The sequence below is a fragment of the Danio rerio genome, chromosome 15, assembly GCF_052040795.2.
Source record: "Danio rerio strain M-AB ecotype USA chromosome 15, GRCz13ab, whole genome shotgun sequence".
Lineage (NCBI taxonomy): Eukaryota > Metazoa > Chordata > Actinopteri > Cypriniformes > Danionidae > Danio > Danio rerio.
In genome coordinates this window covers 15,273,060-15,417,238 of record NC_141035.1, presented here as the reverse complement: position 1 = coordinate 15,417,238, position 144,179 = coordinate 15,273,060, and the positions used below count along the sequence as shown (strand labels likewise).

General features: G+C 36.6%; 2 protein-coding genes and 1 long non-coding RNA gene across 4 annotated transcripts in view; 1 reads left to right on the top strand and 2 right to left on the bottom strand.

The window, feature by feature from the left end:
• zgc:172282 overlaps positions 1-12,081 on the top strand; it is a 269,591-nt gene extending 257,510 nt beyond the window's left edge. For both annotated transcript variants that reach the window (XM_087282218.1, NM_001113649.1), the window contains 1 exon segment: positions 11,697-12,081. The gene's annotated coding sequence lies outside the window, so the exon portion shown is untranslated.
• A 15,967-nt stretch (positions 12,082-28,048) lies between these two features.
• On the bottom strand, positions 28,049-131,531 carry LOC147833615 (uncharacterized). Its single transcript, XM_087283761.1, has 4 exons — positions 131,419-131,531; positions 131,252-131,325; positions 69,246-69,328; positions 28,049-28,709 (listed from the first exon to the last, which is right to left on the bottom strand). The coding sequence occupies exons 1-4, from the start codon at positions 131,419-131,421 to the stop codon at positions 28,549-28,551; spliced, it is 321 nt and encodes a 106-aa protein (XP_087139887.1). The 5' UTR covers positions 131,422-131,531; the 3' UTR covers positions 28,049-28,548.
• Positions 78,845-80,273, bottom strand: LOC147840538 (uncharacterized). Its single transcript, XR_015509116.1, has 4 exons — positions 80,221-80,273; positions 79,393-79,509; positions 79,259-79,300; positions 78,845-78,939 (listed from the first exon to the last, which is right to left on the bottom strand). It is a non-coding gene; the product is annotated as an uncharacterized LOC147840538 (long non-coding RNA).
• Positions 131,532-144,179: the final 12,648 nt, after the last annotated feature.

Here is a 144,179-nt window from a genome sequence, read left to right as displayed (position 1 = left end):
AATGATTCATTACAAGAGGTTGATGGATGGAATAATCTCACAGTTGATTTAGACTGATTAGCTCAAGGGAAAAACCTTGAAATGTCCTTTACCCTTTTTTATTGGAGAATGTGTCTGTTTATAAATTATTACTTAAAACCAGAGGCATGCAATGTTTTGTAATTATTTCCTTTTCTTCCAGTCTGTAATGTATCTGTTTGTGAATGCACAAAATCTTCAAAGTTGCAACAAAATGAATTTATCCAATAGAAAACAGATCTGCTGAATACACATTCACATTCAGATATTACTTTCTTAAAAGTCTGTCGCAGTTTGAAATAATAGCATAACGCAGTATGAAGGGACTCACAAAGAAATAACACCAGGCTTCAGTAAATTGCAGTATTGCTATATGTTGTCAACAATAATTGTTACATGTTGTCAACAATAATGTCATATGTTTAGACAATGAGTAAGAGTGAGTTACAAAAAACTTACCGCTATGAAACATTGTGAAAAGTGTGGCAGGGCTGAGGGAGCAGACCAAGGCAAGAAACCGAATCATAACGGGGGAAATGTTGACAATGGAGTATGCTGGAGGACCAGACCTCGCACATTTTATGTTGCTGTTGTGTTTATGTTTATCAGCAGAAGTGTGTGTCACATTGTTTTGTTTGTTTTATTTTGCATGTTCATGCTTTGCCTCTTCCTGCTTTTTCATTCCAAATACATTGAAATTTGTGACAGTGGTGCAGTAATTTGAGACAAAGAAGAGACACGCCATTGAAGTACCTCACTGTTAAGGGGGGCTGTGGTGCTGAGGAGGATGTGTAGCACATAGGATAGTACAGAATCTGCTGCTGTGGCTGCTTGTGGTGATGGAGCAATTTATCAAGTGGAATGGAAAGCTTGCAGGTTTCCTTCTTGGTACAGGTTCATGAGGAATGGAGTTGCCTCCACCATTCACTGAAGGCTTGGACCTTCTGATATCTGGCATGATTAAGAGAACCAAGCAGAGCGAATAAATGTCCACCAAAATTTATTTGTGGCACTGTTGCAGTAAATTGAGGCAAAGAAGAGGCACGCCATAAAAGAACCTCACTGTTGAGGCAGCCTGTGGTGCTGAGGAGGATGGGCAGCACATATGATAGTACAGAATATGCTGCTGTGGCTTCCTGTGGTGATGGAGTAATTGATCAAGTGGAATGGAAAGCTTGCAGGCTTCTTTCTTGGTATAGGTAAATATTCATAAAGGATGCAGTTCCCTCCACCGTTCACTAGAGGCTTGGACCTTTTGCTATCCAGCATGATTGGGAGAATCAAGCAGAGCAGATAAATGTCCACCAAAATGTTAAGTATCATCATACCCCCATGTTGTGTGGGGCAAAATGAGGGTGAATGTGATGGATAGGGGCAGAACTGAAAGCTATGGGACTTTGAATGCAAGGATTGACGTGAATCACACAAAAGAGCCCCAGATGACAAAACTGGCAAGAGAGAAAGAATCAGGCCTGAGACATTTTATGTTGCTCTTGCCTTACTTTAGTTCTTTCATTTATTTATTAATTTTATCTTGGCATTCCCTATAATTTTGAGATGTGTTACAATGGTGCCAAAACCAGGATGAACAAGAAACACACTGTTAGAGAACTTTCACTGCTGAGGCTGATTGCGGTGCTGAGGAGTATGAGCAGCAGATTGGATTTAACAAAATCTGTTGCAGAGAATCAGGCAGAGTAGGTAAATAGGAGACTTATAAACTTATAAATCCACTAAATGAAAGAAAGATGTCCACTTAAAAGTGTCCAGGATCATTGTATGGCAGTGAGGATGTATGTAATGGACAGGGGTTGTGCCTGACAGAGGACTAGGCCTGTGATAGTGTTGTTCAGTGTATTTATTTTATAATTGATACTTCATCATTTGCTAGTTTCTCCCTTCTTTTTTCTTTGAAATGTATAACAAGTATGCCAAAACCAAGAGGAACAAGGCTGCTGAGAGAAGCTCTGGAGCTGAGAAGAATGGAAAGGAGGATTGTGCCAAGTCTGAGCAGTACCATTCAGTAGAGTAGGCAATTATTTCTGTTTCCAGTTGAATAGTTCCAAAATAGAAAACTGTATTGTAAAAAAGGGTCACTTTTGTCAGGGTACCTAGCAAAATAGTATGTTACCTTAATGTTGAAACTAGACAGCCTACAGAATGCATATTGGTTTACATAGAATTGTCACTCGCACATGCTACTAGGGCAACTATAACATAGGACACACCATTTTGAAATACAAAGGCGAAACAACAGCGTAATTTGCCTAACTTAAAAGTAACTATTTTTCTGTCATTGCCTTTGAACAGTGGTGCCCAATCCTTTTCTTGGAGATCTACGTTGCTGCAGAGTTCAGCTCCAACCATGTTCAAAAACAACTAAACAAGCCACTTAGGATCTGAAGGAGCACTTTTTAATTAAAGACAGGTGCAACTGATCAAGGTTGCAGCTGAACTCTGCAGGTAGGTACATCTCCAGGAACAGGATTGGGCAGGATTAGGATCCTGCCTTAGGACTTCTGTTACAATTCTTTGGATGGGGATGATTGGGAGGCCATGATGGGTGAGGGCCGATGGAGGGAATTTGGCCACAACATCGGGGTTACACCCCTCTTCTTTACAAAAAGTGCCATGGGATTTTTAATGACCAAACAAGTCAGGACCTCAGTTTAACATCTCATCGAAACACAGGGGCCACTGACAGTATAGTGACCCCTTCACTTTATGGGACATTAGGACTGGTGCAGACCACAGGTTGAGCACCCCCTGCTGGCCTCACTAACACCACACAGCAATTAACCATAGTTCACTTAAGCTCGAACAAAGCTTGTCATCATCTTCTGACAAACAACCACATGCCAAGAAACAAAAGCAGGATCGGCTCTTTGTCTTCTATTGTTTATGATGCCGTTCAAACTGAACTTACTGCTGTTTGACAGAGGCTGGGAGCCACTGCATTCTGCCATGATAAAGAAGAGATAGCAAAGTGGGAGAGCTTGTGAGGGGCCAACTGGAGCCACTATTCCCATACAAAGTGTAAAATTAGGAATGCTTCAACCAAAGTGTGTCCAATACCATCTAATGGTACCACAAGAGAGGGCTAAGCTGCAGAGTGTTCAGGGAGCCACACCATTATTTATTTTCTCCCTGCATCTCTCTATCTTCATTCTTTCATGTACTCTCTCACGCTTTGCCTCTCTATACCCCATGGATCTGTGGGTTGACAAGGGAGTAGAGTGCAGTCACTGAGGTACAGTATATCCAGTCTTTGTGGGGTGATGGGAGTATTGTTGATGAATAGGGCAGAGCTAGAAGCCATGGTAGAGAGTGCTGCCAGTGGATCAAGTATTAATAAAGGAATCCTGCATGACATACATACACAGAGTAGCTCCAGTAGGATAATAGAAGGAGGCATAACCAGATCTAGGACATTTTATGTTGTTGTTTTGAATAAAATTGCTCTAGTCTTGGTCATCCATCCAACCTATATGGTGCAACTGTTTTATTACTGTAACTGTTTGTGTTTACAATCACTTTAGAAGCCTTCAAAGATGATACTGCCAATTATGGAATAGCATAATAAGGTGTTTGGCTAATGTTTTGGGTCAGCTACCAATCAGAGCACACGGGGCCTTTCAAAGGGTGACCCTTTTGAATTTGCAGCATTTTTAGCACATCTATTAATCAAAATATTAACCTTTCAAAATAGCATTATAATACAAATGCATAGACATTCACATGTATTTCTACTAATTTAATTAGATGTTCATGCAGTTGTTGTCATTTTGTCTGTAAACATGTTGTTCAAGGAGCCTGTGATGATGTTATCTGGCCTTTGTCTGTTCACCCAGAGGGAATGTTTGTTGATACCTTAATTCTTTGTTCCACCTTCCACCTCTTTGAGATAAGTACTCCCTAATTAGTAATTACCGCAGCTTGTTAATCACATAGTAGAGCCCTGCTTCTCTAAATCCATGCTTTGTTGCTGGTTTTGCTGCTAATGTTTGGTTTCTTGGAGACTCTTTAGCGTGTGTTTTCAACAAACTGAAATTAGGAATGAAACATTAAATGACTCACGAATCTGCCCTTTCATGAGACCAAATGATCCCCTCACAGGGTCAGAGAAAATGCAAATTTACTTGCAGCCAAGATTAACCAGATGGATTTAAATGGTCGCCCCCGCATTGACTTCTCCAAATGCATCTTGTTTCCTTGAGGGTGGAATCACACTGGATTTTAAAGTTGTAAAATTGTAAACAAAAACATTGGAGTGTGGGCTTAATTAAATTAAATTAAATTAAATTAAATTAAATTAAATTAAATTAAATTAAATTAAATTAAATTAAATTAAATTAAATTAAATTAAAATTAATTTAATTTAATTTAATTTAATCTTACTTGGGACAGATTTTGTAAAATGGAATGATTATTCGGAATGTTACTTACCTCATAATATTTAAATTAATATTCCCCTGACATTGAAATTGTCCTTTTTTTTCATTTAAGTGCTGATTTCAATTGTATTGAAACAAAATTATATAAATTGAAACAAACTATATTTGGCAATACCAATGATAAAAATAAAAAAAAAATCATAATTGATAACTGTGATAATATGACAGTAAAATAATGCATAATCACTCAAAAAATGTTGTAAATAAAAAAAATAATAATAAGTAATATTAATAAATGCACAAATCTAATTTGTAAATTCAAAATAGAATTCATGAACGCACAAATATAATTTGTAAATTTAAAATTCAATTCATAAAAGTACTTAATTTGGGGAAATAGTTTAGCTTTTTATTTGTGTTTTGAAGTTAAGAACTGGATTTTGTAAATGTGAATTGTGTTGTGCATGTATGAATTTTATTTTATAGGTGCATTATTTCTGAGACCTATTCTAAATAGTCTTAATTCAAATCCAAAACAATATTATTTCACTCATCCCATTGTCAGATTATATTGCTTGTTTTAAGGAAAACATTTTTTCTAAAAATAAAACAGTATTTTTACTCATCTAGAAACTGCTTCTTAATACTTTAGATATTTGGACTTGAAACAAGCATAACCTCCAAATAAGAACGCATTTTTGCAGTGCAGAAACAATACTAATTGCTCTTTGAGAAGAGGAATGTGTTTTTGAGACTCACCCGTCATAAGGGATCCCATCATTGTCATCATCATGGTCACAAGCATCTCTAATCAAGTCTTTGTCAGAGTTTCTTGTCCAGAGTTGGGAAGGTCAGGGCAGTTATCCTGAAAGAGAACATGTTTTTAAATATGATATATTTAATATATATATAACAAAAAACAAAATACTATATATAGTGAATATGCACTCTTATTTGCATATGTGTATGTGTCAAAATTATTTGGCAGTAAAATAACTCTACTGTTCAAATTGAGCATATCTTTGTCTTCTATAGAGTATTATAGTCGACATTCCCCAGTGTGTCATTTGCATGAAAGACTGCTGCTTTATAAAAGAGCTTCTGTGATTTATGCCCAACTGTCATTCACCATTTGCCCCTGGGTTTTCACAATATCCATTGAAAGACTCCTTTATTTGATATCTAATGGTCAGGCTGGATTTAATTGCATAATCAATAGTGCTGACGAGAAACAAGGTGTGGCGATATAACTCATAATGAAAGCTATAATGGCAACCAAACCAAGTAATAAGATTCTTGCAATGCTGGATTGGATGTTTATACTGAAATGTTCATCTAATAGTTTAGCATAGTTTAGCTTCATTTATAGCAAGAAACGTTTAGCACAGAAAAAAAAAAAAAAGATTGCTTGATTGGCTAATTAATCTTTCTGCAAAAAAAAACAAAAAACAAAAAAAAACAATGACTCACTATCCTTCAGATCAGTGCCTGATTTATTAGGGGTAACCACAGGGTAATGAACCACCAATTACTTTAGCATTTGTTTTATGTCACAACCCAGCACTGGAAACCACCTATACACTCTCTCATTTGCACAAATATACAATCAGTCACTACAACCAATTTTTGCTTATCCAATTTTTCTATACCAAATGTCTTTGGACTGTGGGGGGAAACCAGGGCATGTGGAGAAAGCTCACAGTGGCCGCATTTTTTTTTTCTGCTGGTTGACACATTTCACAAATTATCATTGCCAATCTTAAGCCAATTGTAAACATTTCTTTTGGTTCAGTTTGTAATTTTCCCAACTCCTGAAGAGCCCAGGGGATCAGAGATGGTCTCCAGCTCGGCCCCACCCTGATCCACCCATGTTGCACACATGCAAATTCTACAAAGAAATGCCCTTTAGCCCCAACTGGGATTCGAAACATCAATGATAAATATATGATTTGAATAATAATAATAATAATAATAATAGTAATAATAATAATAATAATAATAATAATAATAATAATGCTTTTATTATAAATAAAATGTAGTAATACAATAAACACATTATATATGTGTTTTGGGGGAAGCATTTTTATGAATAAGAGATATTGGGCAAGGGAAAATAGGATTGCAGCTTGAAGTTTATCCTCTTTCTTTACTCAAAATATCCCCTTCATCAGAACAATTGTCATTTATTTTCTCTTTTTACATATTCCTATATATCTTAAATAAGCTGTTTTCTTAGTAACACTCAAAACTGGAAACAATATATTTTTTTTTCACCTAACAGGATTAAACACTGGAACCAAGATTATGGCTTTTTTGTCTGTAAGGGAAAAATAGGCTAAGATTAAAAAGAAGTAGGAACAGAAACGTCACTTAATATGCAAATGCCTGGAGCTGTTGATCTTAGCTGTGTTTGGATGATGGTGGTTATGTGTTCAGTCTACTGTCATGTCAACGCTGTCTTTTAGAGCCGCAAGGCTCCTGACTGATCCATCTTGGAGGCCACATGTGGTCTGAAACTTACAGTATCTGTCTAAGCACTCGGCTGAAACATATGGCCACTCTAGAAGCCATATAAATGCCGATAAATTTATTATTTGGGGATGAGCTAAAAATAAATCACTTGTGACATATTTAGATCTATATTGAAAGACATTCATTTAGCAGTCAAGACCGCCTGAACTGAAATAAAAACAAGAAAAAAAAATTGAGAGCTTCAGATAAGAACAGAATGTTTCAGAAAAAAACAACAAGACCAAGACTTTAAGGCATTAGGGCCAAAGCAAGACCAAAGTGTATTGAGACAAAACAAGTATTTGAGACTGAGACCAATACACTAGTAAGTCTGTTTTGAGAGCATGACAAAACTAAGCCTTTGAAGCACTGATAGCATGATAAGGCCAGAAATTTTAGAGGTTTAGACCAAGACCAAAGCAAGTCAAAAAATTATTAAAGTGTGTTGTTAAAATATGATTTAAACGATTTAGATCAAAATGAAATCAATGGCAGACAATGCAAAAATGTGACAAGACCTTTAAGAGTTTGAGCAGATTGTGTCAATATGCAATAACAAAGTTGAGACCAAGACAAAAACAAGACTGTTCAGCGACCATGACAGGACATAGACTTTGATGCATCGAAACCATGACTGGATCAAGACTTTGGGAAGTTGAGACTAATACAAAGTGTGAACCCTTGAGAAGAACAGGACTTCGAAGGACTAAGATGAAGATGGGACTAAGATGGGACCAGAGTTTGTAAAAAATGTGACAAAAACAAGATTGAGGGATTGAGTCGAATACAAATTTAAGAACAGTGTTTCAAGATCATTCCAAGTATTTTAAGCGTTGGGACCAATGAGGCTTCAAAAGATTGAGACCTAAACCAGAGATTGTTAAGTCAAGAAAGTATTAAGATATTAGGGGATTAAGATCAAGACAACAGTTTGTCAACACCACAAAGACACGATTTTGAGAGATTGAGAGCAAGGTAATGGCAAGACCAGAATTTTAATGGAATGAGATGAAAGCCCTATTTGGTTTGCAATTGTTTCTCATGCGGACATTTGTAAAATAAAACACCACATAGCTTCCATCCATTCGTTTTTTTTTTTTAAATGCTTATTCGAGTCTGGGTTAAAACGGCAGCAGTCTTATCCGGGAACCCCAGACCCCTCTTTTTACATAGACTTCCTTCAGTTCCTCAGGGGGAATCCCAAGGCATTCCCAGGCAAGCTGAGAGACCTGTTTCCTCCAGTTTGTTGTGGATTTAAACTGAGTGCCTACTTATTGTAGCCACTTGATTGATAGCTCTAGACCACAGGTGAGCATAAGAATGCAGACTCACTGGTAAATCTCACATTCCATCCTTCCCTGACTTGTGAATGGAACCCCAAGATACTCCTTCACCTGGAGTAACGACTTTCCTCCAACCTGAATATTGCAAGCCTCCTTTTTTCCAGTCAAGCACCTTGGCCTGGGAGGTGCTGATTTTTATGTCAGCTATGTCACACTTGACCGCAAACCATGCCACTGCACATTGAGGGTTCAGGCCCAATGAAATCATAAGAACAACATACTTTGCAAAAAGCTTCCCCCATCTTCATAGCTCTTCTTTAATTAGGATAAATCTTCATTGAATAGGAAATTAATAACATCTTTCTGATTAAGATAAATGTGTGGTCAACATCTGAGTTTTTATTCCTATGAACCTGGAACTACACATCTAGCTTGATCATTCATGTTGCTTGTATTTAAATGTAGGGCCCTCAAATATGGCTTGAGGGATTCATTTTTTCTGCAGAGTTTAGCTCTAACCCTAATCAAACTCAGGCTAGATTTCCACAAGGCATCAGTATTTGCTTAATGGCGAAACAGAACACACAATAGTCAGATGCTGCTTTTTATGATGCAAATGTCTACAAAGTGCCAATAGTTGCATTTCAGGGACCAAAAGGGATTTGCAAATTGAGCACCTTTATAAACTTAGAGATGTGGTTTCAGGCAGCTTTTGAGACATCAAACAACCTAGGTCTTGAACATAAAACACCTACATTCTGGTACCAGCAATAAACCCACCAACTACCCCTTTAAATATTATGAAACCCCATTTGCCTCACTGAGAAACAATTAGCATCAGAATAGAGCTCAAGTAAAACAAGAAAAAAAAAAAGAAAAAAAAAGAAACCAAGATTAGAGCATCAAGACAAAGACAACACCAAGACTTGGAGCAAGTTGTGGAATTTAACTTCATAATTTAAATAGCTCATTCAGTCAAGTTCCTAAATTCAAGTCCAAGTTGCTTGGAAACATACAACAGTTCTATTATTGATTAATTCAAAACTATTTGTTGTTTGTAATTTATTTGTAATTTACTATTAATTAGGAATAAGGGGTGTTATTGCATTTAAAGCGGGAAAACTTGCCTATAAATCACAGTGATGATGGGAACAAATAAATGAGACAAAAGACTAGGCAATTTGGCAATTTCTTGAATACTAGGGCATTAGTTTTGTGGTGTTTGCCTAAACAGGACAGCGATAGAAGCCCTTAACCCGGTGATGAGCTATTGAAGGTGGTCTAAATGAACACATTATTCGACATAAGCTAAAAACGGGATGAGGCCGAGTCACTGACAGAGATGCTGTCTAATCCCGGCTGCTTTCATGCTCTCCCAAGCTTTCCAGAGCTTGGCGGGACCAATTGCTGTTCCTGCCAACAAATTAACATTTATATCAGCTGTTCTCTCATCTAAAGGGTCCAGAAGCCCAAAGAGGAGACCACCATCATAGATTTGAGAGGATGCCAGCACTGCTGTTGATTCCTTTTGTTCCTTTATGCATATAAGATCAATGCAATGTTAGATGTCACAATCACCACTTATGAAAGCCAATTTCTCTCACTCCCTCAGGTCTTTGAAGACTTTAGGCTATAAAGGAATACTCTGAGTTTAGTAAAAGTTAAACAGTCCTCAGTATTCGTGCCATATTGTCGATCATCATATAAAGGTTTCTTTTTTTGGACTATGCCATTTAGTTTAGTTACAACTGTGTAATTCGGTTACAACACCTGTCTGAAAATGCAAACTTGAAAAGTGATTTTCAGTGTGCAAGTTTTTGAAAACAAAACTTTTGTTGTATTCATGTAAACTACAAGAACAAAAGCGCTTAGTGAGGAAGCATATTGCACATTCAAAGAACATTCCACATGGGAAATATTGCACCCCGGGATGGCACTTTGTGAAACATGTGATTAGGGATGTCAATGGGATGTCAATGGTGAAACATTTTTGAATGTAAACAAATTTTAAATGCACAGGGAAATTTACCTACATTGTCAGGTGAGCATGGCCCTTTGAGATCATTGTCTTGCCAACTTTAAAGGCATTTCTCACCCAAAACTTAAAATTATGTCATTGTTCACTTAGTCTTATTCCAAACCTGTTTGACTTTCTTTAATAGGTTGAACAGAAAAAAAAAATGTTTTGAAGAAAGCTGGAAACTATTGACTTCCATAGTATTTGTCTTCCTTACTTTGGAAATTAAAGTTACAGGTTTTCAACATTCTTTAAAACATTTACTTTTGTGTTTACCAGAAGAAAGAAACTCATAAAGGTTTGGAACCACTTGAGGGTAAGTAAATAGTGAGAAATATGCCTTTATATCAGAGATGCAAAAAGTAGGTCCTATGGGCCAAAGTTGGCCCATTGTAACCTTTGATTTGCCCACCATTGTATCTGAGAAGAGAGTATGATAGAGGGTTGGGTGACCATCAAATCAAAAACTAGTGTAACTTCATTTTTTTTAATAAATAAGACTATAATAAGTTCATAAAAATAAAAATGTATTAAAAATTAATTAAAAATTAAAATTAATAAAGTTTACTGGAATAAGTTCATTAAAAAAAGATATATATATATATATATATATATATATATATATATATATATATATATATATATATATATATATGTATATATATATATATATATATATATATATATATATGTATATATATATATATGTATATATATATATATATATATATATATATATGTATATATATATATATATATATATATATATATATATATATATATATATATATATATATATATATATATATATATATATATATATATATGCTGCATTAGCTAATATAAAGCAATGTTTAATACTATTAAATAAATTAGGAAATTACCCATGGCAACTGTATTTACCTTCGACCCCCTACCCTCAATCAAGTTTGGGCACCCCTGCTTTATATAAATGATCCAGAGCCTTGGAACTGCCACTTCATATAATATGCCCATATACATATATGCCCATATTTCCGCTTCACCCATGGCACAAACTAAAATCAAGTAGCCAGTTCACTTCAGTGCTCTTAGTTTAACCTACTTGTCTGTCATTCACATGTAATTATGAATCTTGATCAGTATTATTGAGTGTTTTTTGGTTTTGGTCAAAGCTAAATTAGAGACATTGATCGCATAAAACTGGAACTAAATAGTCTTGCTAAATTCAATTCAGTACAATTCACCTTATTTCTATAGCGCTTATACAATGCAGTTTGTGTCAAAGCAGCTCCACATAGAAGACTATAGTAAATTGAAGCAGTGTCAGTCCAGATAAATCCACACTACTAATTATGCCACAAACACTCTCAATAGTGGACCAGATCATTTTTCTAAATTGTGTATTAGCTGACATGCTGGATGACTAGGCAAAGAAGCTTCCCTCTTTCTGCCAAGGGCTCTAATCCTGTCTCTTTCTCTTGTTTCCTCCAGATATTCATCACCCTTCATCCATCCAATCATGCAAACTGCACCAGTGAGACTGAAACTCGGATGGGACAAAGTGAACAGCATGTCTGTGCTTTCTGCACTTTCATCAATCTGCCCTCCTCCTCTTCCTCATCCTCCGTCTCTTCTGGCTTTACAGTGTCAGTTGTGACCCGTCCTGTCCAGAGAGAACTGAAACTCAAAGCAACAAAACTAATGGCAGCAACTGTCCCAACGGGAGCACACGTATACCTGTTAATTTGAGTCTTTCGGTCACTTTTTATTTTGCCATTTTCTTTTGTAACTGTACATAAATCAATTTAAGATCTTATAGTTTTGTACATGTAATTTTTATGTTGTGTGACTTTTTTTAATAAAATAAAAGACTGGATAAACTCGGGTGTGTTTATTGTACCGCATGACATTCCCTTTTGATTGATTGAATTTTTTTTAATTGAAATTATTTATCATGATAGTAGTGACCTTATTCCAAAATGCGGAAGTGCGCCGGTTTTCCCGATTGTTTTAGAACTTCCGATTCAGTCGCCTATGGGAGAAATTACTAGGAATAATAAACAGCAAGAAAACGGTCAAACTACTTGCTCTACAAATGTTTGCATGACTATATATATATATATAATGTGTTATGTTTCGAGCACACCGGCTTTTCATCAGACGATCTGCAACAGTTCAAACTGAGCATCAAAATGTGGAAGGTGATTTAAGTGACTTTGAACGTGGCATGGTTGCTGGAGCCAGATGGCCTGGCCTGAGTATTTCAGAAACTGCTGATCTACTGAGATTTTCATGCACAAACATCTCTAGGGATTTGCAGAGAATGGTCAGAAAAAGAGAAAATATCCAGTAAGTGGCAGTTCTGTGGGCGCAAATGCCTTGTTGATGCCAGAGGTCATAGGAGAACGACCAGACTAGTTCGAGATAATAGAAAGGCAACACTAACACAACTAACCACTCGTTACAACCGATGTATGCAGAAGAGCATCTCTGAATGCACATGTCAAACCTTGAGACAAATGGGCAACAGCAACAGAAGAAAACTGCTAATAACAGGAAATGGAGGCTACAGTTCGTACAGGCTCACCAAAATTGGACAAGAAGATTGGAAAAACGTTGCCTGGTCTGATGAGTCTCGATTTCTGCTGCAACAATTGGATGACAGGATCAGAATTTGGCGTCAACAACATGGAAGCATGTATCCATCCTGCTTTGTATTAACAGTTCTGGCTGGTGGTAGAGGTTTAGTGATGTGGGGGATATTTTCTTGGTACAGTTTGGGCCCATTAGTAACAATTGAGCATTGGCATTGACCTCCACATTCACCAAAACTCAATCCAATAGAGCACCTTTGTGATGTAGCAGAACGGGAGATTCACATCATGGATGTGCGGCCGACCAATCTGCAGCAACTGCATGATACTATCATGTCAATATGGACTAAAAGAGAATCTAGTTCTGAAGGCAAAAGGAGGTCCAACCCGGTACTAGTAAGGTGTGCCTAATAAAGTGGTCAGTGAGTGTATATAACTGTACATGCAAAACTTTCATATTGGCTTAATTTGAAATACATTTTTGTCCCTTTTATTGGAATCAGCAAACTTGGATTCAAACCCAGGTTGCTGTGAACACAAGAGTGCTTTGTGTCAACACCTTAACCACAAGGCCATAGGCACAGCCATTTGAAATGCTTTTAAAATTAATCAGAATTTTGTCAGGCTGAGTAAACAGACAGCCACAGTTCATGAACTCTGAAGTGTTGTATTGAATATTACCTAAAAAAAAAAAAAAAAAAAAAGTCCTATAATTCACATTCGGTTTTTAGCATGACCCCCACCAGAGGTACAGTAAGTGAAATGCTACAGTGCTGTATGCACTCATCTGAGACAGTTTTTATTTTATTTATTTTTTGGAGTCATAAAATGTTGAAATCCATTACTACATTACATCAATACACTGTTATAATAGTCTCCTCTGCTCAACAAGGCATTTAATTGATCAATAAAAATGGTAACATTGTGAATTATTTATATTTACAATAACCTTTTGGTAGACTGAAAAAAGTGTTGCATGGAGAACTGTTGCAAACAATGTAATTGTGTTGAATTTAAACAATCGAATTAAATTGAATAATGTTCAACTTAATCTGTTTGTTTAAATTCAACACAATTAAATTGTTTATAACCACTTAACGTGAAAAAAGTAAATCCAAGGAATCATCTTTGAATTATTTTTTTCATATGTGAACTTTTTTTTTTACATTAAAAATGTATGGTCCCACTTTATATTAGGTTTATATTAGGTCCCACTTTATATTACCTTAACTAATTTGTACTTACACAAAAAATATATCCTGTTACAATGTACTGTTGGTATAAATACATGCTTTTACATTTTACCTATGATTGATTAGATACATGCCTGTGATTACGTCTGTAATTAATTTATGTAACTACATGGATGATCATCCCTTATATCTTAATCCACCTTCCCCTAGCACTACCCATATCCCACCTCAAGATCACCAGAAGTGTTCTGCAATACTAGTAGATGTATTGTTCATTGTTTGTTAATGTTAGTAAATGCATTAATTAACAATAACTAATGAACCTTATTGTAAAGTGTGACCAATACATTATGAACACAGTATGTACATTGTATTTATTTCATAATGTAAGTACACAGTAGTTAAGGACACTTAATATAAAGTGGGTCCAAGCCTATTCTTGCGATTCCAACTGAAATTTCAGCATCTTTACTGCAGTCGTTAGACTGAAGTCATCATTTTTTCTTATCATTATGATATACTAGTTTGTTGAAAAGCACTGTGTGGTTTGTTTAATGCATTCATCAAAGTATCAGGGAAAAAAAAAAAAAAAAAAAATATATATATATATATATATATATATATATATATATATATATATATATATATATATATATATATATATATATATATATATATATATATATTTCACACAAGTAAAAACAGGATGTTTACATGATTGATAATGACAAGAACCCTTTTTAATGACTGAACACCAGTCTTACCTGCTCATAATAAGCAGCAAATCAGCATGTTAAAATGATTTTTAAAAGACAATATGACACTAAAGATGGAAGAGAAATGATGCTGAATATTTAGCCTAAACCATATATTTTGTATGCTGGAAGTCAACAGTCTACAGATCTAAAAACCAGCACTGTTTTTAGATCTTTAAACAGTTGTCGTCAAAAGCTTTATTATGCTTTATTCTACAACAGAAACATCATCTAGTTTGTCTTAAAAAAAGGAAGTTGCCTAATAGGACTACAAAAATCCTTTCTTGAACAGGTTAACTAATTGGAGAATTACCAACCCACGTAACAATGGTTCAACCGCGCATAGCAGTTGCAAAAAAAAGACTGTTTGCAACTGCAGACATGTCATGTTGTGCGGTAGGATGCCAAAATGAAAAGTCAAAAAATAGAAAACTTAACCGTACACCACACCGCTTTTAATGCCAACTGCAGAAGTATTTTGGCTAACAGCCACTAGAAGAGCTGAATGGAGTGAGGACCCAATTAAATATGCTCGACTCTGCAGTTCTCATTTTATATCACGTTAGTTCACACTATGCTGAATCATACACATTACTTACATTAACATTACAAAAACACTTAAATATGGTTAATTAAACTGAATGCTTAGAATGAAATGTAAAAATATACGTATCCATACCCTGCTATACAGGTGCAGTTCGCTTTCAGAATGTAGTTGTTTTGCTTGTTGAGGATTACCCAGGCCTTGTACAGTTCTGTCTTCTTTCCTTGTTTTTGGCTAGGCAGATGACCACTTAGAACAAAATTGTAGGCATACAAAGACTTGTAGGCCTTTAATTGACCTCTCGTAAAATAATGTTTCAATGAGATAGTTGTATATTTCAGGTTGGATACTTGGTCATTTTGTCTTATCCAATATCGATGGAAGGGTGCTATCGCAAATGGACCTGTCAGATGAACGCCGCTAACTTTAACCTTCATTTTGCAAAATAAATCTGCTTATCAATAGGTGACAAGCAGTTATACTACACTGAAAGCCTTATGTAAATAAAAAATATATAAAGTGTAATCAACAAAACTTCTCTAATACAACAACAAACTCTGTACCATATTGTATGTCATTCCCTCACTATAAAAGCTAGTGCTTTTTTTTTTCTGCAACCTAGATGCGCACGCATCCTGAACGTTCACAAACCAGTAATTCACCTATATACTAATTACAGTCTCGTATACTATTCCAACGCAAACTTACATTGAAAATGTTTTATCAATAGTCATTTAGTGGTGTTTATTGGCTCCAAAATACATACATGTTTTCATGTACAGTACATATCCATGACTAATTTTAAGTCAGCATCATTGGAAAAACAAAACATACATTGACATGACATCATTTACAACAGCAACAACAAAAAAAACTATGGCTACTAACTGCATTTTTGGGGCCTGCAAATGCACCCGTTTAAAAGCAAGAATCAAAAAGAGATATTCTTTCTTCAGTAAAAGATGCTGTTGTATAATATCTTTTTTTTAGATGTAGGACACCCACCTTTAACAAAGGTGCTGCATTCATTACATCCAATTTCCTTTAACTCAGACATAGACATTTTAGTCTTAAAAGTCAATTCTTTTCTTCGACAAAACTTGCACCTCAGAGTTCAGTCTCATCTTGTTTAAGTCTAGCTGACATAAATGTCCATTAGCGGCTGAGTGGCTGAATATGGTCAACCCTATGCACCTCCATCTCCGTGTGTCTGGAAATCTCACTCCATTTGTATTTTTCAGCAGAATCTTTGAGACGTGTAATGTCACAACCTACTCAGAGGTGTTTCTGGAAAACATCCTCACACTCCTACACCACACATTCACTCAGGGGAAACCTCACTTTGTCAAAGCATATGACAAATTTCTAGGGTGGTGTTTTCAGTCACGAATTAAACTACATGACCGATGAGTATTCTACTGTCAAAATCATTATTCAACAACTGCCTTTAATACATGTCTGGGAGAAAATTGTTAAAGGAATTGCTTTTTTTTTTCCTGACACAAAATGACTGATGAACATTCTGTAATAAGAAAAAATACATATGACAGAAACTCATGACAACAAATGTTTTATGTAAATTTTACTTATTTAAATAAGTTAATCAGGTTTCAACAAATTTTTTATTTTTTTTTTTGGATAATGAAAAAAATGCACTAAAGCTGGCACAATGAGGTGCAGTGATCTGGATCCGGCATGTTCCGTCACAAATTAAGCCCTGTGATAGACCAATGAGAGGCAAGCGGCTAGACTTTTTTTTGGGGGGGGGGGGGGGGGTGGGGGGGGTATATTTGGGGGGGGGGTATATTGAAGGGTTGTTACTGTCCAGCTGAGGTTTGGTTCCCCTCTTCCTGGCATTTCCATCCCAATTGCATGCTCCCTTTTGCTTACCCGTTTGTGCTTGAGTAAGGTAAGATGATTTTAATTTGTGTTATTGCGAATGGGTAGAAAATTATTTGTGCAAATCTAATCCGATTAAAGTGGTGCTGTTGGCACCTTGCACATTGTATGGCAAGTTTGTGGCGAAATTGGCCTTACAGTAATGAATATGAGTGAGTGAGCGATATTTGGCACATTTGATCCATGATCTTTGTGGGAGTGACCATATAGTATTTAATTCAATTCACCGTTATTTCTATAGTGCTTTTACAATGTAGATTGCGTCAAAGCAGCTTAACATAGAAGTTCTAGTCAATTAAAAAAAATACAACTCTGAAAAATAAAGTCCAGTTTTCAGAGTTGAACGCTGGAGAACGCTGGACGTCAATCGTGCGAGCAGGTCACCAGTGGGTGTTCAGGCTGGCCCACGTGATTAATACGGAGACTCGTCTGACACTAAGGGTTTATCAGGAATCAGTCTCATGCTCTCCGCTCCTCCATGACCACCATAGCATCAGCTAAGGATACAGCCTGGTCCAGGATTATGTTCTATGGGCTCCAGTCTACTGGACACATATGTGTCTAACTTCCTCTATAAATGGGGTTTGACAGTTTTAATTTAACGAAGTTTGATTTCTTAACCTATCAATGGGGGAGTGGAATATGAAGATTGTACGGCAAGCGTGGGGAAGATTTTATCTGTGAAACCGCTGCTGTTTTGCTTATCAGATACTGTATATGTGTCACTGTTATGCTTACCGGATACTATTTGTTTAGTGATGAAAAACCAACATTGTGCGAGGACCCTAAGTGTCCAGAACCCTTGAGGCCTGGATGTGGAGCATGAAGGACCAGCCGCTCTCTCTGTGGTGTTTCACAGGGGGCTGTATGGAGTAATGCGATTTTCATTCCAACGTGTGTGTGCAGTGGTTGATTTGGTGTGCATTTCAGGTGGGCTAGCTGACCAATTCGAGTTGCAGCTGGACTACCCTGCTGCCTCTATGTATTGGTGGAAGATAAATGGTTTTTTTATTGATTGTGCTCTTTTTATCTGTGCTCTTAAAATAAAGAATATTTTTGTATTATTCCTCCTGTCTCACTCAGTCTTATTCCTTGTCTTCAAAGTGGTAAAACTTACCTGTGAGACTTTACCTGGTCCCAGACCAGGGTGTGATAGTCGAATTAACTAATTCCTGAGACCTTGGATTTTAAAAGGGAGTGTCAAACTTAAAATGTAACATTTTGTTTTTGCATTTTAATGAATTATAATGGTATTTTTTGGAGCTTCAGTGTTGCCGCATTTTTTAAATTTGTTGAACTTGTTGAAGTATGTAAATTACTCACCCTTCACTTGCTCCAAACCAAAATGTTTTTTTTTTTTTTTTTTTCCTGTTGGACAAAATAAAGTTTAAAAAAATTTAAACCTTTAACCATTGACTTACTATCTAAGTAATTGGCTGCATCTAATATTTTTTTTCAAAACTGCTTATTTTGTGTCAACGGGATAAAGAAACACTTGGTTGGGAACCACTTGAGTAAATAGTATTTAGAGTAAATAGTGAGTCAAGTTTTTAGGTGAACTATCCCTTCAATGCAGTTTGAAGTTTACATCTCATAATTCTTCTTGCTCTTTTTTTTTTTATTATACAACTTTTTTTATTATTTTTTATTTTATTTTAAGATTTTACATCTGGACATTCCAGTGTATTTGTTTGTTCCTGTAACAATGAAATTTAATCTTGCAATTTATTTCCTCGTAGTTATATTTTTCTAAGTTCATAACAATTTTCACTTATTTATTTATTTATTTATTTATTTATTTATTTATTTATTTATATAATTATATTCTAATTCTACATATTCATCCCACAATTGTGGCATTTTTATTTTCCTCAAGATTACATTGCATAATTGCATTACATAAAATTGATGTTTAGAAGCAGCTGTTGGATAACATAATGCACTTTTGAGGCTTTTTTTAGGCAAGAATGTAGTTGCTTAGCTTGCAGATTTATGATTAGATTTTGAATTTTTTGAGATACAGAGGGTCGGCATCCTGTCATACTGAGCAGATCAAAGACGGTTGATGCTCCGCCACAAGATGGCATTTTCCCAGTGTAAGTTTCTAACTACAGCTGATCAAATCATTATAAAACAGGTACAGTAAGTGACCTTCTAAATTTATCTCTTTCTTTTGTATGTTGTAGTGCTGTATTTATACCATAGTATCTGGTAGTGTTTGCGTTGGCTTTAATAATTGTGATATCTCGATTGTAACAAAATTGCTTAAAATGTCAGCGAAATCACTCGTTTTGTCATCACGTTAGACATTTTGCTAAAGAGTCATTGAGAATGAAGTGACATTTGTGAAGTAGCAATGGTCTCTGCTGTTCTGAGGTCAGCTACAGATGTGAAGGAATGGCGTAAGAAAGTAGTTCTTTATACAAAAGTATTTTTAGACTTTCTTTGTTAGATTTTCTTTTTTATATACACACTTATGGCGTCAAACTGTTGTATAAACGGAGTATCACACTCGTAGCAGTGCAATATGGCTGTATATAGTCAAAGATAGTATGGTATATAGTGCCGATATGCAGTCAGATCACACTTCTACTTGTGTGATATCGCTCACATGTAACAAGACCAATAAAACTGACTTGTAGGGAGGAACTAATAAAACATCCACATGTTTCAACTTAAGTGACTGATTAATAAAACATGCTTTTGAGTTGATTTGCTTTAAATCAACATGTCTCAAGTGGGGCTCCATGAATTGGCCTGGCTTTTCATTGAAGATTTACAAAGGTAAACTTAATTATTGCAAATTTACATATGTTTGCATTCTCTTTATGACTTTACAAATAAATGCACAATCTTTTCTGAAGCCATGTGTGATTAATGCAAGTTTTACAGAATTGTTTTTTTGGTGTGGGAGCTGCTGGGGAAACACACAATAAGCTAATATTCATTGCTATTCAGTCATGTTCTTTTTATACATGTCAGCCCTTTGTGATTTGTAACTATTTAAACACTGGCAGAAATGTGAACTAATTAATTTGAAAACTCCATCCCAAAAACAAACTGTAATTGGGGGATGAGCAAATCATACTAAAAATGTACAAACGAGTTGGTATCAATTCATACAAATTCCCCCTAAAAGTTCTACAAAAAGCTACAAAAATCGGCAGCAGATTGTGTTGGAAGAACCCCTAATTCATAACGTTTGCTTCCAAAAACAGAAACGAGGTGGTGTGGTGTCCAAAACTGATGGTTTAAATTCACAATGAGCTAGAGAATATGTGGGAAGTCAATGGCTTCATTCTAAAACCTACTGAGCTGCCTTGCATGCTGTCTGATACAATATATACTGCTATTAACTATAAATGTGCATCAGACAATAATCACTCCTGTCATTAACCACACAAGAGTCAATTTAATTAGAGTATTAGCATACCACTCTTATGGTTTCTGCCATGTATGGGATGAATAATTAGAGTGCTATGCCAATATGCGGTGATTAATTTAGTCTGAGTCTACAAACAATATATGTGTTAGCATTTGTTGCTAAGCTAACAACTTTACACAAAGCAACCATCGTTTTAATACAGATAAAAATAATAATAATAAAAAAAGCATTACCCGAACTGTAACCACAAATTAATAACAGCTTTGCAACATTATCTACCAAAGTAATGGCATTTAATACAGTGTTAAATGATAATCAATATGTTAATCAGTTACTCTTTTTCTGCTATGAAAACATGGTTCATTTTCAAACAAGCAGCTAAGACTTTAACAATGATAGAACAGAAATAACCATTTAAATAATATTGAAATGCAAAAAGAAATACAAATAAATGTTTAATTAACTTGCTTAAATATATACATTTGAATTTGCTTGTTTGTTTCCCAAATGGATTTAATGTAGCATAATTCATTCTGTTTGTTTGCCCAATAAGAAGTGGAATAAAAATAACAAAGCAAATCTGAGTGAAGGAAAATTCAGGGCAAAGGAAATCCATAATTTACAAAGCTGAGAAGCATCCATAAACAGCCCTTCCATCCCAGTTTTTTTTTTTTTTTTTTTTTTTTTTTTTTCATGAACAATTGCTGGAATAATCACGGATCACAGAGGAGGCTGATGCAAACCAGACAAATGTATATCAATAATTAGTGTTGGTCGGGGAGTCCAGCCGAGACGGAGCAGGACAGCGCTTTTATCTAAGAACAGAAGGAGGGCCACTTAAATGATAGTCATGGGTTTTGTGACAAGCACAGAATACTTAATCAAATGCAGTATGGGAGGGGAAAAGCGAGAAAAGCTTTTAAAGCATGCCAGTCTATTGAAAAGTGATGACGGAATTTTGACATATATATATATATATATATATATATATATATATATATATATATATATATATATATATATATATATATATTCATAAAGCCCATCAACCTTGTGTATTACTCCACCCACATAGAGTGGCAGCAGATCAATAAACTCACTACAGTTTGATAAATATTGCATCTGTTGGACAGAATAAAGTGCTTTTGAGGCTTTTTAACACAAGAGTATAGTTGTTTAAATTGCAATTATGCAGTTTATCTATAAGGGCAGTGTCTATTTAAAATATTTATCATTTCAGAGATACAGTGTGTAGGCATCCATCAGCCTGTCATACTGAGCAGAGCAAAGACCATTGACGTTCCTCCTCAAGATGGCGACAAAGACTGCATAATAAACCCTTAGAGGAAAAAAAAAAAACTCTTTGAAATTTTAAACTAAAGCTGATCAAATACTGTAATTGACTTTCTAATCACTCTCTCTTTTGCATGTTGTAGTGCTGTATTTATACCATAGTCTGTTAGTTTTTCTGGTAAGGTTTGGTTTGCTCTGGCTTTTTCGGGGTTAATTACAGTGACATCTCAATTGCAACAGAGAAATAATGGGAAATGTCTGTAAACTGAATTCATGCCGTTCAGCCTTATGATCTTAAAATGTGAGCAAAATCACCCGTTTTGTCATCACTTTAGACATTATGCTAGAGAATCCTTCAAATACTAGCTCTAGGACTAACAGTATTTCTTGTAAATTTTCTTGAATTTGGATGGTTTGATCGAGCATTTCTTTCAACTCAGCAACATTTTCCTCCAATTCTCCAACTTGCTGCTCTGTTTCGTTGACCTTTTCTGTCGTTTTGTTTAGGTCTGTAATGAGACCATCCAGTTTTTCAAGGACTTTTTGTTTAAAGAGCCCATATTATGGGTTTTTGAAAATGCCCTTCCATGTAGTTTGTAACACAGCTCTAAGTGAAGTGAAGTATAGTAAGGCTTAAATCTTTTAGTGTACAGTGTTTAAAACTGTTGATTCATCTATAAAAGAGTCAACTCATAGTGCTTCAAATGAATCGCCTTGATAACGAGTCATTAGGTGTTTCGCCATGATGTAATACGAAACCAAGTTATTCACGTGCATGCGCAAACCCGGGAGATTTGAAACCTGCGGCCCCGCCCTCTAACACAGAAACCCAGACACACAGACACACACCCACAAACACACACACACAAACATGCCGGTCGATTGAAGTCACACTGCAGATGGATATTATCGAGTCTCTACCCAAAGAGCATTATAGCCAAGCAGTTGGAAACTACTGGAAACTTTTGGAAACTACATGCTACAAAGAATACTTCATTGGCATTTGTTAAAGGAAGGATCATTGAAGAGTAACTTACTGCTGAACATGTCAGGATGGGTATTTTCCTCCATTTCTCAAGTGTAAGTATGTGCGAATAAAGTTGCCTCATTTACTCTAGCTTGCAAATGTATTTAGTTGTGATTTGTCACTTGTAACCACATGTACTGTATGAGGTTAACTCGCTTAATTCTCATATCGGGTGCAAAGCTATGTTAAAAACGCGACGCGTGCTGCTTTGTTTACGGAGCTCCGTGGAGGAGAGTAGTATTTGTGTGTGTGTGTGCGTGTGCGTGTGTGCGTGTGCGTGCGCTCGCGCGTTGTCGTCCGGAGCAGGGTTAAGTGTTTGTGTGTGTGTTTGTGTGTGTGTGTGTGTTAGGACGAGGGCAATATGTGTTTGTGTGTGTGTCTGTGAAAAGAGCAGAGTGAGACAAGCTAGGAGATCTTCTCAACTGTCTTTGGAGTTTTTGCTCAATAAAATAGTCAGTCGTCGGTATTTTCAAGTCCATCGTCTGTATTTACATTGACCTACTGGCAGCTAAAATCCACGCCTACACTATCGAGCGTGTATGAACTGTGATTATTTTTTATATTGCTGATTAGCTGTTGGGCATTTCACTCTCTCACTGAAGGCAGTCGACCAATCGCAACAGACTGTCATCGGTCCAATCAGCGCAGATTAGCTTCATGCTAAGGAGGGGTTTGGGAACAAATGAATCACTGGACGATTCATACAGGAGTCGCTGGGATTATTAGGTAAAAATAAATGCAGATTATAAGACCATGAAAGTGTTTTTTGACCTTGCATGCATATTAGACTGTTGTTGGAGACCCTTACAACCAAGATATGACCCTATTTCATGTATAATATGGGCTCTTTAAAGTTTCATAGTTCCATTTTTACATCTTTTGCATGTGTATAGAAGCGCTCTTTTTATGCTGTTACACGTGTCAATGCCATATCGGAAACCCAAATACTAGTTTTAAAGTGATGTTGGTGAAGTAGCAATGGTTTCTGACGGATGTGAATGAATGGCGGAAGAAAGTGGTTCCTCATAGAAAGGGATTTTTAGACTGAGTTTCATTGTCTTTTTTTATATACACCACTATGTCAACGAACTGTTGTATGAACGCAATATTAAATGTGTAGCAGTGTATAGAGCTGTATAGCAAATCGTAGAGCTGTATAGCATCACTGGTGGGACACCAAGTACGCCTCGATGTACGCCTCCCACTAGTGCCGATGTGTAGCCCTACCGGAAAAAAAGGAAACTATCTGCATTTTTCCATTTAAGATATTTTGCAGAATAAATTATAGCAGTTGTTTTTACTGCCCTCTAAAAAAATACCTAAAGCTATTGTTGTCAAATATCTGGCAAAAACACAAATAAACCTATGTGATTGCAGCACTTTATCTTGTAACCACAAAAAGGGACATCCCATTTATCATGTTTATGTTTTTGTCTGCTTGACAAGACCATGGAAAGTAGTGTATCTTTTACTAGAGATGTTAAAATGTAATGCTTTAAATACAATTCTCTCGCACTGAACACTTGATGTTCAACTCAATTTAATTCAATTCAATTCAATTCAATTCAATTATTTCATACTGTTCTTTCATGCAGACTGCAGGATGCTCAATAATAATAATAATAATAATAATAATAATAATGAATAAGAATTGTTGTTCTCCATAAACATAGGCTACAAGAATTACAGTACAGTAGATAGGATCATACAGAGGTTTTTACTTCAAGATAGGATCCACTCAGAACAGGCCTTGCAAGGGTCATTCAAAATAAGTTAAGTCCTCATGCTGGGTATCAGGTGTAGAAGCTAACTCCAAAAAATGCATGACGCATGAGTGCTGCCAGTACTGCTTTAGAGGTTGCAGAAAAGCTAGGTCAGCTTGTCAGACCAAACACACAAGCAGGTTTGTCGGTTTGCATGGCCATCATCCCAGAAAAACCCTCTTCTGAAGCTAGCTCACAAGAAAGCCTGCAGAAAGTTTGCTGAAGACAAACTGTCCAAGAGCACAAATTAAAGCCAGTGGTGGAAAGAGTACTGCAGAATGACTCAAGTATTATTACTTGCCAAAAAATAAAGTAGTGCAAGTAGAATAAATAATAAATAATTCATTAAAATAATTAAAGTTTGAACTTACGGTAAAATACACGCTGTCACGATCACCAGCGATCTAACCTTTATAGATCACTGGTAAACTCCTTAATCGCATAGAACTACAAATCTGTCGGTTTATGGACTACAACATCCAGTCATGCAACACACACACACACACCTGCTCCAAGTCTCCATTGATTAGACACAGCTGATGCTGCTCATGGACTGATTACACTACACTTATATACAGCTTACTTTGAGACTTGACTGAGTCTTGTTACACTGCTTGTGAACATGATTTGTTTATCTTGCCTTGCTTTCTGTGTTTGAACCTTGCTTTTTTTACATTTGTTTACATTGTCTGATGCCTGCCTTTTGACCATCTGCCTGTTATATGACTACAACTCTGGAATTGCCCGCATACATCTGTTTGCTCCTGTGTTGACTGTTGCTTGCCTGACCATTCTGTTTAATAAAGCTGCGTTTGGATCCAAACTCCATTGTCCAGCATCACTTCACATTACACATGTAGTTTATACTATGTAAAGAAAGCCAATTAAATGTCCCTATGAATTTTTGAAAATTACCTTTCTTGCAATGAGTAACACAGCTCTAAGTAAATAGAAACGCTCAGCTGAGTTTTAAATCTAAAAAGCACACCATGTGTAAAGTTGTTAATGCACTAATACAGGGTTCTCAAACTCAATTTGGTGGGGGGCCATTTCAGTGACTGACAATTCATACATCTGATGTTTATTATTCAAGCATTATCCGTTACAAATCAACAACTAAGCACAATTTTTTGCTTCACACAACTGCTGACATATATCTGTGGCTGTTTAATAGTATTAATGGATTAGTATCAGACATTTAATTTGTCATATTAATGATAATAATAATAATTACTATTATTCTGTCCCAACCAATTGTTGCTTTACCAAAGGTTTAACAGGTAGCGTAACTACAGCAAAAACAGCTTGGTTAGCTTTACTGACTTTACTTGCTGTTCTTCTTAGTATCTTTCTAGAATTGCTGTCTATTTGAAACTTTAGCGGTTTCATTGTGACAACCCATTTGTCTTTTATTCAGACCAAGGAAAACTTAAACACCACTCCCTCAAACACTGTAGTGAATCGCAGGGGACGGGATTTCATTATGGTGCGAAGATGATTGCTCTGTGAGCAAAAACCTGTGAGGACTCAATTGTTAAAGTTCATTTTCAAACCAATACAACCTTACAGCATCAACTTTGTGCCATGATTGCTACAACAACCCACAATGTGAGACTCGCCAGCCATTTGTTATTAAAGGAAGGATCAATACCAAAGACTAGATGTACTTGGGACTTTGTCAGAACCCTGTTTATTAGGACCAGCTGCTTCTTCATCAGTATCACAACCAGTAAGAGTGAGTAAAATGGTTCCCTTGCAAAATATGGAATTGGTTGTATGGGTTGGGTTCACTCTGCACAGCTTATAGGACTCTAGGTAATCAGCTAACGGAGGTTTCACACTGGACACGAAAAGCACTGCACAACAAAAGCATTAATTTCATTGGCTTGAGCATGCCAACCGAGGCTCTCATACAGCCTCCGATGAGCTTTAGCACTGCGGTCAATGTTTTTTTTTTTTGTCTTTGTTATTAGTTGGAGTTGTACTGAAAATTAAAGCAATATAGTGGCATACAATGCAAACTTCAGTGCTTTATCATTGCATTTCTACATTGGACATTTTTACATAATCCTCGAGCAACATGTGTCATTATTCTGTGCTGCAAAAATCAGCTACACCTTAGCAGCATAGTAGAACAGCACACAGGGCGATTACCACAGAAAGTTGGTTGTCCATGTTGAAAAAAATTTAGAAGGCAAAACTGGTGCTTGATAACTAATCTGGTTAACGACAGAGACATGGGTTGATCGCAAAGCTGAAGAGCATTGAAAGTGTTGCGGATAGGGGATCCATGTGCAAAGGAGTGGAAACTTTCTATCCGAGAGAAAAAAAGGGCGGTGCTTGAGCACCCAAACCCTACCTTCTGCTTGTGTCTGCTGTTTATAATAAAGTAAAATTAAATACAAGTCACACTTGACTTTTCCTCCCAAAGACATCCAATTATATGCACGCGAATGCATCAGACCGGAAACACAGGGTAATGTGTCAAGTTTTGCAGGTTACTGCAGAGCAAAGTTCAAGCTCGGTGAACTCTGACCTGCGAAATTGCATCACTTGACTGCGTGAGAACAATCAAGGATTAATACATGACATCTCTGGACAGAAATTTAAAACATTGAGCAATCTCTCGCTTTTAAAAATGTCTAATAAGCTTGTTTAATCCCGCCCCTTTTCACAGCGCCCCACGACAGAATATCGCATGCTCAAACACTAATGTGACTGCAGCTTAACTCTGCAAACTGAAATAAACCAACTCCACCTTCACAGTTCAGTCTGTGGCAGACTTGATGAAACCCTTGATGAGTTTTCTACACAGCGGTGGTCAGAGCGCCACGCACCGCGGTTGTCATTAATCAAAGTTTTCAATCACATAGACTTATTTTAGGTCTCAAATGCTGAAATACACATTGGCAGTAGCAGAACAACCCTTTACAGTTCATGAAATACACCACGGTTGTCTGCGAATAGGGTAATAATCATATTAAGCATGATCTGACAACATGCTTCATACAGTATACACATTGTATGCATGATTAGACATTTTGTGCTGTCTGCAAATGTACTTTTGCACATGGGGGTCATTTTAGGAACAGGATCTGTTCACACTGCAAATTTAATATTGGCCACATTTATAAGAGCAGTGTGAACAGCCATGCAAAAAAAAATCTAATCTGAGAAAAAAATCTGATTTGAGCACTAAGCCTCGCAATATGAACGTAGCCTTATTAGCTATGATGGGTGTTTTGTTTCAAAACATATTGCACACAGTACACCAATCACAACAGACTAGGTCATCAGACCAATCACCACATATCAGTATCATGCAAAAAGGGTTTCGAAAAATGCATTGTACCAGTTTCATTGGAGCAATAAAGTAAAAATAAACGCATATTGTATGACAATGAAAGTATGTTTTTATATACATATCAGCCTATGTTATGAACACTGCAAACTAAAGTATGAACCTTTTATATTTCATAATAAGGGCACTTTAATTGATTAATAACAAAAAATCTAATAATTTAATAATTGATTGATTATTCTATGATTAGTCAATTTAACAATCAATATTAATGTTCAATTTATGTCCTATATTTGTCTATACATCAAATAAGTTGACAACAGAATATAACACTAAAAAACATAAGCAATTTGGTCACAGTTTGACACTTGAGATAGAAAACCTTTTTTTTTCCGCAGCTCAATTCCCACAGCAATTACAAACAACCCGAAAACATGCTAACTCAATCCTGCAAATCGTGGATGCCGCTGACAAAACAGATCTCTGGCAAGCAAAACTCGTCTCTTTTTCCGGCCTCCGTTTCATCTTCTTTTCCCATGTTCAGTCCTTCTAAGCCTACCCTTGGGTCTAAGTCACAGCAAACTGACCATCAAAGCCCAGTGTCCGCACTCGGGGAAACAATCCAAGCCGTGATGTGTGAAGGAGAAGCCTGTCTCCGGAGCCCCAGGACTGATGGAGAGAAGCTGGACCAGCACAGAGACAGCGAGAGGCTTTGATCTGTCGTCCAGACGCTTCCAGGAGACTCAGCCACTGTAAAGAACATGGATAATGTGGTTATGGAAACACCTCTCCCTTGTGAGCCCAAACCTGGATCAGGGACCAAATGTGTTGGGAGGCGAACAGATGAGGGGATTTTCTTTACTCAATGTGTCAGCAGCAGCAGAGGTGGCCAGAGATGGGAGGGATTTAGAAACATATTCTTAGATTAAATTAGAAATTAATTACAAAAATTGTAATGAGCAGGCTCCTCCAAATAACACAATAAAGCTCATTTCACACTCAGCGCATGCATAGGCAGCACATACGGTAATGGCCTTTTGTTGTGCTTTCATATTGCACATTCTGTGCACAGGATTTTAGTTCTATTATGGTAATTAAGCTTTTAGATTATTGTTTATTATTGTCATTGTTTTCAAGAGTCAGTGTTTTTAAGGCGAAAATTTACCTGTTAATACTTCACAGTTCAGCTGAAATGAACACTTAAGGCAGTAAAACACAATCGATTTGTATACAAATTGTAATTACAGGGCAGATTATCAATCAACACAAACAATACTACTTTATCACCAAAAAACATTTACTTCAATGGTTGATTTGAAATGTATTCAATTTTAACATCTTCATATTTTATATTTTACATCTAATATATATTTATATATTTTTGATGAATTCTGACATGCAATATACACTCACCAGGAACTTTATTAGATATATCAGTCTAATTGCTTGTTAACGCAAATTTCTAATCAGCCAATCACATGGCAGCAACGCAATGCATTTAGGCATGTAGACATGGTCAAGACCTGCTGAGAAAGAGGATTTAGATGACTTTGAACGTGGTTTCAACACACAACCATCTCTAGGGTTTACAGAGCATGGTCTGAAAAAGAGAAACTATCGAGTGGGGGGCAGTTCTGTGGGTGCAAGTGCCTTGTTGATGACAGGGGTCAGAGAAGAAAGGCCACACTGGTTTGAGTTTATAGAAAGCCAACAGTAACTCAAATAACCACTCATTACATTTGAGGTATCCAGACGAGCATTATTATAATTTTTAGAACCGTGAGGCAGATGGCTGCAGCAGCAGAACCGGGCACACACCGGGTGCCACTTCTGTCAGCTAAGAACAGGAAATGGAGGCTAGTTTGCACAGGCTCACCAAAATTATTAGACAATAGAAGATTGGAAAAACATTGCCTGGTCTGATGAGTCTCGATTTTTGCTGCAACATTCAGATGGTGGGGTCAGAATTTGTCATAAACAGCATGAAAGCATGGATTCATCCTGCCTTGTATCAACTGTTCAGGCTGCTGGTGGTGGTGTAATGGTGTGTGGGATATATTCTTGTCAGCCAATTAGAACCAACTGAGCATCATGTCAATGCCACAGCCTACCTGATTGTTGCCGACCATGTCCGTCCCTTTATGATCAGTCTATCCATCTTATGATGGCTACTTCCAGCAGGAAGACTATAAGGAACACTATAATGAGTTCACTGTACTCAAATGGCCTCCACAGTCACCAGACCTCAATCCAATAGAGCACGTTTAGGATGTGGTGAAATGAGAGATTCACATATCTAACATATCTATATATATATATATGTGTGTGTGTGTGTGTGTGTGTGTGTATATATATTTTTTTTATTTTCTATTTTTTTTCTATCCTGCCCTATCTTATTCAGTGCTATGTAAGCTATAAATAAAATAAAACAATTAATTAATTTTCTTTTCTGCTTAGTCCCTATATTAAGCTAGGGTCACCGCAGCGGAATCAAACGCCAACTTGTCCAGCATATATTTTACACAGCCGATGCCCTTCCAGCTGCAACCAATCACTGTTAAAACATCCATACACACTCATTAACACTCATACACTACAGACAATTTAGCTAACCCAATTCACCTATCCCGCATGTCTTTGGACTTGTGGGGAAACTGGAGCACCCAGAGGAAACCCATGCCATCACAGGGAGAACATGCAAACTCCACACAGCAATGCCAACTGAACCAGCCAAGGCTGGAACCAGCAACCTTCTTGCTGTGAGGCGATTGTGCTACCCACTGCACCAATGTGACGCCCTAAAATAAAATTATAAAATAAATTAACTATTTAAAACACAATTAATGTTTTTTTTTTAAGCCGAGGGTAAATTATATAAACTGTTCTTATTACAATTCCTACTGTCAAACTATGCTTACTTGAACTGTAGGATTTTAAATTGTACTAATGTCTACTATTCTGGGTCCAAATAGATAGGCAAGGCAAACAGAAGATAGTTTTTCTTTTCTCAGTGTGTCAGCAGAACCATTTGCCAGAGATGGGAGGAATTAATGTTTATTTATGGGAAACATATTCCTGGATAAAATGACTAATTCATTACAGAAATTTAATCACTAGGCTTGTCCAAAGAACAAAATAAAGCTAATTTCACACCCAGTGTGAAGCAACACAGTCAGCAGGAAACAGCAGTTCTATGATACCATTTTTACACAGTGATAATTAACTTTTAATAAATTTCAGGCAAATTATGATTAAGGATCAACCAATCAATCAATGTTTTCATTAAAGATGCAGTAGGTGATTATCTTCAGTAACATTTCTTTTTAAACATTAATTAAAAGTCTCGTCACATCCTAATAGCAATCATTAAATTAAGTGGTCCAAATGTTTTTATATGTATTTTAATATTCTGTATAAGCTTCAGCAATCTTCTTGGGGAAAGGTAATTAAGATTGTGTTCACACTTGACAGATCTGGTTACATTAACAATTAACTCTAGTGCAATTCCTTTACTATTTTGATGACTTTGCTGCTATCTGAACCTAGGTGCTCACCAAACAAGCTGTGACAATGCAGACGGGAACAACACAGAAACAATTAGATCCAAAAGTTTATCATATCTCAGCAACCAAACCACTACACAGTATTCTAGTGGGTAGAGCAGACAGGTTTTATATAAACAAATGGCCAAACTAGGCAAAGACGCCAGTCCAAAAGTCAGTGGTGAGAATAAGCAGACATAGCAGTCATAACAATAAAGCAGCAACAGTAAAGAAAAATGCTCAGTAACTGTGGTGTTGGCAATTATGGCAACACCATAAGAGCAAGCATAGCTGTGTCTGAAATCTTCTAATCTGAATGTGCAGTGGAGTAAATTCAAATGTAATACTATTTAGTATGAATGCAACCCTTCCTCTAAAACATGAGTCTTCTGTGCTTTCACTTTGTTTAGGAATCAAAACACTAATAAATAAATAAATATTAAAAACGGCGCGATTCCATTTCCCTTCGATTACAGGTGCCGTCACCCATCCTATACAATCGTCAAAACAGTCATATAATGGTGCACTGTCAGCTGACGTGCTCCATAGTAATAAACAGATGCTGTTTCCCAAACGGATTCTGTACACGATTTGAAGCGGAGAGAAAGTCTGGCTTTTGGGTGTGTGTGAACAGACATACACACATAATTAATAATAATAACATATAAGGATGTCGATCTTGGTGTTTTTTTTTTCCCAAACACAACAAATTTGGTCTTAAAAGTGACACTCTTATTCAATGTAATAAAAAAAATCTTAATAAATGAGAGATTCATTCGTTGTTCTTTAAACCAGAATGTGTAAGTTATACAGTGGAGAAACGGCTAATGAGATTGATAGCTTGATTCTATTTTATTATAATAGTCATAAATTTTAATAAGCTGAAGTATTTGCTGCTAATGTATATATTTATTATTTCTGTGGTTATTAATAATAATAATGAAACAGATTACTGACCATTGAACTGTTTATGTACGATGAAACTGTTTTTTTTTTTTTTTTGGGGGGGGGGGATGTTGGGGGATCGGGGGGAATCCCTTATTATGGTGGGCATATCCCTTATTTTTACATCCCAATGTTGACAGGTATGAGACATACTACTCGGCTCGCATACTGTTTTTAAAAGGCCATGATACCCCCCACTTTTGGTTTAGGTCTACCTCAGAATTTCTTTAAAAGATGCATCATAATGGGGGTGGAGCTCCGCGAGCAAAGGACAGTTATCTAATTTTGCATGCTATCTTCATCAAAATATAAACATATGAAATACTTGGCTTTCAAGTCATATTTTTTCTAGGACATTACGTTAATGTTTTTCTGTGTTTCTATATGGAAAACTAAATGAAAAACAATACAATTTTTTTTTCCTCATGACTTCATTATTCATAACTTTTTATATTTTTTAACATACAACTTTTCCTTTTACCACAATAAAGCTCAAAGTGTGTTCTTTCCAATGATATATAATTTGTATCAAATTTGTAAAATGTTTGTAGCTTACTGGAGTCAGGAACTGTTACTATTTAAAGTTAGGTAGGTGTAAATCCCCAAAATTGAGTGCTGGCTAACAGGTTAACACACTATTAGGGATGGCTAATGTGAAACTGGCGCTTCGACACAGTGTCGAAAAGTGTTTTGAAACACTGCACCAAAGCATGATCTGAAACACCCAGGTCAGGTGATTAAAATGATTCAAAGCACCCAGATCACATGACCAAAGCGATTCAAAGTATCTGGCAATTCAGAAGCGTTTTGAGGCCTGGCAAATCTGCATTTGATTGACAGGGTCAAGAAAACCTGCAGTCTCATGTAGCCTATAGACCTAGACGAATCCCGAAATGCACAAAGGCTCAGAAATTAACTCGATGTATTTTAATAATGTTTTTTTTTTTTTTTTTATGACCAAAACAAGACATTCACAAAGTGTTTACTTGGATGTGAAACCAATGTTAACAGAAAACATGTTACAAGAACAGAGCATTTAACAACGAATGTCTATAGCCACATCACCCTGGATTTAAACGCATTATATCTGCATGCTTGTCAGGAACTCAATGCTACACTAAATCACTTGAAATATCAATTCTACAACGTGGGGTATAATTCCTAAAAGTTTCTTTGCTGAAACTGTTCCTGAGCAATACATAAAAAAAAGCCACTAGGTGTTGTTGTAAAGATGGGTTTTGAAACGTTTGGAAACTTCGACACAGTTGCTTGAACTGGTTCAGTGTTTCATGAAGCCTCGCCTACATACTATTTGGTATAGAAGTATACTGTACAACAGCTAGGGCAGTAGCGTCTCTACATGTAGTGAAGCTACTAGCATAACTACATTTCTCAGTAGCATGGTGGCAGCGTCGCTACTTTCTAAATCAAATAGCTTTTCATTAGCGAAGCTATTTTAATAGTAAAATAGAGCATGTAGCATTCACACAAGCTACATTTTGCGATCACGGTTCAATAAGTGATGGCACCAACATTCACGGAGCTGAGGCTGGTGTCTAGCCGATGAAATGAAATCCATATGATGGCGCAAATGACGATTTCTTCTTCTTCTTCCTGTTTTACGGTGTTCGACAACAAAGTTTTTGGTGCGTTACTGCCACCTATGGTGAAACTTGCTTGATGCAAAGATGACTAAGGGAGGGGATATATTTCTGAAGAAGGATTGAATGAATGACCACCAGCCCTAATAATTACACAAGTGCAGAGGCCATTGATTATGGTTGACAATGTAAATGAACCAGATTAAATGTATCATTATATTATAGACAAAGAATGTATGTGAAATATGTATGAACACACCCTTACTAAACTGGATCCAAAGGCACACTTCAAAAATAGCTCTGAATGAATGGACAAACAAATATATTGGGTTCATGTTTGTTGGGGCGCTGTTTTCTTCAACACATGCTCATTGTGGATATGTACCCCTGTCCACATGTCTGGAGAGCATGAATTATGTAGCCAGAGGTTTTAATGGCTGCTATTATTCTTTAAAATGAACGCTACGGGTGATATGACGGCGCCGATAGCTTCTGTTCCTTTTAGCACTACCAACTTAACTCCATATAGTTGGCTTTACCAGTGCTACGAGTTTGCCCAGTAGCTAGCCGTGTACATCGACAGACGTGGTTAGAATCCAGTGAACAACGGTTTCAGAAACCAGGTAAAACAAAAGCAAAAAATAAACAAACAACAGGCTTAAAAGTTGGTAAAATCACGTGGTCGTGACCGATTTTTTCTAGATTGCTTTTGAAAACACTATGGGTTGGGTTTAGGGAACGGGGTGGGCGGGTCAGTCATTCAGTCAAAAGTAAGCTGGTCAGGTCGGCTGAAGTGAATATAGAGTCCTTTGGTGAATTTAAGCATGAAGAAGACGTGCGAAAATAATTTAAGATCATCAAAAAGCAAACACAGCCAGCACTGGTGGATTTACAAAAACAAAAACAGCAAGCAGATGTGAGTAAAGGTAAGTAAGTAAAGGTTTATTTATATAACATCTTTCCCAGATATTAGCCGCATTTCCTCTGTCGGGCCAATGCGATCCAGGGCTTTTATCGGGCTGGGCGGGGCTGGGCCAATCGCCCGGGAGGTTGAGCAGTGAGGCCAAAATCATGTCGTGTTTCCACTGTCAGGCTAGTAGCTCGCAGCCGCCACGCAAACCCCAACCCCAGAACGTCCCCTAAATCAAACATCACACAACCCACCCACTTCAGCGGGAATCAGACAGATAAAGCACACCATCGCATCCTCACATAATGATTAAAATGAAGACGACCGAAATAAACAAATGACCCGTTACTGTACAACATTATAGGTCTACACGCATGCCTACTGTATGTATTTCCATTTATTAAATTTGTTCACTCACAGACCGACTGTTGGCATCGTACATCAAGTGGTCTTGCCCCTAAAGGAGGGACCCAGCGCAGTGAGCGCACCCATCCATAATATAAAACCACAGAAATTCTCAGGTAGTAACTCGGTAGAAAATGCATTTTATAACATCCTCATTTAAATAGACGCTTTCAAACATTCAGCCCAAATGCTCCAGAGAGCCCTGAAACATAAAGATTTTTCCTTATATATGACATTTAATAGGTGATTCCCCTTTATTTAAGGATGTTGCATATTAATCGGTGATCTTTGGGAAAGTGCTAAGTATTTCAGCACAAGTAATAAAATATAGCCTATATTTCGTTGCGCTCAGCAGCTTTTCACTAATAAAGCTCTTCATGTATTTAAAATTTCATTTTTTAATTTTACCACGTCATATAAAAAGTTTTTGCTTTCACTCACCCAAAAATGCTCTGTTTGCACAATTTGATTAATACTGTATCATCATATAAAAATAATTTATAATTAATATTATAAACCTTCTCCGATGTTTGTTTAAAATTTATTTTATTTTTGTTCAGATTGGCCTTTTGTAAAATAAAAGTATATTGCTTTAAAACAGTTTGATTTATGTATTGTATAAACCTACATTGTTATAGCTAACTTTTGTTTGTTTTATATTGGTTTATTTATTTAATGCAATGTTATTAAATCTGATATTTGTAATTCTTTAAATTATTTCAATATAGCTTAGGCTATTTTATCAAGACATGACACTATTGTTTTGAGCCTACAAAAGTGGACACGTCATTTGTAAAGTTTTTTTTTTGTCTTTTTGTTGTATTCATAGTGTATTATCTCAAAAATAAAAGAAAAAAAGAAAGAAGCTGCTCGCAGCATCAACAGAGCTGTGAAGGGAGCACTCTTTTGCTCTGTCTCACACACAACACACATACAGGCATCTAAACGTGCACAAACACATCTTTTAAACTTGACAAAAACTCTCGAAAACCTTTACTGGCTGCTGTGTCTTTAATAAGGTGTAAAAATTATTATGAATTATTGAAACATCAAGGAGGATGCAGCAAAGAAAAGTCTCTTATAAATTAAAACTTTAGTATTTTATGCAACAGCCTTACATTTAAAATGAAAACAAAAGGGCGATCATACGCAAAAAGTCCCCAGCAAGTCTAGATGTTTTCTTTCCCTTTTTTATTTATTTGTTTGGCGCATATGCTCTTGTGCTCTCCTTTCACTCCCCCCTGAAGCCCCAGCTGGCGCTCTTTGGCCCAAGGTATTTGAAGGGCTGGAAAAGGCCAGCCGCTGTCCCAGAGAAAGCCCCGCTTTGGCCCGATCATGCCCCGGAAGTGACTGTGGAAATCTGACTGGCCTTGGCTCGCTCGCTTCAGGCGCGATAGTGGAAACGCAGCTATTAAGTCACAAAGTGCTTTACAATATGAGAAAACAAGTAAAAGAACACATATCAATAAAAGAAAACATGTTAAAACGTATTAAAACAAGGTAAAAATCCAAATACAGAAACACTAATGCTGCTAATTAAAAGCTTGACCAAAATGATGGGTCTTTAAATGCTTTTTCAAAAGAACAACTGAACCCAGAGTTCTCAGTGCTATTGGGAGAGAGTTCCAGAGCAGTGGGGCCCCCACACAGAAGGCATGGTCACCTTTATACGAGCTCTCGAAATGGCTAAAAGGTATTTTGGAACCACCACGATTAAGCCCTGATGGCAATCGATTTACCTCCATTTTGCTGTAGATCTGGGTATGTATCAGCAATGAGCCTGGGTTGGTTTTCTTTCTTTACACGTTCGAACATACATATAATCCATTCTCATTTTGTGGTGATTTTGTTACTGTATGCAACATATCTCTATGTCCGGATTACACAACAATGTTACAAATCAAAATCAGCGGTAGCATATTACCTAAACACCTGATACCTGCTGTTTTGATAGTGTCTTCTTTATATAAAAGCAATCACTTCCTTTCTTACTTCCCTGATAAAAGCTTTATTAAGTAATCTCATTTTAATGTTGCCATGAACATACAGTATCTGTTTTGAAACACCGTATCCTCCTCCCTCAGCCCGCATCCCACTGTGGCTCTTTCACTTCTCGGTTTCACAGGATGCATTATCAGTGAAACGCTGGACCGCACAGATGTCTGCTGATGGAGAGTGATTCATTCATACTTGAACTGAAACATAATGCAAAGAGCGCTTCCTTGATTATACGGCCATCAGGGAACACATCCCGGCACAGGCTGGTGGCTAATGCAGCCCAGCTGTATTATTGAATCAATTGCACACGCTGGTTCAAGAGAATCTAATGGTGTCATCTTGGAAATGCGGGTAGCAAGCCACTTTTACACAAACAGATATGTCATGTGAACTTGTATATGCTCGTGAACAAGTGCTTGCTTTATTTGTAATCTAAATGAGATAGAAAGTGTCCTCATGTTTTTCAAAAGCCAGATCATTGTTCATTGAAAAGAATAGGCTTTTCAATGAACAAGGACTATATATTTCAGTGAATGACTCAATTATGAGTGTCCATAGGGAAAGAAAAAACAATAATATATATATATATATATATATATATATATATATATATATATATATATATATATATATACATATATATATATATATATATATATATATATATATATATATATATATATATATATATATATATATATATATATATATATATATACATATATATATATATATATATATATATATATTTTTTTTTTTTTAGGTTTTGTTTGATCTCTACTCCTCATGATCTCTGTCATACAGAAAGGACTAATCAAAATACAAGCGGTCAAACTGATGTCATTAGTGAAGGGACACCATTCCAGAGTAGAAGCAAATTCTCAGATTTTAATTAAAAAATGACTAAGGAACAATTCCAGTTCCGTTTTTCAATGCGATCTACTGTATGCAGATAGATAATGAATCTACACAGACCGGCCACTTTATTAGGTACACCTTATTAGTACTGGGTTGTACCCAGTTATGCCTTCAGAACTGCCTTAATCGTTTGTGGCATAAATTCAACAAGGTACTGGAAATATTCCTCAGAGATATTGGTCCATGTTGACAAGATACCATAACATCCATGATACAAATCTCCCACCACGTCCCAAAGGTACTCTATGAGATTGAGGTTCTGGTAACTGTGGAGGCCATTTGAGTACTCATTGTCGTGTTCAAGAAACCAGCCTGAGATGATTTGTGCTTTATTATCCTGTTATCCTGTTAGAAGTAGCATCAGAAGATCTCCTGTTCACCGTTTATATGCTCCCACTAAGCCAAATAATGAGAAGAAACCAAATCTCCAACCAAAGCTATGCTGATGACACTCAGATCTACATAGGCTTATTCCCTGATGACAACAGCCCCACTGACAACCTCTGCCAATGCATTGAGGAAATAAAAAAATTGTATGTGAAAACTTTCTTCAGTTAAAGAAAAAACTAAAGTCATTGTATTTGGGAACAGAGATGAGGGGCCCTATCATACACCCGGCGCAATGTGGCGCAAGGTGCAGCGCAATAGTCTTTTGGTACTTTTAGCTCGGCGCAAGGGTCATTTTGAGGTGTTGCGCCACACTGTTTAAATAGCAAATGCATTTGCGCTCAAATAGGCGTTCTGGTCTGAAAATTGCTATTTTGAGAAACTGTAAATAGTCTGATCTTTAGACCAGAACAAAGTCGGTCTATTGTCTGGCGCAAAGTGCGCCTGGCTTACACACTACAAACTAGATGCAGAGCAATACGCAAAGATCTTTACATATGAAAAATATATAATATCTTAAGGATATATATATATATATATATATATATATATATATATATATATATATATATATATATATATATATATATATATATATATAAGGATATATACAGGATTAAATATAAATTATTAAAATATTACAAAACATATTAATTTCTAGCCTACATGAAGATTTAAAATCACTGCCTTACTTTCTCGGGAGGCTTTTTCAGTTCATTCAGTTTGCTTTTGTATAATGTTATATTTATTAGCAGTATTATTTATTATATCCATATTTATATTGTATGTTTTATATATGTTTTATTATGTTTAATTAAAAACAAGCTTAGATTTGTCCACCTGTCAAGTTTTAGACCATATGGGGCATGGCAGGTGTATTTGGAAATAACTCAGTATTTTGACCACACTTGGTTATTATTGTTTATTTATTTGTTTGCTAGAGATTAGAACTGAATTTAGAAATAGGTTTGAAACAAATCTTTGCGCTTAATAAACGAAATTAATTATTTATAGGCTAATTGATGTCTGTGCATAAAGGTTTCCCTATCCACGAGAGCAAAAGCGAAAGTAAACTTACTTTACGTCAAAATGAGCTTATGGCGCGACGCAGCTGGCTCTTGAAGGGAATGGGAGATGAGATTCTAATTGGTTTATTCTCAAAACACACCTATAACTCGTTAATAAAATAAACTCAACCCTTTTAGACCATGCGCCATGGCGCAAAGCGGATTTTCCCGTTCTTAAATTAGCAAAAATGCGTTCTGACACGCCCTGAAAGCGTTTGCGCCCTGCGTTTTGCGCTCTGCGCATGGACCGTCAAAATAGAGCCCGAGGTTTTCAAGGTGAATGCGTACCTGAGCTCTAAGGGTCAAAAAGCAAAAAATAAGGTCAAGAATCTTGGTATTATTCTGGATTCAGATATAACCAGACATCCCAAGTTGGGGAAAAGTAATTTCCTATTTTTTAATTTTTTTTTATTTTAGGGGGAAGGTTGCAGGAGAGTGGTTGAGTGAAGAAGCGGGAGGGGGGGTGGCGATGGTGCGGCGCGTATATAAATAGGGGTATGTGCGCTCGATGTATCTGATGACCGTGGGGGTGTGTGCGCGTGACTTATCTAAAAAGCGTTGGGGGCCTGTGTGCGCAACGTACCTGAAGAGCGTTTGGGGTGATCTGCGCGTGAAGTTCCTGAAGCGTGAGGGGGGTGAGCTGCGCGTGATATACCTGAAGAGAGATGGAGGTGAACTGCACGCGATGTACCTGAAGATCGATGAGCATGAGCTTTGTACCTGAAGAGCGGGGGGAGGGGGGTTGGGGAGAGCTGTGTGCATCATACCTGAAGAGCGATGGTGGTGAGCTGCGCGCGACGTACCTGAACAGCGATGGTGGTGAGCTGCGCGCGACGTACCTGAACAGCGATGGTGGTGAGCTGCGCGCAACGTACCTGAACAGCGATTCGGGTTAGCTGCGCTCGACGTACCTGAACAGCGATGGGGGTGAGCTGCGCGTGACGTATCCGATCAGCGATGGGGGTGAGCTGCGCGCAACATATCTGAACAGCGATGGGGGTGAGCTGCGCACAACGTACCTGAGGAGCGGTGGGGTCTGTGCGCGCGACGTACCTGAAGAGTGGTCGGGGTGAGCTGCACGCGATGTATCTGAAGTGCTAGGAGGAATGCGGTGGAAGGGTGTGCAACGTATTTAAGGACAGGGAGGGAGACGCACAATATCGGGAGATCATTATTCATTTGCGGGCATCCAGGTGTCTATGCATTTGCGGCATACTCCCGGAACTTCCGGGACACTTGGGATGTCTGTTTAAGTTGCAGTAGTCATGTCAAAGCAGTAACTAAATCAGCATACTATCATCTCAAAATCATTGCAAAAATTTGATTCTTTGTTTCCAGTGAGCATAATATCATTTCAAAACAGTGAGGACTTGTTTATGCTTTTATCAGCACCAGGGTGGATTACTGTAATGGACTGCTCACCGGCCTTCCCAAAAAGATGCAGCTCATCAGGATTCTGACCAGAACTAGAAAATCTGAGAACATCACACCTGTCCTCAGGTCCTAAAATCATTCAGAATAGATTTTAAAGTACTATTGTCTAAAAATCACTAAATGGCCTGGGACTATTGAAGCCATTAAAATTGAAACTGTCTGTTTAGTTTTCAGAGTTGAAGTTTAGTTGAGTTCAGTTCGGTGTGGTTTAAAATACACAGCTGAAAGTCCAAGGCAAGGCAAGGCAAGGCCAGGCAAGGCTGAAGAGCAAGTCCTCAGTACAATATATGGTACTAATTAAAATGCAGGTGTATATTTGTTAATGTACCCAAGTAGGTTACATTTTTAATAGGTTTATCCTTTTGTTGTCATAATTTTGCTTATTTTAGCTTATGCAGCATGAAATAACAAATCGCTAACATTTAGCATACAGTTAAAAATGTTTGGTTTGCAGATGAGGGATTTTCATCCATCAACATGCAAACTAATAAAAAATTATCTATTCACATCATGCCTGCTGTAATTGGGTGCTCTAATCACAGAATGTTTTAGATCATTGAGGTGAGGTAAAATATTAAATGGTTTAGCATGTTGTTGTCATGATTTAGAGTTTTCTAAAATTAATTAACACATTACTGTTCTCTTTGCATGTTGCTAGCATTAATTAACACATTATTAGCATGTTTTTAGTACGGGGTAAACCTTTGCTAACATTTTTCTTACTGCTACTAGAATGGTTTTACACTGCTAAAATGTTTCAACACAAATTAGCATGCACAGATGAACAGTTTGCAAGCATGAATTAGCACAATGTTTACACATTTTAGCTTATTCAGCATGAATTAGTAAATCGCTAACATTTTAGCACGCTGTTAAAATGTTTAGTTAGCAGATGAGGAATTTTCATCCACACAACATGAAAATTAAAATGGAACAATCTATTCACATCATGATTGCTGTACATTTGGTCGCTCTAATCATTCTAAATGATTTAGATTCTTTGAAAAATGGGGTGAGGTAAAATGTATAAGAAAAAGAAAGCATTCAACCTTGAATGGATCTAAACCTATAATAGGAGACCTTCACAACAAACCAAGGAATCTTGAAAAAACATACTTGATGGAGTTTAAAGTAAATATTTTATGCTTAATTGCAACTGAAGAATTGAACCTATGTTGCGTGACCTACTTTTACAGTGCTTTTAGCCTTGGTTCATGACTGTTGCTTAAAAACAAATGAGATTATTACATTGAAAAAAAGCTAATAAACAGAGCTGAGTAAGAAAAGAGTACATCAAATAACACACTAAATAAAGTGTTCGTTGACTGATCCTTAGAGAGCAATAGAAGGAGGACCTCAGGGTAAGTACTGACACATGCACAGGGTTTTATAGCATATCTTATAATGCTACACAATCCAGCAGCAGCCAGGACCAAATCAATAAAACAATAAATAAAGAAAGTATTGCGTTCTCGGCCGCTTTACGATGCCTGACACATTTTTTTCATCCATTGATTGACTTGGCTGGCCTCTGTGTTTAAACACGGCGTGACCAACGCCACGACCTCTATCATTTGTCTACCTGCTGACCCACGACAGCAGACACCGACGCAGATGTCTGCACTCGTAGGCAGAATTCCTCCATCTTTATTCACAGTCATGGAGCAAGGTTGACTGTAGGCAAGAATGAGACGTTTTAACCTTCACGGCTGGGTGAGCAGGGAGGCTATCACCGCGAGACTCCGTTTATTTCCAGCCACATGTCCCCGTCCTGTTGCTGCGCCCTCCAAACATGCCCCAGATAAGCCAGGAAGAGCTTGGCGGAGACGTAGAGAGACCTAATCCGATTCAACAACAGGGTGGTGAGCAGGTCACTCTGGGAGTTAATTGTGGTGCTGGCAACTTATATGAACATCCTCAAGTGGACAAGAGGGAGAGCGAGAGCGAAAGATGTTTGTATATGCAGAGAGCCAGCACACGAATGTTTGATTTACAAAGAAAGTTCTATCATATAATGACTCCTACAAAAATAGGTTCTGTTAATTGACAAATATGCTCAAGCATGAATTGGAACATTGATAACATGTTAGCATGATTTCAAGTGTTATTAATGTTCCATCAATGTTGTTGTCTTTGTGTAGCATGCTTTTCTAGCATGCTTAAACATTTTGCTGACAAGTGTTGTTAAGACGTTAGAAAATGGAAAGAGGCTGTCACACAGAGGCCGCCCTTACTTCTTAACACCAAAAGGCATCCAGTGCATAAATACACAGACTTTGTTTTTGTTTACTCCATGTAGTTCAGCGAGCTGAGGTGCATATTTTGATTTTCTCAAATGCATCAAAGTAACATGGCATTCACGGCAACTAGTGTTTTGATGTTGAAGCATATAGCGGACTTAAACACTTCACCCACTTCAGGTTATTTCTTATTCTTTATTCCTTTAAATAATGTAGCCTAGTTGTATTTTTATTGATTAATGAATGACTTATAATGATTTGTTTCATTGTTTATCTTTGATTACAAGTAGCAGATTATTTACAACTAATATATAGTCTATTTTTGTCCGTTCGCATTACGTCTCCTTGTGCCACCTGGTGGTATAGTCGAAGACTACGGTCATACCTAAAAAACACATTCTTTTTCCTTTAAAGCGGCGGCGGTAGATTGTGAAGCGGTAATTGTCACATTGAGCTCTCACCTACTGTAAGTGCCCAAAGGTCATTGTCACACTCTCATACCCTCACAGACACACACACACACTTTTTTCCCAATTATTCTCCATATAACTCCATATAAAACAAAAAAAAAAACTAAAGCTTTTCTTTTGTTTTTCACCAATTCAGCAACACAATTTATGAATTTCGTAAATAAAGTGTTAATTTCTCCAATTTTCTTAGCAATTTAGTAGTTTTGATCAGGATTGGGGTTGATTAACAGATTTTCGCAAAAAAAAAAAAAAAAAAAACTGATGCCGTTTTACAGCAGTTTAATTTAGTGGATGTTTTCATCCCCAACTTAACAAAAGGATAATAAATTTGCCCAGAATGTATCATTGACTTTTAAAAAAGTTCCAAAGTATTTTCCTAAAACATCCCCAACAGCACATGAGGGTTAAAGTATTAAGCCTACCTCAAATTGCCAAATACTTTATGACTTATATAGAATGGAATATAGCAAGAACTACAGAAATTGTTGATTAGTAAATGGGTTACGATAAATATTTAAATACATTAAAATTGTTGTTTTTGTTGTTGCTGTTGTTAAAATTCTAAATCCCAGCAAATATCTTTCACACTTTAACAAATATTCTGCCTTAATGTAAATGAATCTAGATACAGCCAAGACTGGGCGAAATTATTATTTTATTATAGTCTGTATCAGTGCACATGCCCTTTTTAGTCTTGAATAGAAAGTGGTCTTCCAAAATGATCTGAAATGCCCCAGCAACCCCATCACCCATTCATATATATATATATATATATATATATATATATATATATATATATATATATATATATATATATATATATATATATATATATATGAATATATGAATAAATTAATATTTATTTATTTATTTTAATTTCATTTAAGCATTTAAATAAATCCATTCATTGTATTTGGTCATATAAAATCCATTCAGCCATTTATACTGTGCAGTATAAATTAATTTTGCAGGAGAGCGTAACTCAGTCATCCCAACTCAGCTCCTTCTTTACAACACACAAGCTTCTACTGAAAATAGCTTGGGAGTTCATATAAAGCATTTAATTGCAAATGTACTGCAAAACTTACCAAGAAGAGTTAAAATGCCAGTAAACTGATATTAGGTAAATATTTTCAGAGCTGTGTTCATCCAAAATGCTTTTAAATGTTTGTATGCTTTCGAGTTTGTAACATTTGTTTTTTTTTTTTTTTGATGTTTTGCTCATGTTGAGCATCAATCAAATGCAACAAAATGGAGTGGACATGTCATGTTTGATTGCAGTAAGGAAGGATGGGAGGGGGTAATCAAGAACGCTACAGTGAAGTAATTATTGTGACTCAAAAACACATTCATTTCTGTTTTGGAAATGACTGAGAGAGCAGCAGTCACAACATGAAGATTGCAATGCTAAAATAAGGTAGGTAGTTCGGTCAGTCAGTAGATGATGATAGATAGATAGATAGATAGATAGATAGATAGATAGATAGATAGATAGATAGATAGATAGATAGATAGATAGACAGACAGACAGACAGACAGACAGACAGACAGACAGACAGACTTTGGATTACCAGAGTTATGGATTAGGGCAGGTGTTCTCAATCTCGGTCCTGGAGGGCCGGTGTCCAGCAAAGTTTAGTTCCAACCACAAGGAGAAGCACCTGGGCTGGCTAATCAAGCTCTTATTAGGCTTTCTGTACAAACCCATGCAGGTGTGTTGAGGCAAGTCAGAGCTAAAATCTGCAAGACACCAGACTTCTGGGGCGAGTTTAAGAACCCCTGAAGTAGGGTAATAATGACAGGGGATGTCCAGGAGCTGGATACCAATGGAGAAATAGAAGAACAAAACACAGAATGGGACACAGGGAGTAGATGAAGGAGATTGGGATCACTGGAGCAAAGGTCAGGTAAAGGAACTGAGTCCTATCTGTTGTTGAGAACAGAACATGACTGAGTGTTAATTGGGGGCTTTTATCCAGGGGGTGCCCGTGACAATAAGACAAGTATTGCTCATTTTATCAACAGATTTTGATTTGCTGAGAGACATTTTGAGTCTATTAGAGGCAAGGTTATTATAGTTAACAAAAATGAACAAAAAACTAAAATGTTAAATAATTGTTATTAACTGAAATAAAAATAAAAATGAGTTTAAAAAAAATAATAATTAAACTAACAGAAACTGTATTGTGTACTTGCAAAACTAACTGAAACTAACTAAAATGATAGCAAAAGCGTCCTTCGTTTTCATATTTGTGAACGTATTTAATACATAATGTTACTGTAAGCCTTTTAGAAGTAAATATACTTTGTGCTGCATGTGTTTGACCCTTTCCCAGCTCAGAGTCTGTAGTCCTGCTGCCATTGGCCAGATCGAGATGGTTCTCCTCCAGTCATTCTCGCTGTTGCTCCCACAACAAAGACAGCGAGTGGACATGACAGCAGCACGGTGGTAGCATTAAATACAGGCACTTTAAACTATTACTTTAACACATTTGTGCCCAATAATGGGGTTTATTTCTATTTTGTGATCGTGAAGGAAGTTTTTTTTAACTGGATTTTCTAAGTGAACCAGTTGAGCTAGTTCACCAAATCGAACTGAATCATTTTAAACGATTTGTGTCTCCAGTTAGCACTTATTCACAAACTACTTACTTTTTAACGAGCCTAATACCCCCCTCTGACTCTAAATAATTCAATATATTCTCTTATTCAGTTATTAGAACAGTGACGTTACATTCAGAAGCGGTGAACCGATAATACTGCACTTGCGTGATTCAGTGAACCAGACACAAACAGTACAGCCTACTGTGTGACTGAACTAAACTTGAGCAACTGTAGCGTGAGTGAACCTAGGGCTTAAATGAGAGGATCTGATGAAGTTATTTCATAACAGCAAAACTTTACTGTAAGACATTTTTCAGATCAAGGTGACGTTTTAACAGACTAAAATTACTATTGCTGACTACATAATGTTGAGTCCTAACATCCGCCTATTATTTTTATTCCAGTAAAAATAATGAAATACAAAACTAGTATTACCTTGATTAGTTGTATTCTGGTTAAACAATACATTGTTATGTATGTAGTATATTCAAAAATAAAAAGAAATCCAGCAATTTGTATAATAAATAAATAAAATGATCAAATTTGTACTAAAAAGATTATATTTTGGACAATGAAACTCGTATTGGTAATCCATAGTAATGTCAGCATAGAATGTCACCTAGAAAAACAAACCACATCCAACATGTAAAACAGTGGTTCCAAGAGGAAGCTGTCTGAAAGGGATGACATCAAAATAATCCAGATTGTATTAAAAAAAAACATTAAACCACAGCTGCCTAACTGACTGCAAAATTAAATGTGCAACTCAACTCTTATGTTTTCACCAAAACTGTTAGTTTGGAGCTCCACAGGATCAATATACATGGCTGCGCTGCAACAGCCAAATCTTTGGTCACTCTTGCCAATGCCAAACGTCAGTTTCAATGGTGCCAGCAGCAAACATCTTTAACTGTCTGCAACGTGAAATATGTATTGTTCTCTGATTAGTCCACCTTCACTGCCTTTCCATATACAGGAGAGTTATGGCATGGAGAAGCCCCAAAAAAGCATATGACCAAGGACTATTAAACCATTTCTAGAGTCACAGCAAGACTGGTGACAGAGCAGTTTGATGGACATGAAAGTGAAGGTAAACATCTCCCATGGCCTGGACAGTCACCAGATCTAAATATTGTTGAGGAACTTTGGGGTATTTTTGAGGAGCGAGTCAGGAAACATTTTCCTTCACCAAGAATAATGCAAGAAGAATGACTCAAAGCCCCTCTGCCCACTGAGTTATGTGTAATACCAATGGAATGGCATAAGGAGAAAGTACTGAACTACTGAGATGTGTTTAATATACTTTGTATAAAAAAGCTTTTTTTGGTGATGGCAGCTTAAAGACGCCTCTCTTGTGTGTAGAGTGAAGTCACTTGCATTGCTCGGCTGTGATTTTTTTACAGACTTCAACATTGTAAAATAAAAAAATTCTCAATGGTTCTGTGGCTCTATCAAATCTGACCTTTACTTAGTATTCATTCATTATTATTTATTTTTTAGTCCTTTTATTAATCTGGGGTCGCCACAGCGAAATGAACCGCCAAATCATCTAGCATATTGTCACCGACTCTGTCCCAGTAATTCCCCTCGCTGGCCAGCAGAGGCCGCCATCCCCGGACTTCTAAGCATTACATCATCCACCTAAGCTGATTGTGCACACACCTGAACTGAATCCCGTTAACAACCCACGCTCCCTATATAAGCCACACCCTAACACCAGTTCATTGCGAAGTCTTGTTCAGCCACAGCCAACATTTCTGAGCGTTATTCCCTGCCTGATCTCCTGTGCATTACCCTGGACCGTTTCTGACTCTGAGTTGCCTTCTGCCTACCCTCGACCCACGCTTGTTATACGGACTCTGAACCACGCCGCCTGCCACTGATCCAGGCCTAATATATCACCCTGTGTCTGTCAGCCGCCAGCCCCACGACCAATATTGGATGTTGTTGATGCGAGTTCGCACTTTTAATGCGTGTTGTATGTTTGTGATTGAACTGTGTCTATTAAATACTGCAAAATGGATCCCTCCGTGTCAGTCTCCTCGTTACACATATGTTTTATGCAGCGGATGCCCTTCCAGCTGCAACCCTCTTAATTTAGTATTTTCTATTGAATTCAAGTCAGGTGATTTGGCAGGGCCATTCTACGGCTTGATTTTCTTTCTCTGAAAGCATTTGAGTTTCCTCGGCTATGTTTTGAATCTTGACTTGTATAAATGATTTAGCTTTAAAAGATCAATACTGTTATTCATAGGGTGACGCAGTAGGTAGTGCTGTCGCCACACAGCAAGAAGGTGGCTGGTTGAGCCTAGGCTGGGTCAGTTGGTATTTCTATGAGGAGTTGGCATGTTCTCCCCACATTCGCGTGGGTTTCCTCTGGGTGCTCTGGTTTTCCCCACAAGTCCAAAGACATGTGGTACAGGTGAATTGAGTAAGCTAACATTGTCCTTAGTGGATGTGTGTGCATGACAGTGTATGTGTGTTCCCCAGAGATGGGTTGCGGCCAGAAAGGCATCCACTGTGTAAAACATATGCTGGATAAGTTGGCGGTTCATTCTGCTGTGGCGACCCTGGATTAATAAAGGTACTAAGCTGAAAAGAAAATGAATGAATGAATGAATGTCATTCATACTGATCAATTATTGTTTGCATGTTGATCACCAGTGATCTAACATCCAGAGATTGCTAGTAAACACTCATTCACATGAACTACAAATCCGCCATGCTATGGACTACATATTCAGTCATGCAACACACACACAAACCAGCAATCTCTGGATGTTAGATCACTGGTGATTTGACTCTCACAGCTAATGCAGCTTTTGGGACTGATTTACTGCACTACATGAGCAGCACAATCACACTTAATGTTGCTGAGTCTTGTGAGCTGTATAGTGACATTACAACGAGTTTCCTTTGCCTTGTTTTGATCCTCACCTAGTTTATCTGTTTATCCCTGTCTGCCACCGACCATCTGCCTGTTATTTTGAGGACAACTCTGAATTACCCTTGTACATCAGTTTGCTCCTGTGTTGACCATTGCTTGCCAGACCATCTCTGCCTCAATAAAACCCTGCTTTTGGATCCTCACCTCAGTTGTCAGTGTAATTTCCCCATCACAGAATAAGTTTCAGGTCTATGCTACAAAGCTTTTTCTTTGTTTATTTGACTATTATTATTATTATTCTTATTACTGCTGTTGGTGTTGTTGTTGGTTTTGTTGGTATTGTTGTTGTAAAACTGTACATGTGTGTCCCTCCATTTACAGTCCATTCTCGATAAAAAAAAATAAAATAAAAAAAAATGAGTAGTCTATTTTAAAGCCAATCTTCTAAAGAGACACAATGGCTTTATACGAGGACAGATTTTCATCAACATACTGTAGTAAACACAGATGTTCAAATGTATGCATGACTGTAAATGCAGACGGATTTTCAGTTTTTGAATGAACCAACACAAACATTTGGGAATAGTCATTTTGAAATGTTTTTTGATTGAAGTTGATCATCTGAAGTGCATACACACTGAAATGACTAAATGTGAAAAGACTAACATTTAAGTCTTCCAAACACATTTGGGGATATTTAAAATGCTTTAGATGGTTTATTTGTATAACGTAAGAACACTATTAGGAGTGAAATGGGCCATAATTAAACAGAAAACAGAAACAACCATTCAAGTCTTAAACCAATTCAACAGCAAATTTACCATTTTATTTTTATTTTTCTTAAAATGATATTAAAAACCCTGTCCTTTATACACCTTTGCACTATGTAGGTTTACACAAATTATGGAATTAACTTTTGTTAAACTGTAAAAAAAACATTAAAAAATATTGCAGAATGATATGGCATTATTCTCCTCACAGTTCATCCTTAAAATATTAAAAGGCAACTCAATGGATCAACAAATTATTTAAAATTGTGCAACTTTGTGCTAATAATCACAGCAGTGCTGATATACAGCCATAATTGCAGTGCTACAAGTGTGATTTGCACAGCATACGTTTGTAAGTAAAATAAAAAACAAGAATGAAGCATCTCAAAAACCCTTTTAGATTTAAGAAGTTGAGGAACTACATCTGGTCAACACATTCACATCAGCAACTGGCCTAATAATTAAGCATATGCAATTGTCTTGATACATGACAAATGTTCTTAAGTTAAAAAAAAATAATAAATAAAAATATTCTGCTAAATATACATATTACTCACATATTATTCTAATGTACAGTTTTTAGGGCAATTTATAAGTTGATATTTATTGTAAATATTTATTCATTAAGATTTATTCAAGTAACTGCAATTAAATCAAAATTTCTGCAATTTTATTAAAAAGAAAAAAACCTGTAAAATCACATGTACATGAGTATTCACACCCTTTGCTGTGAAGCTCTAAATAACAGGATTGTCTCGAAGCACAAAGCTGGGGAAGGTTACAGAAAATTTTCTGCTGCTCTGAAAGTTCCAATGAGCACATCGGCCTTTATCATCCATAAGTGGAAAATGTTTGGAACCACCAGGACTCTTCCTAGAGCTGGCCGGCTATCTGAGTGATCGAGGGAGAATGGCCTTAGTCAGGGAGTCTATCAATAACCCGTTGGTCACTATGTCTGAGCCCCATGGCTCTTCTGTGGATAGAGGAGAACCTTACAGAAGGACAAGCATCTGTGCAGCAATCCACCAATCAGGCCTGTATGGTAGAGTGGCCGGACGGAAGCCACTCCCTGCCTGGAACTTGCCAAAAGGCATCAGAAGGACTTTCAGACCATAAGAAACAAAATTATCTGGTCTTATGAGATTAAAGTTAACTCTTTGGAGTAAGAGACGTAACGTTTGGAGAAAACCAGGCACCGCTCATCATCAGGCTAACGCCTTTCCTACAGCGAAGCATGCTGTGGGGATGTTTTTCAGCAGAAGGAACTGGAAGACTAGTCAGGATAGAGGGAAAGATGAATGCAGCAATGTACAGAGACATCCTGAATAAAACCTGCTTCAAAGTGCTCCTGACCTTAGACTTGGGCGACGATTATTCTTCCAGCAGGACAACAACCCAAAGGACACCGCCAAAATATTAATGGAAAAGCTTCACAACAACTCAGTGAATGTCCTTGAGTGGCCCAGCCAAAGCCCAGAGCTAAATCCCATTGAACATCTCAGGTGAGATTTGAAAATGGATATACAGCGTCACTTCCAATTTAACCTGATAGAGCTTGAGAGGTACTGCAAAGAGAAATAGGCAAAAATTCCCAAAGACAGGTGTGCCAAGCTTTGTGGCATCACATTCAAAAACACCTAAGGCTGTAAATGCTGCCAAAGTTGCATCAACAAAGTATTGAGCAAAGTCTGTGGATACCCGTGTACATGTGTTTTTTCCTGTTTTTTTTTTTTTTTTTTAAATTGGAACAATTTCAAAATATATATATTTTTTGACATTGTCATTATGGGATATTGTGTGTAGAATTTTGAGGAAATAAATAAATTTAATCTATTTTGGAATAAGGCTGTAACATAAAAAAAAAATTTGGAAAAAGTCAAGCGCTATGAATACTTTCTGGATGCACTGTACTGTATAGTATTTCTGCAGAAAAATTAATGACATTAATTGAATACCTCAATGTATGGAAAATGATGAGAAGACAATCTGGAGGAATAGACCCTTTTCAAATTTCCAAGTTTTTCAGTAGCAGAAGTCGACATAGTTGGAAAAACTTAGAGCACATTGAATGTGAGAATACAACAATATATATATATATATATATATATATATATATATATATATATATATATATATATATATATATATATATATATATATATATACACACACACACATACATATATATATATATATATATATATACAGTATATATTCTCCTCTGGCCACCGTCTCACACAATTTCTTTTTTTTCTTTTTTCTGAAAGTCTTTATAACATCATCATGGAGTTTTTGCTTGAATATTTGAACAAATGAAAAAAAAAAATATATATATATATACATTTAAAAAATAAATAAATAAATAAACACTTTCAAGGATTTAAGATGCTGATGCTAGTTAAACACATCATAACAGACTTGCAAAAGGGGTCCATAAATAAAAGTGAACTCAAAAGAGCTTTGGCAACAAATATGGCAGTTACACTAATGTTACATTGACTTTCCAAGTGCAACATTTCTTACATAAAAATATAATGCCATTATTTGAAGCCTTATAGTTTGTAGTGACTTGTTTAATGTCTTCTCTAAGTGAAAGTTACCATAAAACCAAGTGCAAGCCGTAATTTGAAATACATTAGTCACATGTGGAAAAGATCATAGCCTATTGTCAGGTCAGTACAGGGTATATGCCGAAGCATGCTAATAGGACTTTTAATTTGACAGTAACCTGGGTTAAGCGCTTCCGGCGAACTGTATGCCAAAGCAAAACTGGCACGTTTAAAGTCTGTTTTCTTTAAAAATCAGCGATCTCCACTAGCTGAGTGATATCCGATATAAAGTGGGTCCCAGATTGAACAAGAAGCTCTGCATTTAATTAAATTTTCCCCTGCCATGTCTTTATAATATGAGCATTTATTTTACCCCAGTATATACAATGCAGCTTCTGAGCTAGCGTGCCAATTCTGACGGCACGTGCGAGTAAACGACTTTTTGTCTCGTTTTTCGCTTGAGCAACTAAATGAATGCCAAAGTTTATTTAACTGAATGTATTTTAATGACATTAGAACATTGATGCTGTAAAAGAAACCATATATAAAATGGAAAAAAATCACATAACAGGTCACCAGAAGTTTATCAGTATGGGAAAAACACTAACTTGGCATATACCCTATTGGGATTTTTATCAAATCAAAATACTGTGTGTTGTTACACCCCTATTTAAAATAAGTATGTTACTAATAATTAATGTAGTTCTCATATACTTCCATCAGGAAACAGGAAATGCAGACTGTTTAGGATAAGGAGGAAAAGCATCATGTTACTGATTGAGGAAATCTTGACAACATGCCAATGGTAAACACACACACAACCTGGAGGAGGTAAAGTCAACAGCAGCAGATGTGTGGGCGACGGATGGAAGGCCTCCTGATGAACACAAATAAAACAAACATATTTTTCTTGTGTGAGGATCATTTCGGAGATGCCGTAAATGTACTTTCGGGGATGAAACTACGCTGCGGTTGCCATGCCAACAGGTTAAGAGAAGCACCTGCTACCTGCGGCTGCCGTCAAAAATCCCTGCAGACCCAGGCTATCATTTTCAGCATGCCTTTCCCATTTGATTAAAGGCTGTTACAGGCCTAACACCGCACGCCTTGCATCTCCCTCTTGTTGTGGTTGCGAAATTACCCTGGACTTCATTAAGTGGCTCATTACCTGCTGTCAAAGCTATCAGAGAGCCAGATTCTGTTCCAGTCCCTGTTTCTCTCTCTTTCCAGGCTAATCAGATGGTTCGCGTGACAGAAACATGAGCTGCTGCTCGGGCTAGCTTTGTGGTTGTTGTGTAGGACAGCTGGATGACTGGAGCCATGCTGAAACCACAGGCAATAAATATACAAATGAAAAACACTGCATGCGAAGGGGATTTGAAGATGTAGGAAAACAAACGCAGTCTGAAAGAGACAAAACATGAAATGGTATTGACTAGTTAAGTTGAATCTGTAATCTCTTATTGAGACTCCTGCATTGGAGTATTTTCAACATGGGCTCATTCTGAAAAAGTAGCCCTATATACATTTCTAGAGATTGTGATTTATGTAGCCAGAGCTATGCATAGCTGCATTTCATCTTTAAAGTGAACGCTATGGGGCATTATGACACAGTTCCTTTCCTCGCTTACTAGCTCGACATGTACGTCGGTGGACTTGAGATGCAGAGTGGAGTTGACCGCAACAACAGTTTCGGTATGAAGAATAGTTCTTAAATAGTAATTTCTGTGTGTTTTTTTTTTTTTTTTGGCTTTTTTTTTATGAAATCTGATCCTTTAAGTCAAGTCTATTTAGCCAAAACGGAACATTTTGGGTGATAAGACCTTAAACAGACAGACAGAAATAACTCAGAATTCATTAAGCATATCTTAAAAAAGATACAATCTACTAAAGGCTTGGAATAACATGGTATTTTATTATTTTTTTTATTTTGAGGAAACTAAACTATGTAGTATTGGTAAAATTAATTACACTAAAGGTTTAAATCTTTAGGGTCAACCAGATTTTGACAAGTACATGGCTGTTTCTCAATATGCATTCTTCAGAGATCATCATCAACCGCCAAAGCTCAGTTCCACTACTCAAGACTGTAATATTTGAGGATGCATGAAAGTTTCTGGATGTGTTCTTGATATTGACAATGCATCAAAGCAGAATTGAGTGCAAAACTCAATTGAGAAGTCGCAGAAATTATTGCAGCTGAATAAAGGAGGTGGGAAAAAAAATAAACTTATTATTAAGGTTAAGGGATGTAACATTATAACTCTCAGGAGGTTAACTTTCCCGAAATAAGATGGTGAAAATAAACAACATAAAAATCTTGATGAAGGTTTGAACAAATTAAGGATGTTTATTTTCTGAAATTCGTATTAAAATCAGTTTTATTTGTATGTGGAAAGTATATTTGTATGTTTTTAATTTATGTTATATAAAAATAAAAAAAGAAGAAAAACAATACATCTTTGTATGAATGCTGTAATGTTTAAAGAAAAAAAATAATTTCCATAAACAAAATGTGTGAAGGTTACGTTAACATCAGGAAGAAAACAATCTGCATTTCATTTCTCACAGAACACGTTATGTGTTCTCTCGGCCTCCTGAGTTCATTCTTCCAAGGTAACTTGACAAGAACAGTCTCTATGAGAAGTCCATTCTCTGAATTCTTGGAATTAAGAAACAGCCCATGTTTCTGGATTATATTATTTTGTTTTGGGAAACAGTGTCCAATTATGGCTGTGAACTTCTAATTTTGGATTCAACCAAAAGAACTGAAGTCATGCTCTATACTTTGTAATGTATATGATCTGAGTAAATACATCCACAGATCAGAATGGATAGAGCAGCAATCTATCTTCTACTGTTCTTGCATCAAAAATCAAGACTTGCTTTAGCATACACACTACCTTGCCACTTCATTATGTACAACTGCTTTTTGATGCAAATATATAATCAGACAATCACAAGGCTCTGAAGCATCAGAATGAGAGAAAAGGTGATGTAAGCGACTTTGAATGTACTGTAGCATGGTTGCTTGTACCAGATAGTCTGGTCTGCATATTTTAGAAAATGCTGATCGACTGGGGTTTTTTTACGCGCAACAACCATCTGGTTTACAGAAGATGGTCAGAAAAGTGGGTGACAGTTCTGTGTGATAAAATGCCTTGTTGATGCAAGAGGCCAGAGGTGAATGTCCAGACTGATGCAGTACCTTAAAAAATAAACATTAGAATTGACCGAAGTCTAAAGAAGAGCATCTCTGAACACACAACACATCAAACCTTAAGCGGATAAGCTACATCAGAAGAAGAAGAGCACACGGGTGACACTCCTGTCAGATAAAATCAGCAAACTGAGACTACAATCCACCTGTGCTTAACCAATCTGGACAATAGAAGATTGGAGAAAGGTCTCGATTTCCATCCTGCCTTGTATCAACAGCCTGCTGGTGGTGTAACGGTATGGGGGATATTTCCTTGGCTCACTCTATGCCACTTAGAACAGCTGAACATTGTTTAAAAGTCACCGTCTACCTGGACTTAATTGAAGACCATGACCATGCTTTTAAGATCATGGTGTGCTCATCTTGTGAATGTTACTTTCAGCAGATTGAAGTCACCATGAAATGGAGGTTATGATTGACCTTTTGTTCCATATCTTGACATGCACCTGATTGAAAGAGTCATAAAATGAGGGAGGAAAAGAAGGGTGGTGCATGATTTTGTCCTTTGAGAACTAATTGAATCACTGGAAGATGCTAGCAAAAAGAAAGAAGATTGACAAATGGACAACAGCAGATCCCTCCCTACCGTTTCATCCCAGAAAAAGAAAACCAGAATAGTCATTTTCAGGGGTCATGGAAGGTTATGATATTTGAAAAAAAATATATATAAATATCATGAGGGCAAATTGAGTTTTACAAAATAATTAAGTGCACAGATGCAGTGTTTATAACATGCCATAATATATACAGTACAATAAATATAAAAATAAGATGAGTGAAGGTTAATTTCATTCTGACTTTATATCAATTTCACAAAACTCACATCCTCTTAAATTGGTTTCTTGACAATTGAAATTAGTTCACTAAATGTACAATCACCAGATTTCAATTCAGAAGAGCACATTTGGGAAGTGTCGGAACAGGAGATTCGCATCACTGATGTGTAGCCGAAAAATCTGATGCAGTGACTGTATTGGATGCTTTCATGTCAATGTGAACCAAAATTTCTGAGGAATGTGTCCAGCATTTTGCTAAATCCATGCTACTAAGAAGTAAACCTCACTCACACTGTGGGATTTCAACAGTTATTTATTTTTGAAAGTCTAAAATATTCCTATAATGCCAGGCTAACATTTGCAGTCTTTGATTGTTGGTTTGACAAGTTCACAGAGAGCAATTGTGATCAGATATTCCCTCATTTACCAAGTAAAAATGTGGAACAAAAATATGTTCCTTGTTTAATATTAGGTTTTATAGTATGTTGGTATGAGTAAAATTAATGCTACAGATTTTTAATGTTTGCTGTGAGGTACAGTACCATGTCAGAAGATTTGTTACTGGACAAGGTATACATTGCTATACTATTTTAACAATGTAAGCGCTAAAGTGTATGGTGCAGGACAGCTAAGAGGGTGTCTGAATTCACATTTGCTATTGAAACATGAGATCGGAGATTTAAAGGTTCAAGAAACCCTGGAGAGAAACTTTTTATTTATTTATTTATTTTTATTTTTTTTTTTTTTAACAGATTTGTTTGTGTTGAGCAGCATTTAAGAAAACATTAACACTTGTTAACTTTAATTGTAAGTGGAAAACTGGATAATTTTGAGCTTTTGTCAGCTCATTTCAAATTGGGTCTAAAATCATTATTGGGGAGGGGTCAAAATCAGTGACTTGGCCATATCTGCCTGTCCAGAGATGATCGTCAGTATATATTATTCATAAATATTATTCATAAACTGATTTTTCTTATCCTATGAAAAGACGCTACGCTTAATTATTCAGGACTGCATGTGTTTTCAGATGGCAAACTAATATGGACAGACCCGCCAAGCTGTGAGCCATTCCATGCTTTATTTAGCCATTCATAAAGGGTCATATGTGTTTGTTTCCATAATCCATGGAGCAGTACAAGAATTGGAGAATGGCAGATCTTGGGCCTGTTTCAGTAAGGAGGTTCAAGCAACTCAGAGTTTAAACTTGAACTCTGAGTTGATTTACAGAGAGATTAAAAACTGGTGATGTGTTGGTTATTCATGTCACACATTAAAGTTAATTTTATATAAAGTCATAGTCAAAAACAAAAAATACTAAATTTTAACAATTAAAAATAAAATTGCGATCATGATTTTCGAAAGTATTAAATCACTTTGTAAACGTTTATCATTACCATTTCATGAGTCTCCCCATACAGTTGAATAGAGCGATTGGACCCAGAAGCCGCTTTGCGTGACGACACACTTAACATTTCTTTCTCTAGCTAAACTTGATGTGCTCATGCAAAGTTACCAGTGCATCAGTAAAACAGAGACAGTTAGCGTGGGAAAACAGCTCAAGTTAATGCATAATTTTACATTTAAAAATATAATAAGTAATGTTATGTGTGAAGTTTATAACATTTTACACACGCTCCCACTTTTATACAGTTTGATCATTTTTAATTTTTTAATTTTAATTTTAATTCCATTAATCTAGTAACAGTACATGTCAAAGGTCATTATTTATTAAAAAAGGACAAGCCATTCTCGTATGTGACTTTTTTTTGTGTGACTGAAATGTAGGCAATACCCATGTTTCCATCCAAAATTATTAATTGTATGTGCAAAACTGGAATATTGCATAAAAGGTGTGCGAATAAAGCAGCATTTCCATCCAATGAGTTAAAGAGAACAAAATCGTCACTTGCTGATTAAACGGGCGCCAAATATCAACAGTAAAAACAGAATTTACTGCAGTACAAGAAGCTGCGTCAATCCTTTCTTTACTTAATACATGGACTTGCTCCTCAGAAGACAATGCTGACACACAATGAACGCATGGGGGCGTTGGAAGGCATGGGACACAGAGAACAAACGCTCTTAACACGCTCTGGAGGTCATTAATAATATACATTAATACAGAAATGGTAAAGGCATTTTAGAATGACCAAAACAACATTTAAGATGTGTTACAGTGTGCTCAGCCTGCTTGTTTGTCCATTCACACACCTTTTTACCATACTCTCTAATAACAAACCTTTTTTTAATGCACATACTGTAATTTGTTCAGTAAAAGTGTTTCCATCGTAGTTTAGGCACATCTTTTCTATCAAATAAAAGTTTATATAATCAGTTATACGTGTGTTTTTTTATGAGTATTTTCAAAAGTTATGTGCATCATGACGTTTTGTTTTTATGCGCATCTCCAAAATGAGCATTAAAATAGGTGGGCGGAAACATGGCGAGAAAATACCGCTTTGTCTTTTAAAAAGGGGAGGAGACCGACAGAAACTCTGTTTGGAGGGTAAAACCTGCTCCTGACCAGGTTAGTTTCAGTAACTGACTCAGAGTTAAAGTTACTTCTCTTTCAGAAACAGGATTGACTTACCCTGCTTTCTAGAGTTTAACAAACCTGCCGTTATGAAATGGAAAACCCAGAGTTACTCACATTTCATGGTTAAAATACTCTGAGTTTTCACTTAACCTCCTTTCTGAAATGGGCCCCTTGACTTTACTCAGTTGAGTTTGTTACCATTCAGACATATCACCTATATCCCTGCTGCTGTGTTCGCCCATTCTTAAAGTCTTCCAGATTACGGCAGGGCTATTGGTTGGATTAGATAGGGAAAGTAACCTGCTACACTGCTATCCACTATGTCTGCATTCAGACTCGAGGATTCAGGAGAGAAGTCCTCCTGATTTATAGTGTTAATATAATTGTGATTGTCTTTATAATGATAAAACAAATTGTGGTTATATATGATATGAAATTATGAATAACATTGTATATGTAACAGGGCATTACATAACTTTGTTTATTTCTTTGCATTTTAACTTTGGAAACTATAAAAGCATGCATCTACTTACGTTTTATTTCAGATTTTTTTTTTTTTCTTGAGCTGGTGATCAAATTGACAAAAGACATAATTTTTTTACCTTGCTCTGTCGGCCACGCCCACTCCTCTCTCTTGTCACAGCGCTCCACGGCCATCATGTACCATTTTTTGAAAACATTCTGAGGTAGACTTGAACTGAAATAGGGGGGTTGCATGACTCTTTAACACTACATGGATGGCTATAATACACTATTATAGTCAGTTGTAGAAGTCAGTTGTAGTTTTGTGTTTCTCTTCTGTGTTTGTTTATTAACAGCAGGTGTTTATTATCAGTGCTCGATCATCACTTAATCCATTTATAGTCTCATTAACTTGAGTATTTAACTCAATACAGAGAGTGACCAAATACTATCTAAACTGAATCAATTTTGCCAAGAGGATTTTGCTGTGTAGCTTTTAGAAAAGCTGCATTGTATCATAAGTAGCTGCACTTTAAAAAATGTCTGTTTGTTAGCATTTTTCTGTATTTGGCAATTATTCATTTTATTTATTTATTTTTTTTTCCTAATTATTTATGCTTTTGAATTGTATTATGGGATCTTGATTTTTCTTCTGATGGATTAGGATTTTGTCCTTCCAATCCATCCCAGCATGGATCAACATTTTCTCATTACTCTATTAATATGGTTATTTGAATAATGAATAAAGTTAACACATTGCTTAATGTAAGAATGTTCAGTGCATTTGCCTTTCTCTTTGTAACTCTATTTTTAGGAGCCACTTAATTAGGACAAAGGTCATGGAGACCTCGAGTGAAACTGAAGGGCTTGATGGTTGAAAACAACTGCACAACTGTTTTCCTAACTGTATTGCTATGTGCTAATACTGTCTAAAGTGATTTTGATATTATTATTATTATTATTATTATTATTATTATTATGTGTTTATTCTGTATAAAGTGATTTTACCTTTTATTCAAGACAGACTTTGTGTAGTAAAGATATAAATGTCTAAAGGGACATTATACCAGTTTTGGCAGAGAGACGTCACGTTGTGTTGGCAAAACAAGCGTGCAGTGTTGCTTTTATAATTTGTTGCAGTGAAGGTTTTGTATTCATTTTCACTTTATGAAAGCGCAGCTGGACTCACGTGTGGATTAAAGTGCACTCGATGCTAGACAACCATACGTGTCTAAGGAACATTGTTTACCCGAGAGCTTTTCTCATCTAGAAATGGTAAGATCCGTATTTGCTGCTCGTCTTCTCTTAATAACACAGCTCTAGTTGCTGTTGATTGTCCTGTCTCTACAGATTTGGTAAAGAAGCGACCAGTGGTCTTTGTTTATTCAGATGGCAAAGTTAGTTCGTAACTAACTATTACACAGAGTGTAAACATGTTAGCACCACAATTAAACTTACCATTGCGTAGGATTTCCGCCGCATTTTGTAACAGGAATAACACACACGGCTTTCTGACGCTACCTACCGAGTGCATCTAAGTTACAGAGTGATGCGGAGGTTTTTTTTCTCTCATTCATTGTGCGGTATTAAACATTGCATGAAAAATACATGCTTAGAGCAGTTCCTCGAATCAAATATCTCGATTGTCATGAGGGGCATGAATGAATTCCCTGAATGAAAGAGCTTAACTGCAGTTAAAGTCCACCATTTAGTAATTTTTCAAATAATTCGATTACTAATGTCCATGTAAACACAGTCCAATTGCCCAATTTGACACTCCCATTTCTATGCAAATTTTTTACAGACCATCCCTCTTTTGCTCCTCCGACACTCCACCCTAAACAGAGCTGGACACGCCCACTTTCCTGACTTTTTTTCAAAGTAGAGGTGTGAAAACACCCCACTGAAACAAGGGGGTTTCATGGCCCTTTAACCAGTTTTGATAAAGACAGCTGAGTAAACTCAGCTCTGGGTAAGAAACAGATTGTACTTTAAGTGTGTGTGTTCTATTTGATTGTGGATCCTTTTCACAGGTCTGGGGCCAGCTTTAAACAGTCTAGTGGATGTCTGACATTTATATGCTTGAGAGATTGTACCAATCAGGTTAAAACACCTATATGTATGACGCAGTTAATGACGTTATGTGAGAGCATGATTGATGTTGATTTATGGTTGTAAGCAGAGCTACCTAAGAACTCATTGGGAGTGTTGAAGCTGGCTTTTGCTGATGGAACTGCATACTATCTTCAGTAAACTTCTCACTCTGGCTCTTTTTCGTCTGGGAGACTGGTCATAAATTGAGTTGTAAACTGTAAATATCCCTACACTTTAAACAACTTTTAACCTTGAAACGTTTGTGAAAGTGACTTTTATTAACATTAATTTAATAGTTTAAAGTGAAAAATTGTCTCGGTTGGTGTAATATATTATGCTACAGAAACCTTGCAATAAACTACCAGTACATTTTCTATTATTTTACAGATTTCTTATTATATTACATTATTAAAAACTACTAAAATGTCAATAAAAGTCACTTAGTTACACTATAGAGTTGAATTTTTAACATTAGAAGTTGACAGAGCAATGAACAAGGTGATATAATGGAATTCACAACTGTAAATAAACAGAAAACCCTGTTAATTAACATTTGACAAGCCACTGAAAAACGTAAGCTACTTGTAGCCAGCTACACTCCAACACTGGTGCCCATTCAGCATAATGACAAGCTGTGAAAAGTGACTTCTAAAATAAAGTTTCATCAAAAACAATACACACCAGGGAAAAGAGTCTCTAAAATGAGTGCAACTAGCATGACATTCTCTGGGACATCCTCAACGCTGCTCAAAACACACAGTTATCATGAGAGAGCATAAGGAGGCAACTTTCCTTGCCTGCAGCTATTTTCAAATCTTGCATTCAAGCAGAGCTTTCTGTGCAAATCCACATCTTTCACTGTTGCTTGGAAAGAGTTTAAAGTCAGTACACAAGCTTCCTGCAGAGACAACAGTCAAACATTACAAAAATAAATCAATGTTAAGCTTATCAGGGTTGTAGTGCACCTGAAGATAAGGCAGTGCTTCGTTTGTGAAATTGATTGGTTAGACGGCAGAATCTGAATGACTCTGCCCACAAATCACATTACATGCGCTATGCAACACAGCAGTTTTTGGAGGGTGGTTAAACAGCCTGACGTCATGCCTGTTGGTTCTATCGAAAACTTTACCTTGAATATTTACACTTGTATAAATAAAGCTAGAAAAAGGGATGCAGAAAATGCCCTCCTTTTGTGAGGACTCATGTTTTTGTGGAAATGTAGGCTACATGTGCCTTTGATCTAGTGGCTGGATTAGAGCTAAAATAATCACCTCAGCTGGTGCACTGATGAATTCTTGGTACCAAATGTAACAACTGACATACTGCATACCTCCACCTCCTAAAAACTATATTTAATATTATTATTGTTCTTACAAATATGATTATATTATAGTTATCACCAAGTTAGAATGATTCTAAGGGCCCACACCCTTTTGGGGCCCCCAGAGTTACTATTAAGGGGCCCAATCAAACCCAAACCCAAATCCCCCACCAAACCACCACCTATTTCTTTTCTTCTTTCTATTTGTAAGTCTTTCAATGTAATGTGTGTAATAAAAAAAAAGTTTTATGGTTGTTGATGTGAGACACGTCAAAAATGAATATAATTAGCATTTTGATTTTAAAAACATAAATAATTAAACATTACTGGAAAAACTGAGGTGTTATATTTATTTATTTATTTTTTTTACATTTTTTAGCCAAACATCAAAGCTCTTCTATGGTGTGACTGTCTCAAGCATATTTCAATAAATCACAACTAATAACCTTTAAAAGAAAATATTTTAGTAAATGGCAACCATTTTTTACATCCATTCAATTATTAATTCATTTTTGTTTCAGCTTAGTTTTACGCAGCGGATGCACTTCCAGCTGCAATATGGGAAACACCCATACACTCATTCATATATATATATATATATATATATATATATATATATATATATATATATATATATATATATATATATATATATATATATATATATATATACACACATATATATATATATATATATATATATATATATATATATATATATATATATATATATATATATATATATATATATATATATACATATATATATACATATACATATATATATACATATATATATATATATATATATATATACATATATATATATATATATATATATACATATATATATATACATACACATATATAACGCAATATCACACTCGTAGCAGTGCAATATGGCTGTATATCGGCACTTGTGGAAGGCGTGCATTGGCACGAGGCCGCAGGCCAAGTGCCTTAGTGCCCCCACCAGAACGGAGTAGCAGATTTTTTTCAACACATTTATAAACACATTATTAAAGTCAAGTTTGTATATATATATATATATATATATATATATATATATATATATATATATATATATATATATATATATATATATATATATATATGAGCAATATCACACAAGTAGCAGTACGGGTGTGATATCGCGTTTATACAACAGTTTAATGACATAATTGTGTATATAAAAACAAAATCAAACATGGAGAGTCTCAAAAACCCTTTTGTATGAGGAACTACTTTCTTTCGGATTCAAATCATAAGCTGACAGTTAAACAGTTGAGTGTGCATCTTTTAAACTTTATATCTGTCTGCTTTTTGCTGGTTGTATTTTGGCGGAGTAATACGGGTAAAGAGGCTGTAGGAGTTCTGATATTGCAGAATATCACACGGCTATCAGCCAATCAGATTTGAGAACCAGACAGAACTGTTGTGTATATATATATATATATATATATATATATATATTTATATATATATATATATATATATATTTCAATAATATTGTCTTTAATCAATTATTTATCATCTATGAATTAAGCTAAAGCCATTTTGAGCTTGAAAAGAAAAAGAAAAGAAAAGGATACATTTTAATTAAATAAAAAAAAAATGCAGGATGGCAGACTCTGTGTTTTCCACATTTTCATTTCCCATTTGAGCAGAATGACATTCAAGTGGAGAGACAGAAAAGACAAGCACTAAAGATGAAACTAAAAAAGCAACATCTATTTCCATGCACTAATGATCATTGCATGGATCACGTCACAAACCTGCACACTGAACATGCTTTTTCTACAATGAATGGGAGAAGATGTCAATACATTTGATGCTACAGTGTTTATCATCATTTCTACAATGAGCCAAACAAACCATAACCTGCAACCTACAGTTTTAATGTAATGTAATTTAATTTAATTTAATGATTTATTTTTTTAGTTTGTTTGTTTTATTTATCCTTGTTTTACAACTGCATTACAAGCAAACTTAGAAAAGGTTTGTAACACTTAGATTCTGGAAACAAACATTTAATATTAATATGAAAGATAACCTAAATAAAAAAAATAATTAAAAATCTACAGTGAACTTTGGATGTTAACTAATGGTTACTGCTTTTGTTTAACAAAGTTTTTTGTTTTTTAACATTAATGTGTTTTTTGTACATAGAAAACACATGGCCTATAATGCTTTAAACGATGTCCCACTAATAAGAATTTTAAATACATTTTACCCTTTAAAAAATAGCATTTTCCTTGTTTTTGTCTGAGGTAACCAAAATGTGTATAGGCTATTCCATAGAAAATATAAAGCTGATCGGTCAGTTCTTGTTTTGTGACTTGTGGTGAGGCGTTCTGAACAGTTAAATTAAATGTTTGTCTGAAAAGAGATGCTGGGTGCACCTGGCATACGCAAGCATCCCACTCTTAATATGCATACTCGATCACCACGCCTTCTTACTGGAAGTAATGGACTTGTGTGTGCAAAAGGCTCAATATGTAAAGAGCATTTTTCACAGCAGCGCCACAATGAGGTCTATGATCAACCCATGACAAAACAAATCTGTGACTACACACGCAACTACTTCTGCTATTTGGTCAAGCAGAACATCGAAGCCTTACTTGAGTTTGACGGTACGCATGCTCACACACGCGCTCTAGGTGATTTTTATTTTATTTTATGTCTGTTTTAAGACATGTTACAGGTCTTTGATAAAGATCAAATTGTTTTTCTTTTGAAATATGTTTCAGTGTCACACTGTAAACACAGATTTATTCTGTATGTGACAAAATCGTGATTAAAATCGAAATCACAATATTGTTCAAGAAAATCATGATGGTTTCTTTAGCCCATATTGCACAGCCCTATGCTACTGTATTGTGGCTTAAAGTATATCACGTCACAAAGTGTTCAATCTTGCTAAATGAATGATTTTGTATGAATATGATTTGTATGTTCTGCACAGCATTATGGGAAATGTAGTTATTATAAGGCACGGTTCAAGTGGCCGGCCCTGTCCTAGTTGGAAGAGATGTGCCCGAGAGTCGTTCACTTGGGCTCAGGTACGCTTGTAGTGTGAGTGCAAAGTGCGCCTGAGCCCAAAACTGAAGGCGAGACGTGACTTTTAAGGGACTTCATTAATTTTAAGGGACTACATTCATTCTTACTGTTCAATGAACGCAAACTGTCATAGATTATTAAAGACACAACTTCCTCACTGCGTGACAGCTGCACCTTTAGAAAACCTCATAAATCCTGCAGCATGAGGACTTTATGAGCGTCAAAAGTGGCTGATCTGTTCGGCGAAATATTTGACAGTGTCACAATGTAACTAAAAAAAAAAATCTCCACTGTGCTGAGCGAAAGCACTTACTGAACAGCGCATCATCGATGACGCAAGTGTGCCCAGCCCCGAATGTAATGTGAGTGCGGACCATTGGGGGAGACGGGAGGTGGGACAATCGTGCTACGGCCCGGTTCAAGGCGCCTGTACAAAGTATGATTATATGCCCTTAAAGGCTTAACTATGGTTATTAGGTTAACTAGGCAGGTTAGGATAATTAGACTTATTAGGTTATTGTATAATGATAGTTTGTTCGGTAGACTATCGGAAAAAAAATAGCTTAAAGGGGCTAATAATATTAACCCTAAAATGGCTCTTAAAAAATTAAAAACTGCTTTTATTCTAACCTAAATGAAACAAATAAGACTTTCTCCAGAAGAAAAAAAAAAAATTATATTAGACATACTGTGAAAACGTCCTTGCACTGTTAAACATAATTTGGGAAATATTAACAAAAGACAAAAAAATTAAAAGGGAGGCTAATAAATCTGACTTCAACTGTGTATATAGCAAAATCTATTTGTTAAGATTACTGCAGGCACAGAGAGTGGCTCACGGCACATCACTATCGCACAGTCAGCTAGTATCAAATTAAAGCAAAACCCACACGAGATATTTGCATTGCAGTATCTGACAGATGAACAATAGTGTATTTGATGAGCGGATGCTGTCCATTGGAAAACAAATTATGGTCTTTAAGTGCCTTTAAAATCCAGCCCCCTGACAGAGTCTGTGTGTTATTAGAATATGTCAGAAAATATTGTGCCATTTATATGATTGCAGCAAAACAAACATTTAAATGATGCACCTCAAAATACAGTAATTTGTTTACATTATCCAAAGCTGAATCACAGTTACTTACACCAAATACTTACACCAAATACTGAAACTCAGTCTTCTTGTATTATGTTACTCATAATCAACCTGCAGATCTGCATCATAGGGACAATTATTACATGATTCTGTGAATACTATTTTACATAATCCACATGAGCAGTGAACTGTTAAAGCTCACAACTTGCACAGAGGTGAAATATTATCCACCAGGTTTGAATATTTTGCTTTCACTTAACACTAGTGTTGTCAAAAAGATAAAAACAATATGATCTTGCTTTTTCTGTTCCATGCATATTATTGCATTTTAAATTTTAAAAATCCCAAATGTTCTTTTTTTAAACAAGTGCAATATACCACAAAATGTAGTGCATGTAGGGCTGCACAATATATCATTTTAGCATTGATATTGCAATGTGCACGTTCACAATAATCACATCACAAAGATATGCAATGTCCAGTCTGAATTATAGTTGACCAGGAGTCGAATTGTACTAATTGTATTTAATCACTGTATTTATATGGAATGTATATGATTTATGCAAAAAACACTTGTTACTTTACAATTTTTGTCTTGTTTTTATTCCAAATATATACAAAGCGAAAACAAGATTTCACCCACCACAATTTCCTTAAAACAAGCAAAAAAAAAAAAAAAAAAAACTCTGAAAAAAAAAAAAACTGACAGTGAAAAACTAAACAATACTTTTAGTTGGTCTGTTTTTTTTTTTTTTTTTTTTTTTTGGACTAGAAACAATACAAAAAATAATAAAAGCTTTTTTTTTGCATTGTGGATTATTAAATTTGTGTACCTGAATACTGTTAGACTCCCCAGAAAACAATCAAATAGTGCTAGTTAAATTTTCTGAAACTATTCATATTGTCAATGTCAATGTCAATGACAGACAGAGGTGAAACAGATCTGATACAGATTTCCACCTCGACTTAGGGATGCATAACAGTCTCTGGTTAGATGACCGAAGAGAACGACCAGGCTAATGCTCAATTAACATGTCTGACAGATAAGAAGTTGCCAGGCCATTTAGAGATTTAAAAACCAAGTAAAGCATTTTAAAAGTGATTCGATGCACAGTGCACGGGCAGCTAGTGCAAAGAGCGTAAAACTGGTGTAATGTGGTCATGTTTCTTGGTACCTGTTATAAGCCTTGCATCAGCATTTTGAACTAATTGTACCCAGGATAAGGTTTTCTGACTTATCCCAAAGTATAGTGAGTTACAATAGTCTAATCTAGTGATAATAAAATCATTATTTTATCAAAATTTTTTTAGTAGATTTGACAGTTTTTAAAAGTCGAAGCTAAAAGCAGAACTTGATCAATGCATTTATGTTTGTCAAAGCTCAAGCCATTATCCAGAAAAACACCCAGATTTTTTCACCCAGGGCTACATCTTAATTTTTCTAGATAACCATTGGAGGTCTGGAAGAGTTTGACGGGCCGAACAAAATCATTTCACATTGCAATATTTATTGCAGAAAAAAATATATCACAATATCAGATTTTTTCAATATTGTGCAGCCCTTATTGCATGCCTACTTTTAAAAATCATATATGTTTTCATAAGAATGAGGTCGTAATAAATTGTACAAATTCTGACAATAAGTAAAATAACTTCCTTGTAAGATCCTGGTGAGTTGTCACAATGTTTGCTTTTGTTTCTCTTTGGTTAGCTTGACAATTGTGCTACATTGCAAAAATGCTCTCTAATTCTTATATCCCGGGCTCATTTATCTTTTAAAGGTGCTTTATGTATGTTTTTGACTCGTATAAAGCCTAAAAATACCATAATATGTATAATATATGTAAATAAAATAGATATTTAAGAAACATGCTAAACAAACTTTCTTGTTTATCTGTAAAACAATGCTGAATTCAGATATTCTCTACTGTCCTACTGTCAGTTTACCCAATTATCTTTCACCGCTCCGGGTCAACTTGGTGGAAAAAATATACCTTGTTTAATTTCAGTCTTGAAGGCTGCATCAATGTATGTGACTGTGGGCGAAAATGCGACCTCCAGAAAACTGCAGCGACCTCTGAAATGAGACACAGATTCAGAGTTATAAAAATTCACATTAGGTTGTTTTTAATTAGCAAATGATCAACATATTACAAAAATTAAACTTTGGCTGAGCAGGTTACATTCTAACACAGTGTCTTAACAACACATGGCACAACAAGATTCCAGCGACAGAAATCTTGGTTGTCTGCACCAGACGAAACTAGGGTTGGGTATCGTTTGCACATTTGCATGTTATTTAAAATAAAACTCTTCAGATGGCGCTCTGTGGCATGGCAGAAATATGAACAGTCATGACGGCGAACAGCCGCTTACTTGCAAATTCTTAAATGCATGGCGCTGCACGTCGCCGAACGGCTTCCAATGCAAGACCTGCTTTACGTTCTTGTTACAGCACCGAAATTAGGCACCAAAATTCATGTGCTGATTTGATCCGATGCATACCGGTTCCGTACCCAACCCTAGACGAAACATGACAGAAATATTTAAATACAGCAATTCAGAAGCACAGAATAGTGCACTCACTGCACTCTATGAAATGGCAAACTTTACAATCAAAATTATCCATATTAAACCCATTTCTCATTATTAAAAGTACACACAGTGACTAACATTTGCTAATTTACACACTGATTCACAGTTCTAGCATTCATTTTCAAATATGTTTCTCTTATTGTTAACGTGATTATTTCAAGATCTGGGGTAAATCTGCTGCTGCTTTCTAAATTGCAATCAAAAGTCTCAAAATGGCATTCAAACTCACATTTGTACCACTTAGAATAAAAGCACATAATCAGTACCTGAGGTACAGTGTTGAGGAGTAACTAGTTACGTGTAACTTTTAATTACAAAATAAATGTAACAGTAATGTGTTACAGTTACTGAGATAAAAATGTGTAACTAATGTGTATGTGTAAATAACAGTTAATTATGAAAATGGTTTTGGTTTTGCACAATGCCTTGCTAAGGCCATTTATTAAAGCAGTGCTATTCTGATGCTTTTTATAGGTTTTCTGGTTTGAATTTGCAGCGCACCTTCACTTTGCTGCTGAAAGCATTAGGCTACTATAACCAGTCTGAGAGCTGCCACCACGGCAGAAAAAAAATATATATATATATATTTCACCCTGAAATCTGAAAAGGGCACATATATAACATTACAACACTTCAGTGCAAAATTTATATGCCATGCTGTTAAAATACATTTTAGATCGAAGGCTTCAATGTCGAACCTAAGGAAGCATCTGTGGATATGTAACCTAGCCTTTATTTTATAAAAGCAAATGGTTTTTGTTGTTATTGAGTGTACAGAAACAAAAACAGACCCTTTCATTTTGAATTATATATATTATGACTCACAAAGATATTGATTTGTGAAATTCAGGGTACTAACAGACTCCTCTGGCCAAAGCGATTTTATCACATTTACAGTGTTGGGCAGTAGCGCTGCTACAAGTAGTGACGCTACTAGCTACATTTCTCAGTAGCGTGGCTACTTTATAAAGCAATATTTCAATAGTTTCTTAAAAGTAGCGCAGCATCGTCCACACAAGCTACATTTGGCAATCGTGGATCCATAAGTGACGGCACCAACATTTGCAGAGCTGTAAAGTCGGTGTCTAGCCAATGAAAGTAAATCCATATGATGGCGAAAATGACGATGTCTTTCTCTTTCTGTTTTACGATGGTCACAACAAACATTTTGGTGCGTTACTGCCACCTCTCACTCTGGTGGGTGATGTTGCCAACCAATTACACTAACACGAGAAATTTGCTTGATGGAAAGATGAATATTCTAGAAAAAAAAAAAGTCTGTACTAAAAATGACTATGGTATCTTTAAATGTGAAACCTGTAAATATATATATATATATATATATATATATATATATATATATATATATATATATATATATATATTGCTGTTATATTCTATAATTTGTTTCTGTTTATAGCATATTATTTACAGTAAATAATTAAACTGAACATTTTTTTTTGTTATAAGGTCTGGTTTTGTGGTGTCTGTACTTTGAAATTAAATTAATATAATCTTAATCCAAGTGATAAAAAATTTTAAAGTAATCAAAAAGTAATCAGATGTAATCAGTTGCTTTATTTTTATAAAGTAATTGTATAGGTACACTACTTAAATTTTAAATAGGTCAATCTGTAATCTATTACATTTTCCAAAGTAACCTCCCTAACACTGCTGAGGTAATCGTTGTCATAGTAGTTTATGTTTGCTGTTGTACAGGCAAAGAAATTAGAATATGTTACTAAAGTAGAAATTTAAGGTGATGGTTTGGACATAAACTCCTTGGAAATGAAAATATTCCTTATATCATGTGTCTTTGCGTATGTGGTGTAGTCTTGATAGTCGAGCACGGTCACTCCTGTTGGTGTTGTCAATCTGGCAACCTACATCCATACATACATACAACCTACTTCACAGAGAAGGAGTCAGGTGAAAAGGTGTTTTGATTTTGGACTGCAAATGTTACCTTATTCAACCACTCAGTTGTTTAGTCTTACAAACTACACCTTTAATTAAAAAAAAAAATAATAATAACCATACATTTTAGTAAAATAGCATTGAGTGTGGATATTTTTCAAAATATCGAATTGAATTTAGAATTTCAGTACCGTGACAATACTACTTAACACAAGCTTTAAGTCATCTTGATTACTGTGTGACGTATTAGAAAATGTGCACCACTACAAGAACACGCCAATTGCAACAAATCCATTCAGTCCAATCCCTTTATTACAGCTTTTGCATATCTCTTAATGCCATGAAATAAATGGACTAGAAAATGCTGTTGTAAACCTCCAATATGTTAACTGTTAATTGGCTCCAATAACATTAGCAAGGCAGCCTTGGCACAGATGTATTGCTTTGGGCTAATGCTAGTTTTGCTATGCTAGCAGCATGCAGACTTTAAATAGCTTAACTACATCTCACAAAAATCACCCAGTAGGAATTTACCTCGACTTTTCAGCTGACTTTTGTGTGGATTAAGGCGGATTTTAGTCATAGGCTCGCTGCGTCTGTGCTACTATCTGATTAGGTTAATAGCTTTTACTGATTATATTGACTGTGTCTGGGTATTACTCATTCATTCCCCACAGTCACTGGTGGGTGTTTTCAAAATGCTAAAATATGTTTTTTCTGCCTCTTTATTTGGAGTCCCAAAAGAATCCTGAGAGAATTCTGTAGATATTTTGTGTCTCAGCTCTGAAGTAATGGATTATAAATGTATAATTCCGAGTAAGACTATAAATGAACCTCTCAGTCTGATAAAAATGTTACATAAATCCAGAAAATGTCTGTGGAAATGGAGTGTACTTAGGTTAAAACGCTGCTACTGTCAGAAAACTGTCCATTTAATTTGATTTAGAACACATTAAGCTGCACGAAATGCCAGCAAAGATAAATCTTCAAATTATGATTACAGAGCCATTAAAATCTATAAGCAACAAACTTGTTCCAGTGCAGTTTGTACCAGAATCAAACGGTAAGTTCAGAGATTTCTGATTCTGGTAGCACAGCTATTATCGTAGATCAAGTAGATCTTTACACGCATGTGTAATATAAAAGATATATCGCCACCTTTTGGCCAATTCTGTTACAATGTGTTAGTTTCTTTAGAATGTCATGATGCACGCATTCATTTAATTCCATAAAGCTCAGACTTCGTTTATACAGTCTATGCAATTTGGTTAACATATACAATTAAAATGTTGTTCGCTAAGAAAAAATTGCGTGAGGTGTAAAATGAAACAGTGCCATCTGATGGTTGATGTCCTCCAAATTTCTCATGGACCTCCTATTACTTAATGGCATAGTTCACCTAAAATAAAGATGTTTAATCACCCATCACTTGTTCTATACCCATTTGAGTTTCTTACTTCAGTTGAACACAAAATAAAGATCCTATTTTGTTTTCAAAAAAAAAAAAAAAAAAAAAAAAAAGAAAGAAACTCCACAGCAACTTACAAATCAGGAAAAAAAGAAGCACTTAACATCACCAGAAAGGCAGCAATACGTGGATGCAGTGAAAAGTTAGATTAGCATTCACTTGGTAATCACAGTAAAAAACAAACACACCGACCAACAAATAAAACAACTCAAAACTCACATAGCTCTCCCCTTTTGATGCTTCAAATTTGCTACTCCTAATGAAAGCGTTCCTGCTCTGTATAAAAGACGTTTACCTGTGATTGGACATCTCTTGCTATTACACTTAAAAAACAGCAAGAACACCCCTGATTATGAAAGAGATTGGCATGCCTCAATGCTTTTCCTGACACGAACATCGATATGTACATAAAGGAGTTGAAAACCAAATCTTAAAACACTGGGCAATTTAGTTTTGGAGGTTTAATTTGACCAGCCTGGTGGCCAGTCTTAATTGATTGCACATCCCTCCTGTAAAAACAGGGTGTGAAGGTTTAATTAGCCGAGTAATAGCACAGTTTTGCCTAAAATATTGCATGTATACACGCAATATTTGGTAAAGTTGGTGAAGGTGAAGACCCAGTGAGGCCAAAGGGGAATATGTTGGTGAAGGTAAAGAACCAGTGGGGGAAGGTGGTGTATATTGGTTGAAGTGGGGATGGGGGGCATTTGCTGGTGAAGGACAATGAAACTGAAACGCCTGGTTTTAGACCACAACAATTGATTAGTAGGGTGTAGGGACTCCGTTTGCGGCCATACAGCATCAATTGATTTTGGAAATGACAGATACAAATCCCGCACACACACCAAAGATGGGTTTTCTTGCAAAATGGTGGCCAGATCACTACATGTTGCTGGTGGAGCAAAAGACATTAAAGTGGCTCAATGATATTTAGGTCTGGTGACTGTGCAAGCCCTGGGAGATATTTAACTTCACTTTCGTGTTCATCATACCACTCGGTCACCAGTCTTGCTGTGTGTATTGGAGCATTATCATCCTGATACATGGCATCAACTTCAGGATACAATGTTTGAACTTTTGGGTGGACATTGTCCTCTAAAACAGGGATTCTAGTGGGCTCTGGCGATACTGCACGTGGGCTGAGAGATCCCTTAAAATTTACTCTTAATTTTAAGGGTGTCACGAGATCTCGCGAGATTAAATCGCAACGAAATTTCTCATCGAGGTAAAAAGTTGTCTTGTAAGTTGAGATGCTAGCATGATGGAGCATGATGAGGGTGAAATTAGCATTGAAGATTGGAAGCAGGATTGAATTTGAACCGCAAATCAAGTGCTTTGCCTACACCTGGTAAGGCTGGCCTCTGTGATGCACATGTCACTCGGTTGGGCGGGTGGGTGTGATGTAACCGATTTTTTTCTCAGTAAACGCCGCATTCAAACTATTATCATTGTGTAGGACGTCTAGCCGCATTTTGCGACAGGATAGTCCACACAGCTGTTTGACACTATATTCCCGGCACCTACACACATATTTAAGCACCCGCACACATACTGAACTGCTGGAGACTCAGCACACCCGCCTTCATAATTACCAAACACGTTTATATGTTTCTTTTCATGGTTCAAGTGGCACAATTCTACACAAGGACTAAAAAACGCTTTTATATTGTAATGTACAGCAAGTATTTTTCGTATGTTCAGAAGAGAGAAAGAGAGCGCAACATCCACCACGTAACCAATATAAAATAATACTGTTGCATATATCACGTGCACAAATCAAGCCATGGACATTACATTACGATGCCTACTGGTTTAAAAGGGCCTAGATAAAAAGAATATGGCCAAATGAGAGTGTTTCTGTCATAAACTATAGGAAAACAACTTGTAAAAAATAAAATAAAAAAATAAAACCATGCGAACAGAATAAACACAGGAATAGAGAAAAGAGCGCTCTTTTATTATCAGCTGTTAGTCAGGGCCTGTTCTTTTTCTTTCCTGGCCATTGCACCTTTTGCCATGTGTTGTGTAAATGCAGACAATCGGATAAGATTCACTTTTAAAATATGATAAATGTGAGCAGGTCATCAAAAAAAAAAAAAACTACATACTGTCACAAAATCCGAATTGACTAGGGATGTAACGGTATTGTAAATACCGTCATACCGCAATATTAATTTTTTTCGATATTACCGAAGTCGCATGACTCGGTAAAACTATAGGTCTTCTGAGAAAATTTGCTTAGGCGAATGAAGCGAACGGGAGGTAGCGAAAACTACAATACCCATCAGCCCATGCTTGACCATCATCCCTTGCGGTCTGTTGTCGCTACAGATCCAGTAATGCGGAAATGGAGTGTGCTGCTAGAAGCGGGGATGAAAAGAGCTGGAAAACTCTAAGGCCCCGTTTACACTAATGCGTTTTAGTTTGAAAACGCATAAGTTTTGCTACGGTTACGCCAACCGTCCACACTACGCCGGAGTTCTCGAGCGCCAAAAACGGAGCGTTTCGAAATGTGTGGATAATGTCTCAGTGTGGATAATGGAAAACGGAGACATCTGAAAACGGAGGCGGGGCTGCAGACGTTCGCCTCTCTGATTGGGGCTTTTCCTGAATATTAAGTAGCCTAACACGCACAGTTCAGTCCTGCATCCTCTCCTTGTAAGTTCAGACTTCGCAAGTTTGATCAAGGCTGAAGTCTCTTCTCAGTTTGATATGGAAAAGCAGACTATACCGAGGACACGGGTAAATCTTCAAAGGGAACAGTGTACTTTATAACTTCATTCACATCACCCTGGCTTCGTTGTTTCACTTTATCAACAATAAAATGTAAACATGATTTAAGGAACTGCCTATTTTCATTTTAATATTAGCAACTTAGACAGCAGAAATGTTGAGGCGTCGTGCTGCATAAGATGAGCGTCATCTTCACTGTGTGGATATTTATAACAAAACAGAGCCGATAACAACTGCCTCCTTTCAATTTCAGTGAAAATACGAAACACAGCCTCTCTTTTGCTGAGTATCAGTTTTAATAATCGATAATGGCCATTTTAAAAGTATAACATACAATAAGTTTATACATTATAGGAAATAAAGGCAAGCGATCAGTCAATATACAGAATGTACGTGGTTACATTAACCATTAACTTATCTTTGCGCTCAGCCAAAACACGTTACCTGAGAACAAGTAATAGATTCCAATGACCAAAGTCAGGGAATATGTCGTTAGATAAAAACAACAAGATAAATGAAATATCCCATTTAATAAATATAGTGAGATTAGATCCAGCGGGAGATGCTTGATGAGAAGTCCGACTAGCAGAGCTCTCATCTGGGTAGATGGGCTGAGTGTGATTAAATGTTGAATGTGATGAGTTTTCAACAATACTAAATTGAAACTTTATTTTTTACATGGTTTAATATTTTTTTTGTTATTAAAATTGAAGTTCCTGTTTCAAAGCTTACAGATAGATGGCTAATTTGTATGTCATTGACACTTTTGGCACTTTTTTGGAGTATTTTCATAAGTTTTGTTTTTTCCTGTAAATGATTCAATAAATACCGTACCGTGACATTCATACCGAGGTATTACCGTACCGTGAAATTCTGATACCGTTACATCCCTAGAATTGACCATCAAGATCTGCAATGTAAATACTCTGAAATTCTATTCACTTAAATTGTTTTGCATTATGTGATTTAAAAATATCTAAATCTATTTTCCATTCATGTATTAGCAAAATATTTGAAGACTATTCCATTCATATCTTTCATCATTAAGGATTTCTTTTAAATTGTGTAAAAATCTCATCTCATTCTCATGAACCCAATCTCGTGTCTGGTCTCGTCTCGTGAGGTAGGCGTCTCGTCACACTCCTACCTAATATTATACTATGATTGTTGGATTTCATTTATAACCCTGCTCTAAAAGGTTTCCGTAGTCCTTGGTAGTGATGCACCCATCTAGCACAAGTATTGGCTTTTCCAGATGTGGGAAAGACAGTGAAGGGGGACTCAGAGAATAATAATTACACTGTTAGACATTTCAAAGGGTTTTTACAGTAACTTACTGGCAACACTGTTGCCAGTAAGTTACTGTATTTTAGATTTACAGTATACAACTGTAAATCCGTTTACAGCATGTTACCGTAGTGTCTGAAAATGGTTAACTACTGTAAAAACCTAAGTTAACAGTTAGCTACTGTAAACCTTTTAATTTTGTCCTAAATATTTTATAATATAATTTTATTAATATTATTTTAATACTATAGACCTAAAAAAGACACAATTACAAAATATTAACAAAATAAACACTCTTTATTTAAAACATTGGAGATGCTTAAAACAAGCTTAAAAATGTGTAAAAACATTACATTTCAATCATTCAAAATATTTTAAGAAAAAAAACATTGAAAATGACAAAGCACATTAACATACATGTACAAAACTAATTTAAGTGTCTGACCTGCATGTTGTTGAGAAAAAAAACCCCAATTGTACTAAGTACTACTGACATTAAACCAGACACAATTACAAAATATTCCATTCTTTAAAACATTAATAATGCTTAAAGCATTTAAGGAAAATGTGTAAAAATTACATTAAGCAATAAAATCAACAAATTAAAAATAAATAAATCACAAAAAGCACTAGAACATACATGTACAATAAAAATTTAAACTTCTGAATTGCATATTGTTGGAAAAATAAATATTTGTAACTATAAGCCCACTCAGAAACAACCCAACTTTAAAATATTACAAATTCTGGTGTCAAATGCTCAACAAGGTCTGAATTCACATGTTCAAATGCAATTCATCTTTATTTCTATTGCACTTTTACAATGTAGATCAATGATGTCAAAGCAGCTTAACATAGAAGTTCTTGTAAATTGAAGCTGCTTCAGTCCAGTTTTCAGAATTGAAGCAGTAAATGTCACTGCTGAAAGTCCAAACACTGAAGAGCAAATCCACCGATCCACCAATCGTAGCCAAGCGATCCAGTGGCGACAGTGGCATGGAAGAAACTTCACCAACTGACGAAAGTGTAGAATAAAAGCCCTTGAGTGAAACCAGGCTCAGTTGGGCAAGACCAGTTCTCCTCTAGCCAAACTTGTGCAAGGCCACAGTCTAGGCACCGGAGGCTTGAAAGTTCACCAGCGGGTGGTCAGGCTGGCCCATTGGATCAATGCGGAAACTCACGTGTGTCTTTCAGGAATCACTCCTCCATGACCACCACAGCATCTGGTCAGGATTTGGCCCAGTCCAGGATTATGAAGAACTCTGGATAAGGACTCTGGATTACTGGTTAATTATTTTGAAGCATGGCAGCTGGGTTGGGCTAGTTTTCAGCTGGTACTGAGCAACTGGCTCCTGCTCATAACCTGCTCACTACCATGTTTAAAAGATAACTAACCAGAATGTCCTGTTTATTTTTTCCCCTAACAAGGTTTTACAAAAACATTGTAGCATTTGTGATGGGTTGATTTACTGCAGGACAGATTAGACTATTTGTTTTATGTATTCCTAATAAACTAAAACTGACTGAATACTGATACAATTATTGAGAGTGTCTCACCTAATCCAAGTTCTCAGTTAGCTGGTGAAAGAAGGATAACTCTCTGTTGTTCATGGTTGTCATTCTCTTCACTACTTCTCCTGCCTTCTTCTGGCTCACTCTGGTTGTTGCTGTGCATTTTGTTTCATCCTCTGGAATTATTTATACAAAAAATTGTATTATTTTATTTATTACAAAATATTTAGGCAACATGAAATGGGGAAAAAGACATTTAATACATAGACAAATGCATGTATCCCAATACTAATTATTGTATTTTGAAATGTCTGACCCATGACAGACCTCAATCTGCTCAAAAATATTATAAACAAAGATGAAAAAAACCCTACTAAATGGTTTAATAAAAAAGGGAAAAAGATTTTTTATTTAGCTAGCAACTAAACATGTGACACATTTTATATTAAAAGTAACGTTACTATATTGAGAAACAAATAGATGTACAGTACTTACTGTTGTATGAGGTCCAGTTTGCACAGGCAGGCTCCCAGTATTCTATATTGAGACCATAAAAAAGCCAAAAATACAGATAAGAATACCTTGCTACAATCCACAACCTCCACACAACTTTTTTTTTATTTGTTTACCTTGGTTGCTTACTGGTCTTGCTTATTTTTTAAGCATAAGGCTGTGCTGATCAAGATGTTCCTCAGAAATGCTGTTTGTTTCTTCAGACAAAAACTGCTGCTGTGCCAGTGCCATATCTAAACAGAAAAAAATATAATGGTAACAATTATGTTAAACCAAATGTCAAGAGTTGTGATAAAAAAATAATTAGCAAACAATAAATAGCAAAAAGGTGGTTATTAGCATAATGCATAGAGGTAAAGTTGGTTTTATATTAGCAGATTCAGACTTCCCCCTTAATATTTTAATTTCATAAAAGTATTATTTGCAAACTCTAAATAGCGAAATCATTTTAGCAGCTAACGACTATCAAAGTACAACATGCTCACGGTCAAATAAACAGTGTTAATGTTGATTTCAAGTCATACTGGCATGCTAATTCTGATCGAATATTTAAAGTAACATGGTAAACAGTATAGAGTCTTCTAAATGAACGAATGTGCGAATATAAAACCAACTTTACCTCTATGCATATTGTATAGATTTACGTTAACGTTCTTATAGGTTACGTCGCAATGTTATTTTCTCAAGCTAACGTTATAAGTTACTCTAAACCAGAGAAAAATAAGTTCACAACATCAAATACATATAGTATAAATCAATATAAGTTAAACGTTGCACGTTAAAATGAGTTTGAGTCCAATTCAGTATAAACTTAGCTCAGTTTAGCTAACAGTTAACATTACCATTTTAAGATCGCTTCAGCCAATGTTGCCGAGCAAACAAATGCTAATAGAGGTGCTCAAATCAATGTCGAGTGTTGTCAGCACAGACAGACGCGCTTTTACCTGGATTATTTGATGGTCTTTCATTCATATTCTTCTGGGGGAAAATACTCTCTGCCGGACCGTTGTCTCGTGCTAAGTGTCCTCCAAAACTGTCTGCATACCTCTGGTTCCCTCCTAAACCAAAACCCGCTGCAACACCGGTTCCTATGTAAATAAATATAAAGATATGACGAGAACAATGGCTAATAGTCATAAACAGTCTTATTTAAAGTAATAGCAGTGTTAATGTAATGAATTAAATAAAGGTAACATCTTAATAGATGATATATTTCTCAAATGGGCGAAATAACGCCAAGCCAGAGAAAATAATAATAGCCAACTTTATACTTTACTTTGTTCTATTCTCGTCCACAAAACATTCTGTAAAATGAAACAATGCCTCAGCTTACCAGAGTAAAGTTTGTTAAATCCAGTATGTTCTTCAGGCACACTAATAAATTGTCCTCCAGAATTGCTCCAGGGTCCTCAGGCAAAATGTGGTGCAGAGTAGTCGAATCGCCGCAAGGTGGCGTTGAAGCAGTTGTGGAAAATACAGTATAATACACGAATTTTTACAAATACAGTACATCGCTGTATATGTTGTTCGACGTCACACTAAATTCCCATAATGCAACGGTAAATACAGTTATTTACCGTAAAAGGAATTTGCAGTATTACACTGGGTGAAATACAGTAAATAACTGTGTAATTTACAGAAATGTCTAACAGTGTATATAATATATAATAATATAATTATAATTATAAATATAATTATATAATAATTTTACATTGTCCACAGCTCAAGATTTTCACTGCTGGCACTTGAAATTGATGTTTTGCATTGGCATGAGAGACCTAAAATTTGGCTACAGCATCCCAGCCATGTATATTGACCCTGTGCATCTCCTATCTAACAAATGTGGTGGAAACAGGAGAGTTGAGCTGCACGTGTAGCTTCCGCTAGGACAAAGGGGGGCATCTCCCAGCAAAAAGTTCCTGTATAAATGTGTTTTATTAAATAATGTGTCTTTTAGAGCAATAATTATAATAATAACAACAACAAAAATAAATGGTAATAACATAATGAGAAATACATGTTTCCAGAAGTTTAAAAAGAGGGATGTTTCTTATACTGTAAGTCATGTACAGTATCCATTTTAATGGTCATAGTGAAGTTTTTTTTTCCAAGGTCAGACATACTGCCATTTCCTTCTACTTAAAATTTTATCTTAACCTGTCATACAAGGTCGTGTTTTACTGAAGTCATTTCTTGCAGCTTACTCTTTCTTACAGTAATGTGTATATCAGAACACTCAAAAAAAAAAAAAAAAAGTACACCACATTTCTTAACACTCCTAGAGCACGGGTGTCAAACTCTGTTCCTAGCGGGTCGCTGCCTTGCACAAGTTATCTATCTATCTATCTATCTCGAAAAAGGGTCCGTTAAAGACAAGCTAACAGTTAATAACAAATATCGCTAATTGTGTGCTATTGTGCAACAAAGCACAGGTTAGCAACATACCAGTTAATGCTAGAGAGGAGTTAAACATAGTTGTGCAATTAATGCTAACATGTCGTAACCAAATGCTACCAAAATGCTAGTTAGTCCAGATGTGGCCTGATTTATATTAGATATGTGGCAAGATAATATATGCTGGGTAGTGCTAGAATGTAAACATATGATAGTAACAAAACAGGTTACGTATGTGCTAATACAAGGTGTTAAAACAGGTTAATTCATGCGGTCAATGTGCTAACCATTCTAGCATTAGAGCAAGTTAAAACATGCTTACAACATTCTAATATACATTATGACTGCGTGACATCTGGGATGCTAGAAATGCATTTACAACACCATGCTTCATGCTAGTAGGATATTAAACATGCAAATAGATGCTGAAAACATCCAAGTGACGTGATAATTCATGTTAGCAACATCGTAAATATGGCCATAAGATAAAACATGTTTGACAATTCATGCTAGTGTTAAAATGTAATATGTAACAATGCTAAAACATTTGAAACTAGAAGAATTTAACTATTTATTATAGGAACATAAAGGTTACGTTTTTAAAAATTATATATATTTTTTTCTTTAAATAGGTAACAATTGTAAAAAGTATGTGCTTTAAAATCCCAAAGGCAAGCTGCCGTTAAGTTGCTATATTAAAGATGTCTTTTTTTTTTTTTTCTTGGAGTTTGCAACAGTTCATTTGACCTTGTCAATAAAACACTCGAGTTTGATAGTCAGACCTGCAATTCCTATCTCTCTTAATTTCGTTCTCAAGCTAAATTGGCTCCTTTTTTCACGTGTGACCAGCCCAGCAAGAGCACTGGCATTCATTACAGACTCAGCTGCGCTCTGAATAACAAACTAATATTGTCGAATTCACACAGGCAATCAGAAGTGATAGACATGCGGTAACTGAGGGGCAAGTCTCATGTCAGAGAACTCAAGCGTGAGTCACAGGATCCATTGTTTGCTTCGTTATTATTCTACATGACTGACGACTTCATTCTGCACGGCCTATGATTATCAGCAATTACTTATTGCGTGTTTTAATAAGATCAATCTCGATTTACGTCTGCTGACCTGAATGGATCAAAAAACTGTATTGACTGACGTGTCCAATGCATTTTGTTTTTCCCTCTTTTCTTTTTCTACCCGGGGAAAACTACATTAAATAAAATGGAAAATTACAAATCTGAGAAAATGAAAGGTGTCATTTTTAGCAACGTAATGTGACAGATTATGCATTAAAACACTACATTTACTCTAATGGTTAATATTTGAGATGAATAAAGATTATTAGTGGAGGACATATTGTGGTATTAATGGCATGGTTTCCTTTGTCATTATGTTACGTTTACACGACAACAATGTAGCAAAGTTCAACAATAATGTCATCAAAATTGTTCAAAAATGCAGTATTTTGTATGACAGGCCAGTATTTGGTGCTGTAACCTTTTAGTAAACAGTATTGTTAAGGAAGTGACGACTATTTAGGAGTGCTGGTGTGTACGTGGAATTTCCCATGTGTGTAAGATGCATCTCCACTTTTGGTTGTAATGTCCAACAAATGCTAATTTTGTTGATGACACATTTGCAAACAGTTAGTACACCTTAGTAACATCACATACTCCGCCATAGTTGTAAGTTTTGTTTGCGCTTAACCTCAATCTATAGCTACTTAAAGATGTACCCTGCACATGCATGCAGTGTTGCTTAAAAACATGCTCAACGTTACTTACTCCTCACAAAAAGTAACTGAGATAGCAACTGATTCACACCATTATAAAAGTGACTAATTGATAATTGCATTATAAAAGTGACTAATAATATGTTATTATTTAAAACACTCTATACTACTCAATACTATATTAAAGGTTGCTGTGGGACAATGTGAGACACCTATCAAATTGTATATGTTATGGTAAATATTATGATTTATGATATTAACGAAATTTAATAGATGTTTAGATATTTAATATTTGGCTTTCATTATTTACCCAAACTGGCCAAACAATGTGTAAAAAAGTATGCTTCTTCAGAAATGTAACTATAAAAATATTACAGTAGCATTGCCATTGTTATTTTAGAGCAGGTCTATTCAATTAGTTTGTCATAAGGGCCAGTTCATGAAAAGCATCACAAATGAGGGGCCAGAGAGATATGACTTGCAATATGAGTGATAACACAACAGCATATAAGAGCCCATACTTTGTATTTTTGCTCCTTAAGACACTCACATTGTGTTTTTCTACATTAAAATTTGAATATATTGTATTTTGAAACTGCATAACATCACTGCATTGTACAATGTGGCTTTTTGTACAAACATTCAAATGTTGTATTTCAAAGCCCAACAAAAGTAGGCTTCTTCTACATTCAGACACATATGTTATGTTTTAAACTGCATAATAAGCATGCAACAATTATAGATTTTGGTTGTGCGATTACAGTGTGAAGAATAATTATGTTTTTCCGATTATCATGTCATGTCAATTTAAGCTACAGATTAGCTAAGTATTTAAATGAAAATTGTTATCATCTGTGTTCATAAATGCATAATCATTTTAATAATAATTTGTCTAATAGATCTTTTGTTTAAATTGCACTGAAAGCCACGCACAACTCTCTTTTCTACTGAGTGCGCCCGGAAAGCCGTGAGCGCATTGCTCTGCTTGTGCACATATATTGGCATATATTCTTACATTGGAAATAACAAACTTGCAAGCTGAAAATATGTGATATTGGAACAGCCCCCCGATATAGTTAATCCAGTGTGCGTGCACATTAGCCCCGGAATAAGCTCGGAACTTTAAACCTGCATACAGTTGGCATTACTTTGTTTAATTGCAGCAGTTTTGTTCCTTGTAGCAGAAATGTGGTGTGGAAAAGACTTTACAATTAATTAACCATGACAAATTAAAGCGCAGTTAATAGTAAAATTTGGTTAATCATTGCATCCCTAATAATGATATTAGGGATGCATTGTGCATTGTACAAAAGGTCTTTTCAACAAACACATCCAAATGTTTTCGGCTGCATGAGCCACTCGCTTAATGTCAGGTGACTCACGCTTGGCGCAGCCTTCCACAGCAGCTCTTGCTGTATTGAACAGACGAATGTTACCTCATAACTATAGTGGCCATTTTTTGACTTAACTAAATTTATTTTTGATGTATTGGTCACACTAATTGAAAAAAAAAATTGCCTAGGGAGCCGGGTTCAGCCCGCAGGCTGCCAATTAAATAGCCCTGTTTTAGAGTATTATTTAGTGTATCCTTATTATATTTATTTATTTATTTATTTTATTTTTTTTGCAAAAAATAACATTAACATTTCAGAATCTTTAACAATAGCATATTTCTACGATTAAAACAGAATTTAATGATAACATTTACATTTACATTCACATTTAGTCATTTAGCAGACGCTTTTATCCAAAGCGACTTACAAATGAGGACAAGGAAGCAATTTACACAACTAAGAGCAACAATGAATAAGTACTAAAGGCAAGTTTCAGGTCTGTAAAGTCTAAGAAGGGAAGTGTTAGTATTTTTTTTTTTTTTTTTTTTTTTTTTTTTGTACAGTTAGTGTGATATTCAAAGAGGCAATTGCAGATTAGGAAGTGAAGTGGAGACTAAATAGTTGAGTTTTTAGTCGTTTCTTGAAAATAGCGAGTGACTCTGCTGTTCTGATGCAGTTAGGGAGTTCATTCCACCAACTGGGCAGATTGAGCGTGAGCGTTCGCGAAAGTGATTTTTTCCCTCTTTGGGATGGAACCACGAGGCGACGTTCATTCACAGAACGCAAGTTTCTGGAGGGCACATAGATCTGCAGAAGTGAGTGCAGATAAGAAGGTGCTAGGCCAGAAGTCACTTTGTAGGCAAACATCAGAGTTTTGAATTTGATGCGAGCAGCAACTGGCAGCCAGTGCAAACGGACTAGCAGCGGAGTGACATGTGCTCGTTTAGGTTCATTAACATAAGATAACATAAGATACTGTACATTACAGACGATTTCTTTCAACAAACCTTCCAATGTTCATTCATATTTTATCCTTTGTAAAGCTGTAGTAAATTGCTTTTGCTTCCACCATGATCAGTCCTTAAGATGTTATCACACTGCCCTTTTACACTATAGACTTCCAGACTGTTAACGCAAGCCTGTGCGACATGTTTTGCTGTTAGCTTCATTGCAAAGTTCAAGCTTGGTGAAATATAACCTGCAAAATCATATCACGTGATTGCGTGAGACCAATCAAAGATCAAAACATGACCTCTCTGTACAAAAATTTCAAATATGGACCAATCGCCCACTTTTCCAAATATCTTGTTTAATCCTGTCCCTTTTCTCAGCGCCGTACAACAGAGTTTTGTTGGCTCAAATTCTAGTGTAAACACAGCATTACTCCCTCTCACTGATCCCGCCTTTACTCACGGCAAGCTGCTGAAATATAGAAATGTGATTGTAAAGTATTTCGTCAAAATATATTGACATTATTGACTTGTTTTGCTGACTATTTCCATGTGTCAGAATGATATATTAAACTATTAGCTTAATGCAGTGGCTCAGGTTACCCGTTTGAAAGTGTTGCCTGCCAATCATTGTCAGTTCTATGGTTGTCCCACCCCTATACACACACTAATTATCAACAGTTAAGCGCTCTACTCACACACATCAGACCAGGTTGACAGAGACAGAGTCAGTTAAAAATTCCTTCAATGACCCCAATTGCAATTTAAATATAAATTACATAATGCTGCATTTTATTGTGTGTAATTGTAACGAGGGAATTATTCGTTACTGAATAAAATTATTCAGTTAGTAAAGTTGTTTATTTTTAATGCGTTCCCATCACTGCATACATGACATTGTTGATTTAATAAACTGTCATGTTCTGGTGCTTATACTGACACAACAAAAGCAGCATTTTCTAAACCTTTCACTTTGTAATTCGTTTTCAGATTTATGTCTTTTCTGTCAAAAAAAAATCTACTGTAATGTAAACAAACAGGCAAAACATAAAAAAAGTTGTTCATTTTCAGCTGAAAACTCTTACTCTTTTATCGTCAAAATGAGGGACTCCAATGGATAATACTTTCTAAACTGAAAGCAGCTGAGTTTTTAGTTTGTTTTTTAGAATCTGCTGTAGTGTTCATAATAGATATTTTCAATAAAAAAAAAAAAAAATTTTAAAAAGTACACAGCTTTAGTATACTTTGACATATTCTATTAAAAGTTGAAGGAGTAGCTGCAGATTTGCATTCGGAATGGAAGTTTCCAAACGATCTCATCATGATTACACGAAAGCTTGAGGAGATATTATCAACCAATCAATCTGTTCGTATAAAACACAACTACTGTCAAACCATTTCTGTAGGTCCTTTAATCTTTCGATCCCCTCGGGTGCAGAACGCTTTAAAGAGAAAAACTCCCAGCTCTACAGTAACAGAGCAAAACTCAGCAAACAGAGCAGATCATCTAAATAACAATGAAAAACACAACAGATGTTAGCCTTTATAATCAAGATGACACCTGCTCCAAAATAACAAACAGATCAGAGAGGGAAATAAGATAACAGTAACTAACCTAATCAAATTAACAAGCGGAAAATGGAGGAATATTATCCAATCTGCTCAAACTAAAAACTGAGCAAACAACACAAAAAGGGCACATTACTCTTAGAAACACCTGCCAGAAAATACAGAAAAGCAGCAGATCAATTTCATAATAATGTTAAACATTAAATATTTATTATAATAATGTAAATTACAGAAGTGGTCTAGGATATGGTTTGTGCGAACTCTAATTCGGTTCTCTTTTGATTTGAATGCAATCGTACAAAGTAACGGAAGTGAACCACCAACTGTACAACAAACTTTAGTTTTCATAAAGTACATTTGTATGTGTGTGTGTGTGTGTGTGCGTGTGTGTGTGTGTGTGTGTGTGTGTTTGTGTGTGTGTGTGTATCACCTAACGTTACCTTGGTGTCAAGCGGGACAAGCCCAGGGCAAACAGTGATGATGTCTGCTTGTCTCCACCAAAAACGATTTCTGCAGACATCGTGTGATGTTCTAAATGTTTTAAATGTTTTTTGCATCAAGTTGCTCTCTGTTTTTTGGTTTTGGTAACAAGAGCAAAAGATTTAGCAGAATGACAGTGATATTCATACATCTCCAATTTGGCGATTAGTTTTCATGCCTTCACCTAGCAACAGCTGTACACAAAACAGATGTCTACAGAAATAGTTTTTGAAGAAGACGAACAGACATTATTGCTGTGCTTGCTCTGGGTCAGTCAGCGGGACATTGCCAAGGAAATGTTAGTTTGTACAGTTGGCGTTTGTTGTACAGTTGGTGGTTTACTTCCGTAATTTGGTACGTTTGCATTCATATCAGAAGTGAAACGGATTTGTGCGAACCTTACCCAAGACCACCTCTTTCAAGCTTGAAGATTGAAGTATAGTTCATGGGTGTGAGTTCAGAAGACAGTAACAGCGTTTCCTCTGTAGTGTCCAAAGTGAGTGTGCCAGGGTGAGCCAGGGCCAGGGTCACGTTTCCACAGTCACATGAGTTTTTTTCTGAGTCAAGTTGGGAGGTGGCAAGATGCCCATTTCACTTATGTTAGTTTCCAATCAAGCATGCTTACCAAAAAAAAAAAAAAAAACAGAACAGACAGTACTGTACAGTACCACTCTTTTGCACCTTGCAGCCAAAATAAGCTTTCCACTCAAAAGTCGCCAAACTCAAAACTCCTCATCTAGGAATCGCTGTCTGGCCATCCACCGATAGACCATCAACAGTAATAAAAAAAAGACAAAAAAAATATAAAAATTGCTTCAATTGTGGAAAAGTGGAAATGTGGCTATTGTTTACACTAGCTAAACGTACTGAACTCTGATGTAAAACAAAGCCGAGTGCAGACCAAAAGTGCTAATGTGAAAGCACCCCATTACAAAATCAGACTGCTAAATAAATACACTTTCCACTGATATATGGTTTGTTAGGATAGAACACTATTTTTCAGAGATAAAACTATTTGATAATCTGTAACATGAGAGATCAATCAATACATCAATCAAAAAAAAAAAAAAAAAAACAAATACAGAGAAAATTACAAAATGTCTTCATTGCAGATGTTGTTTACTTTAATACTTAAAAGATTTTTAAGATGATAGTTATATAATAATAATAATAATAATAATAATAATAATAATAATAATAAAATATAATTTTGACTATATTTTTGGCTATTCCCAAAATATGCATGTGCTACAAGACACGGGGATTTTGATTTGTACAAATGTATTTATAACCACAATTAGTCATGTGTGTAGTAGATGTGAAAAAGTAAATAGAAAAAAATAAAAAGAAATGATAAAAATTAGTAAACAAATATTAAAAAGTGAATTAGCAAGAAAATTAAATATTTGACAAGCATAGATACAAAAACTTTAAAGTTTTAGAAGGAAACATCAGAAAGGAGTTGTTTTCCCCCCCTCAGGCTCCTGTGTGTAGGTTGAACAATTTCACTTTTATGGCAAAGATCTATATGTTCTTTCATTCTCTATAAAGTAAAATAATGTAACAAACAAACAAAGGAGGCTGAGAAAAATGCTCATTTTAGAATAAAATTTCAGGTGAAACTTTTGGTTTTTGCATTTGAACTCCTATAATGCATATATAATTATTGTTATTTAATGTAACTTTATATTACACCTTAGAGATGTTTTTGGTCAATGTTTTTGTGACTCTTTAAAAATCATAGGTGGCTTCAACCCAAATGTGTTTAAAATGTGGAAAAACCCAAACAATGGGTTAATAATTTTTTATTTGGGTTGGGCTCGTTCACATTCTACCCAGATCTGGTTTGAAGTAACTTAGGATTTTTTAAAGTCTAAGAGTCAAAAAGACCTTGGCCAAAATCCATTCTGAGGCGTAATATAGAATTTTTTATTTATTTTTTTTTTATAAAGAGTGAGCATTAAGTTGTCTTCTTAGCATGCGTTTTACATTTGAAGAGTTCAGATGCAAAAACCCCTAAGTGCCTTCTGAAATGCACTTCCAAATTGAGCATTTTTTCAGCCTCCAATTCCTATCTTCAGTTATTTCACTTAAAAGGCCATGAAATAATCTACACTTTGCCATAAAAGTGAAATTACTAAATCCACACACTGGCGCCTGAGAGAAAAAAAAAATGCTAATTTGAGAAGAGATATTCACATGGCACTTAAAGGTTTTTGCATTTGAACTCTCCACTTGCCCTTCATTTGCCATTTGATCTTCATTGGATTTTTTTTGCATTATACTGGCGTTCTGTGTCAATGAAGTTTCGCCTTTGAAGTGGCCAACAGTGCACAAAACCATTCAATCTTCCATAATTGTTGGCCCTATTTGATTTGGCTATGCCGTTTACCACCATATCAAACTTGTGGGCAGAGGCTGGAGAAACATTCTGATGAAATCCTTGAAAAGCGTCGTTGCCACAAGCTGCTAATAAAAGCAATAAATCATGGTTACTGGTAGATATTAAAGTGGCTTTAAGGTGGCAGAGAGATCATCCTGCAGGAGAAGTGAGGCTATCAAAATTGGAAGAATTTCTATGGTTCAGATGTGTTTGTTTGTTTTTGTTTTTTGTGGCACATTTGATCATCAAAGGGAATGAAAATGAAAAACCAAAATGCTATGTTAATAAAACTGAAATATAAATTGAAACTGATTGAAATGGATTACAATTAAAACGTGTAAATGCAGGTGAATGAACTTTAGAATTGTAATATAAAGTAAAAAGTATAAGCAAATTATAAATTGAAAGGATTATTAAATTATTGTTTTAGATTATTAAAGGATTAAAGAAGTCTATGAGGTAAAATAAAATAATTTAACTTTTTTTTGGACTAAAACTGCCTTAATCCTATGTGGCATAGATTCAACAAGGTACTGAAAACATTTCTCTGAGATTTTAATCCATATTGACTTGATAGCATCATGCAGTTGCTGTAGATTTGTCGGCTGCACGTTCAGGATGAGAATCTCCCATTCCACCACATCCCAAATATGCTCTATTGGATTGAGCTCTGGTGACTGGAGGCCATTTGAGTACAGTGAACTCATTGTCTTGTTCAAGAAACCAATCTGAGATGATTCACGCTTTATGACATAGCGCATTATCCTGCTGGAAGTAGCCATCAGAAGATGGGTGAACTTTGGTCATAAAGGGATGGACATGGTCAGCAACAATACTAAGGTAGACTGTGGCGTTGACACAATGCTCAATTGGTACTAATGGACCAAAAGAGTGCCAAAAAATATCCCCCACACCATTACACCACCGCCACCAGCCTGAACCATTGATACAAGGCAAAATGGATCCACCCATTCATGTTGCTGAAGCCAAACTTTGACCCCACCATCCAAATGCCGCAACCGAAATCAAGACTCAGACCAATTTTTTCAATCTTCTATTGTCTAATTTTGGTGAGCCTGTGTGAATTTTAGCCTCAGTTTCCTGTTGTTATCTGACAGGAGTGGCACCCGGTTTGGTCTTCTGCTGCTGTAGCCCATCCACCTCAAGGTTTGCTGTGTTTTGCATTCAGATATGCTCCTCTGCATACCTTGGTTGTAATAATGGGTTATTTGAGCTACTGTTGCCTTTCTATCTGGACGAACCAGTCTGGTCACTTTCTTCTGACCTCCTGGTGCTCACAGCAGAGCCACTTGGGCAGAACTGAGCTCCAGCAAGGGGGAGCTTGAGCTGCACCTCCTCCTCCTTAGCACTTCTTTTTCGAGTGATGTCACTAGGGGTTGGGTTGTGGGTGGGGTGTTTGTACGCATTAAAACAGCTTGTAGGAGGAGCTCCCCCTCGCAGAAACTCAAGTGGCTCTGCAACAAACAGTGTCTCCACAGAACTGCCGCTCACTGGATATTTTCTCTTTTTTGGACTATTCTCTGTAAACCCTAAATATGGTTGTGTGTGAAAACCCCAGCAGATCAGTAGTTTCTGAAATACTCAGACCAGCCCATGTGGCACCAACAACCATGCCACGTTCAAAGTCACTTAAATAACCTTTATTCCCCATTCTGATGCTCGGTTTAAACTGCAGCATGTCATCTTGACCATGTTGACATGCCTAAATGCATGGAGCTGCTGCCATATTATTGGCTGATTAGAAATTTGAGTTAACGAGCAGTTAGACAGGTGTACCTAATAAAGTGTCCGGTGAGTGTACATTACATTTTTGTTCATTTATTTAAATATTCTCATCTGCTAAATTTTGCATCTGAAAGTGAGGAAACTTAATTATGGTTCTATAAACACCATGCAAGCTACAAAAATTACTATGCCCGTGCTTTTTCAGGACTAATGTTTCAACAGTGTTAGTAAATCCTGACAGTTTTTATTTTTTATTTATTTTTTTTATGCCAAGTAGTAAACCTGCCCTCAGGCATCCTGTAAGCTAAAAAGGTCTCAAAATGGCTTGATGTTGAACGCATCATTTGCAGGATGTTCTTCGCTCAATGTTTGCTGCTTCCCTGCAGTTTCTCAGTCCCATCTTTTAAATGCAAATCCAAGCATTTCCACACTCTGCTGGCCTGCCACATTCACAGCCCAGGGAAAGGCAGAAAAGTTCTATCACCCAGCTTTAATGGTGCTTTTATCTTCAGTGAGCCACAAATAACCTCAGCCTTAACCGATAATGTCTGCGCTGTGACACTTGTGTTACATTACCCTCTCAATATCTCCTTGCATTGCCATTATCATTTATCTGACTTTTTTTTTTCCATCGCTGCCTTGATTTAGGCACATTTCTATGGGCTGCAAGTGACATGCGTGGCTACAAATGATTAAAAGTACACACTTATTTCTTTTCACAATCCAGACCTGTGATCAGTCAATAACCAGCACTACATCAAACTGAATGCTAAAATCACCTCCTGTTGGCTGACATATTACAAATAATTTTTGGACACCCAAAAACTGACATTTACTCAACCACAAGCTGCTGCCAACATTTATGAGATCTTTTGAACAATGTGTGTAACAAAGTCCCTACTGACTTGTGCAGTATAACATTATATTATACAGAAGTTATTGAGAACCATTGGTTACAAATGTCTTCAAAATAGTAACCAGACAGCTTTGTCAAAGTGGAACAAAAAGGGAAACAAACAGTTGGGAGTCCCCACTGGCCTACATAGTAGGAAAACAATGCAAGTCAATGGGGACCATCAGCTGTTTGGTTACAAATGGTAATCAAAATAGCAATCAAACAGTTTATAATCCCCACTGATTTGCATATCATCAGTACAAACATAGTATGGAAGTCATGGGGAACCATCAATTAGGTTACCAACGATCTTTAAAGAAGTAACCAAACGGTTTGCTCAAAGGGGAACAGTAAAGGACAACAAATAAACAAAACAGACAAACAAACAGTTCACAATCCCCACTGACATTTATACTACCCATGAATTCCAGTTGTAAGAGTAACAAATATTAACTTGACTTCTAGTTGATCATTTGGGAAAGTGGCAGAAGGTAGATTTTTCCAATGAATCATCTGTTGAACTGCATCCCAATCATCATAAATACTGCAGAAGACCCATTGGAACTCGCATAAAGCCAAGATTCTCACATAAATCAGTCAAGTTTGGGGTTACATTCAGTATGGGGGTGTGCAACAGATCTGCAAAATAGATGCCAACATCAAAATATTTGTGTTGCCCTTTGTATTACAAACCACAGGATCAGCAGGATAGCACTCTTACCTGAACTGTAGTGTCCACATCAAAGTTCCTGAAAGCAATAAAGGTCAAGGTGCTCCAGAAATGGCCAGCCCAGTCACCAAACATGAACTAATGAAAATCTTGGGTTTGATGAAGGATGAGGCATTAAATATGAGTCCAAAAAATCTTGATGAACTCTGGGAGTTCTTCAAGAACGATTTCTTTGCCATTCCAGATGACATTATTAATAAGGTATTTGAGTCACTGCAGAACAGTTGTCCAAGCACATGTAGTCAAAAATATTAATTCTTTTTCCTCTGCAGCATGACTTTATATTCTATACTGTACATTATTTCTGTTAAGTGACAAGACTTTATGTCTCAGCAAAGTCAGACCTTACTGTCCTAATTGAATAATTAAAAATCAAGGTATGATCATATTTTATTGTGGAAAATAAGCATAATCTAGTGGCTTCTGCCTTTTATAAAAGCCACTTTTGATACCAGATGATCAACTAGAAAGAGATGTTATTATGTGTTGTTTCTTAAACTTGGATAGGTGACAAGACTTTTGTCAGGTAGTCTATATTAGGACAATAGTATAAATTACAGGCAAGTGGGGGCTGTTTGGTTGCAAATGGGCTTCAAAATAGAAATAAACCAGTTGATATTCCCTATTAAATTAAATTAAATCATACAGGACTATGGAAAGAAATAAGAACAAAACATGAGCTGGAAGTCAAAAAGGATAATCATTGGGACTGTCTGGTAATAAATTATATTGAAAATGATAACCAAAGAGTTGATAGTGCCTTACTGTATTGAGTCCATATTAGGGGTAAATATATTATGCAAGTCAATGGGAACCATAATTTGACTGGTAATGAATGGTCTTTGAAATGGTAAAGACTTCCAACTGACTTCCATACATTTTGGTAGGGGGTTACCTTTGGTTACCAAAAGTCTTCGAAGTACATTAGTCAACATTTGAAGTGAATCAAAAAGCTAAACCAAAGCCGTCTTAACTTGAACAACATCTAGTCTTGTCTTACGACTTATGCCGAGTTCAGACTGCATGATTTTCAAAGTAGTCGTGTCACAGATGTTTTCACACTGCTTGACTATCTGGGCTAGCGTTTCGTCGCTGCTTTGTTTACACTGCAAGATGGATCGGCGACAGGGACATTCACATTCACTATAGGAAGAATCGACGACAACTTCGTCCAAACTACGTCTCGCAGCCAAAAACACGTAGTATATCTTTTGTTATTAACTACATAATGAGAAAGAAGCCTTTAATGGGGTAGAACATGTACATGTTTGCTCACCTGGGTTTAAAGGGAATTAGCCATTTCTCCTCAACGTTGATAATAAACTAATTACTTTCTGTATGAAACGTCAAACAGACACGGTTGCTCCTGAGTCCTGTCAAACCTCCACTAGTTTTTCCTCCATTTCGTGGGTCCAAATAAACCGAAAAAGAGTGCTTTTAACTTCTCCCCCAGCCCTGCTGCCCTGCAGCAGGTATACACACACAAACACAAGTGAAAGCTGCTCTCTCATTGGCTGTAGGCGATGGCTGATGTTATTTTCAGTCAAAACTCAATTCACACAGCATGATTTGAATCGCCGACAGCTCCAGATATTTAGCATGCCAAATATCTCACAGGCATCGTCGATTCATCGGCGATTCTCTCAGATTGCGTCTTTGAAAGTTCATACTGTGTGATTGTCACTCACGTGCACGAGCAGCGATTTGCCTGTGATTTCAGTTATTTGTCAGTGATTTCTCAAAACCTGTCGGCGAGCCAAAATCGGGGCTAAAATCACGCAGTCTGAACTAGGCATTAGAGAAAAAAACTTTTTTGATCCACTTCAAATGTTCGCTACTGTAGTAACCAAAGACTTGATAGTCCCTACTGACTTAAGAGAGGTTAAAAAAAATTTACCATCAACTGTTTGACTACAAAAAAAAAAAAAAAAAAAAGGTTAACATTTGCCATGTTGACAGACTTAACTATTAGTAAAACATGCTAAGTAAATCAAAGGGACTATCAGCTGTTTGGTTAAAAATTTAAATAAACCAAAAACTAATTAATTTTCTTTTTGGCTCAGTCCCTTAATTAATCAGGGATTGCCACAGCGGAATGAACTGCCAACTTATCTAGCATGTTTTACGCAGCGAATGCCCTTCCGACTGCAACCCATCACTGGGAAACACCCATTCATACTCATTCCCACATATACGCTACAAACAATTTAGCTTACCCAATTCATCTATATCGTATGTCTTTTGGACTTTGGGGAAAACCGGAACACCCGGCTGAACATGAACACGGGGAAAATATGCAAACTCCACACAGAAATGCCAACTGACCAAGCTGAGGCTCAAATCAGTGACCTTCTTGCTGTGAGGCGACAGAGCTACCCAAGGCACCACAGCATTTTTGGGTGAACTATCGCTTTAATCCCTCCATAACATTTCATATCAATTTTGAATCCCATCCACGAACAACAATTCCTGAGTAATTGGATTCTCTTAAGCAATATATATATATATCCATCTTTAGAGGTGTGGAGTGCTGAGAGCCATTCATCAGATGCCAATTCTAATCAAAGTGACTCTTAATCACATTTTTTGCTTGCATCTCTGTTTTGTGCTGAGATTAATGCTAAAATGGGATCATCCAGGATTTGATTTCTGTTTTAGGAGCGCACCTTTCTTTCCTCTTCGCGGACTGTCAACATATGGCAGCGTCACACAACTGCTTGCCGTGTAAATGATGAGAGACGTGTAAATGGAAGAGAAGAGCGCTGTACCTTTGGGCCAGTAATTATTCCAGCGAGACTCTGGGACTCTGGGAGGGACTAAACGGCTGTATTTTGGAGTAGACACATCGAGGGCATGCGAAGGTGGTCTGTTGGGCTCCGTCGGGCTGAGATTAGGCTGCTGGGGAGCTACAGATTGCTTTAGGAATAAGCAGCGCACGCAGTGGGTGGCAGGAAATGGAGGCAATGAGTTTCTGAGGCCCCCTTAGCTTCCGCCGTCATTATTAATGGCTTTTTTTGTTTCTTTGACATGGGCTACTGTATGCCTCATCTCTTTTTGCACTGTTTTCAAATTACAGGTGTCAAATTTCCTGTTTAAAGCTTTTGAAATTAACAAAATTCAATGTTGACATCCACCACTGCGTACAACGGGTTACATGTATTCAACAACTCTGCTTTTAAACATTTTGAATACTAAAATGTGTACCGTTTAACATATAATTATTTACACATATTATTGGACATGTAGAGTAGCAGTTATTGCATGCACTTGCATTTCAAAGATTATGGTTGAGATACTTTTATTTTTAAATATTTTGTTCAAGTACACATTACCATCATTTTTCTTTTGAACCAGGGTCTGTTAATAATAGCCATTAATTTCCCATGACCAAATTCCTATTTTTACTTTTAGATCATCTTTGCAACCATGCAACACTCACAGTTATTTTTTAAAAAGCACCAATACATTAGTAATATGATTAAATGTAATATTAAACAAATCTTAAAATGAATATGCAATATTAATAGTGTACAATGCCATTTAGGAATGTCTAAATTCACTTCTAGCATCTGTTTTTGATTTTATGGTGCAGTGTTTTGTAATAAAATTTAGACAAAAGAGTGAAAAAAGATGAATTATTAAATAATTAACCACTACATTTATTAAGAACTTTTTATTATTAAGAATCATTTTTATTATTATTAATATTATGTGGACTTGAAACCGACTTTAAACTTGTCCTGGTCGTTATAATGCAGAGTAAAGAGATGACATCAGAATAAAACTATTCATGATTCTGAAGTTGAATAATTATGTTTGAGATACATGCTTGCAGGCGTCAAGATGGCAAGTTAGTAGAGCAATTGCCTCACAGAAAGAAGGTGGCTGGTTTGAGCCCTGGCTGGTTCACTTGAAATTTCTGTTTGGAGTTTGCATGTTCTCCCTGTGTTCACTTGGGTTTCCTCTGGGTGCTCCGGTTTCCCCCACAGTCCAAAGACATGTGGTACAGGTGAAATAAATAAGGTAAAACATATGCTGGATAAGTTGTGGTTCATTCTGCTTTCACAAGCCCTGATTAAGGGACTAAGCCGAAAAGAAAACAAAAGAATGAATATATGCTTGCAATCTGTCACTGACAACTAGGGGTGTCAAAATGAATTGATTCTTCGGTGCACCGGGATGCAGACGCGGACAATTCGGTATTGGTATAGTAATAATCATAACCGGTTATTTAATGACCTCATTTATCTCTAATGCGCTCTCTCGCGAGGGAGGTGAGCGCGGGTATTTACAACACTCAGGGCCGGCCCGTGGCATAGGAATTATAGGGAAATGCTAAGGGTGCTGTAAATCCAGGGGGGCGCCAGAAATTACTGCGGTTAAGTTGGTTTCGTTTTCGATATTCCTGACACAGTCAAATATAAAACAACTCTTACCCTAAAAAGTGTGTTTCCTACAAAAAGACAAAGCTGGTTATGTTTCACAGCTGTCTTTTTTTTTTTCCATTTGACATTTCGACCACTGCTCCGTTTAATCCCTCGTAATATGCGTGTAGCCGGGAAAGCTCGTGCTTAGCGGAGCTTTCAGTAAGAGACCGTAAAAAGTGCTTCTTTTTTTCAGTTTTTTTTTTTGGGGGGGGGGTTTGCTTCACTCAGCGTGAGCTCTTCCTGTTGCGAGGGAGTGTGTGTGTTTGCTGCTGTCTATGTTTGTGTATGTGTGTGAATGAGAGACAGTGTGGTGCTGTCTGTCTGTGTGTTCATACAAACAGCTTGTTATAGCCACCCCCCTAAAATATAACACTGCGTATGGAAAGCATCGTCAATGTACCGTGATGCACTGAGATATCGAATTGAACCGAATCGATGGCATGATAATCGTAACCGAACCGAACCGTAAGACCAGTATAGGTTCACACCTCTACTGACAACATTAGACGTTTTTTTTTTCACTGGTAAAGTCAGACATTTCTTATTATTCAGCGTTATGTAGGCTAGATTAGTTATACTGACACACCATTTATTCACACGCACAACACTCTGTTCGCTATTAAAAAAAAAAAAAAACATGTCAAATACTTGTCATAATCCTAACTCACAATTTGCAATACAATCATTTAAATCATTTGTCCTCAACCTTTTTATCATCGCAGACCGGTCACTTCGATTTTAACGCGGATGGGGGGTTATGGGGCTAGGTTGCTAGACAAGCATTAACATTGCTGTCTGTTACGCCCCGTGTGGCTCGGAGGATGAAAAAGGGCTTAACATAATTATGACAACCCAATATTTTAAGAATTCCTCTGAGATGTTAACTGCTATGAATCAACACAGACAACGACGTTGCAAAAAAACTGGTTCGCTTTATTACAATAAAGATAAAGAAGTGAATATTTAAATCACCCAAAGTATATTTACAAATATGTACAATAAAACAAAATGCAAATGCAAAAAGTAAACAAAAATACCTGATGGAGGGAAGGAGAATAAGCGGTGCCAAATCAAAGAAAATAACAAATTAAACACCCGCTAACTAATCCCTCCCCCAACTCTAAATAACTAAAGAGAAATATGTAAATAAGAAAAAAAACATCTTCAGCGTCACACGCCCCTTACTCAACTGCACTGACTGTAACAAACATACATATGGTAGCACCCGCCTCTTACCTAGTGGAATAACAAAAAAATCTACTACGTGTGTGTAAAATGTAAGTCACGTGACATACTTCCCTTCACTTCCCTCTTGGTATTTTTAAATCACAAAACTCTTTAAAGCGAACCCGAGCACAAGATAGGTACCAAAAGTTACAAAAACACAGCAGCAACAAGCAATATGGATCCCCCTCTCATCTGGGCTGAGTCATCACTGGAGCGTTTAAATAACACCCATCCTCTTCTGATTGGTCCACTCGGGAGAACTCTGCCAACCAATCGGAACACCTAGATTTTAGAAGTATAGGAGACAGCAAATAGAAACAGAGAGGGGAGGAGGGAACAACAGAGCAACACCCCCAGGCATGTAACACTCCACCACTTAAAATCAAACATTATACTCTCAATAATAATGTTTGTACAAGCAAAAGAATGAGTTAGTTACACTCTTGAAAGTGCATCAGCGACCACATTGTCTACTCCTTTCTTGTGCCGAATCTCAATATTGTAGTTTTGAACTATTAAAGCCCACCGCATCAGCCTTTGATTCTGGTTATACATTCGACACAAGAAGGTGAGAGGATTGTGGTCTGTGTATACGATGACTGGATAGGTGGCACACCCAACATACACCTCAAAATGTTGCAACTCCAACAACAACGCCAAAGCCTCCTTCTCAATGGTTGAATAGTTACACTGGTGCTTATTAAATTTCCTAGAGAAAAAACAAATTGGATGGTCAATCCCTTCTCCATCTTCCTGCAACAACACAGCTCCTGCCCCGACTGCGCTGGCATCCACCTCCAACTTGAAAGGAAGAGTAAAGTTAGGAGCGGCCAACACTGGTGAACTACACAGTAGCTGTTTGATCGTTTCAAAAGCAGCCTGACTTTCTGCGGTCCAAACAAAACTTTTTGACGGGCTAAGGAGATCAGTCAGTGGTTTAGCCACAGATGAAAAGTTCCTACAGAAACTTCTGTAATACCCTGACATACCCAAGAACCTCCTTAACTCGCGTCGAGTACTAGGTGCAGGAAATTCTTGAATGGCAGCCACTTTTGCCTCTACAGGGCGAACCTCACCTTTTCCTACCTTTTTACCCAAGTAGTTTACTGTAGCTTTACCAAATTCACACTTTGACAAGTTTAAAGTCAAGGATGCATTAGAGAGTCGCTGAAAAACTTTAGTCAACACAGACAAGTGCTCTGGCCAAGTTGATGTATAAATAAATAAATCATTCAGATATGCCTCGCAGTTAGATACATCAGCTAGCACCATGTTAACTAACCTTTGAAATGTTGCTGGGGCATTTCGCAGGCCAAAAGCCATAACATTATACTGCAGAAAGGCATCAGGTGTCACAAAAGCTGAAATGTCTGAAGCTCTTGATGTCAACGGCACTTGATAATAGCCTTTAAGCATATCTAGCTTGGTAACAAAAACAGCAGACCCCACATTATCAATGCAGTCATCCATCCTTGGAAGTGGAAAACAATCAGGTACAGTTACAGAATTAACTTTACGATAATCTGTACAAAATCTAAAAGTTCCATCAGCTTTTGGTACAAGAACACAAGGAGAACTCCAAGGACTAGCACTGGGTTTTGCAAAACCCTCACTCAACAAATAGTCCACTTCCTGTCTCATGGCAGTTCTCTTAACATTATTCAAACGATAAGGATGTTGTTTTATAGGGGTGGCATTACCAACATCGATATCGTGATAAACTACACTAGTTTGTTTTGGTATGTCACCAAAGATCTGAGGAAAATTCTGAATGAGTCTGACTAATTCTGTTATCTGATCTTTTTCCAGATGACTCAGAAACTTAGGAAGGTCAGTTAGAATCTCAAAATTACTTAAACGAGCAAAAGGCATTGGATCAACTTGCACTTTAACTTCATCCATCTCAAGCTCATCATCCTGAGAAAAAGGCAACACAGTCTCGCAGTTCACCGCAACGGCAGACACTGCAGGCTCTGTGTTCACTTTTGAACAGGGAGATGGCGCTTCCTTCCTAGAATGATAGGCTTTAAGCATGTTAATGTGGCAAATGCGTTTTTGTCTTTTCCGATCTGGTGTCTTAATGATGTAATCAGTCTCACCTCTCTTACCCAGCACTTCATACGGACCAGCAAAACGTGCAGACAATGCAGACCCTGGAATTGGCAACAAGACAAGAACATTATCCCCTACAGAAAAGGATCGTGAGACAGATGCCTTATCAAAGTGATGCTTCATTCGTATTTGAGCTTTTGAAAGAGCATCTTTAGCTTGAGCACAAGCTTCCTGCACACGCTCACGAAAACGGGCCACATAATCAAGAACATTCTCCTTTAAACTCAGGTGATTGTTCAGTCCAAGCATTTGTTCTTTTAGAACCTTTAATGGGCCTCGAACACTATGGCCAAAGACCAATTCAGCAGGACTAAATCGTAGAGACTCTTGTGGAATCTCCCGAATAGCAAACAAAACAAAGGGTACTCCCTCGTCCCACTCATTTCCTGTATCCCAACAGTATTTCTTCAGCATACACTTAAGTGTCTGATGAAATCTTTCTAGCACACCTTGACTCTCAGGATGGTACGGGCTAGAAACACGATGTTGAATACCCAAGGAACTAAACGTTTGCGTAAACAACTTAGACATAAAGTTAGTTCCTTGGTCAGTTTGTATGATTTTGGGCAAACCAAAGGTGGAAAAAAACTTGACCAAAGCCTTAACCACTGCCTTAGATGTTATTTTCCTCAGCGGGATTGCTTCAGGGTAGCGAGTAGCTACACACATTACCGTGAGCAAAAACTCATTGCCAGATTTTGTTTTTGGAAGTGGCCCAACACAGTCCACAATGACGTGTTCAAAAGGTTCACCAATAGCAGGAATGGGAACTAACGGCGCAGGAGGGATTACCTGATTAGGTTTCCCCATGACTTGACAGACAGAACATGTACGGCAATAAGCAGCTACCTCTCGTTTTAGACCAGGCCAGAAGAAATGATGTAGAACACGGTTATAGGTTTTTGTAACACCTAAGTGTCCAGACATGGCATGATCATGGGCCAGGGAAAGAATAGATGCACGATACTCAACAGGAACTACTATTTGACAAACAGCAGCACATTCTTCACTATCTGAACCCCTTGGCTTCCACTTACGCATCAATAAACTATCCTCCAGAAAATACAGTGTACTTCCTTTCCTATTATTCACTGCCTCAAAACACTTTTCTAAAGTGGCATCACGCTGCTGGGCTTCAATTAGCTTATCACGGGTAATGGGTAATGAAGGTAGAGGTAAACTACTAACCTTTCCAGTTCCTGTTTCCTCACTACGGTGGTTTGCTGCATTGATAATGTTGTCATCTGTGCACATAAATGTATCATCAAGTGTAAAGTCTGTCCCCATCTTCCTTGTTTGAGCACGAGTTAAAACACACGCTGGAAATGCTTCAGGATACTCCTGAGTGAACTTTTCTGAAATAGAAGTTATAACAGGCCTGTCCAATACTTCCAACACCGGTATCACGTTACCACCAGCCAGATCGTTACCTAAAATCACATCAACACCAGGCACAGGCAAAGCAGGTCGCACACCTACATCAACAAATCCAGTGATCAAATCAGTTTGTAAATACACTCGATGTAATGGCACCTTCACAACTTCCATACTGATACCTTGCACTAAAATACTGGAACCAGTGTAGGAGTCATCAGAGAATGATAATACATCCCCACGTATAAATGAGCGGGCTGCTCCCGTGTCCCTCAACACGTGGACTCCAACTCGATCACCTGGTTGGTCACTGAAAGATACAAACCCATCAGATAAGAATGGCTCATAAGCAGAGTCAACAGCAATTGGCATTGTTTTAATCAACCCAATAGGCTGTGGACTGTTAGAATTTAGTTGTTTCTTTTTCAACAGGCCACAATCAGCAATTAAATGACCAACTTTTCGGCAATAAAAGCATTCACGCTTTTCTCTGGACTGCTCTACTTTTGGTTTTAACTGAGGTGCAGGCCGTAAAGAAACAGCAGAACTACTTTTATCCCCATGAGCAGAACTGAACACCCCTTTGTGTGTCAGAGCAAACTCATCTGCTAACACAGCAGCAGAGGCCAAAGTTGTAACTTTCTGCTCATTCAAATACAACACAGTTCGCTCTGGCACACATTTCTTAAAATCTTCAAGGAGCATTAACTCACGCAACGTAGAAAAATCCTCTGCCTGACTTGAAGCACACCACTTATCAAATAACACTCCCTTTTCCCGTGCAAATTCCACATAAGTCTGATTACTGCTCTTCCTGTGGTTTCTAAACTTCTGCCGGTAAGCTTCAGGCACTAACTCATATGCACGCAAAATAGATGCCTTCACGGTCTCATATTTCAAACTGTCATCCAAAGACAGTGTGGAAAACACTTCCATAGCTTTCCCAACTAATCTGCATTGCAACAGCAATGTCCACACTTCTTTTGGCCAGCTCAACGAAGCAGCAATTCTCTCAAACACACAAAAATAACTGTCCACTTCCATTTCTCTAAATAATGGCACTAATGAAATGTTTTTACTTACATCAAACGTAGAGTTAGTCGAAACACATGGTGCTGTTGGTTTACCAGTCGAGTCAGAAGCAGGCAGGCCAGTAGAGACAGATGAAAGCTTCCTCTCCTCTAACTCTAATCGTTTCATCTGTACCTCTTTCTCAGACTGAATTTCGAGCCGTCGGATTTCGAGCCGCAGATCAAATTCAGCACGTCGGACTTGAGCTCTTTCCTCCGCTTCAATGCGAAGCCGAGCAAGACGAAGCTTCAACTGCGCATCCACTTTAGCACCCGGTGACACCGGAGAAAATGCTTCAAAGGTGGGAAGACCTGTTTTAGCTTTTGCCTCCACATCCACGTCAACATGCCCATCCACCACACTGTTTGAATCAGCGCCTTCGTCTAAATTATGTTCACTAATTTGATCTGCTTCTCTAACCGCTTTAGGCACACTGAAAATATTTTGTTCTGCCAATCCATTCAAAACAGCAGCTTTAATCTCACGTTTTATCAATTGCCGATTAACAGAGACTTGGAAGTGATCAGCTAATAGTAACAAATCGTCTTTACGAAATTTATCGATGAGATCCAATGATGGATTCTCAATAAACTGAAGCACCAATGAAGACATTGCGAGCTTAACGTTAACAACCAACTACACAGGAATATCAAACTTGTAACACTCACCTATCATCAATATTTCCACAAAGTTTGTGTTGGGTCACAGCAGCTACTCCCAGGGAAAAATACAGGCTATCAAAAGTATCCGGGCTTCCTCTACACAAAAGGAAGGATCCCGGACGAGCCCCCAAATTATGTTACGCCCCGTGTGGCTCGGAGGATGAAAAGGGGCTTAACATAATTATGACAACCCAATATTTTAAGAATTCCTCTGAGATGTTAACTGCTATGAATCAACACAGACAACGACGTTGCAAAAAAACTGGTTCGCTTTATTACAATAAAGATAAAGAAGTGAATATTTAAATCACCCAAAGTATATTTACAAATATGTACAATAAAACAAAATGCAAATGCAAAAAGTAAACAAAAATACCTGATGGAGGGAAGGAGAATAAGCGGTGCCAAATCAAAGAAAATAACAAATTAAACACCCGCTAACTAATCCCTCCCCCAACTCTAAATAACTAAAGAGAAATATGTAAATAAGAAAAAAAACATCTTCAGCGTCACACGCCCCTTACTCAACTGCACTGACTGTAACAAACATACATATGGTAGCACCCGCCTCTTACCTAGTGGAATAACAAAAAAATCTACTACGTGTGTGTAAAATGTAAGTCACGTGACATACTTCCCTTCACTTCCCTCTTGGTATTTTTAAATCACAAAACTCTTTAAAGCGAACCCGAGCACAAGATAGGTACCAAAAGTTACAAAAACACAGCAGCAACAAGCAATATGGATCCCCCTCTCATCTGGGCTGAGTCATCACTGGAGCGTTTAAATAACACCCATCCTCATCTGATTGGTCCACTCGGGAGAACTCTGCCAACCAATCGGAACACCTAGATTTTAGAAGTATAGGAGACAGCAAATAGAAACAGAGAGGGGAGGAGGGAACAACAGAGCAACACCCCCAGGCATGTAACACTGTCGCTATTATACAAGTTGTTTTATTTATAAAGAAAATTAAGAAGCTCAGCAGTTTTTGGGTGTTCGGTGTTTGTCTGAGAAAATTAGTCTACCGAAAAGTGTAAATTCCATACAAGCTGAAGCTGATCGGTCAGTTATTGTCACGCGACTTGCGGTGCGCTTAAGGCATTCATTAAACTGTGTGTCTGGAAGGTGAAAGCGAGTCAAGCCTACACAAACACATCAAGTATAAAAACCTTGTTCATTTTGTAAGGTGAGCGCACATTTAGCGGAGGTCCGCAACACGGCGCCAGGCGAAAGTCAGCCTTCACACCACTTGCACAGACAGGCCGCGCACCTCCACTGGAAATAACAAACTTGTGTAAACTCTAGAAAATATTGAGCGCAGATATGCTGGATTCACCTGATATGTTGACAAATGGGTTGGGGATCCATTCCTTGAAAGTTTGTGTGTCTTTCATTGGGCCTTTTCCTCTTAACAAAAAAACTCAAGTGACTGAGACGTAAGGGAGACAATACGGTCAATTTCCAAACTAAAAGATTTTACAAACTAAAAGATTGTTCCTCTCAAAAAAAAAAAAAAAAAAAAAATGAACTACACAATGCATAGCACAAGCTCTGTGATTGGTTGGCTTGGTAGCTGTGACAAGTGTAGGCAGGACCGAGAGCCACAAGAACCCGTTGAAGCGAGTCTTTACAAGTCTCGAGTTCTGTGAGTCCACCAGTTACTGCCTCTAAATCAGCAGGTTTTAGCTACTTGCACATCAAAGGTAACTTTCAGAAAAAAAAAAAAAAAACAACAGTAAAGAAACACGACACAGAGTAACATAAAAACCTACTGCCAACTAGTGTTTTGGAAGTGCTATTGCAGAGCAATGCAAACAGCATGCAGAAGTACTGTATCAATGCACGACAAAGTGCAAGGCAAGCGCTGTAGATAATGCCTATTTCTCAACACAGAAGCATGAATCAGCCATAAGGAGCAAAACGATTGCTCTGTGCAACAAACTGAACATTATTTACAACTTTATTTCCTGATATTCATAACCTATGCAGGTTCTTTTCACTAAAATAGACATCAATTGCTGGCAAGACATTTTTGGGTGAATTTTACCTTATAAATAAAGTATACTGACCAACACAATTTGTTTGTTCACGCTGCTGAGAAGCATATAAACACAATGTAAAGACCTGTACAAACGCCTTTATACTTCTCTCCTGACCTTAAAAATATAATAAAATAGAAATCCTAGATTAAAATCAATCTATGGGTCGAGAGAAAATGCAATCTTTTAACGATTAATCGTACAGCCCTAGATCACCAGTTTTCTATAGTTTTATTTTAGAGAAAAATATACATTTAGGGTGCTTTCATACCTAGACATTTATTTTAAAACCTGGCACATTTGTTCATTTGGCATATGTGAATCCAGCTATCACATTCTGATCCATGCCAAAACAATCAGTCCGAGATCACCTGACTGAAGTGGTCTAAGCTTGATTGAATTGATCAATCCGGCAAACTTATGAACCAGGCTACATCACAGTGTATTATGCGTTTCATGTCAAATACAAAAATACGAAAAGCATGCTGAAATATTAACAAATACTGCTTATCTGTTGACGTGATATAGGTGAAATTGACTGAACTGCAGTCTTGGTTCAGCTGTTATTTCTCTCTATTATGTAAATCCTATAATTCAAAATTCTAGCCATTGGCTAATACTCATTTGTGACCAATTTGAGGAGCGTTTTCTTGACCATGACTTATTTTACCTATTTTGGTACATTTAGAAACTTTGCTGTATGAAGGCGAACCGCAACAAGAACAATGAGCAACACTGTAACAATTTTAAATCCCTGTTTCAGAACAAAACAATCGATCTACATGTATGAAAGAACCCTTACTGTGTTACTCAAAATGCCAAAACAAGATCACTTTCAAACCATTGATGTGCCTTTTTTTTAATTCGTATTCCACTGTAAAGAAGATGATGGTTGTGCGCGTGCTAAGAAACCCTTAAAACACCTATAATCTTGTCTAATCAAGTCTTCTGTCCATCTTTAATACCTCTTATTTGAGCATCTGTCTAGCATCTCAGCTAGTCAAACACAGAATCTGATCAAAACTGAGCTGGGATTTCTGGATTTGCAGACTCGTCTTTTTTATTAAAGTGCAGCTGGGATTCCTGTGAGATGTCAGGTTTTGAGTTAAATCCAGTGGTGAGGATGGATCTGATGGGCTCGTCTGGCCACGGAGGAGTTGTTAGACTGCGAGCAGCTTTGATGGGCTCCAGCGTGCCTAACTCAGAGCGGCCTAATTATTGGATTTCCTTCACTGTGGTCTGTGAAAACCCCCCTGGGGCTCGGACGCACAGAAAAACACCAGTCTTCACCTATCGTTCACTCTTTCTCCTTGCTGTCCTCGATGTCTGTTCTGAAAACCAATCTATGTACTGCAACAGACCACAACACAGCACACTGTGAGCAGTTTCCCCACAAGACATCTTTGACTTGTCTTTCTGAAGGCCACCAGATCATTGTTTTATCAAAGTAGTTGTTTACTAAAACTGCCTCTGCTGAGAATAAAATTAAATTTTTACTTCTGCGTCGAGTAAACGCTGTACCATTGCACATATCTTACACATATAGAATGTCATTTTGAGCATTTATACTTCTGCATTCTTGCCTGGCGATACAGACTCTGGTATAATTCGAACTAAATTGAAAAAAGAACTGAAATAACAACTTATAAAAAAAAAAAAAAATCAACATTTTTTTAAACAAAATCAAAGTTTGTATCGGCAGTTTGAAAAAGCTCACCAAAGTAAATGTTTTGGGGGTGTTCATGACACATTTACCCTGCCTAATACATTATGGGGTTGACAGATGCTTCAAAAACAGTATACCTTCACTTAGCCTTTTTGAACTTTTTTTGGCCTCAAACGAAGAACAAAAAATAACTTTGTTTAAAGTATACGGCGGCCTTAACACCTCCAAAATGCTAGCTGGTAGTGGGATTTCTCCATTTCAATGTGTTGAGTTTCTTTTCAGAAATAGTGTGTGATGATCCTGCAGAAATAGCTCAAACAGACCAATCACAGACTGTGTGCATCATCACAGCATGCAGCCGAGCCCAGTTTGATAAACTGTTATCCTGTGTCAGCAAGAGGATTTCCCCCCGGGACACCAACAACAGGTGCTACGTCATAATAACGCCCCTACAAGAGAAAATTCCTGACTGGTTAACACAGCGCCAATATCTGCTAAAGTTCAGATTTTTCAACTCAAGCAATATGTCTACCATGCAAAGCACTCAACTCATTCACGATGCCTCATTTGTGTGTATTGCCTTTTGTTTCAATTTTTGCATTGGCTTAACATGTAAGTCACTGAAAGCTGTAAATCATGTTTGTAACAAGTTATTGTTGTTGGTGATAAATCACAACATTTTTTTGTTTTGAATGAACAATCCCTTTAAATTTGTGTAGTCATAATGAATGATGTCATTTGACTAAAAATATAATCTTTTTTGTAAAATAGTGCAGTAATAGAGCCCAAGTTGCTAGACCGCCTGTGAAGGAGTGTACCTCACTTTGTCCAGCAATGGGAGAGCAATGCTTTTCACTCTATCTCCTTGCTGTTTTCGATATCTATCCTGAAAACTAATCTATAAACTGCAACAGGCTACAACACACCACACTGTGAGCAGTTTCCCCTTAAGAAATCGTTGACTTCTTTGTAGCCGCATCACTTCGTGTCCTTGCCTTTTCATGCTGACAGCCATTTTATTCTTGAAGGTCACCAGGTAACTATATTAAGGGTCATAGTAGATGTTATTGCAGCTGAATGAGACACATTGTTGATACAAATTAGATTTTGATAAGAAAACAGTCTGCTAAACATTGTCATCCTAGGAGAAAGTTTAAGTCTGAAGATTAGTTTTAATGGATCATTTTTAATGGACTAGATAAAATGTTTCAATCAACATGACTGTACAAGTTTGTTACTTTCTGAAAGGAGTGTTTACAACAATGACAGCAGAAACTTTTATATTAATGCATAAAGACCTTTCATGTACATAAAAAATCTTGGGATAAGTGTGCTGAATTGGTAGCCCATCGCATGCAGGAAATGGGTTTGATCCCAGAGAACTCATGTACTGATAAAATGTGTACCTTTAATAAAGTATAAATTGTGTTCCAAAGCTTTTGTGTAATGTGTAGGATATAGGGGAAAACATATTGGTTAAGAGACCATCTACAAAATCCACAAACTGTTTAAAAAAAAATAAATAAAAAACTGCAATTTTACTGGTAACACTGGCTACACTGTAAATATGGTTCTTGAAGACACATATCAACACTGGTATTAGGTTTTATACAATTTAATTTATAGTTATAATAATTAAAAGCAATTTTTCTTTAAATCTAATGGTTCCTATTATATTCATTAAAAACTAATACAGTAGGTCCCTCATAACTATAATCAGTCTACAGTTTTTCATTTATTATTATTATCATTAGTAGTAGTGGTAGTAGTATTAACAAAAATAAGAAGAATAGCATTATTACTATTGTTATTATGCTTTTTATTTTGGTGGTGTGTCAAAATAAGAGGTGACAACTATTATTATTATTATTTTTTAAAATAATAATAAATGAAATAAAATAGTCCAAAAACTCCCACACTAATTAATGCTTGATTCCCTTGAAGTATTGCTGTACGATTCTGGCTAAATTAATTAATTAATTAATTCATTCATTCATTCATTCATTCATTCATTCATTCATTTTATTTTTTTGCTTAAAATCAAGATCACGATTTTCTCACGATTCTGTAGATGTAAAATAAAGGTTAATATGAGTAGACTATTAATATTGTCCATTATTTAATTAATAATTATTTTAATAATAATTATTATAATTGTTTATTATAAATTGTCTATCCCAGACATATGGTTAAACAACCGTTATAATATTAGGCCAATATGTAGGTCTGTTGGTTAAAAATGCTAAATTTTGTATAGACTTGGAATGGTGGACTTGAAGGCTTTAAATATGTTTTGGTAGTTAATTCACAGTAAAGTGACGACATCAGAATACAACTATTCATAATTCTGAAGTTGAATTATTATGTTTGAGACATATGCTCATCATTTGTCATTGACAACAATATTAGACCATTTACTAATAAAATGAAACATTTCTCATCAGATTCAACTCTTGCATTATATTCAACATTAGGCTAGAGCAGTTATACTGACCCAGTAAATATTTATTTTCATTCACAACACCTTTTGTGTGCTATAAAAAAAAAAAAAAAAAAACATATCAAATGCTTGCCTTAGTCATAACTGATAAAAATTTGATTTTTTTAAAATGATGTGCGTGCTTTCATTTTCACTTATTTTTCTGAACGTTATTTACAACTTTTATTACCTGTTATTTTCAGCCTGTGCAGGTTCGGTTCACGCGTGCAGTGTTGTGTATGGTTTGAGGACTTGTTTTCAGCTGTTTGTGTAAGGTTGTAGGACATTTAAACTTGCTTTCAGTTGTGTATAATACTAGAAGTTTTTAGCCACTGTTTCCTTGGTTACTATAAGAGCTTGTGTGGCGAACGCAGACGGTTTTGCGTCGTCCACCAAAGTTTCGGCCGTTGTTTTGACTCTCGAGGCATGTCCAGCTGAATTCAATCAGCTAGTGCTTTGGGGTGTATATAAGCAACTAGTTTCACCGCGGCAGCGGTCGCGGCAGCCTCGTGTGAAGACCGCCTCGTGTGAAGACCGACGAGTGTAAAGACCATCGACTCTACCTGCCGACGAGTGTAAAGACCATCGACTCTACCTGCGCGACTCGTGTAAAGACCATCGACTCTACCTGCCGACGAGTGTAAAGACCATCGACTCTACCTGCGCGACTCGTGTAAAGACCAGCGACTTTACCTGCCGACGAGTGTAAAGACCATCGACTCTACCTGCATGACTCGTGTAAAGACCATCGACTACCTGCGCGACTCCACCGAGCAAAGACACCGACAAAGCACTTGAGTACATTACTTTCTTGTTTTACTTTACTTGTTTTACTCTTGTTTTTTACTGTTGTCACTAACACTCGCAAAACACAGGAGGTACGCAGCAGGCGTAATCCTCACAACCTTCGTTCAATACATGTATCTGCTATTTCACAACTCTCTCTCTACGTGGGCCTCTGGAATTGTCAATCAGCTGTTAACAAGGCAGATTTTATTACCTCCATAGCTACATATTCTGACTATAATCTCATGGCTCTAACTGAGACCTGGTTGAGGCCGGAGGACACTGCTACATATGCTACTCTTTCTGCTAATTTCTCTTTTTCCCACACTCCTCGTCAGACAGGGAGAGGGGGTGGGACTGGACTACTGATTTCCAAAGAATGGAAATTTACTCTGAGACCGTCCCTGCCAACAATCAACTCCTTTGAATTCCATGCAGTCACCATTATCCACCCCTTATACATAAATGTGGTTGTCATCTACCGGCCACCGGGTAAATTAGGTCACTTCTTAGATGAACTGGATGTTCTTCTCTCATCTTTTTCTAATTATGACACTCCCTTGTTGGTGCTAGGTGACTTCAACATTTACATTGAGAAACCGCAAGCTGCTGACTTTTAGACTCTGCTTGCCTCTTTTGACCTAAAAAGAGCACCTACTTCTGCTACCCACAAATCAGGTAATCAGCTAGACCTTATTTACACACAACACTGCTTCGCTGATCTAACAATAGTAACTCCACTACAAATATTCGATCATTTCCTTCTGTCCCTCAACATCCACATTACTCCTGAGCCGCCACACACTCCAACACTGGTTACCTTTCACAGAAACCTACGCTCTCTCACCCAATAGACTATCCACCATTGTTTTAGACTCTCTTCCTCCATCTTGCAAACTCTCTGCACTTGATACGAACAGTGCCACTGATACACTCTGCTCCACACTAGCATCATGTCTAGAACGGTTATGTCCTCTTGCATCCAGGCCAGCCCGTGCCAGTCCTCCTGCACCCTGGCTCTCGAATGCTCTCCGTGAGCATCGCTCAAAACTTCGGGCTGCAGAGAGAATTTGGCGGAAAACTAAAAATCCTGCACAGCTCTTAACATACCAAACTCTTCTGTCTTCTTTCTCGGCTGAAGTTACTCCTGCAAAGCAGACATATTTCCGTCAGAAAATCAACAATGCCACTAATCCTCGCCTACTTTTTAAAACATTTTCCTCCCTCCTCTATCCTCCTCCTCCACACTTACTACTGATGACTTTGCTACATTCTTTTGCACCAAAACTGCAAAAATCAGTGCTTAATTTGCTGCACCTACAACAAACACGCAAGTTACACCACCAACACCACACACACTCACCTCTTTTTCTCAGCTCTCTGAGTCTGAGGTGTCCAAACTCGTGCTATCTAGCCCTGCAACCACCTGTCCCTCTCATCTCTTGCAAGCCATCTCTCCTGCAGTCATACCAACACTGACTCACATAATTAACACATCTCTTGACTCTGGTTTATTCCCCACTTCATTTAAGCAGGCTAGGGTAACCCCACTGCTAAAGAAACACAACCTGGACCATACACTACTTGAAAACTACAGACCAGTATCCCTGCTTCCATTCATGGCCAAGATTCTGGAGAAAGTAGTGTTCAATCAAGTCCTGGACTTTCTTACTCAAAACAATCTCATGGACAACAAGCAATCCGGCTTTAAGAAAGGCCACTCAACTGAGACTGCCCTGCTCTAGGTCGTGGAGGATCTCAGACTGGCTAAAGCAAACTCAAAATCATCAGTCCTCATCTTGCTGGACTTGTCAGCTGCTTTTGACACTGTCAACCACCAGATCCTGCTATCTACGCTCGAGTCACTGGGCGTTGCGGGCACTGTTATACAATGGTTCAGATCTTACCTCTCTGACAGGTCATTCAGGGTGTCTTGGAGGGTAGAGGTGTCCAACCTACAGCATCTAAACACTGGGGTACCACAAGGCTCTGTTCTTGGACCACTTCTCTTCTCCATCTACACGTCATCTCTAGGACAAGTCATCCAGAGACATGGATTCTCCTTCCACTGCTATGCTGATGATAACCAGCTACACCTCTCCTTTCATCCTGATGATCCCTCGGTTCCAGCTCACATCTCAGCCTGCCTGTTGGACATTTCACACTGGATGAAAGATCATCATCTTCAGCTGAACCTCGCAAAAATAGAAATGCTTGTAGTTTCTGCCAACCCGACTCTACACCATAACTTTTCAATCCAGATGGATGGGGCAACCATTACTGCATCCAAAATGGTGAAAAGCCTTGGAGTAACGATTGATGACCAACTAAACTTCTCTGACCACATTTCTAGAACTGCTCGATCGTGCAGATTCGCACTCTATAACATCAGAAAGATCCGACCCTTCTTATCTGAACATGCAGCTCAACTCCTTGTTCAAGCTCTTGTTCTCTCCAAACTGGATTACTGCAACTCTCTACTAGCTGGGCTTCCAGCTAACTCTATCAAGCCTCTTCAGCTGCTCCAGAACGCAGCAGCACGAGTGGTCTTCAATGAACCTAAATGAGCACATGTAACTCCGCTGCTAGTCTGTTTGCACTGGCTGCCAGTTGCTGCTCGCATCAAAATCAAAGCTCTGATGTTTGCCTACAAAGTGACTTCTGGCCTTGCTTCTTCTTATCTGCTCTCACTTCTGCAGATCTATGTGCCCTCCAGAAACTTGCGTTCTGTGAATGAACGTCGTCTCGTGGTTCCATCCCAAAGAGGGAAGAAATCACTTTCGCGAACGCTTACATTCAATCTGCCCAGTTGGTGGAATGAACTCCCTAACTGCATCAGAACGACAGAGTCACTCGCTATTTTCAAGAAACGCCTTAAAACTCAACTATTTAGTCTCCACTTCACTTCCTAATCTGCAATTGCCTCTCTGGATATCACACTAACTGTACCCGAAAAAAAAAAAAGTACTAATACTTTCCTTCTTAGACTTTACAGACCTGAAACTTGCCTATAGCACTTATTCATTGTTGCTTTTATAGTTGTGTAAGTTGCTTCCTTGTCCTCATTTGTAAGTCGCTTTGGATAAAAGCGTCTGCTAAATGACTAAATGTAAATGAAATGTAAAAAAATCGATGTTCACACAGGCGAGGACGTTGCGGGAAATTTTCCGGAAAAGAGCATTTACACATCCATTCCAAAATACCGGTAAATTCTGACAGCATTCACCACAAATTAGCTTTAAACGGCTGCGCTTGTATTTGTAAACATTTGACTAAATTACAAACTCAGCTGATGATCAATATTGTGAACAACTTTCGCAGGATCACTATCGCATGTCGAGATGTTCATAATATGTGCCTGTGCAGGCGCTCACAGGGTATTTCACAGGCACATGCAAAGCTTGAAGGTAAACAAACAACGGCTTATCATAAGCATCTCATCGATGATTATTTACACAGTTGGCATTAAGAAGAACATATAAACATGATCTGACTAACTTCTAGCAGCTAAATGTGTCTGGAAAAATATTCAAAGGCTTTTATTCTCATAAACCGCGCGGACGTAAATGCGTCTGACTGATGTGATTGGCTAAAGCAGATGTCTCAAGTCAGCACGTTCTAGACGTGCACGCGCTTATTACAGCAATCTTCCTTCTGCATTCACACAGCGCAATAGCCTGAACAAATTTACACGTATTTTCAAAAAGGACCTGTTCACAGATACAACCTTTCCGGAAAATTGCCGGTAATTTTCCGGAAAGGTCTGTATGTGTGAAAGGGGCTTTAGACTGAATCAAAGAAAAACTGAATTAAGATTGTGTGGAAGTCAAATCGAGATCGATTGTGATTTTCTATTTGTCAAGCAGCCCTAACCTGAAGGATGTCAAAAATGGTGTATACAGGGGTGAGCCCTTTAAATAGTAAGAAATAGATTTCTCTGATCAGTATCTTAAATAATAGATGTATTATTATTTTAAATATTAATAAATATACATTATAATCAGTCTAAAACCTGCAGACTTCGAGCACCGAGAGACACCAATAAGTGTGTTCACAGCACAATTATTATAATAAACTTTATTTTATTCAACTTATTATGCTTACACAAAGTTAAACAGTTAAATAATAAGTGCAGTCTTTCATGGTCATGCATTTATTATTTATTGATCTGCTACACATTAATGCAAACTAGGGCTGCACGATTCTGGCAAAAATGTGAATCACATTTTATTTTTTCTTAAAATCAAAATTATGATTCTATCTCACGATTCTGTAAATGTAAAATAAAGGGTATTATGATTAGCCTATTATTATTATTATTATTAATTCTCAAACACCACAGAGGATTCATTGACGTCATTTTAGCATTTACCCACTGATGTCAATGTATAATTAGCCCCCTGGTTTACACAAGTCTCGTGAAGGTTGAAATTAAATTACATTAACATTTTTATAATTAATGTTCGTGAACAAGTGTCATTCTAATAATTTTTTTTCCTACATTGTGAATTTATGAGGGTTGACTGAAACCCAGCGTCCATCAAAGTAAAAACATGAGCCATCACAGATTGACTTCTGTCGTATCTTATCAAGATGTTGAATTTTTCAATCGAATGACAAAAACTGTGTGCTACAACGAGTGTAAAAAAAAAAGAATATTGCAGAGCTTTTACTGTGATGGTTAGAGGCTAGAGTGATTAATTTCTAACTCCGCTACGCTCCGCATATGCAGCAGTTAATTCTCTTCTGGAGTGAAATGCAAATGAACATCTCAAAAGTGCACGACTCATAAAGAAAAAAAAAAAGCTCACCAGTCTATTAGCGTTCAGAATCCAAGAATGAGGTCAAACAATAAAATGAACTCAACAGGGACTTCAGGTCTGCCTGAGTGAAGCCTCCCTGAAATATAAACAGAGGTTGTGCAGCATATTCAGATGATAACTCCCACCGCCTGTGATGTGTTGCGCTCCAGGACACGTGTGAAACATGGAAATTAGAGGTGGGATTGAGGGTTTTCTGTCTTAAGCTCTACCTTATTTTACGTCCAGCTTTCAGAGATAACACCACAGAGGATTCATTGACGTCATCTTAGCATATCCCATCACAAAGGGAATGGATAGTTGAGCATAATGGATATCATTTTTTTGGCAGAAGGTTAAAGGCTGTAAATTCATATTTCAGTGGCAAATTCACAGCCATGCCTTTGGCCAATAGACTTCAATTAAGGTTACTCCAGGGTTATGGTGCCATGATTAAGTGCACTTTTAAGGAGGCTTTGTTTACGGCTTTTGTTTTAATGAAATCCCCAAGGTGCTTGTTTTAAAGATTAGATTTTTCTTCACACAGTCATTCTGTTTGATCTGCCTGAAGATTGAAGGCTGTGCAGTGATGCATAGCATCACTTTGAACATCGCTGTTGAGTCAACTTCTGCATGTTATGTCTCTAGTGTGTATATTGTGTCATTTTGTTTGTCCCATTTGTCAAAATGATGTGTGCTTAATTGCATTAAATGTTCGCTTGTAGTGTACTGTAATGATTAAAATGACATATAAAGCTAATAGTTTCAAAAATGAGAATGATGAATATTCAATCTTCAAAGCACTTACAGAGTCAATGAAACAAATACAAGCATGACAAAAAAAAAAAAAAAAAAAAACATTTGCTTACTGCATGCTGTGGTATTGCATAAAGCTTGCTGTTACAGTTAAATAATGTGGCATATAATGTTAAGTTTGCTCCCATATTTTACACAGCCTTCATACAAAATGGTTAGCAAATGAACAGTGATTTTATTGATTCTCTGGTGAACCATCCCTTAAATTATGGTTTCAAAAATAAAACATATACTGTAAAAAGTGATTATTTACTTTTAATAAATAACTTAAATAACTTTTGAAAGTTTTAAAGATAAAATATGAGTAACTTCTTTGTTTTAAAAGTGACAAGTTGATTAAGTTAAAAAAGTGAGTAAAGCCAACTTGGAACAATTAAGTTGACTTAATTTTTATAATTATGCCAATAGTTAATTTACTTGGCCACACTTTAAGGTTTTATTAGCTTATGAATTTACAAATGAACTAATTATAAACATTAATTATCATAGTTTAGCGTTTAATAATGCACTATTAAAATCCAAATTAATGCTTGTAAACATTAACACCCTGAGTTAACATGAATAAACAATGAGCAACTGTATTTTCATTAACTAATGTTAACCAAGAGGAACAAATAATAACTACTATAAATGAATTGTTCGTATTAGTAACAGGCTTGCAGATCACTGGTATGCACTATCACCTGGACTACAACTATGTCACCTTATGAACTAGATATCCCATCATGCACCTCACACACACACCTATTCCGGTTCACTAATGATTACACATTCAGCAGGGAGCTGATCAAAGACATACACTGCTCACATTCCCACACAGTTTGCCGAGTCTTGTTTATCCATAAACATTACAAAGTGTTTTATCCCATCTGTCTAGCTGTGTATTTAGACCCGTTGCATTGCTTATTGCTCTTATTGATTCTTTGCTGCCGGTCCTGAACTTTTGCCCACACAAACTTTTATTTTTGACCATGGTTTTTAGATTACCCTTATGCACCTGTTTGCATCGCTGCCTGCATGACTTCTCTGTAATAAACTGCATGTGGATATACATGTCTTTTGTCCAGTGTCCGCTTCCAAAACAATTAATGTAAAGTGTTACCATTTACTTAATAATTTTAATGCAACAAGCTTCCTCACTTTTTAAAGTCACTAATTCTAAAAAAAGAAAATGAAAATATAAGAAAATAATCCCATACTTATGGTTTGGCAACAAGACTATTGAATTAAGTAAATAAACATAGTTTGCTACCGCATTTGCACTCATCTTCTCCTTATGCTTTGTAAAATGGTAAAATGCCTTGACATATAATTATTTGTAGTATAAAAGTTGTAGTCTTACTGATAATAACAACTTGAACAACATGTACAGTACTGTAGAACTAAACAGCTTTTTCTATTAGACTGATTTGATTGAAGTTTCAACACTTTAATGATATTTCTCAAATGCACGGTTTTAGTCTTTACTTGCAATTAGCATAAAATTAGAGCACACCTTTACTTAAAAGCAACAGCTTAGTAACTAATTAGCAAATTACTGCAAGATCCTTTTAAACCCTGGAACGAAAGCAAACTTCCCCTCTAGACTCAAATGCAGGATACAATTATGTAGGTATGTATTATTTATCACGCATTCTTATGAATTGTGACTATCATACACATATATTGTACTAATGCCTTTATTTTTATATTAGATTATCTTTTATGCCTAACCTTGAGTTGTTCCAAGTACACTGTGAAAGCAAGCCGTTAATAGCATCGGCTAAATGCCAGCTTGTTAGTAATTTTAATTTTAAGATATTTTAAAACAAAGGATTGATTGATTGATTGATTGATTGATTGATTGATTGATTGATTGATTGATTGATTGATTGATTGATTGATTCTAAACAATAAGGACTGTCAAATTTCTTATATTGGTGGGGAGTCTGGGGATGTCTTTATGAGAGTTTAAATCAGAGGTGACTAACGCTGTTCCTGGAGATCTACCTACCCGCAGATTTCATTGGCAACCCATATCGAACACACCTGCCTGTAATTATCAAGTGCTGTCCATGTCCTAATAAAGTTGAACTCTGCAGGAAGGTAGATCTCCAGGAACAGGGTTGATCATCTTTGGATTAGATAATATTTGCCTCTCCAAGGATGCATATTAATTACAAGCAGAGCTGATTTGTTTACAGCTGTAACTAAGAAGATGCCATTATTTTTTAATGATATATATATATATATATATATATATATATATATATATATATATATATATATATATATATATATATATATATATATATATATATATATGCGCCACCTACTGGCAGAGAGTGAATCTGCTTTTTCACATGGTCTGCCTAACGTTTGTGTCGTACATGAACTTTATGCAATTATGCTTCATAAAACATGTCAGATCATAATATTTCTACTTTATATATTGCAATTGTTCTATCTAATTTAAATCACTACATGCCAAAGATAAAGAATGCAGCACCTTTGTACAGATGAACGTGCAGTGGCTGCCATGCAGAAAATACAACATGTGAAAAGCAAAAAAAATTATTGTTCTATATTCATTTTATTATTATCTTTAACCTTTTTTATATAGATTTAAAAATCATGCAAAATTACCTATTTACTAGTGAAAACGAGCAGCCGGAATTGGCCATGATAAATCAAGATCGGTGCATCATTAAATATGTTGCTGAGAATTGTAAAATTTATTTCATAGTTTCAAAGTAAGGCTGGGTGATATTGAAAAAAAAAATCACAATATCAAGTTTCATATCATTCTGTATCGATAATTATTGAATATTTTAACAATAAATTTAGGAATATTAGGAGTTTTTTTTTCTTAACTTTATTTTAATTTACCAACACTAACAAGGCAAATTGTTTTAATTGTCAAAAACAAAATTATTTAAACAAAATATCTAATCTCTTAATAATAAAATAAAGTGTTAAAGCGACTCTTAAACTTTATAAAAATGTTAAAGTGTAAACGCTGAACAATAACAGCAAATTTTAGGGTGTAAATAATAATGATAGTAAACCTCAAACTCTGTAAACAACAAATTATGATAATCAAATCTGAGCTTTCAATTAAAGGAACGAACCATCATTGTTTAAATGCAAATGCAAATTACAATTGTGAAGATGGATGACTACATAAGTACTAAAAACTCTTTCAGATGGGGTGCTAGTGGCTGGGATGCACAAAAATAGAAACCAAAAATCCTTATATCCTTTTTTTTTTTTTTTTATTTAAAATCGCTTCACTGCTGCTAGCCACAGCACTCATTTTTATGTCTGTTGCTATTTTAAACTAAAGTGGCGATGACACTATGGCACGGGATGATAACTGGGTTCAAGGTTTACAGCAGCTTTTAAAAGTCAAAAAAAAAAAAATGCTATGGTATATAGCGTTCCTTCCAGTATGTAGTTTTTTTTTTTTTTTTTTTTTTTTTTTATGTGTGTGTTTTTATGTGTTGTAAAGAAATCTGTGTTGTGTAAACAAATGAAAGTGGCAGAAAAAAAGTGTTGTTCTTTTACTAAGTGTTTTATTTATTTTTTTTCTTTTACCCAGGCATTTAAAAAAAAAAAAAAAATTATTTTCAAACAGTAATCACAATACCATGATATAGTGATATTTTTTTCCAAGGTTATCATAAAGTCACAAACTTATACAGGACCATGCCTAATGACGCAATCCAAAACTCGCATGTGAAAAAGGCGAATACGTTGTTTCATTCTCCATTTTCAATGCAATTTGCGTTTGTGCTCCCCTGTCGTCTGACTGTAACTATGCAACCGTCAACTGTTTCCTCAGAGAACGACAAACCGATAAACTATTGCTGCATCTCTGATACAAGTTTATAGAGAAAAAAGCTTTTTAAAAGCTGTTTTTAGCTCATTTTAGCTCATGCTTTTAACCAGTTGCATTTACCATTCTCACTTACAGTAAAGTCACTTACACCATTTACTTATTTTCTTTTATCCACAACTACACTCAAACTATCACAGAATATAAAGTACAATATGTCTAATATCAATCAATCAATCAACACTGACCCAAATCCAATAAATAAAAAAAAATATATAATAATATTTGCATGCTTATTGGTTACAAAAATAAAAACAACTAATTAAAATAATTATATAATATTGGAATGTACACTTCACTTAATAATGCCATATTGCAGCCTTGACAGTGGATTAAAAGTTATATTATCCAAATAACAATACTGTTTCTTACACCAACTGACCATTTCTTTATTTAAGACCACAATGTGAAATGTTGATGGTCTCAGGAACTGAAAAACTGGCTGTCCTCAATATCAGTGCACTCACACACCACCTCTAAAAAAATATATAACTGAATAAAAAATAAATAAATAAAATTCTAATCATTATTATGCAACTATCATGCACAGGTAGTCCTGCTGTGTGTGTCAGTGTGTATGGTAGCTGTCAGCGGAACCCAGAGTCAAGTGAGCATGCTAGCGTGATGAGAGGGCTCTTTCAAGCAGAAAATTGATAGAAGGAGAGATATGCATCTCGAAAGGAGATTGAAAACTCGCTCAGACCCATCCTGAGCTAGAACATCTGTTTTACATACGCAACAATGACATTTCCAAGAAGATGTGATGGCTGTTAAATAAAAGTAAATTAACAATGACATACAAAACTGCAGGCGAGGTCAAAGAAAACGAACAGATATGAGGACAAACTGCTGAGAAGCACTGGACTGTTGAGCTTTTGTATAATAACATTGGAAGCTTACACATATCCAAATGACATGCTCATAGAGATACAAATGAAAATAGTCTAATTTCCTGTCTTTTTTTTCTGAAGAAAGACTTTGAGAAAGACTGTTTTATTTTGGTTAGAATTAAAGCAGTTTTTTTTTAATTTTGTAAAAAACATTTTAAAGGGCACATAGGTTACCCCTTTTTTCATATTTATTAAAGTCTTTCGTGTCCCCAGAATGTGTCTGTAAAGTTTCAGCTCAAAACACCCATCAGAGTATTTATTATAGCTGTTTGAAATGTCTGTATTATAGCTGGGAAAAGGTTGTTGTTTTTTTTTGTTTTGTTTTTTGCACTGGGCCTTTAAGGCGAGTCATCCCCGCCCACTGTTCCCACGTGCCTATCAGCAACATGCCTCAATCGCCGCCCACGGCTGCCTCAGGAAGCAGATCATTTGCTTCCGTCCACATTGTTGGTTCTTCACATTGTCAAATCCATAGTGCTCTTTTATTAGGCTACTATAAAATGTCATGTTGGTTTTGACATCGACACTTAACATGCATGTACATTTTAAGCCATCTATAAGCTGAGATTCCATGTAACTGTACAAGATAAAAAGGCACATCCAGCATCTTATCTGACACAGCAACAAAGCGCTAGCCTGCCTCTGCTTGCAAACAACACCGTTATGCAATGCACTGCCACTTACAACTTGACAGTTTAACTGATTCTAATGGAACAGTCTAGTTTGTCGTATCATTCCCAGCAACCAGACATTTGGTCTCAGACGTCCGTGACCCTTTCTCAACATCATAATCCTCCAATGAGCCCCTTGTCGAAATCCAGCCGGTCAGACCCGAAAATTATTCCATCTAAAAAAAGTACACCTCTCACCTCATTTATTATGTGAGTAAATGTAGTTACGGTAATAACAGTTTTGGAGCCTGCAGTTTTGAACTTAGCGCTGACAGCCAGATAATTGAATAGAGCTTGAAATGTGGTACTTCAGATGTAATTACGGAGCCGGTTTCTCTCTTCCTCGCTCACCACGACACTCTAGGCTATGACAGCAAACCCATTAATGGCTTGAAAGAATTGCAAACGCCATTACTCCTGTTGCAGTGTTTCAAACCAGCTCGACAGAAGCTGAATAGGCGCTGTTTGCTCTTCTTTGATAAACTGGAGCGTTTCGGAAAGTTAGTGAGTTCTTGCAAACGAGTCCACGCTCCATTTTACAGCGACTGTGAATTAAGTCTAAGGGGAATGGAGTGAATAAGGGGGGAAAAGCCATCATTTTTAGTTTCGTTAACCACTGGCTTACAAATGCGGTAACATCAAAATGTCATTAGTTCTGTGTAGTATATTCAGGGTTCCGACTCTGTGCCAAATATCAAACACGCTGACTTATTCCTGTCTTTCCCTGACTAAAAAGCTGAATTTCCATGACCTATAATGAATGAACAAAACCAGTCCACTATTGGGCTTTGCATAATAATGTTCAAACGGTTTTAGCTTGAATATCATTTTGCTGGACTTTAATAGCCACTAGGAGAGCAACAATACATCATTTGCAGTACTTAATGTCTGTTTGAATGTGAAGTGCTCCCTCTCCCATATTTAATAGTGTGAAAGTAGTTTTAAAAACTTTACATTTAACTTTTCGGTACTCTGCTTTAAACACCCATTCTTTAAAAGCAGCCATTCTGAAGCTTCAAAAATTTATATTATCCAGACATGTTAACCTTAATTTACAAATGTAGTCTGGTGACTGCATTCGACATGAGTGATTGGCAGTTGATGAGTAGGGGTCCGTTCTTCGTACCTCGCTTAAATGATCTAAAATGGTTTGGCAAATCCTGGATCTTTTAATCTTAATAACTGATCTCTGCTTAATTTGGTTCTTCAAACAAGTTCACGAATCAGATTAAAATGTCTGGATGAACTGATCTTGTGGAGAACAGATCTATCGAGCCACAAAATCATGATCAGCAATGCAACAATTGGCTGACGCCACAGCAGCGTAAAGACATCATTTAATTTATAATCAATTATCAATGTAAGCAAAATTACATACAATTCAAAATAAACAGTTTGTTAAATATAGTAAGCAATAACTTTTCACATTTGTTGTGGCCTGCAGGTTTTACGCTTTCATGTGCAAAGAATATTTAGCAATTTATTTAGTTTAACATTTAGAGCAGATTTTCTTTATTATGGTAGCCTAGGCCTATTAAAGTTTCATAATCGATTTAAGGAATAACAGGCTGTTTAAATTAATTTTGCATTGAAAATGCATTTTAAAACCAGTAAATGTGTCTGTGTTATGTATTTATGTTGTTTGTGCTCTCAGAAAACCCGCGCAGTACAGCACATACGGTAAGCAAGGGATCCCTTCAGATTCATTAACACGCACAAATGCGTTCATCAAATTTGCTTAAACTAAACATTCTAAACTATGGCTGTATTTTACAAGAAAGGATTCTGACACAGCAACATAAAGCAGACGCTTTACAAAAGGGGGAAACACGTCAAACTTATGAAATGTGATCATGGAAGCAGCTTAGAGGCAGAGAATAGGGCTGTCTTTGACAGCTTGCGACTTCATCTAACACTTTCACTAAGTACATTTACATGGACACCAATACACTGCTTTTATGATTAAGATAGTACTGATTAAGGTTGACCATGCAAACAGCGATTTTTGAATACCTTAAAGGATCACGCGAGTCCAGAAATGCGGAGGTTTTTCTTTCCGTTCGCTAAGCGGTATCAAATTCCATTAAAACATCCTAAATGAAAATATGCTGAATGAGAGTAAACTGCTGAACGGCAGTTAAAGTCTAAAGATTAAAAATGAAACACTCGAAATTGCATGAAACTCTGGAGGAAATCCAGCCTGGTGATGCGACATTGTTTTGCAACATACTGAAACTTTCCTTTTAAAAGCACGTCCTTGGTCTTATCTAAATTTCTTTGCACGTTAAACACATTTAGAACCGGCACAAGCTGAACTGGCTCTCTAGGCAAATAGCAATCATGCCTCCCTTAACCTGAAAGTGACCAGTTCGCAGATGGATGTATAGGACTGTGAGGGATGTGGGTGGGTGTAACAGATGAAAGTGAGGACAGGAGGGTTCGCTTACTATTCTGCTGCCCAAGGCAGCTGCCTAAGCTGCCTCTATGCACTCGTCGTCCCTGAAAACACGTCAGCTACAACAGGAAATAAAAAAAAAAACTGCATTATTTGCGTTATTATTTTTTACCCTTTAAATATTTCAAATTAATCACGTGCGTTAACTCGCTAATTTTGACAGCCCTCATTTTTACATTCAACCAGAAGACGACGCGGCATATTCAATATTAGTAAATATTATTAGTAAATATTACTCCAAAAAATTAAACTGAATGAAATTACTTAAAGACTTGCAGGCACACACAGAGCAGAAAGCAGCGAGCCGTCCTCACATCAGCTGCATCTGCAGCACACAATTGATTTACGGCTGTTGCACAGATCCTTGTGTTTCTATTTACCCATCTATATACAGTATGTAAAAACAACAACACTTATCTTGTATACTTTTTTTTTTTGTGGATTTATATCTTTAAGCTGTTTTGAGGACACAATTTCCACAGATATAGGAATACAATTTCTTTTTTTTTTTCTTCACATACAATATCCTTTAACAATACTGTGAAGATGCATTGCTTGCATATGGTTAATGCATCTGGTTCCATTTTTTTGTGATGTACTGTTGGCATGCTGTTAATATTATACATTGCTTGCTTTATGTTGATGCATTTATGTGGGCACTTAAAATTTACTTCAAATGTACACAAAATAATGCAGCAAATTTTAAGAAAAGCCATAGTAAAATCTGTCAAAAAAGTCCATTAAAGTCCTGAAAAATCCTGACATAAATAAAACAATAGACAAAAAAAATTAGTCAAAAAAAAAAAAATCTTAGTGATTTTAATGGTAAGAACTGTGGCTACAGATAAATTTTCTGTACTATCCGTATTGTATATTTGATTAGCAATAAATTATCTTAATATAAATAGTAACTAACTTTCTCAGAATTTCCTGCATACCTGACCTTTATTTGGATTTTTTTGCTAAATTCTTTGCTGATATTACTTTAGGCTTGGACACACCGGGACACTTTTTGCTCACGCTTATCATTAGTGTTTTTCGAGACGTTTGCATTCATTATTATTGGCATGAAGCAAAGTGAACCTGCAAAATCACTCTGTGACTCTGTGTTAGATGGTGCTGAATGAACTTGCAAGTCAGAAAAAAAAAAAACATGAAACGAAACTCACCATCAAATCCTATTTTCTATTCTCCATTTCTACTGACATTATTGTAGTGGCTGTTGCGTTTATATTACAGCTCTTTCTATTTAGACAGCAATGAAAAAAGCAGCTCCACCTTTTGCATCGTCTTCTTCACTGAATGAAAGTGAAACTGGGATTACCTCCCTCTTTTGCACTTGACCGCCTCCAAGTGGTGTTTATTGTAAATTTAGCAGCAAAAAGCAAAAAAAAAAAATATGAGGGTGGCAATGGCTGCGTCTGAAACCACATACTTCCATACTATATAGTACACAATAATCAGTATGCAACCCGAGTAGTATGTCCGAATTCATATTCGAAAATCAGTGCGAGAAGTACCCGGATGACTTACTACTTCCGGCAAGATTCTAGAGTACGCATCCCATCCATCCCGGTGTGAACAGGCCATTATGGTTGAATTTAGTTTTTATGTTGCATTTTATGCTGATATACACTTACAAGGCCAATTTATAAGGCAATTTATAAGTCTTAATGCTTATTTGCATAGATTCAACAAGGTACTGGATTTGTCTCAGAGATTTTGGTCTATATTGACATGATAGCATCACGCAGTTGCTGCAGATTTGTGGGCTGCACATCCATGATGCGATTTCCATTTCCCCACATTCCACAGGTGCTCTATTGGATTGAGATGTGGTGACTGTAGAGGCCATCAAGTTTACGAAACTATAGTCTGAGATTGTAGACGTTTAGAAATATGTTTGTGCTGTATGTACCTACACACCCCTGCGTTTGAAGCAGGTCACCACCCAGAGCGACAGGCAGCTACAAAGTCACTACTAGTCTGAATGAGGCAATATTCAGCAATAATACACGATGCTCAGTTGGTACAAAGTGTGCCAAGAAAATATCACCACCTCCAGCCTGAACCGTTAATACAAGACCATATTTTGACCCTATTATCCAAATGTTTTAGCAGAAATCGAGACTCAGACCAGTCAACATTTTTTCCAATCTTCTATTGTCCAATTTTGGTGAGCCTGTGCAAACTGTAGATTCAGTTTCCTGTTCTAAGCTGACAGGAGTGGCACCAGGTGTGGTCTTTAGATGCTGTAGCCCATCCGCCTCAAGGTTCGACAAGTTGTGCATTCAAAGACACTCTTCTGCATACCTCAGTTGTAACGAGTGGTTATTTAAGTCACTGTTGCCTTTCTATTAGCTCAAATCAGTCTGGCCATTCTACTCTGACTTCTGGCATCAACAAGGCATTTGCACCCACAGAACTGCTGCTCACAAGATATTTTCTCTTTTTCAGGACAATTCTTCGTAAATCCTAAAGATGGCTGTGCTTGAAAATCCCAGTAGATCAGCAGTTTTCTGAAATATTCAGATCAGCCAATCTGGCACCAACAATCCATGCCACCTTTAAAGTCACTTAAATCATCTTTCTTCCCCATTCTGATGCTCGGTTTGAACTGCAGCAGATAGTCCTGAGTTGCTGCCATGTGATTGGCTAATCAGAAAATTGCGTTAAAAGCAGTTGAACAGGTGTACCTAATAAAGTGGCTGGTGAGTGTGTAGTGTTTATTGCATTAGTTTATTGCAGTGTGTGCTACCATAACGGTGTTTAGTAATTGTTTAAATAAGTTAGAGCTGCACAATTAATCGTTAAAACATTGCGATCTCAATTCGACCCCCAAGACGAACTTAATCCAGCATTTCTACAATATTGTCAATCATATTTTCAAGTTCATGAGAAAAGCAATGGTGGCCGCACCGAGTCTTCTGTATACGCGAAAGTCATGTCAGTAACAGATTTTAAGCAGAAAATTGGAGATTGTAAGCATATGTCTCAAACAGAATAATTCAACATCAGAATTATCATCAGCATTAATGACCAGGACAAATCTAAAGTCTGTTCAAGTCCACCTTTCCAAGTCTATACAAAATGTAGTATTTTAACCAACAGTACAGCTACACAAAACCTATTGCTGTTTTACCACATGTTTGAGAAAAACAATAATAATTGCTCACTCATATTAACCTTTATTTTACATCTACAGAATTGTGAGAAAATTGTGATCTTTGTATTAGGCAAAAATAAAAAATAAATAACACTATTCTCAATTTTGCACTAAGCACCTTCTATATTTTAGCATGTTTCTTTTCTTGTGGGGAAAGTTTTGCATTGAGAACTGGTTCGTCATATGACTTTCTCATCCACACATGCATATAGTTGTGGAAATATGGTTCTTTACTGTTAATATTTGAAAATTTCTTCTACGTTTCTTGCATATTTTTATTTTTAAAATTCCAGTAGCGTTTTCTTTAATTTTTTTTTTTTTCACGAATTTTCTTTCTTTTATTTACCTTTTAATATTCCATGATAATCCACAAATGCCTTCACCTGTATACCCTGTATATTGCTGTGAAACCACATGACAAATGCTTTGAGAAAGAGGAGGAGGGAAGTTTTGGCACATTTCTGCTACCATAAAACTCTTAGAAAGGCAAGGGCTGATGGAGTGTGAAAATATATAATGCTCAGCGAATGTTTAGAGGTTCTTCTCCTCAGGGAGAGCAATTAATAACAGTAGTCTGATGCCTCGCTGTTAATCCTGTCAAGTGGCCCGAAAGGGGATGGAAAGATGCCCTGGTGATGAGAGATTGACGCTGGTTATGATGGTATTAGAGTGAACACACATATGCTAATTGCTCTCTGTATTTTATTTTTTTTTTTCTGTGCCTATAAGGATATCTCGCACTGAAATGGATATTAAAGCTGTGGGAAGAAAGGATTTGTTGTTGTATTTTAAATGTAGATTTATGTGCCTGTGATGAACTTTTTACCAAGTAAAACTTCTCGCATGTGTAAAGGCATTCTGAAAGTACATCAATTAAATTAGTGTTTTCAAATGTGTTTCAAGATCTTTTGTTGAACTGGGTTTCATATTATAATGATTGCCATGTCAGCAACAAATGACATTTTCATGGCAAAAATGATTCATTTAAAAACAATAATAACAGATCAATCTGATTAGATTTTATTGTTAATATGCGATACAAATTCGAAAACCTGTCCTGGAAAAACTTAACTGACTATCTCTTTAACATTTTTAACTTTTTCTTTGTAAATGCAGGCTATTCATTTTTTATTTATTTTTTTGTTTGTTTTTTTTTTTTTGTCAAATTCGTATTCAAATTCAAACCCGTAACAGGGAAATATAACAATCATATTTCTTAATTGTAAATGGAACACACAGATGAAAAGAAATAATAGCAATAACAAGAAAATGAACCAAAAAAATGGGTTTGCATGAATGGGTTTGAGCAATTCCATGCAATTGTCAACCTTGCCATAAAAATATTTAGTTTTCACCAAAAAATGGAAACCGTTTCTGGGTTTTTAGGGCTAGCAAGTATTTTACAGTACTTTAGAGATACTCAAAATTGCATCTGTCAATGTTTTTAAACTATTCTATTTGATTTACAAAAGTCACACAAGTGTCAATTTCACATCTGTCTTATCCATAACAGAGAGATGTCACATCCATGACGGCTCTTTATCCTCATAAAAGTGAAAAGACTAAACAAAATAAAACCAATCATTTTTGTTTTGTAGAGCCAACTCTTATCCTTTTGATTATGATTGTTTCTTTTGGGTTTTGCAGTTTAATTCACAGAATTTCTACAAAGTATGTTGTTTACTGTAAACCTGTAGACTTTTTTTTTGCCACATCCATATTATTATTTTACTCATTTCAAATACAAAAAATATTTACAGATTGATATTTTTTCTGCTTCCATAACTCTGATCAGTTGTTCTGGAAAATAAAAACAAATGTTTCAATATAATGTTAACATATACTTTCTAAGCGAATTTATGGTTTGAGTTTTTACTGCAAAATGTCACATCCATAATGCTGGAATTGCTCTTTTAGATGAATTAAATATATTACATAAGAAAAAATAAATAAAAATCAAATCGACAAGGGTTTATGTTTCCCAAAAAAGGTCATCAAAAATTTACACTTTTCTTGCTTTTAGTAAGTTTAAGAGAGGAAACGAGAGTCAAACTCAGCAGGAAAAATGGAGAAAAAACAAAGAAGATTTAAGCCATTTCTGCTTATGAATAAAAAAACATTTGCATTTAGTATATAATAATTAATGTTTTCTTAAGTGAATTTAAGTTCATATAAATACATTAAAAAAAACATTCATTCATTAAAAGACGGAAAGTACAATAAATATCTAGTAAAACAATAAATAAATCGCTTGCTCAAATCATGTATTAAAAGGTAAAACAAATCTGTTTGACATTTTGTTCAACTAATGGAACTTGCAACTGAATGCGTTGCATCAGGTGGAAAGAGTACTGAAATTTATACTCAAGTAAAAATTAGACTACATTGCTAACATAACATTCAATTGCAAGCAGTGTCAAAAAAATGAAAGTAAAATTGCAAAGTACTCTTCTACAAAAAGAAAAATCACAGGACTAACAATGTGCACTTAAAAAGGAGGTATGGAATTTTTTTTTTCTCTAATTTCATGACTAATTTCTGTCTTTTTATATTCCTTTATTTAAACATTTACTGATACCATGAACACATTTTATTTAGGCTTAAAAATTTATCAATTACTATTACATTATTTTTGTTGTTATAATAGGGTAACTGTTGCAAAACTAGCTTACAGCACACAGAAGCTTTCAGACTTGAAACACGTTTAGAACAACAAATACAGTCAGTAATAAAATAAAATAACAACTGACCTTCGTTTACTTTTAGTACATGCATGACAATATAATTTATAGTTTTTTTTCATAAATAAATTGGATTACAGCATTAAATAGCAAAAAAAAATATTCTGAGAATCCAAAAAGGTCCATGCATTGACAAATAATGTTATGACAGCTGTTTTAACAGTGAGATGTGATTATATTGATTCTTGTACCAGTTTTGAAATAGTTTGATAACAAGTAGGAAATGTTTATGGGAAAAGTGACATCACCATATTGAAATGGTCTATACTTCACTTGACAATCCAGCCAGTGCATCCAGCAGCATTTTCATCGGTTAGGCGTCTCTTTTATAAACAAGTGTTATAAACTATAGGGAAATAAATAGGATAATTTCTACATTAAGAGCGTATAGATCGCGATTGCACACTGTCTCTGGGCATTCATTTGCAAACGCCTAAAAGCGGTTGCAATAAAGCGCTCATAATATTAACGTTGGGAGAAAATATTAAAAGTGTGCTAAAATACCTGCAATCCCACGCCGACGTTATTGAGGAGGAAGGCGTGTCAAAGTCACTGCAGGAGACGAGAGAAAGACGTGTCTGTGTGTAGATATAAGGAAAAATTAGTGCTACTGGAGCCACTTTATATATTTCAGCATCGATATCAAAATATATTAATTTTATTAACGTTACCATGTCGTTTATGAGCTTATTCACGGTGTGATTGTTTGTTTGTTTGTTTGTTGTCAGAGCTCTTCAGCCACGTTGCTTTTCCCGGTTCAGGTATCAGGACGTTTAATTAGGCTGGCTTGAGAAACAAGCCAGACTACTGAAATCCTATTTAAACTTATTATTTTTTTTATATATTATTCTTCTTCTTCTGAGACTAAAATTCAAAATCTATCTCCTCCTAGAGCTTTCGAGCTATGACCCCCAAACTCACACCAGACCTCCAAACTATTCTGACTCGGTATGCCATATCTTTTCCGACTGATCCGACTTTCGATTTTCCGAAAAACGTCCCGGGACCGTCGGAAAAATCCCATAGACTTAACATTGGACCAAACTTTGTAACCTCATAACTCAGCATCAGACTGTCACACAGACTTCTAACTGGGCTCATTTAACTCAGACTACCTAACTGCCAATAACTGATGAGGTTTTAACTTTCTGGCCACGCCCTAGCAACCACTTTTGGACCCTAGAAACTGTCCCATAGACTTCCATTCAAAGGACTCTCATTGACTTAACATGGGATCAAACTTTGTGAGCTTATAACTCTGCATCAGACTGTCATACAGACTAATGGCTGAGCTCATTTAACTCAGACTACCAAACTGCCAATCACTGATGAGCTTTTAACTTTCTAGCCACACCCTAACTACCAGAAACTGCACCCTAGCAACTGTCCTATAGACTTTTATTGCAAAAGACTGTCATTGACTTAACAATAGATCTAACTTTGTGACCTCAAAACTATCTATCTATCTATCCTTTTTCAAACTGCTTTTATCTATCTATCTATCTATCTATCTATCTATCTATCTATCTATCTATCTATCTATCTATCTATCTATCTATCTATCTATCTATCTATCAACTGTTTTTATCTATCTATCTATCTATCTATCTATCTATCTATCTATCTATCTATCTATCTATCTATCTATCTATCTATCTATCTATCTATCTATCTATCTATCAACTGTTTTTATCTATCTATCTATCTATCTATCTATCTATCTATCTATCTATCTATCTATCTATCTATCTATCTATCTATCTATCTATCTATCTATCTATCTATCTATCAACTGTTTTTATCTATCTATCTATCTATCTATCTATCTATCTATCTATCTATCTATCTATCTATCTATCTATCTATCTATCTATCTATCTATCTATCTATCTATCTATCTATCTATCTATCTATAAACTGTTTTTATCTATCTATCTATCTATCTATCTATCTATCTATCTATCTATCTATCTATCTATCTATCTATCTATCTATCTATCTATAAACTGTTTTTATCTATCTATCTATCTATCTATCTATCTATCTATCTATCTATCTATCTATCTATCTATCTATCTATCTATCTATCTATCTATCTATCTATCTATCTATCTATAAACTGTTTTTATCTATCTATCTATCTATCTATCTATCTATCTATCTATCTATCTATCTATCTATCTATCTATCTATCTATCTATCTATCTATCTATCTATCTATCTATCTATCTATCTATCTATCTATAAACTGCTTTAATCTATCTATCTATCTATCTATCTATCTATCTATCTATCTATCTATCTATCTATCTATCTATCTATCTATCTATCTATAAACTGCTTTAATCTATCTATCTATCTATCTATCTATCTATCTATCTATCTATCTATCTATCTATCTATCTATCTATCCATCTATCTATCTATCTATCTATCTATCTATCTATCTATCTATCTATCTATCTATCTATCTATCTATAAACTGCTTTAATCTATCTATCTATCTATCTATCTATCTATCTATCTATCTATCTATCTATCTATCTATCTATCTATCTATCTATCTATCTATCTATAAACTGCTTTAATCTATCTATCTCTATCTATCTATCTATCTATCTATCTATCTATCTATCTATCTATCTATCTATCTATCTATCTATCTATCTATCTATCTATCTATGCTAACATGCTAATTCATGCTAGAATCCTGCTAATAACATGCTAATCCATGCTAAAATCATGCTAATAACATGCTAATTCATGTTAGAATCATGCTAGTAACATGCTAATTCATGCTAGAATCATGCTAATAACATGCTAATTCATGCTAGAATCATGCTAATAACATGCTAGTTCATGCTAAAATCATGCTAGTAACATGCTAATTCATACTAATATCATGCTAGTAACATGCTAATTCATACTAGAATCATGCTAGTAACATGCTAATTCATGCTAGAATCATGCTAATAAAAGGCTAGAATCATGCTAATAACATGCTAGTAACATGCTAATTCATACTAAAATCATGCTAATAACATGCTAATTCATGCTAGAATCATGCTAATAACATGCCAGTTCATACTAAAATCATGCTAGTAACATGCTAATTCATGCTAGAACCATGCTTATAACATGCTAATTATGCTTATAACATGCTAATTCATGCTAGAATCATGCTAATAACATGCTAGAATCATGCTAGTAACATGCTAATTTATACTAAAATCATGCTAGTAACCTGCTAATTTATGCTAGAATCATGCTTATAACATGCTAATTCATGCTAGAATCATGCTAGTAAAATGCTAATTAATACTTAAATCATGCTAGTAACATGCTAATTCATTCTAGAATCATGCTAGTAACATGCTAATTCGTGCTAGAATCATGCTTATAACATGCTAATTCATGCTAGAATCATGCTAGTAACATGCTAATTAATACTTAAATCATGCTAGTAACATGCTAATTTATACTAAAATCATGCTAGTAACATGCTAATTCATACTAGAATCATGCTAGTAACATGCTAATTTATTCTAAAATCATGCTAGTAACATGCTAATTCATGCTAGAATCATGCTTATAACATGCTAATTCATGCTAGAATCATGCTAGTAAAATGCTAATTAATACTTAAATCATGCTAGTAACATGCTAATTCATTCTAGAATCATGCTAGTAACATGCTAATTCATGCTAGAATCATGCTTATAACATGCTAATTCATGCTAAAATCATGCTAGTAACATGCTAATTAATACTTAAATCATGCTAATAACATGCTAATTCATGCTAGAATCATGCTAATAACATGCCAGTTCATACTAAAATCATGCTAGTAACATGCTAATTCATGCTAGAACCATGCTTATAACATGCTAATTATGCTTATAACATGCTAATTCATGCTAGAATCATGCTAATAACATGCTAGAATCATGCTAGTAACATGCTAATTTATACTAAAATCATGCTAGTAACGTGCTAATTTATGCTAGAATCATGCTTATAACATGCTAATTCATGCTAGAATCATGCTAGTAAAATGCTAATTAATACTTAAATCATGCTAGTAACATGCTAATTCATTCTAGAATCATGCTAGTAACATGCTAATTCGTGCTAGAATCATGCTTATAACATGCTAATTCATGCTAGAATCATGCTAGTAACATGCTAATTAATACTTAAATCATGCTAGTAACATGCTAATTTATACTAAAATCATGCTAGTAACATGCTAATTCATACTAGAATCATGCTAGTAACATGCTAATTTATTCTAAAATCATGCTAGTAACATGCTAATTCATGCTAGAATCATGCTTATAACATGCTAATTCATGCTAGAATCATGCTAGTAAAATGCTAATTAATACTTAAATCATGCTAGTAACATGCTAATTCATTCTAGAATCATGCTAGTAACATGCTAATTCATGCTAGAATCATGCTTATAACATGCTAATTCATGCTAAAATCATGCTAGTAACATGCTAATTAATACTTAAATCATGCTAGTAACATGCTAATTTATACTAAAATCATGCTAGTAACATGCTAATTCATACTAGAATCATGCTAGTAACATGCTAATTTATTCTAAAATCATGCTAGTAACATGCTAATTCATGCTAGAATCATGCTTATAACATGCTAATTCATGCTAGAATCATGCTAGTAACATGCTAATTAATACTTAAATCATGCTAGTAACATGCTAATTCATTCTAGAATCATGCTAGTAACATGCTAATTCATGCTAGAATCATGCTAGTAACATGCTAATTAATACTCAAATCGTGCTAGTAACATGCTAATTCATATTAAATCATGCTAGCAACATGCTAATTCATACTAGAATCATGCTAGTAACATGCTAATTTATGCTAGAATCATGCTTATATGCTAATTCATGCTAGAATCATGCTAATAACATGCTAGTAACATGCTAATTTATACTAAAATCATGCTAGTAACATGCTAGTTCATACTAGAATCATGCTAGTAACGTGCTAATTCATACTAGAATCATGCTAATTCATGCTAGATTCATGCTAGTAACATGCTAATTAATACTTAAATCATGCTAGTAACATGCTAATTTATTCTAGAATCATGCTAGTAACATGCTAATTCATGCTAGTAACATGCAAATTAATACTTAAATCATGCTAGTAACATGCTAATTCATACTAAAATCATGCTAGTAACATGCTAATTCATACTAGAATCATGCTAGTAACATGTTAATTCATGCTAGAACCAAGCTAATAACATGATAATTCATGCTAGAATCATGCTAATAACATGCTAGTTCATACTAATATCATGCTAGTAACATGCTAATTCATACTAAAATCATGCTAGTAACATGCTAATTCATACTAGAATCATGCTAGTAACATGCTAATTCATGCTAATAACATGATAATTCATGCTAGAATCATGCTAATAACATGCTAGTTCATACTAAAATCATGCTAGTAACATGCTAATTCATACTAAAATCATGCTAGTAACATGCTAACTCATACTAGAATCATGCTAGTAACATGCTAATTCATGCTAGAATCATGCTTATAATATGCTAAATATGCTTATAACATGCTAATTCATGCTAGAATCATGCTAATAACATGCTAGTAACATGCTAATTTATACTAAAATAATGCTAGTAACATGCTAGTTATTATTCTTCTTCTGACTCTAAAAATCAAAATCTATCTCCTCCTTGAACTTTCGAACTATTACCACCAAACTCACACCAGACCTCCAAACTATTCTGACTCGGTATGCTATATCTCCTCAGACTGATTGGACTTTCGGTTTTCCGAAAAACGTCCCGGGACTGTCGGAAAAATCCCATAGACTTAACATTGGACCAAACTTTGTGACCTCGTAACTCTGCGTCAGACTGTCGCACAGAACTCTAACTGGGCTCATTTAACTCAGACTATCAAACTGCCAATGACTGATCACCTTTAAACTTTCTAGCCACGCCCTAGCAACCACTTTTGGACCCTAGAAACTGTCCCATAGACTTCCATTCAAAAGACTCTCATTGACTTAACATGGGATCAAACTTTGTGAGCTCATAACTCTGCATCAGACTGTCCTACAGACTAATGGCTGAGCTCATTTAACTACGACTACCAAACTGCCAATAACTGATGAGCTTTTAACTTTCTAGCCACACCCCTAACTACCACATACTGCACCCTAGCAACTGTCCCGTAGACTTCCATTACAAAAGACTCTCATTGACTTTACATGGGATCAAACTTTGTGAGCTCATAACTCTGCATCAGACTGTCATAGAGACTAATGGCTAAGCTCATTTAACTCAGTCTAGCCAGCAGCCAATCACTGATGGCCTTTTAACTTTCTAGCCACACCCCTAACTACCACATACTGCACCCTAGCAACTGTCCTATAGACTGTAATTAGGTGTGCTATCGAATGCTTATAATTCTAACATGCTAATGACATGCCAATCATGCTAGCAACATGCTACTCATATGCTAATCATGCTAATGACATGCTAACTCATACTGGAAACATGCTAATGACATGCTAATTTGTACAAGAATCATGCTAGTAACATGCTAATTCATACTAGACTCATGTTAATAACTGGCCTACATGCATATCTTTGCTTAGCAGTGTCCTATTGACTTGAGGGATGGCTCATCTGACTCAGACAACCAATGAGCATCTCAATATGATAATGAAGCTCACAAGCCACGCCCCCAAATTGATTCCATAGACTTCCATTAAAATAGGCCAAGATGCATATCTTTGCATAGCAGTGTCATACAGACATGGGGGTTGGTTCATTTTACTTAGACAGCCAACCACATTCAAGTGCACTCTGTAACCTCGCCCATAGCAACAAAACAGAGTACCCTAGCAACCATTCATCAACAGCTATATCTCAGCATCAGAACATCGTAGAGACTTGGAGATTGGCTCGTTTGACTCATGCTAGCAAACGGAACTTCCTAAATGCTACACATGCTAGCAGTGATTAGCTACATGCTAATATTGACTAGCCAAGTACTGTAACTTGCTAGAAATGCTTACTAAGTATAAATGTTTTATCAAGCATGTATGTGAGGCTTGCCTAGTAACCAACCAGGGTACCCTAGCAACTGCCTAGCAACCACCCAAATTACCCTAGCAACCGCCTAGCAACCACCTAGCAACGGCCTAGTAATGCCTTAGTAAGGGCCTAGCAACCACTCAGGACACCCTAGCAACCGCCTAGCAACGCCTTAGCAACCACTCTGAATACCTTAGCAACCACCTAGCAACACCTTAGCAACCACCTAGCAACCACTTGGGACACCTTAGCAACCGCCTAGCAACACCTTAGCAACCACCTAGCAACCACTCATAACACCCTAGCAACTGCCTAGCAACGCCTTAGCAACCACATAGCAACCACTCAGGACACCCTAGCAACCACCTAGCAACACTTTAGCAACCACCTAGCAACCACTCAGGAATCCATAGCAACCACCTAGCAACGCCTTAGCAACCACTCAGAATACCCTAGCAACCATCTAGCAACCACTTAGGACACCTTAGCAACCACCTAGCAACACCTTAGCAACCACCTAGCAACCACTCAAAACACCCTAGCAACCGCCTAGCAACACCTTAGCAACCACCTAATAACCACTTAGGACACCCTAGCAACCGTCTAGCAACACCTTAGCAACCACCTAGCAACACCTTAGCACATGCTAATTCATGCTAGAATCATGCTAACAACATGCTAACTTCATGCTAGAATCATGCTAATTCATGCTAAAATCGTGCTAGTAACATGCTAATTTATGCTAGAATCATGCTAGTAACATGCTAATTCATACTGGAATCATGCTAGTAACATGCTAATTGATGCTAGAATCATGCTAATAACATGCTAATTCATACTGGAATCTTGCTAGTAACATGCTAATTCATGCTAGAATCATGCTAATAACATGCTAAATCATACTAGAATCATGCTAATGACATGCTAATTCATACTAGACTCATGCTAGTAACATGCTAATTCATACTGGAATCATGCTAGTAACATGATAATTCATGCTAAAATCATGCTAATAACATGCTAATTCATACTGGAATCATGCTAGTAACATGCTAGTTCTTCCTAGAATCATGCTAGTAACATGCTAATTTATGCTAGAATCATGCTAGTAACATGCTAACTCATGCTAGAATCATGCTAATAACATGCTAACTCATACTAGAATCATGCTAATAACATGCTAATTCATACTAGAATCTTGCTAATTCATATTAGAATCATGCTAGTAACATACTAATTCATGCCAGAATCATGCTAGTAACATGCTTATTCATGCTAGAATCATGCTAATAACATGCTAATTTATACTAGAATCATGCTAGTAGCATGATAATTCATACTAGACTCATGTTAGTGACATGCTAATTCATACTAGAATCATGCTAATAACATGCTACTTCATGCTAGAAAAACACTAGTAACATGATAATTTTACTACAATCATGCTAATAACACACTAATTCATGCTAGAATTATGCTAGTAACATGCTAAATCGTGCTAGAATCATGCTAATAACATGCTAATCCATGCTAAAATCGTACTAATAAGATGCTAATTCATGCTAATAACTTGCTAATCTATGCTAAAATCATGCTAATAACATGCTACTTATACTTTTTCAAACTGTTTTTAAACTAAATAAACTATTACCAACAGGCTTTGTCAAGCCAGCCTCAAAGTTTGTCTCGACGAACTTTACTGTCTAGTTGGCTACTGAAATGCAGTTCAAAGGTAGATATAAATTCAAATGTATGGGCGTGGGCTGTAATGACTTGATGTATGATTTAAAAGTAGCGAAGTAGAATAGAGCATAATCAGCAAAATTACAGGTTTTAAAATATATTCAAACATTTTTTTATTATTATTATTTTTTTATATATTTTTAAACCTGTAATTTTACTGATTATGCTGTATTCTACTTCGCTAATTTTAAATCATACATCAAGTCATTATATAGTATATACATCAAGTATATATATATATATATATATATATATATATATATATATATATATATATATATATATATATATATATATATATATATATACAGAGAGAGAGAGAGATAAAGATGGAGAGAGAGCAATGTCTGGGTGAAATTCTTACAATTATTAGTCATTATATAGTATATACATCAAGTATATATATATATATATATATATATATATATATATATATATATATATATATATATATATATATATATATATATATATATATATAATATTATCATTCATTCAATGATTTATTTCCCTTCAGCTTAATACCTTTATTCATCTCATCTTGGGTCGCAACAGTGGAAAGAACCGCCAACTTATCCAGCATGTTTTACACAGCATGCTCTTCCTGCTGCAACCCAGTACTCGGAAATACATCAAGTATATATATATATATATATATATATATATATATATATATATATATATATATATATATATATATATATATATATATATATATATATACAGAGAGAGAGAGAGATAAAGATGGAGAGAGAGCAATGTCTGGGTGAAATTCTTACAATTATTAGTCATTATATAGTATATACATCAAGTATATATATATATATATATATATATATATATATATATATATATATATATATATATATATATATATATATATATATATATATTAATATTATCATTCATTCAATGATTTATTTCCCTTCAGCTTAATACCTTTATTCATCTCATCTTGGGTCGCAACAGTGGAAAGAACCGCCAACTTATCCAGCATGTTTTACACAGCATGCTCTTCCTGCTGCAACCCAGTACTCGGAAACATCCATACACACTCACACACATACACTACGGACAATTTAGCCTACCCAATACACCTGTACCGCATGTCTTTGAACTGTGGGGGAAAGCTGAGCACCCTGGAGGAAACCCACGCGATCAGGGGGAGAACATGCAAACTCCATACAGAAATGCTAACTGACCCAGCCAAGACTCGAACCAGCAACTTTCTTGCTGTAAGGGGAATCAGGCGGTCGTGCTACCTACTGTGCCACCGTGATGCCCCATTATTATTCATTCATTTGTTTTCTTTTCGGCTTAACCCCTTTATTAATTTGGGGTCGCCACAGCGGAATGAACCGCCAACTTATCCAGCATATATATTTAAACGCAGTGGATGACCTTCCAGCTGCCATCCATCTCTGTGAAACATCCATACACACTCATACACTACGGACAATTTAGCCTACCCAATTCACCCACACCAACATTATTATTATTATTTTTTTTTTTATTATTATTATTATCTTTTTTATGATTAAGTCCTTCATTATCACATGTAAAAAAACTTTCCACCAACCGTTAGTCCTGACTCTGTATGTGAATGTTGTTATTTAATATCAGTCAGCACTTAACTGTTTAATTACAGTATGACAAATACCTTTTAAAACACAATGTGTAATCAACAATTACATAACTGCTCACAGACACACTCATTAGCTGCTTGTTTCATTCAGAGATGGCTCTCATTCCTCAGATCTCTTACAATACATCCATCACAGAGAGACACACGCATGATGATCTTCAGGTTTTGATGCTTCATCCAAAGAGACAAATAGCCTACTTCAATATCAATGAAACTGACATCTTCTCCCGAGTTGGCGCTTAGTCCTAGTGGTAAACAGTGGCTGGTATTTATGCTAATGACGCACATAACCATGATTCAGACAAAACATCAACATAAAAAAAATCCCAGAGGTTTAAACTAAGTCTCAAAACAATGCCACCAAAAGGGTAAAACTCAGTCATGACTGTTTTTCAAATGTTCATAACAGATCTTCAATCAAATTTGCATTTTCATTTAGTAATTTATTTCTATATCAAAATTCTTAAGAAACATTTAGTTCCCCTTCGGATGGGGAACTTCAATGCTATCAGTGAAGTTACTTAATTCATGAATGGGGGTTTCATTTCAGAAAGCCAATCGTCTGGTCAAATTGGCAGCGTAAGCTTGCGCACGTGTGCCTTATTGCCAATTATCTCCGCATATAAGCACAGGTGAAGCAAGGACACGCCATCCTTTTCGCTTCAGAGACTTCACAAGCCTTCTGAGAGAGTCGATGAGGGTTCCTCCCGGTCCAGAGTGGGTACATGCGGCGGCAGACGGTCGAGCTGGGATTCTCCCTTGCCTGGCGTTTTTTGGGTCCGGTCCTCCAGAGCGGTGCGTATAAGTTGCTTATTTCCTAAAAGAGCAACACAGTCGTGCAGCACGTCCTTTTCAGGATGGCGCTCCGACTGTGCGTTTCTGGATGCGGTGGTTTCCTGTCTCGGGATGATGGGCACGATCACTGCGTTGCATGCTTGGGTATCCAACATGTTAATGCGGTGCTCTCGGACAGTTCATGTCGTCACTGCGATGCCATGCCATGCGCAATTGAGATTGCGGCTAGCCCTTTTAAAGGGGCGAACCACCTCAGCTGTCCCCTGCACTGCAGCGGGCACTCGGGCAGATCTGAGGGTTTCAGCGGAAGATAATCCGCCGCCCACGGGCCCGCGGACCTCCCGCTCCTCCAAGCGCTCCATCCAAGCTTTGGGCAAAAGTTTATTCCCCAGCTCCGCGGCAGGACCAACTAGATGGGTGCTACGTAGAGGACCAGAGGGCGAAGCCTTCGAAGCCTCTCATCCCCTTCTTCCCGGAGGTGCACAGTAGGCTCACGCAGTCTTGGAGGGCACTTTTTTCTGACCGTGCTGCGTATCCCTTTGCCCTCACCACTCTTGATGGTGGAGCGGCCAGGGGGTATGTGGAGATTCATCAGGTTGAGCGCGCGATTGCGAACAATCTTTGTCTGCGTGGCGCCTCTTCTTGGCATGGTCGGCCTCGTCTCCCGTCCAAAGCCTGTAAGTTATCTGCCTCCCTCTGAGCTATAGAGCTTACATGAAGAGGGAACTTGCTCTTTTGGGCCCCATTTCCAACGGCACTTTTTACTGTCATGAAAACATCAATGAAAGAGCACTTTTCCACTTCCCCGGATGTGACAGCCCGAAATCTGCCAGTCTGGGACGCTATGCTTTCTAGCTTGCAGATTCGGTGCGTTATGCCAGTGGCTCACGAGCACTGGGAGGACAGTCTCCTTTCTCCCTCCCCTCGAGCCTCCCCTCCGGAGTTTGGGTGCGGAGTGAGAGCAAATCTCAAGCCTCCAGCTCTTCCGCGGGACACCCACTTCGCGCTGCCCCACTGCTGGTACGTCAGCGATTGTAGCGATGAGTCCATTAGCGAGAGCTCTGCCTGCCTGGTTGGCGTGGCCAGCGCGGTGGCTCATACGCACAATCAGACTCAGCTATGCGATTCAGTTCGCGAAACGGCCCCCCAAGTTCACGGGTGTGTATTTACCAGGGTCAGCCCCCTGTCCGCCCCTGTCTTGTGAGAGGAGATTGCTGTCCTCCTGGCGAAGGATGCAATCGAGCCGGTTTCTCCAGCCGAGATGGAGAGCGGGTTTTACAGCCCGCACTTCATCGTGCCCAAAAAGAGCGGTGGGTCATGCCCAATCCTAAATCTGCGCGTTTTGAACCGCTGTTTGCACAAGCTGCCATTCAGAATGCTCATGCAGAAGCACATCCTCCGGTGCGTTGGATTGGTTTGCAGAAATAGACCTGAAGGACGCGTATTTCCATGTCTCCATTCTTCCTTGCCACCGTCAGTTTCTGCGGTTTGCGCTTGAAGGTCGAGCTTGGCAATACAAAGTCCCCCCCTTCAGGCTCTCTCTGTCTCCGCGGGTCCTTACCAAGCTCGCGGAGGGTGCCTTAGCGCCCCTTTGGCTTACGGGCATCCGCATACTCAATTATCTCGACGACTGGCTGATTTTTAGCCTACTCTCGGAGCAATTGATTATGCACAGAGTCAAGTGTCGCCGCACCCTCAGCCCTTGGAACGACCCCTCATTCCTACAGGCCGGAGTGCCTCTAGGACAGGCGTCCAGTCATGTTGTTGTTTCAACAGATGCTTCCAGCACGGGCTGGGGGGCTGTGCGTTGCGGACATGCAGCTGCGGGCCTGTGGAAGGAACCCAGTTGCATTGGCATATTGTCTGGAGCTGTTGGCAGTGTTTCTTGCTCTCCACCGTAATTTCCGAAGCTGGAGCAGCAACACGTGCTGGTCAGGACGTATATCAACCACATGGGGGTATTCGCTCTCGCGGCATGTCTCAGCTTGCCCGCCGTTTGCTCCTCTGGAGTCATCCGCGGCTGAAATCGCTGCACGTCATTCACATTTCAGGCAAGCTCAACCATGCAGCTGATGCACTCTCACGGCAGCCTTACGTCCTGGAGAATGGAGACTCCACCCTGAGTCAGCTGAAAT

Excerpts from the sequence above, each read along its gene's own strand:
- LOC147833615 (XM_087283761.1), bottom strand. Across the intron at positions 69,329-131,251 it reads ACGTCGGCGTGGGATTGCAG|AGGTCGCTGCAGTTTTCTGG; the intron begins GTATTTTAGCAC and ends GTCTCATTTCAG. Across the intron at positions 28,710-69,245 it reads CAAGACTGAAATTAAACAAG|TGGCTGAGTCTCCTGGAAGC; the intron begins GTATATTTTTTC and ends TGTTCTTTACAG.